Genomic DNA, 129,012 nt, shown 5'->3' with positions numbered 1-129,012 from the left:
TAAATGGAGTTTTCACTGTCATGTCTTATTGACAGATGTTTGGATGATCTTTCATTCCTGTGGAAGCATTAAGTATTTTGTCCCAGAAAGTTCAAATGCTTCAGCATATTACAAGAACAGGTGCCGCCTCTTCTTAAAAAAATGACTTTTTAAATTTGCGATGAGTTGACTGGAGTGCAGAATGGAGTGATTGAAATGATGGGTTGTTGGGAAAAGGGTAATAAGAATTATTGATAGATAAAATATTGTCAAGCTCTTTTTTTCTCTTTTTATTTTTTTGTTTGAGACACCCAAACTACATTTTGGATGAATGGATGGATGGATGACCTGCTAAAATGAGTTTCTATTAATAATTACTTTTAAAATTTAAAAAATGTCAGATGATATTATCTGAATTCAAATTCAGGAAAGCATTTCACAAAGTTAGTGCACCCCCACATGCAGGATGATGAATCATAATGTTTCATAGCTTTCAGACAGAACAGCGTGCATGATATACTGATTTTTTTTCATAAATTCATTGACCTGCACTCCTGCAGGTTCCTTTGTTTGTTTTTGTTGATGAATTTTTAGACGGGTGTTCTTTTCTTCTCTTTAGAGAAGATCATTTATATTTTGGTCAGTTTTCTTTCTTTTCTGTTCATGTTTTCTTTTTCTCTTTGCTCTTAGTCACAGCTTTACTAGCTTTAAAGACAGATGAGCTACTCTAATAACTGCAGCATTACCACACTATGAAAATGAAGAAAAACAGCTCCCCTCAAACTTCAAATAGTTTTTTTATGCAAAGCATATTTTGCCCTAACTGCACATCTAAAATTTACATGTTTCAAACAGTTTAATCCAGTGTTTCTGGATTGCCCTGCATGTTTCAGATGTAACCCTACTTTAACACCTGAATTAAATGAATAGCTCGTTAACAGGCTGCAAAGTGAGGAAGTTCATTCATTTGAATCAGGTGTGTTGAAGTAGATACATGTCTAAGGCATGCAGGGCAGGGTGTCCCGAGGACCTGGATTGGGAAACACTGGTTTAATCAATAGCAATGTTTATATTTATTCAAATAATTTTTTTTTTTTTTTTTTTTGAGTAAATGCAAAAACACCTTATTGCAGTTAAATGTTTTGCTTGAATGAATGAACATTTTATTGTCATTCCATCTATTTATTGATAAGAGTTGGCTTTTAACTTTGATTTCTCCATTGTTGATGTACCAAATTATTCAGATTATTTTTCATTCTGATGAAAATCTTTATCGTCTAGTCAACACTTGGGAGAAATAAATTGATCCGAGTCTTCAGGAAGTGTTTGCCTTGCTGATCACCAAATGTTTAATCTTAACTTTGAATGTTTAGTAAAAAAAAAAATCCTTCCTTGTTGTCATGACAACTGAGCATCGGTAGATGAAGAATGTGAGGGGCTCTTAAATGTTCCAGTCTTCTGTTGTTACTGAAGAATGTTAGATAAGAATGTTAAATAATGATAAAACCACATACTTTTAACTCCTAATACTAACCACTTGCAGATGCCTAACACCATCCACTACTACCTCTCTTCTTCTTATAAATGACCAAATCAATTATGTGTTACATACATGTGTATGTTGTCTTGTAGATAGATGATGATGATGATGGACGACATGATGATGATGTCATCAGAGACATAATGAGAATGTGGGAATGTCCCCATCACATAAGCTACATTTCCATGTAGAAAGGTATATCACTAGATGAAGTAGTCACGCTCCATGGACAGATAAAGTTAATAAATGTTGTGTCACATGATCAGATTGGGAAAGAACTGCTATATGTCATGACAGTATTAGTACAAGTTAACTGGTGAGTGTATATGACAGAAGGTGTTCTAGGACATTTTTGTCAAAAGTCTTATGGATATATATTTATTTCCAAACAAGTTAATATTACACTTTTATTCATTCTAACTTTGCTTGCACTAACCAATTTAAATGGAGGAAAGCATTAATTTTGCTTCAACCAATCAAGAGCATGTACGTGTGTTTCCAGGATTTTAGCAATAATGCTTAGAATTTTTCCTATTTTACTGTCCCTTTCAGTATCTGTGCTTCAACAGTCAATCAAAGGCAGCACAGCTCAGTAAAGAATATGCCTGTCTGGGACACAGCTTGGCAACACACAACAGCAGCTTGATAATGGTGTTTTTATTGCTACACCTCAACTTTTTCCAACCGTAAATCCGTTGGCAGTGATTAATTTAATTCTGTAGACAGGAAGAATTAAAAGTGCTGGACCCAAATAACTGTTCCGTTTTCATCAAATTTGGAGCCAGAGATGTTTGGAGTGGTATGGTTAAAGGGGTTTTGTAGTTTAAAGAACTTCTTTTTGAGGTCTGACAGTGGATGAGTAAGCCTATATGGCCATGTTTTAAATAATCAGTGCAGGGTAGGGTGGCAGATATTTTAAAGTATATAACTGGCAGGAAAAAGAAAGCATCCCATAATGTTCAGTGTCAGCATAACTGTTGTCAAGTGGTGATTAAGGCCTATCAGCCTATCAGGGTGATGAAATGTGCAAATATTAGATGCAGAAAACTATTTTATAGTTTTTTTTGTTTGTTTGTTTGTTTTTACTGTTGGCAGTGTGACAGCCCAGACCACATGGACCTTTTTGGGTCTTTTTGTTTGTTTGTGTTTTTCGGTTTAATTTTGTGTAGCAGGTCATGGAGTTTCTGGCAGATTGGAGATAGCTGGCCATATTCCATAAAAAGGCCGTCCTTTTTGTGGTGGGGCCCGGTTCAACTAACCTTTAGGGCCTGGCATTTTAATTGGTTGCGCCGTTAGTTTGGTTAAGAGTTACGTTGTTTCAGTTTGGTAATAACGTGTTTCATGTGAATTAACTCGCATCTCCCTTTATTTGCTATGGTTCATGAACCAACCATAACAGTGGTGTAAAAGGTTTCAGAGAATAAGTAGCTAAAAAATGGCAGAGGGCAATTATTTTTATGTAGCCAGTGAATGTTGCAATGAACTAATATGAAAAATTAAAAAAAAAAAAAAGAGCAGTTAACGGAGCCAACAAAACAATTGAAATCAAACAGACCAAAGTTAATATCACATGCACCGAGCTACTTTCACATGGCCTTATTACCTTTACAAATGTTAGCGTATAAAGGTGCAGCATGTAACACAATGAAAAGTCAATGATAATTACTTAAAATGAGCTGTTCTGTCAGTTTAGCATACATTACATTAATGCGCATGCGGGTTAGGGTTAGGTGCAGTCGTTAGTTTGCACTAGGCGTATGCTGATCTGACAATGTATGCTGAACTGACAGAACATGAGCCATCTATATCTACTTGCCAAGGGTCCAGATACGTGGCAGCTGCTTTACTTTTGCCACCATTTTTACTACGGTGTCTCAAAATAGACAAACTGTGAACTGAGAATGGGCTGCAGCAGTGGCTTTGTCTGATATGTGCTAAAGCAGTGTTTTTCAGTCCTCAGAGCCCACTGCCCTGCAAGTCTTAGGCCTGGTACACACATAATGATTTTTTGGACTGTTTTTGTCCCTATTTTGCCTCTTCCCGACCTTGGATAGCAAACGCCAAATCATCGTTGAGATTTCCCTTTCTAATTATCGTTTGGTCTGAGGTGTGTTATGAGCTGATTTGTCCCGAAACGGGTTGTAGCCGACAACTGGGAATATTGAACATGTTCAATATTTCAGAGCCGATTTTTGAGGAACGCCGACGACTCGTGCATTCTGATTGAAGCGATGGTGACGTGGTACGGGATGTAGCCAATCAGAGAGCGAGCTGGCTGGGGAACAAGGAAGTAAATAAAGTCTGTGTTCACGCCGTCTCCAGTCTGTTATTTTTTTCAGTTTTGGTTTTTTCTATTAACAATCGTCCCAAGACCACCATCATTCCCTCGTCCTGTAGGTCCTCTTTCGTGCTGTGTGTTGTGTTTTCCGATTGTTACCATGTTTCTTCTTCTTCGTTTTTTGACGGATGTTGCTATGGTTCTTCTTCTATGTTTCGACGTTTGTCCTGCTCGGAGGACTAGATTGTAGATCAGTTGCGGGACAGCATCTTTATGTGTGTGTTGTTCTGTGATTACATTTTCGGAGCACACCACACACAGTACGATCAAAAGTGTGAGGTCTCGACCAGATAAAAAAATCTCATAAGATTAAAAAAATCGTTATGTGTGTACCAGGCCTTAGAGGTAAACCTACTTCAACACACCTGAACGGCTCATTAACAGGCTTGCAAAGAATTTGATGAGTAAGTTTATTAATCTGAATCAGGTGTGTTGGAGTAGGGACACGTCAAACCGCCAATTGGGGGTTACCCCCAATTTTTGCCTTGTCGCAGCTCTTCCCCAACTGGGGAGACATACAGGGCAGTTGGTCCTGAGGACCTGGATTGAGAAACACTGTGCTAGAAAGACAAGAGAAACAAAACATCAGGGATCAATGGCTTCTCCCCTAGCAGTTGTGGTTTACTGTCTGGTGGTAGACTGCCTGACCACAATGACTTGTGTGGGTAGCTCCATGTTGGGAGCTGTTGGACTGTGGTCTGACTGAGCCAGAACTGTGTCTGACCTCTTTAGAAAAAAAAAAGTTAGAAATATCTCAATGTCTTCATTCTTATATCTTCTTTTTCGAAATATCACTGGTCACAGGTTATATTTCTCCACATTTTAACCTAGTTGAGAATCAACTAACAGCCTTGCTAGCCTCCTGTTTAAATTAAACTGGATTATATTGCTGTAGCTTAGTTAGTACTAACTAGAATACTGAGGTTCTCTTTGAGTAGTGTACCTTTATAGTTTATTTTCAGCACCAATGTAAAAAGCTTGATTGACTGAGATGATGTTTACTCCCTAAAAACACTCACTGAAAATGAAATACCACAGGGTTCCCCAACATTATCCTAAAACTAATCTGGTGCCACCATAATATGTTACTGCTAATAGCCTTACATAACATCAGTAGTTTATTAAACCTGAAAATAATATTAAACCTAGAAGAAAATAAAAAAAACATGAACTGTCTACATGGAGAATCTGCCACAACCACCTGCAGAAGATTCAGAATAACTTAAATGTTCTGCATTACTTCCCTATACTAGAATGAATTTTCTCCCCAGGAGTTAGGTCACGTGAAGTACAAGTTTTCCATCAGGTTAAAAGAACTGTGTGACAATAGTTGTAGATTTAGACTCGACCTCGACATTTCCCCAAGCTGGTTCTAGTGTGTGCAGTTTAATAATAACAAAGAGCAAATACTGATTTCCAAAAACTTGGAACCACTCAAAAATAAAAAAATAAAAAAAGTGAAATACGTTTAACCCCGCCTCACCTGCTCTCCAAATCCAACTGTCTGCAGCAGGAGTATCTCTCCTGTTTATTAAACTGTACAAACATCAACAACCGAAACTCGGAGCATCGGTTCCATTTACTCTTCCTCCTCCCTCTCCTCCGTCTCTCCGCCAAGTGTTCCCATCTGTCACACTCCCACACCCACCCACCCACGCTGACCCACCAGTAACACTGCTGAGGCTGAGGAAGAGGAAACATTTCTCAGCGAGAGGCGCGCGATCACTATTTTTACTGACCGACGGGGGGTCACGGTTGGTAGGTCGGCTGTAAACCGCTGATGGGATGCAGCATCCTGGCAGCCAGTTTAACAGACCTCGGTGAGAGGAGACCCAGATTTCAGCTGCAAGAGGCGGTAAGTTGTAGGCTACGCTTCGAAAAGCTCTCAAATCAGATTTTAAAAATACGTATTTTATTTTTCTTATCTAGTTATATTTCATCTATGAATTTGCAGCACTTTTTCTTATATTGCGAGGGAAACGGGAAGGACGTGCCTTCAATTCTCTCTTCAAGGAAAAAAGTTTTAGGCTTTGATTTGTATTTGTAGAGTTACAGTAATATGGAGTAAATTTAGAGTTTAAATGTTAAATTGCATAGGTTTGAATTCAAGGTGTTTTGATGGACAGTAGCACCAGCTAACACAGTATAAAGTAACCACACATTAGACATAAGCACTAAATACAAGAGGGAGAAAATATTATAAACTAGCCTACAATATGCTACTAAACGAATTATGCTTATTACATAACATAAAATCATTAAGTTTTTGTAACTATTCCGTTTCTTGGACTATAAATAGTTTTTAATATGCAAAAAAGGAAAGATTTAGTGGAATCTGATTTTGAGGTCTGTGCATTGTTTGAAAATGATATAATTTGTTTTAGTACCCTATGTACAGAAGATACGTAAATACCCTTAAACTGATCATAATGTTGACTTTTAAGTTTTTTATTTCACATTTCTCCGAAAAGGTTCTTAAACTGTTATATTTACTCACTTGGTTGATTTTGTTAATGAATGTATTAAGCAAAAGCTTCCACCTTACTCTTATGCAAGAGTTCTTTGTATTTACATAAAGAAAAACGCTATTTAAGAAAGTCCTTGCATTTCTTTGGAACAACAAGGATACGTATCAATGTTAGTAGAGATAACTATTAATACTATATAGTAATAGTGAAATGGTCAAACCATGAAATACTCATTCCCAAATATTTAATTTCCAAACCAAGTGGAAGGGATAGCTCAGGCAGGTTTTCAATCACAAATATTTAATAAAAGTCATTATAGTCATTGGAAAATTTGCTCTACGATATGACAGAGCATGCTGCTAAAGGATTAATATTTATATTATGACAGTGTGTACATAGTGGTCAACTCAGGCCTGGAGGGAATGATGCATTAATGAAATTATGGTATTTTCTCTCTTTATTTGGGTTTTTTAATTCATGATTTTCTCTTTAGTTAAACATTCTGGTGGCCTAACACACTCCAAAAGGCTGTTATATTCAGTCTGTTGGTTTTCTTAATAATAGGTTCAGCTGAAGGACACTGTTTGAATAATAGTGCAATTCCCTGAGTTAGACCGACAGGAAGCAGGAGGGTGGTAATTTCTGGGACATATGGTTAGGTGTGTAATTTGCCAGCTAAAACTGACTGAAACGACACCCCAAATGTTTATACCATCTGTACCATGTGGTGACTTTTAATTTTTTCTCCTAATGGAAATCTCAGTTTTCAGTGTGGTATCACACCTGACACTTCAGCCCTTTTACTTGCGAGAGCCAAGTATAAATGTGTGTCCGGTCCACTTTTGAATCTGGGCCCATCAAGCACACATCACTTGGAAAAAACTTCCAAAAGCTGCACTGTCTGGTTTTAAATAAAAGATAAAGATGATGCCAAATTGCTCCTTGAATAATAGATGTTTAGTGTGGAGCATTGCCTCTGGGTTGCGATCTACTGGTGTGACTCGGTGTGGGAGTGATTTTCTCCTACTTATTGATCAGCTGAATGGAATTTCTAATCGCAATTTACACTGCAGTGATTTCGCCAAACCACAAGGGAAAGTATTTATTACCAGATGTGTAGCTGATCCTCTCCTTGTTTGCATTCTCATTTGTTTTCAGGTTTGTAAGTTCAAATATTAGCAAAAAATGACCCCATCAGTTCTTTCTCTCACGACTGAGTTCTCCGTCCTGTAAAATTTAACTTCCTTCCAAAACTGGTGGACTGCTCATTAGAAGCAAAAGGATTTCATGAGGAGTCCTGAGTGTGGTTGACAGTCAAAGTAGGATTGAAACAATGAATATTTTCAGCCCAGATCTCAGCACAGAGCTGATTATACCGCCGCTGAACATCCACATCATTCCCTCAGGCTGAGACTCTTTCCTGCCTCTGAGTAAAAGAAATTAAAGATTTATCGCAGGCCAACTCATTGCTTTAGCTGAGAGAAAAAATAAACGAGGGCATTTTTAAAAACTTTTCTCTCTTTTATCTGTTGTTCTGTTTTTTGTTTTTCTTTTAGCGTTGAGGACAGACAAGGTTGAAAGTCTAATAGACCTGTCAAATGTGTCCAGAGAGGAGCGGAGAAACAGAGGGAGAGAAACAGGGATTTCACAAGAGGATAGGGTGATAAGAGAAGAGGCTGGAGGATGATGCTAAAGAGAGAGATGAGTTGAAAAGGGCAGCAGACAGTGCAGGGATGAAAGAGCAAGAAGTCCATTTGTAAGAAATGTAATTACTTTGCCCATCAAGAAGACGAAGGTTTGACTGTTGTGGGTAGAATTAGGTGTCACTATTTTATAATATTACAAAGCTTAAAATTTGATATCAGGATCAAACTCAGTGGTTAGTTTCTGAAGTTAATAAGGGTTTAAACAGCATTTTTTATTTAATTTAGATAATCTTCTGTCACGCACATTTCAGTAACCAGTTTTCCCACAAACAACATTTTGCATTTAACTGTACAAGATCAAGTAATCAAGTAATCAAGCAAATGAATGTGTCATCTTTGTTTTGTGCAGTTTAAAAGTGATAAAGGAAAACAGGATCCTGCAGAAGTTTAGGAAACTCCCGAAGATTGAACTATGCAAAGTTACCAGTGTCCTCTATATTAATTTAGCTAGTTAGAGCAAAAAATCCAACATGGGCTCCTCTAATCAGTCCACTTAAAAAAACTGTCTACTCAACAGAAGGCTGTAATAAAAAATATGTTTTTTTATGATAGAATGATGATTAAATGAGAAGTATGTTGTAATCGGCAATGGACTGCATTAAAAGGTGAAAGTCAAAGGTTTTACCCTGACCCTCACGGTTCTTTAAAAAATTGGTAGACAGATGTCAAAAGATCAGTGCACCCAAAAAAGCCCAAGAATCCTATTTGATTTGAAGCAAATGAATGTTTCTAAGTTCCTAAACTTTTGCATGATCCTGCTCTTTTGCTGGGAAATGTTAAACAAAGCTACTTGAAACCTTAAAATATAGATATAGGATAAAAGGTTTTGTGGTTAAAAAATAAATAAATAAAAAGGAAAGGGTCATTTATTGGCTTAACTATTTGGAGTGACATACATTTTAGCAGTATTTTTCATGCCAGTGTCAAAGTTGAGATGAAAATATTGTGCAGTGAAGCAAATATAATGTGATGTTGAAAAATGACATCTCAGAAAATCAAATGACATTTGTTGCCATGACCTGAGGGAATCCAGCTGCTCTGCTTGTCTATGGATGCTTAAATATGTGCACACAATTATGCAGCTTCACTTTGCACTCCTTTCTGAAAGAAAACCAATAAGTCATGTTAATCATGGCCTTTAATTTACAATAAAAAGGTCTATATTAGCTATGTCACAGGGCATACATAAAGTACTAGATTGTACCAAACACTATTACATATTCAAAATCTGAACCCCTTCTCAGTCTGTTCTGCCTGTATTTTGCTCTCATTAGAAGTGAGCTGCTTGAATGGCAAAAAAAAAAAAAAAATCCATGTGTAGAAATTTAAGCAGTCTTTTAAGCTTGCCTTTGCTGCTTCTGTTGAAAGGATCCTACCATCTGAGGATAAAAACTGGGTTGACCTGCTGATATTATCAAAGATTGCTCTAAATAATTTAATGAATAATGAATCTTATTCATCTGTTAAGTTTCAAGAGAATCATTCATGCTCAGATCTTGTACACATTTATGTTAAATCTGCTCCATTTAAGAATGATGCTGTAAAATGAATGAGCAAGTTCCCATGCTTTAACATCAAAATGGGTCATTTTAAAGCCTTTTAAAACACTCTGAATACAGTAAACGGATGTAAAGCCCCATTCACACACAGGATGAACAGATTATTTTCTAAGATGATGTTATTCATACTTTGTTTCTGGAAAATGAATAAAATTCAAGGCCTCACAACTGTTACAAAAACCAAAATGAAAATAAACAGTTAAATCTCTCCTAAGCCATACTCAGAGTCCTTGCAATGGATGATACAGGAGTCTGCAAAGAATGAATATGAATCAGATTATTGATTTTGTTTTTGTGTCTTGCTTCCTGTCTGGGTCATCTCCTCTAAGCAACTTAAGGAGGCCCCCTTGAAAATAGACCAGAGGCCAAATGCATGCAACTGTGTGTATACACACACAAAGCTGAGATGTGCATACTTTTTTTTTTTTTTTTTTTTTTTTTTGCCAGCTTTCTAGTAATTTAAGAGGATTTTACCAAATGTAAAATTAAAAAGAGAAAAGAAAAATCTGTTTTTTTTTTATTATTATTATTATTCTGGTATCACAAACAAAAACTGCTGACTAGAAAAAATGCAGTCAAAGAGACTCTGAAGTCAGATTAAATGATCCTACCAAGGTTAAAAACATGGTGGGATTAAATAAGAGAAACTGTGCATCAGTTCACACAAAGACAGCATAAGAGCTAGTGGCAGTGGACCAGCAGCTTTCATCTGCAACTGGTGGATGCATAGCCTCCATACTGGGTGATACAGCCTACAGAAGAGAGGCTCAGGACTAGGGATCAGGCTTTTTTCTCAAACAACCCTCAGAGATCAATCAGTTTTTAGCGTTTGAGCCTCTGTTTTATCAGATATACAAAATAATCTCAAATGACTCGTTTATTTTTAAAGCCCCATAAGCAAGGCACTCCACAGATATTATTCAACATCCATGATGCAGGTCTACAGTTATTTTTAGCCCCAGCAATTAACTTAGTATGTTATCTGTTATTTTTTTCTACCTCATTCTACCACACCAACATAAATGCTCACCATGCATATCTCACCTTATGTTTATTCTTTAATAAATACCGGCCTGTGTGTGTTGTAGACTTGTTTTTTGTGTGTATAAATCATTTATGTATCAGGCTCCAGGTTCATATTTTGGAACAAAAGCTGAGCTGCTTGTGAAATCACAAGCATTGATCCAGTGACCATGTTACAGCTGAAATGCAAAGCAACCATATCTAACAAATGTTAGGACAAGAGGACATTTTCCCTTTCCTTCTTTTTTTGTTGTTATATTGTTTTGCAAAATAACATGTAGATACATAACAACAAAACACTTAGAGGCTGTACTATACATTTTTTTTCCAAAATACAAGACCTATACTTAGACAACTAGACGTCCCGTTAGTCCAGTTAGATGCTACACTGCTATATTCAGACTTTTGGTTTGGGATTGTAATTCAAGGTTGATACGATTTCTTCTAAAAGCTCTTGAATTAATTATATGAAACAGCTTCTTCTTTAACAGAAAATCCATGCTTAGACTTTTGATCACAATCTTTCAAGCCACATGTGGGTTCATGCAAGATTCCACAAAGTGAAGATCAAACATCCAAGTGAATCAACATTTTAAGCAGAACTAAATGCCAAAGCTACAGAAATATCAGACTAATACAAAATAACAGAGTTAAATGATGGAAGGAGAAAAGATAGAGACTGAATGTGTGATTACTTGTGATTTTTTTTTTTTCTGGGGTCATAGTTTTTGCAGTGACAGTCTCATTTTCTACGGCATTGTAGCACTCTCTCTTTGATCTTATTTTATCTGTTCATGTTTACTGCAATCATGTGCCACCTCTGATGGTAACAGACTAAACTGAGCACAGTTGGTGGTCCAGCATTGTTCTACTTTTATGTGGTTGTCTTGTGTTTACTTCCACTTATAACCCAAGAAAGGGGTAGCTTTGTTACAGAAGCAGCCAACTGAAGAGTTATTGAGAGGATAAATCTTTTAATCTGGTTTAGGAAAAATGTTTGTGTTGTGATCACATTAGCAGTAATCAAATATTAGCTCCCCATTTAAAGTTTTCATGGCATTTTAAAAATAAAACTTAAGTATCTGAGTTTCAAATTGAGTTGCTCTTAGCAAAGTGGGAGCCAGTACTGTTTGAAGACTTCATCTTCTCTGCTTATGCCTGGCTGCAGCCTTACTGATGATAGCGCTGCAGTCTTACCGGCTAATAGCTTCTTTCCTGGTCTGCTTGACTGTCTTGGGGGCATTTCACTCTTTGATGTCTTAGGACTCATTTATGAAGGAAACTAAAGTAAGTATGCTGGGTTCACTTCAAATCCACAAACCTGTCCAGAGGAAATATCTGAAAAACAAAGCTTTTAATATTCTTTTTGCAATTTTCTTCTGCCCAGATTAAAATGTAGGTATTTGCTGTTTGGCACATTTGTTTAAAAATGAAGTTGGATTTAAATTAAATTTGGCTGAACCTTTATTAAGAATCCAATTCAGTTTTGAGATGCAGCTAATTGTCACATCAGTTAGCATTCGATACAGTGATTTTCTGCATAAAATGACAGAATAACTCTTAATGACTTGTTTTCCCAGACTAACAATGCAAAACTTAAAGATGTGTGGTCATTATGCAGCACACTGCTCACACAAACTCCCCCTCTGAGTCAAGTCAGTCACTAACCAGGCGAAATCAATACATAGCCACAAATTATAATGCCCTCCTCAGGTGCTGTAGCTACTTGTGCAAGGTCAACAGGAGGAAGAGTTTATTGATTTATTAAGCTCAAGTCTTATTGCAGTGTGCTGATTATTATTGCACACCTCAGGTCAGTTTCACAGACAGATTGCAGGGATGTACTGTAGCTATGAGAGCTACATGACTGTGAGAAACAATTTCATACAGAGATGCTGTAGGTCAGGCATGTCAAACTGGTCCAGCAAAGGGCCGTGTGGCTGCAGGTTTTTGTTCCAGCCAGCCAAGAGCACACAGTTTGACCAATCAGCTGTCTGAAGACTGAGATCAGTTGATTGAATCAGTCAAATCTGGTGTGCTGCTGCTTGGTTGGAACAAAAACCTGCAGCCACACGGCCCTTTGCTGGACCAGTTTGACATATGTGCTGTAGGTCAATTGTCCGGTTAAACTTCCTGCTGGTGATAAATATTTTATGCTGCTTTTCACATGGAATTATATGTTTTGAGTGTATCAGAGGATTGACTATTTAAACATAAATATAAAAGAAAGTATAAGCATTTTGTCCAAATCTCACTAGATTGAAAATCAATATTTGGCACATTTAGAGTCCAACACAGATTAAACCTTTTCAGGCAAAAGGCAAGGCAAGGCTTCATGAGGGACATTTCAGACAATAATTACTACATTTCTCCTGTTCTCCCAATCTGCTTCAGTGTTGTTGAGATTTTAGTTTTTATGTTATATGATGCACCTCAGCTTTTCCTCCCAGTTTGCCACCTTTCCGTGGAGACCATTTCTGATGACAGATCACAATTCTATCTAGACCTGAGAGATGCATCTCTCAGGTCTAGATTGAATTCTGATCAAGCCAAGACTGCTAGGATCTGATGCAGCTGCATTTAGCTGTTGTGCACTAGAAACCTTAGGCCTGCATTCTTCTTTGTTATGCATCTCGTCTTCTCCTTCAGTAATTCTTGAAGCAGCGGCGCCTATGCTGGGGAGTGCAACGCATTGTTTTAAAGATCTGATTGGTTTGGGAAGTGCAGCATGACTGCAATCACAGTCCAGAAGTATATTGCACCCCCCAAATGAACCCTTAGTTACTCCTAAGAAGGTTAATATTTCTCTTTTTTCTTTCTCCATTTATATCTTTCACCACTAGAAATGACAGGTTTTAGACCAAGAAAACAAAATCTAACCAGGCATCAATGGTTGTAAACAAGGGCCATGGCAGATCCTGATACTGATAAATTAATTTTCCTGAATTTGTTTCTCATTTGTTAGTTTTTGACAAAAGTGTCTGTTACATGAGTGTGATATCCTTGCTGACTTACTTTTTTTTAAATTAATTTATTAATGATATTAGTTTCAGATATTGTTCAGTTGTAGCTGTAAGGCCATATGAACATTATCTGACTCTCATTCCTCAGGCTTCAGATGCCAGTTTGCTCTTTCATTCAGAATAGAAGCAGCTGCCATCTCTAGTATGGCTGAATTTAAACAAAATACTTGCAGGCAAACTTCTCGTCCAACATTATCCAATTTTCCAAGCCTTGGTTTTTTGGAGACTGTGTTTCTCCTTGGATGCGGATAATCCACTTTTTCCTATTCTCATGAAGGACCCCGTTAACCCCACATACAGGTGCGAGGAACAGTTTTCACACTAGAGGATCTGCCTTCTGATTTTCCATTCGTCAGGAGAACCGTTATCCTAAGCTCACCTCACTAAGAGATTTAAATAAACCTTTTGCCAACAGTGGCCATGAAGCAGCAAATTAGAGTACAGCTGAGTGTTAATTTTCTCGAGGGACAGTTACAGACTGGCTTACAGGCAGCTGTCTATGAATAAAACATTCCTCTCACCCCCAGAAAAAGTAGGACATTGCACAACATGTAAATAAAACCAGAATGTATGTCTGCAGATCATGTGAATCAAGTGATTAATTCAACACACAATTAAAACAACATATCAAATGTTGAATTCTTGTTTTTTTTATGGTTTGGGACAAACAGAAAAGAAAAAAAAGTTGCATAAAGAAAATAAACTATCAACTAACCTTAACAATGAGTAAATAACATGATTAAGCATAAAGCAGCTGGAATATTACTGAAGCAGAACATTTGGTACCCTCCACCAACACTTCCCATATTAGAGTAAAATACTGTGGTTATGTAATAAGATGAAACAGACCACAATATTTAACTTATTTTCTGTGATTAGATAACTTAAGTTAAAGTCATCTGTGTCCAACAATTAATAGCTTCCTGTAGTTATTGATCTAAGGTTCAGTTACTTTTTTTTTAACCACACAGCTCTGCCACCATCACCTGAATTTATGCATAAGGTGATTTCATCATCTGTGATTTCATTGCAACACCATTAATCTCTGTATCTCTGTAATGTATGAACTGGACTAAGAATGAATACTGAATGGCTGGATTCACCTTGAGATCACCCCAGCAGCTCAGGAAAACTTTCAACACCCAACAAAATGCAAAAATGCAATTAAAATCTCTACCATGCAACTAAATGAACATTAAAATATAGATCTGTAAATGCTGCTTCCCTTGCTTGGGCTAAGGCTTATTTAAACTTGTCATATTATGCTAATTGACAGGCTTATAATTTTATTGTGGGCATTAGTAAAATAGCTTTAAAACCCATTATTTTTCTCATACGCTATGCTGCTGTCATTTTCTGTTTTTAAAGCCCCATATCCAAAAAGGCCCAGTCTGCTCTGATTGCTTTATAATAATAGTCTTTTAAACAGTTCACAGTTAACGGTCTCTGATATGGTTTGCTTGCAGTTTAAAATCAAATGAACCATCCAGTGAGCCAAAGAGAGGAAATGTGTCGATGTAGGAGATGTAGAGTGTGTTGTAGTGCAACATGCTAAATAGCTCACTGCCTCTCCTGCTCCTCTTACTAGATAGATACTGGTAACTGCAGGAACTTGGTGATGCTCTGTTGTTTACTTGTGGTCAACAAGGTGTTTTCAGTTAATTGATGAGCCACATTTTCTCCTTCTTTCTTCTTGGTCAGTGGTCATTTCTGGGAATATCTCCCCCCGTAAGCAGTTGTTGCAACTGCTTGGTGTTCAGGTGTTTTTTGTCCGCTTGAATTCAATCCGACTTAATTGAAGTGCATTGTGAAGGTAAACCAAACCAAAAAAAGGTGCCAAATCTTTGGATTCCCTGCCCAATTGAACAAAGTCCTATCCTGGTGTGAATGCATCCTTTGAGTATTAGAGCTATAAGTGATCAAAAAGGAGCACTCTATAAATGTTGTCCATTTAACTGTTGAGATGAGGTCAGATATCACGGAAGATTGGGAAAGAATTTCACTTTCAAAACTACAGTAACTGTTCTCTTCAGTTTCCAAAAACTTGAATTGCTCCTATAAGAAGAGGTGAAGAACAAACTGGTAGATTACTTTCACCACCTCTTACAATGAAACTGACATCAAGACTGTCAGCATCAATACACATCCACCAGAACCACATGGGAAAAGGACGTGAACAATAACAGGGAAAGGCAGTCGTGCATGTGCACAGTTTAACATATTTTAAGTGATTTTTTTTTTCTGGATATATAATTATAAATCCTATTTACTTTCCTCCAGTTCTTTTAGTGCATCAGTGGCTTAAAAAAAACAACAACAGAGCTCTAGGAAATGTTTCATTGCAGCCTAAGTCTGTTCAGAGAAAATGAGTTTAACTTAACTGTGACCCTGTGTGTATATAAGGCAAGATGCTGTGTTGTTTTTATCCATGTCTACAGATGGCTTCTGGTCAATTTGTCTCTCCAAGACGAGACCAAAGAAAGTTCTAGCTCTGGTGTGACAGCAACCTTTCTTTTTACTGCCACTCTTTGTTGGATCTATTGAAAAAAGCCGACTCAAGTGCCCTGAGTCACGGTAATTAATTTTCTCTTCTTCTTTTGTGTCTTCCATTTTCAGCCTGACCATGATCACTGGAGTGTGATCATGACTTTATTGAACGAGTCAGAAGAGACCCCCTCTCCCTCCTTCCCACTTTTCTCCCTTGAGAACAATTTCTCTGCTTTTATCACCCATGACCCCTCATACTCCCCTGCATCCTTCCCCACCTCCTCCTCCACGTTGACTTCCTCCAACTGCACTGGCCCTCCATCAGCCTCTTCTCCTCCGTACAACTTCTACGCAGTGCTGTTAGTCCTCTTGATCTTCTGCGTGGTGTTTGGCAACGTGTTGGTGTGCGTGGCTGTGTCTCGAGAGCGAGCTTTGCAGACCACCACCAACTACCTCATCGTGTCCCTGGCTGTTTCTGATCTGCTGTTGGCAACGCTGGTCATGCCCTGGGGCGTCTACCTGGAGGTTTGTGTGCACACTTTCATCTGTGTTTCCAGTATTATTGAGTTGTGAAGCAAAAAGGGAGGAAAACGCACCCTCAGATGCAAAGGGAACTAAAAGTGGATTTCTTTATGTAAATTCATCATATTTTCAGCAGCAGCGAAATAAATGCAAGAACTTTACATTTAACAACTTCAGAGAAGAGTTTGTTCATTAACTACACACAAAACCCAATTTCCAAAAACCCAAAACCAAACTCTCACCTCGAAACAGTTCAGTCTGGGCCCAAAACTTAAGTTGTCAAATTGTGCCCAGAGTCAATCAAAATGAAAAACACAACCCGAGCAGTCACTAAACACTACCTAAAAAAGAGAGAACACAATGCTCAGGACATGAAGCTTTAAAATAAATGTTTATTGTTCACCGTAGGCTAAAGGCATGTTGTAAAACAAATAACCTGTGCATTTAGCACTTGTATAGAAGTTCCTCATGTGCAAATATACTGTATCAAAAGCCAAGGGTGAAATCATTCTTGAGTTATTGTGTTCAACCGGTGACACCTGTGTTTTAATTGTGTTTGCCTTTTGTCACCTGTACTCACCATTATGCAACACAGGAGCATCACAATGAAAATGTGTTGGCAAGTTGTGTTTAAACACGTGAGAAGTGCTTCTGGTTTTGCCAAAAGAGAGACTGATTCAATCAGTGGGTTCAGACAACTGAGCATTTGATTCAGACAACAAGGTTTAGTGTTTTAGCAACTGAGAAAAACTGTAAAAAGAACAGTAAATGAATTTTTTTGTCATATTATTTATGATTCAAAAACTGAAAAAAAAAACATGAAAAACATAATCAACAAAGTAATTTGCATTGAAAAGAAATGCTTCAAAACATATGTTATCAGTCTAGTCAGGAAACAAACAAAAAAAAAAATCATATCGGGGGCGGCGAGGCTCAGTGGGTAGAGTGGTCGTACTGTAGCTCAAGGGTTGCTGGTTCGATCCCGGCCCGGAGAGCTCATGTTGAGGTGTCCTTGAGCAAGACACCGAACTCCTAATTGCTCCTGATGGGTCGTGGTTATGTGATGTATATGTAAAGCGCTTTGGATAAAAGCGCTATATACGTACAGACCATTTATATTAACAGTTCAGAAAACATAAAGTGTTATCTATAGGCTTCTGAAGATGTTCACTTTCAGTTAAGGAAGGCTAATAAAGGCAACAGAGGAAGACGAAATGAATGATGTAGTTTATTAACTGTTTCAGTTAATGATCTCTTGTCATTTATAAAAGCTAATGCTTTAAGAACAGATGCTGCCAAAATCGCCATTTTGGAGACTCGTCTGGACTGTCTGTACTGAAACTTTGCATAAATAATGTTCATATATCGTACATTAATTTCATAGAGGTTCAGACACATAGCTTCATTAAATTCTAAAGGAATATTCATATTTGTCCTCAAAGTGCTTGTAACACATATACTAATTAACACAGCTTAACAAAATTCACAACTGTTCCCTTTACTTTGAATTCAGAAGTATTCAAATAGACCTTGTGGTTGCAGAAATATACTCATTTCACTATGGGTATGCAATTTTTGAGCAGAAGCCCAAAACTAGGCACAAAGAAACTTTCAAAGAAAAGTTTAAGCAAAATCCAAAAGACTTCCTGTCTGTTGAATAAGACGCTTACCTAAAGTTGTAGCTTAGATAACTAGGGACTAAAGTAAATGTCTCTCTGGCAATGAAAAGTTAATGTAAAATATTCTACATTCAGCGTCTATTATGCATTTCCCTATTTCTAAAATCTTTTAGGGGAAATGTCAGAAGCAACTCACGATGGCTCACATTTAATAAAAAGCTGGACTAAATGTTAAGATTACTCGGAAAAGCAGCCTTCTTAATACTGATGTGTCTACACCAGGTTTAGGACATATTATTGGTCAAAGTGTTCAAAATCAGTAAGTGTGTGGCCATGGCCTCAGTTTATGTTTGTTTTGTTGAAGGTTGTGGGGGAATGGCGCTTCAGTCTGATCCACTGTGACATCCTGCTCACCCTGGACGTAATGATGTGCACCGCCAGCATCCTCAACCTGTGCGCCATCAGCATCGACAGGTGGATTGACTTTATGTCCCCTTTTTTTATTGTGAATGCTGGAGCTTTATGTCTTTTTTTGGTGTGTCTCTTGTTATTTATTGAACTTAAGCCAACCTCTAAGCCTTGTTATTTCTGTTCTAGCAGTTTATCTTTCTCTCCAGAATCACCTTTTAACAAGTGAAGTTATTTCATGACAACTGTTTGTTCACTGCTTCCAAAGACCAGATAACGAGGATAACAGTAAATCAATATGTGATTCCTCCCTCTCTACCTGGGCTTTGATTGTCATTGTTGTAAGCTGGGCTAAACCAGTGGTTTTCAGAGTGGGGAGTGGGTACTCCTAGGAAGGGTCCAAACAATTTCAGAAGAGAAGCAAAAGTATTAGTTGTAACATTAATTCCGTCAGACAACTGATGAGTGGATGTTTATAAAAGCTTTATTAAAGAATATGATTGAACTTTAGCAGCTAGGACCCAAGCTTATCACTCATTGTGCATATATGTTTTACTACAGGTGGATACCGGGGTGGTCGAGGGGCTCAAAATCACAGCAAGCAGTGTGCAGTGTTTAATGGCAGCAGCTACAGTTGCAGCCAACGTGGGGTAGAGAGCACAAGCCAAATGAAATCATGACCAATATTTCAGAATAATTCCCACCAACAGAGCATATGTTGGTGGGGTGTGTAAGTTTGAATTATTCAGATTCAAATCTTAACCTTATAATATTACCCTTTATTGAATTATAAAAACAAAAAACTAAGAATGAGCCAGTCTTTTGAATGGCTCTTTGAAAAGACCCTGCTCCCCTCACAGAGCCATAAATCCCATCTCTACAAGACAGGAAGTGTATATCTTAAATAGATCACCCAGACTGGATGGGTATGTTTGATATGTTACAAGTAACGTGTGAGGCAGATCACATGGGAAGCAGCCGAGCAGCTTGACTTGTCTGCCTGAACGTCGCCTCATTTATCAAAGAAGATTGCTTTAAGTTGCTGTTTTTTTTTCTTTTTTTTAGAGTCAGGAAGCAAAAACCCTGCCGTGTATGAGTAGGTCTTTTGTTCTTATATGCTCTTTTTATTTACAAGCGAGGTCAACTACTTGTAAAAAACTATAATATTCTAAATAAACTCACCTTACTAAACCTACAAATGTGGGCTAGGTATTGTAATCTATATGAATAAATATTACATGCTGACTGGTACGACTGGTACTGTACTTCCACATTCACTATAAATACTGATAAACACATTAGGTGTAGAAGTACTTTGCAGGATGTATCTACATCAGGGTTTTTGTCTCTTACCTTCTATTACTTTTCCCTGACAGTTCGTACACCTTCCTCTCTCTTTATTTCCTAATCTTTTCATCAATATTCCAAACACAGAATCTTATGAGTTGCCTCCCCGTCAATTCTTACAATCAGCAACATTATTTCCAAGTGCTGGTCACGTCTGTGAATCAGTGTGGAATCCACTGCATTGAATGTGGAAGAGCTAACACTAACCATCAATCTCCAGCATTTCTGAGCTCAGGTATCAGTTTGCTTGTTCGTAGTCTTTGTGTCTTGTTATCATGCTGCAATCAGTGATGCTCCATCACAAACTTAATCTGAACTTCACTATTTTCCTGGTGTGTAATTCAAGCAGGACATCATCCATGTGGCACAGTGTGTGAAGCAGAACATACCCAGCAGATTAGAGCTCCCTTCAGTTTGTATTTTGAATTAAACTGTTTTGATTCTTCATATACAATATATACACAAATATATCGATCCTGATAACTTTTAAAGCTCCTATGTGACACATACAGGAAGAGATGATGATAAGTTTGGGGCATGTGCCCCAGTAAAAAGGATCTGATGACACCTATCGCTTAGTATCTAAAGTAGTGACGCCCAAATTGATGGGTCATTTCCATACTTGTGCAGAACTTGACGACAAGCTGTTAAGAGGACTGATTAATTGTGAATCAAGCGTGTTGGAGCAGAAGAATTGGACATCCGTGGTCCATGGGATCAAATCATGATCAAGATCTTGGAGGCATTTTAAAACTAAGCAAAATAATCAAGTAAACAAAATAACATAATGGCAAATCATTTTTTCCTCAACTACTGGGCTCCAAAAATAAAATTGAATGTATGAAAGCGCTAAATCCAAAAGAGCTAAAGCTGTATCCACCATCCTGTTATCTCTGAGCTGTAGAACAGGGGGCCCATGAACCATGGCCATTACTTTTATCCAGCAGGGAATACAAGGTTTTTTATCCCCTTGTTGTCTGTTGCAGATATTAGTGTTCATTTTATTATTTTATCTCCACCTTGATGATCTCATCAAGGATCATGAGAGAGGTGACCAGACACCCAGCGGGCAGGTCATCTGCAGCTGTGCCCTAATTCCTCTCACAAAGTGACACAATTGAGGCTATTCTGGTTTAGACTTGTGTAATTTATTCAGCAAGTAAGACGAGAGCGTCTATGATTTACTGAAGCTGCAGGTCGAGTTATTATCAGAGGGACTACAAAGCACAGGTAAATGTGGGATAATAAAAAGTCCTGGATGTTCACAAAAGACAGCTGGACTGGATATTTTTAGAAATCTTTCAGCTGTAAAGAATAAACATTTAAAAACATCCAGCCAAGTGGAAAACAGTAAAAGTACAAGTTAATACCCAAATTTACCAGTGTCATTCATCAAAAGTAGGTAGTTTACTTCCTACATCACCTCAGTTCTGTTACCTGTTTCCCACTTGCTCCTCGTTTGTGATTAACTCCCTCTCTATAAATACTTCTTGGTGTCTTTTGTTTATTGCTGGACTCCCACTTCTCATGTCACTTGTGTTGTTTAGCGTTTCATTGTTAGTTTTTCTGTAGTTATTCTGATTTTTTTTGTTGTTGTTGTTTCGTATTGGTTCTATATTACTCTGCCTTTGCATCATTTTTACTTTCATTAAATAATCTTACTTCCTACATCTACCTCACTGACATGCTTTTGACATATTATTATATACAGCATGTTTTGACAACTGTAGCAACAAAGATGTCCAGCTATTACATGTATTGAAGACTGACTCTCTCTTAGTTACTGTTGGGTAGGAGCCTCTGCCTTCTGTCAGGATGTCAGCGGCTCACAGGAGACGGTGCACACCTGCATGTACAGCAGGCAACTCCAAATGATTTTGACAGTTGTGTTTTTTATGCCCTTGTGGCTTTGACACAAGCTGACAGCTTTTGTCTGTTTGAGGGGCAACAGGGGAATTATGTTTCCAGTTTGCATCAGAATATGTGAGAGCATAACAGGGATGAGTAATTCTAAGAAAAAAAAATTAAATGTGTTTATGTTTACATATGCATACCGAGGGTGAGAGGCATGTTGATGGGACATCTGTAATTTACATATCTGTGTACATATATCCTTGCAGATACACAGCTGTGGCCATGCCATTGCTCTACAACACCAGATACAGCTCCAGGAGGAGGGTGACAGTGATGATCTCTGTGGTGTGGTTCCTTTCTTTTGCCATCTCCTGCCCTCTGTTGTTTGGACTAAACAATACTGGTAAATTGAATGTTTGATACTTTATCTTGTTGTAACTATAGTCTAAGACAGTATTCGCCTGGTGTCAGAATGGGTTCTGCAGAGGCTTAATGAACGCAGGATATGAGTACAAATGAAAATAAATGTATATAAAAATGATTACAATATAAATTTACTTAACAGAAGTGTCTTTCAAGCTGGATTTTTTTTTTTTAAATAGTTGGACTTGCAGGTAACAATTTAATAACACTAGTCCAATACAACCATTACAACTGCGCACAGCACTTAACAGTACTTTTTAGATACACAGTAATTAATAAGGCAAACAGAATCAGTAGTAAGATGCATTCAGAGGCGGCTGGGAAAGCCCAACACCCAGCCTACAACCATGACAGGTTTGTTCACAGCTTTAAAATATTTTTCCTTACTTTTGCATCTTTTTAAATCTTCATTTCTTTTATATCAAACTTTGGAAATAAATAATAGCTTTCACAGGTTGAACATAATACAAACTTTCTTATGCAAATATCATTATACTTTAGTATCGATTTTTAAAAAAAAAGATTAACAGATGACGCACTGTGGAACAATTGGACACACATAATCCTTGATTAAGTTGTTTTCTCACAAAGCAGCTAACTGTAATGAAGGCAGCTTTGATGAGACTTAAGCTCTGAGAGTGCTCACTGAGCTCAAGCAAACTGCTTGAGAATAAGTGGGAAACAAAGTATTGTGACAGCTTGCATCAGGAAGTTATATATGTGGCTCTAAACACAGCTGGATACTGAATGATGTAAGGTAGACTGAAATATATTTCCCTCTTCTCAGTTATGAGCGGCTCAAAGATAACACACACTTTCAAACGTTTTGTTATTTTGTTCTTGTGGCAGTATTTGAGCTCAGATGTCACGGTGCATGGCAGCTGCAGTTCATCTACAAATGTGCATTTAATTAAACTTATATGGAAAGTTGTTAATCAACTTCAGCACAAGGTTAAAGCTGCTATTTTCTAAATCAAGAATCAATGAATAAATAATGAGAATGAAGGTAAAGGGAGTCTAAATTAATCCTAAGCAGTAATTTCATTCATTCAAACTTAATGAAGTGGGGCTGCAGATTTCCATCAACAGAAAGCAGGAGAAAGATGGGAAATATTGATTTAGAAACGGATAGCTATGCTTTTATAGTCTTCATATGCATGTGCTGTCATGTCTAAAGAGCCTCTGCATTAAAGTTAAAGACCTCAAACATCCTTTTCTTAAGAGAACTACACCACCACACTCTTAGTGTGTTGTATAAAAGAATGTGGTGGAATAAAAAAAAGATTATAGATAAAACTGCATTTTCTTATTTTGCACCCTGGTCCTAGAATGGTCCTACCAAGAGAGCTTCCCAGGACCCATTAAAGTTCAGAAACTTTGTCTCATTTAGTCAGTTTAAAGCTTCATTAACTGAAGTGTGTATGCTACACTTAACATGTTTAATATAGATTTATTTAACTGTTTTTATTGTGTTGACTGCTTGCCCTGTTGGTTTTTTGCAATTATTTAATTTGTTTTGTTTGTTTTAGTGATAATCTGGTTATTTTGCCTTTAAAACAATTGATGCATCAGATATTCAATTATAGAAAACGTTTGTAAAAAAAAAAGAAAAATCCTGTATTTTAAGGAGCAAAGATGTAATAGAGATGTTACATAATATTAAATAATGCAAAATACATTAATGTTGAAAAAAGTCAATATCACCTGGTTTCTGAATCAGTGAGATTAGTCCTTAAAATTTTAGACGATCCCTCTAGCACATAAGCTGTCTCTTATGATGTTACTTCTTACTAATGCAATAATCATTTTTTACATATTCCTTTTGTTGTTCTCTGCTTCAGCTAGTCGTGAAGGCACCACATGCAGCTTTGCAGACCCGGCCTTCGTCGTGTACTCGTCTGTGGCCTCATTTTATGTTCCATTTATCGTAACGTTGCTGGTGTATGCCCAGATCTGTGTGGTTCTGCGAAAGCGTGGCAGACGAACCGCCCCACCTCGTAGACATGGTCTGCTCACACAGAGCGAAGCAGGAGAAGGTCGACACCGGAAGGTACAGTTCATAGTACAATGATGCTGTTGTCTTGAAATAACAACTTGTAAAAGGCACTAAGTTCATGCAATATTGCACGTTTTTGAAGTTGCATTTAATATTCTGTTAAAATTCTCTAATTTCTCATTGGACTGGAAATAAATATGCACTTAACGTGCATAAAACTGGAAGGTTTCTTTGCAACTGAGTATTTGTTTTTAATTAAAGAAAACTGTAATCATTTACCTGAATGAAGAATCTTACATTTTTTTCCTGATTTTATTGTGCAGCAGAATTTTGAATTTGGTTAATGATACACAATAAAATCATATCTGTTGTGATTTATTATTTATCTGAATATTTAGTTTTTGCAGAAGTATTGTTTATTGGATAACAAAAACAGGGCAATGACCTTTTAATGAAAGAAATAATACTTTTTACAGGCTGTACTGAATATAAATATAAATATAAATAAATAAATAGTAAGCTCCAATATTTTTAAACTTTTCTTATAAAATTATGCTTTTAAATCAGTTAAAAAGAAATGTATCTTAAACTAGAAGGACTCAGAGAGTGCAGACCTCCAAAGCCGTTTCTTTTTTTTTCTCCCCCAACGATTGTGGGCATTACGTTTAAGTTAGAAGCTCTTATGGCAAATTATCCCCATCTCCCCATAGTAAACAATCCTTTAAAGAAAAGTTTCCAGGCAGTGATCCGGATTGAATGTAATCACTTGTTCTTTTTTCCTTTTCTGCGATTTTCTTCTAATTTAATCCAAATCCATCTTATGTTGCAAACAGACAGACAGACAAACCAACACTGCTGAATACATGACAAGGCAGAGGTCTACATGGATAGAGATATAGAGATGTATTCTTTGAGCATGTTATTTTTAAGAAAAAAGTCATTTGGATTACTATTAATCAGCTATAAAAGTTCTGTATGCTCTGGATTTAAAGGAAATATTAAACTTCCCTCCCAAAATTAAACCCAAAAGCAGGTAATTGGTACAGTTAAGAAATATAATTTACCTGGAGGTAAATCCCCCCCCTCAAAAGAAATATTTCTGATGTATCTGTTGTCCTACAGTTGACATATCTGTTTATTTAAAGCCCTGTTTTAAGTTTATCTTTGGCCTGCCATATAATGCTTGAAATATTTTTTACCATATCCTGAGACGTTATGTTTCTATAGTGAAACTGAAGTCACCAATTTCATCATTAAAGTACCATGAATAGTAAAAATAGAATAGTAAATAAAATAGTAAAAAGGCAAGTCAGATAACTGGTATATTTTGTATTCTGTATATTTTCCTTAAGTTTGATTAGTTAAAGTGGTAACAATGCTATTTGGGGATTAAATAGTTACTTTACACAGTATGCACATCATATACAGTATGTGTAAAGAGCCCTTTGCTGGCTCTAGATGTGCCAAATTTATTTCTATACATGTTTAATGTTTAAGTAGTCCTTATGTTGGATTGAAAAAACTAACAACAGCCAATTTATTTTACTCTTATCATTTCATTTAATACATCCACAGAGCTTACTGTAGAGCCATTCTAGTTCAAGGGCCACATAGAGTAAAATAATAGCATGATAACATATTAATAATGAAAAACACCAAATTTTCTCTTAGTTTTAGTGCAAAAAAGTACATTATTAATATGTTTACATTAAATGAGCTATCATTTTAGAAAACAAATTATGAACTACTTGAAATTTCTTAAGAAAGAAAGGTAAGTGCAGTTTTCAACAATATTTTGCCTCAGTTTGTCATTTACTTACAGATCACAGTGCATCTACAAAATCACAAAACATTTAATCACAGATATCTGAAACTGAAAAATATAGTGTCTCATATTCTGATTAGAATAAATTTCCACATTTACGTTGCAATCCTGAGCACCTGAACTAACTCACCTAAAACCTGACACAAACTGAAATGAGATCTATATAGAAAAAATGTAAAAGTTATAAATAAATAAGAAGTCATAACCTGCCTTGTAAATGTTTAAAAATACTGTTTCCTTCTCTTTTAGAACAAGTGTACACAACCAGAAGATGTGAAGTTGTGTACCCTGATCCTGAGACCCGCAACAGCAGGTCCTCAACGCAAAAAAGTGGTGAGTTTCATGACCAATGTGAGAGTGCATTTTAAATATTCTCCTTCTTCACTGTCACTTTTATTTATTTCTCATCCAGTCTCTTGGCTCTGCTGTTTTTCTGTCTGCATCTTCTTATCCTCCTTCCTAAATTTATTTTTAACACACCGCTGTTCCTCTTTCATATTTGTGTCTTCTAAGAATCCAAACATCTCTTCATCCCCAAAAACTTGCCTCTCACACCACCCTCCTTCCTCCGTCTCTGTGTGTCAGACTCTGGTGAAAGAGGCTGTGGTTCACCCCCTAGAAGTGGAGCCAGGCCAGTTCCTGCCACAGACCGAGCAAAGCCTGGCACCTCCCCCTGCTCCCCAGACCTCGTCCCACTCGGGACGGGCCCGGATCTCCCTGTCCATCTCAGTCAGTCCTGCTCCTGTTCTTCCCTCAACCGTGACGCGATCGGCTTTGACACCCCGTCCTCCCACACTGGAGGATGGCATGAGGGGTCGTGAGGGATGGCGGGAGCGCAGCGGAGGCAGAGAGAAATGGAGCACCACCAAGGAGCGAGTGAGAGGGAGGCTGTCGCAGCAGAAGGAGCGGAAGGCCACGCAGATGCTTGCCATTGTGCTCGGTGAGCGGGAGGAAGTGCAGACTAATTGATGAGGCGTTCACATTTGGACCAAGTACACATGCACATCATGTCTCACTGTTTGTAATTGTGCACAAAACTACATCTTTATGTGGTATAAATTAATACTTTTTAAAATATTAAAATAACATCAAAGCAACAGTTTGAAAAGTGTTTCAGTAAAAGTGCTGGAGGAAGAGATGGTTGGCCCTGTCATCATGACTTAACAGATACAAGGCTTTAACCAAGAGATGATTAGCTTAGATAGAGACTAGAAACTGAGGAAAACTCAGCCTGGTTCTGTCTAACATTTACCTACACAGCACCTCTGAATATTGTAACCACAGATTTAGAGAACAGTTTGGACATTCATGTCCATTTCCTAATCTAAAGTTTCAGTACTAAAGTGGATAAACTTATCATGATGGGGTGAAGTCTCAAGCCCTCTAAAGTGACCATAATTTACAAGAATAGTCAGATTTTGAAATATCTTTTGATGCATAAACACTTATTTAACTTTTCTGAATTTTATTGTACTGTTTAAGCTTTGGTCTGAAATGAAGCATCATTTTGGCTTAACGAAGGTAAAAATATTTGAGTAAGAAAGTTTAAATTCCTATCTGCTATCTGCTTTAGGCCATAAGCTTCTTCCAAATTCTGAAAGGCTGTTTTGTTGTTGCACATTGAGCTTATTCTATTAAGAGGCAGGTTGCTGAATCATGAAATCAGTTACAGCAAATGTTATGGCCTCTATTACGTTTGACGCCTAACTTGATTGCATTTTGCCTTTTGCCAACCTCAACCCTTTTTTTTTGTAATTTATGTGAGGACTGCTTCTCAGAGGGATGAAGTTCTCTGTCTGTTGCTTCAGCAGTTTCAGGATGTGCAAATTACAAATGCATAGGTTGGCAAGATTATTTATTACTGACATCCCTGCAAGACATGTGTAACAAATACACTCACATAAACTCAGTGACCACTTTAGTTGTATCCTGTAACTTCTCTTCTTTTTACAACTCTCCAGGAGTTAACTTACCAAGGTTTTTGGAACATTCCTCTGACTATTGAACATGATGCCATCACACGGTTGCTGCAGATTGGGGACAGCACTGTCATGTGCTATCACAGTCTGTCAAGGGTACATTATTCATTAAGCCCTGGTTACTGTGGAGGTCATGTAAATGCTGTTAACTTACTGTCAGCTTTCAGAGCCCAGAGTCCATTTATTATGCTAAAAGTATATTTTAAAAGATGGATAAATATGCTCATAGAGCACCAGCATTACTAAGGTTTGTTATGATGTTTCCTCTTTAATATGTTTTTGTTGATGCAAAATTTCTACTGAGTTTTAAAGTCTTAGATCCACATCAGAGGGAGTGAAACAGACTGCAAAATATGCTGCTTCTGAACTGCCAGGCAGTAACTAAAGCAAGCATTTTAAACAGCATGTGTCATCATCTGAGTCTAATTAGTTTTTTTGTTGCAGCTGATCTGCCCATGCATGTTTGTACACTAGAGTCCTGCCTTTCAGTTCAACAAGAGAACTTCCAGGTTTTCCTCCACTGACTCCACTGCTATCTTAAGCTGAAAGCTTTCCACAAAGGAGGGATAAAACCAGAATACGTTGCCAGAGTTTTTGCAAGATATAGAGAAGGGCTGCATGAAAACCCATTTAAGTACATTTCCCAAACAGAATTCTTAATTTGGAAGTGCTCATGATATGTTCTTTAAATGGCCGATGGCCGATGCTAAATGCCTCAAAGTGTGCAAAGAACATACTCTCCACTCTCCACTTCCAGTTAACATCCACAAAAATCTAAACTCATCAGAGCAGATGTTGTTTCCCACCCGTCTAAGAAAGTTGACGATATGCTGGCAGTCGCCTTATCGTGGTTTCCCCTAGTGATCCCCCTCATCTTCTTCAAAGCCTGACATGTTCTACACTCAGAGAAAATCCTCTGTGTACCTTCCTCTCATAAAGGTGTTAATTGGGTTACTATTAACTTTTGCTCAAACCACTCTGGCTGATGACTTTGTCACCATAAAGACATTTTCACTTAAAGAACAGGTGCTCACTGGATGTTTTTTTTTTCCCCCTCTCTCTTGTTTCCAAGGTGTGTTCATTATCTGTTGGCTACCTTTCTTCCTGACCCATGTGCTGAAGGCGCACTGCAGGAGCTGCTGCATCTCTCCCTCTCTCTACAGCGCTGTCACCTGGCTGGGATACCTCAACAGTGCTGTCAACCCTGTCATCTACACCACTTTCAACATTGAATTTCGCAAAGCCTTTATCAAAATCCTGCACTGTTAAGCCAGAAACACGAAAGACATCAGCTGTCAAAATGAATAAATAAATATAAGCTTGACACTGCTGGAGATTTGAGCTGAGAAAGTGTATAGGAGAAAGTAAAGAACTCTGTGACAGTTTTGATACACAGTACAAAGGACTGAGGCAATAATCTGGATGAGTGATAAATCACAGTGGTTCTGGCTTTTGGGAAATTTAAGATGAGACAAATGGAACCAGTAGCTCAAACTAACCAGAAAACATGAGATACAGAGGGAATGACAGCCGGCACAATAGAAACTACACAATAAAAAAAAGAAACTGTGTGACAAGTAGAGGGTAGCTACAAGAAACGCAAACAAGCTGAAGGTATTTATAGAGAAGACAACATGTACCATCTTATTTATGTATGTGAGTATATATACATTTACATACATAGATATATATATATAAATATATGTATATGCCCATTTTTCTATTGAGTTGACAGGTTTTTTTTTCCTGCTTCATTGTTTTTTGACAGACTGCTGATCTGACATCAAGCTGGTCATTAAACACGGATACAAAATCAGCACACAGTCAAGGCAGCTGTATCCAATTTAATATGTACATGTTTGCTTTAAAGAACTGTGCACTGATGTAAAATTAAGTGTTGTAAATAATTTTGTTGGATTAGAGCATGGATTGTACAGAGAATTAAAAATAAACACTTTCTTTAATTGCTCATTTTATTTCAGAATCATCAAAAGTGTTCTTTTCATACAGATACAGAATATTTATCGGAATATTAATACACAACAATGAGAACAGAATAAACACATTTGCAAACTACATGTGAAAATAGAATAAAAAGCTATTTCCAAGCATTAGCAAGCTCAGGCAGTTTAATCTATAAGATTGTAAAACATGTGGCACACCTTGTCAGAGATATTAAAAATAATATATGTGTATATACTATTAGCTGACTTTATAAAACTACTGAATTTGCCTACGTTTGAGCGGCTAGTTTTCAGACAGGACTCTACATGCACACTGGAGATTGTGATTAAACCATATTATATTTAAAACCTTTCGCCATACTTCTTATCAGCAATGTGCAAAATTCACCATGTGCATTTGAAGATTTTATCAAGACTGATTGTAGGTATTATGCATTTTGTGTTTTTCATGCTTTAACCCTTTTTTGTTTAGAGCAAACCTGCCTGGGGTTCTTTTAACCAGCAGTGTTAAAAAGATTGTTCATCAAAAAGCTGAACTGAAACAACTGTGTGGACTGAAAAGATTTAGGTAAGTCAGATATTTAAATGATTTCTCTGCACATAATTTTTTTGTTTTTTCCATACCAGTGATTGCCTTGAACATCCCATAGGGAAAACACACACACACACACACCTTATAAACTTTGGGACCGTAGAGGTTGAGTTTAGACACATTAAACTTTGCTGATTTACTCTGATGAACTTTTAACAAGTTTTGGTGCAGCTTGTCTAACTGAAATACAAAGTGTAGTTAGAGTACATCTACATGGGCTTCACAGGTATTAATGTAGGTACTAGCAAAGAGTTTCATGCCTGAGGTGTTTGAGGTATACTCCTTTTTTTTTTTTTTTTTTTTTAGATTATTTATTTCAAGAAAAAGGCTGTCTTTTGCCAGCCAAGTAAAATGTCATTGGAATGTCTGTATTTAATTTGTTCGTATATTTACTACATCGGCTTCATATTTTATTGATGAAGTGATCTTGTTGTGTTTTTTATGTATTGATGTCCTATTATCTTGTAATGCTGTCATGCTGTAGTTGATGTTTTGTCTGTCCACCTACAATGTCTCTCCCTCCTTGGTGTTCTTTGAAGAGTTACCAAGAACCCTTGTGAAAACTTAACACAGAAATGCTCACACACACAGCTACTGCATGGCTATTCATTTACACAATGGAAGACTAACTATAAAATACTTATCTCTCAATTATGTGAAATTCAATTCTGTTTGTGTGACTCTGTGCTGTCTTCCCTTGCTTGTGTGTGGGAGTGACTCATTGGTGTGGTGTACATTACCCTCTGTTGTTAAACTCTGACCCAGGCTCACAATAATCCCCTTGCATATTTTATAGACTCCCAAAGACAACAAGGGCACATATCCGTTACTGACCTGACTGTAACAGCCTCCACTGTTGTGACCATTGGAGAAAGATTACAGCAGGTAGACCGGAAGGAGTAGAAATGAAGGGGACTGGAGGCTGTGACACGATGACAGGAACAAGTGGTAAAAGGAACTGGCACTCAGCTGAAACTTGTGCATATGATGAATTCACAGCGATGGAGTAACTGTGGGGTTCAAGATGCACTGCAGCAAGTGGGTGCCATCACAGTCTCATCACGAGGACAACAATGATCTATGTCTTTTTACAAATGGATGAATGTTCCCATTCATACAAATGAAGCTGATGTGTGCAAAGGTGCATGGCTGATTTACAGGTGAGAGCTTTTTAGATTGTTTGAAAAACTAGAAACACTTTGCTGAGATGGGAACAAGTAATAGGCAGCGTAGTGTGACATTCTGATGAGGTTTTCTTGTACAACACTCATTAGAAATGCTGAACAATGTTTTGTTTTATCAGTAGTTCTCTTCAACCTAGCTTATATTTGGCTAATGTTTGGTTATTGTTTTAATTCCATTCCATTTTTTTTTTATTGGTTTGTTTTTTGCAGGCTTTGGAAAAGTTTATTTTTTCATGTCCACATTGCTCCTCTGTATCAAGCTTGTCGCGATCCACAAGCTACACAATATGGCTAATCCCAGTGAACACACTCTCCCTTCAGTGACTCTTCTTTGTGACATTACAAGCGTGGACTTGCAGTTTCAAACAAACCCCACAAGCTCCTCTCAAACACAGCTGGCAGTGGACACCTCAAACACATCATCCCTTGAGCAAAGGTCATCGACACCTTTTCAAAGTACCACCAGACATCAAATATTGAGCATATCGTCTCTGGTTCCTTCAACGGTCCTCACGCTCATACCCATCTGTAAACCCACAACTAGTGGAAACTTATACCCAGAAGTTCCTTCATCTGCTGTAACATCAGAGCCTCAAACTCCTGAAACATTATCTTCTTGCTCTGCATCCCCAGAAGCTCAACATCAAAAGCCCCTGACTTCGCCGCTTTCTTGTTGTACTAATCCTGCAGAAGTTCAACCAAGTAAGCCGTCAGATGGAAACCCACTGGAGGAGAAATCAGTAGGTGTAATTTTACCAAAGGAGCTTCACGATGACGATGGAGGTATGGTAATAATTAAAAGGAGGTGCTCTAATGTAGAGTCTGTATAAAGTCCATAAACCAGACCTTACAATTAAACCAGCACAAATCCAAGATATCTGAAAGGCATTTTCACCTGTAACCTGTACCAGTGCTCTGCAGATATCAACCATTACATTAAATCAATACAGCTGAAACATAAACCTTGGTCTTGATCTGCTGCTATAAGAGTTGAACCTCTAATTATTATAATTATTTTAGACAGGAGCTCCAATTCCTGCAAACCATCCTAGAAATATGTGTTTTTATAGAGTTAGTAAATAACTTAATACAAACTGACACCATGCTTTGGTCATCCATTAAATTATGACTGATTAAAAATTATCTAAAAAGTTTTCTGAGATTCAGATGTGGCCCCTTTTTATCAGATTGATATGTCCAACATCTCCTGGAGAGTCCCGTGGTCAAGTCAAACCATCAAACTTGTCATTTTACTCTTCAAACCATTTTAAGGGTGCATTGTTGAAAGAAGCTACTGGACCACAGACCTGGTCATGTAAATTATATTAAAGAAATCATCACTCATCAGACCAGACTTCCATCCACCATTGCTCTGTGGTTTAGCTTTGAAGTGTCCATTGTAGAAGTTCTTTGGTGGTGGATACAGGACAAAATGGACAATATTACTGTTCTGTAGCTACACAACCTCATATAGCCCAAACTAAGGGCTATATGAGGCTGTCTTTCAGAGCCAGCTTGAACTATTTCAGCAGTCTGAGCTATACTAACTTCTGTTGGATCAGAAACCACTGAACAACCCTCTATTCATGTAAATGTAAAGTCTTGGGATGGAAGGCCTTCCTTTGTCCTTGGCCATCTATGACAGCTTTGGTACTTTCTGACCACTACAGACAGCACAAGTGCCGGGGCTGTGGAGACTGTATGCCCCAGTTGACCAAACATCAAAATCTTTCATCTTGTTTGTGTACATACTGTCTGTGGCTACGAGTAACCCCCCACATCACTTCAAATAGGATTACAGCACATTTTGCATCCGTACAGTGTAGATCTGTAGAAGAGAGCCATAACATTTAGCCATTGTTTTTCCTAATTGAGTGATTCAAGTGATTTATTAAAAAACCCTTAAATGATTTGTTAGTTGAACAATAGTTAAACTCAGCAAGGATCTGATCTAGGGTTGTCTTGCTGTGTTCAATGGAAGTAGCTGTGTTTCCCCAGTGGTGGATGTAAACCAGAATTAAAAAGACCTAAGAAAATTCCTGGGAGACAGAAACGCTCTAAAACAGAGAGTTCAACTTCTAGACAGAACTATTTCCCCTTAACATTGACAGTGGAGTACCACTGGTGTTTGCTTTTTATCATGGTCGAGTCCATTTGTAAACTGTCACGATTATTAGGTCATTATTAGGTCAGAGAACGCATAGACGTACGTTGTCCTTTATTTGCACATATAGTTAGTTGCACAGGGAAGGAATGATTGTCAGAATGACTGAGGAGTTGGGTTTTTTAGTTTCTCCCATTTTAGTCTTCAATCCAATCCAACCTTTCTTTTTCGCTTACAAAAGTACTTGAAACGTTTTGTTTCTTCCTGGAAATGTAGCTTTAATAGTTGTAGAAAAACTGGCTTGATAGACTTAGATGACTTAGAAGATTTAGCTGCAACAGAAAGTCTCTGAATTATGTGACATGTCATCCATCAGGAAGATTATGGCCATGAAAAATTCAACAAAGTGGAACAAACACGAGTCCAAATGAGTCCTCTGCTATCCATGATAGGTGGTTAATGTACCCGATGCAAAATTTGATGTAATCCCATTAAAAATGACATGGGCCTACTCGTGGCCATGGGCAGTGTGTACAAAGACAACCTGAAAAAAAGACCTGAAGAGAAGCTAGTCATAAATGCAGTAAGACTGCATGAAATTTGGTCAGATATTAGTTCACTAACATGGTGTTCCTTGAAAGTAACATGCAGAAATCACACAATATAACCGAATACTATGTACAAAAGCATAAATTACTACTTTATGAGCCAACCAATCGCCACACGAGCAGTGACATGGAACCATCATTATTATGTGTGATTACTTTATTCCACAGTATTTTTTTTTTTACCTCTTCTTGTAGTTTTGAAAAATGTACGTCCATCTTCTTTGCAATATTATGGACACAAGTTTTCCTTGTTAGATATCAGAGATATAAGTTGGTGCAGTAACATTCTTCACAACTTCTTGAAAAGTGGCTAAGGCAGCTGCTTCAAGTCACAGCAATAACATCATAATGTGCAGTAATGCTGCCAAGCATGTTTTTTTTGTTTGGTTTTTTGTTGTTGCTGTTGTTTTGCTGCTGTTATTCAGAATGAGCTTTGCCTGTTGGCCATATTATATTTTGAAGAGCACATGCTGAGATGAGTGGAATTTCTCTCATCACACCAAACAGACTGAAGGTAACATACAGAAATTAGCTGCTGCTAACAATATTTTATTATTCTGAAGAAATGTCGCATTGGTCATTTTAACCACACATCTTAACAAAACCATATCTGTGAAGATTGTTCAATCTGTGTAATGGTTAATAATAAGGTACATTAAATGAGTTGTTTCATTTAATTAGAATTTGCCCCTCTTTAATTTGGAAAATGCAAGCCCTATGTAGCACTGTGGTTTCTAGTTTTGCTCAATTTTATAAATTTTCCTCATTAATTTAGACCCTTTCAGATGTAGGAAAAATGATAGAAAATTAAATCCTTTTGCTCCATTGTCCCTCATTTGTTAAAACCAGCCTGCTGTGTCTCAGCTTCATGGAGGATCAACTCATCTCATTAGCTTAGCCTTTATTTTAATTTGAGGAAAATTTTCTAATGTTTTTTGTTTGTTTTATTTTATTTATTTATTTTTAAGTGCCCTGTCAAAGCTGTAAGGCTCATTTAAGAAAAGAAGCATAAACTGCTTCCTAGAGTTCATGACTCAATCACCTTGACTTTTCTCAGTTCAGCAGTCAGTCTCCCTGCTGATAGACTTTCATCAGAAAGTCTATCAGCAGCTCATCCACCTCAGGTAGCTACTCAAGCGTAAGATTGATTTAATTTTTTTTTTTAACCCTCACTGCATTATATGCAGCCCAAGCTTTACCCCCAAGCTTTAAGGGGAAGGGCTACATTTTAGGACCAAAGGGAAAACTTGGAATGGAACATTTTGCAGGAGGATGACATCTGGATTGGGGCAGCATGTCCCACCAGGAGGAGGGCTCAGGGCAGATCGAGGATTCATCGGAGAAATGATTTCTCTTGACTGAGTTGTGAATGTCTCTGTGTTCCTTTTGGAAAAGTGCAGCTTTCAGTTACTTATCTTCATTCACACCGTCATGAATGGATTCATTACAGTTTGCAAACTCTAATTGCCACTCACCTTAAAAGACTAACATATGGTAGGATTTTATTTGGTGATTTTAGTCTATGCAGGTTCATGTACTTCCTCAGCAGTTGTTGGACTTGGGGTTGATGGGAGGCCTGATTCACTGGATAAAATATTTTTTTAACTGATAGCCTCAAAGAGTTTGAGTTAATGATGTTCTTTACAAGGAGGCCATTTTTAATACAGGGGCACTAAAAGGTTGCATCATATCACCATTTTTATTTTCAGTCCATATGAAAATGAATAATTTTAAACTTTTTAAATACATAGATGACATGGCATTAGTGGGCTTTTTTTATAATGATTATGTTGCTCATGTCTCTAATCTGGAGCAGTGGTGCAGAGCTAGGTCCTTGCTAATTAATGTTAGTAAAACTAAAGAGCTAATTTTAAATCAAACTTCTTTCCTCCTCTCACTAACATTGGGTGACCAGACTGTAGCTACAACCCAATATTTTAAATATCTGGGGACACACATAGATAATAAACTGAGCTTCACTAACAACACAGAGGAAACATGTAAGAAAGCCAGCCAGAGACTGTTTTACTAAGGAGACTAAAAGAGTTTGAGGTCACTACTGATGTTTTACAAAAGATTTATGTGAGTCTTATTCAGAGCATCCTTGTTTTTAACATATCTGTGTGATTTGGACACCTGAATGTAACAGCAACAAACTGAACAGGGTGGTGAAAACAGCAGAATAGATAGTTGGCCACTAACAAAAGACCTTAGATGAACTTTACAGCTCTATCATCCAAAGGAAAGCTATATCAATAATGAGAGATAAAACATTATTCCTTAACAGAATTTGAGTTACTCCCCAACTTTTGGAATTTCATGCAATCCCTGATCTAGTTTTAGCAGTGCCTCAGAAGGATTTAATGCATGGACTGGATTTATTGAAGAGCTGGTACGTCCCAGTCCTGGAGCTAAATGATGAAGTCAGGTTGCTTCGTAAAGTAAGTCTTATATACTGTTAAAAGAGCTGTTTGTCTGTTTGTTTGTAGTTACAAATAGTCAAGCATGTACAACTCGTGAGCTGCTGATGTTCGTAGGAATCCCGGTTGTTATTAAACTGGTCATCACCTCTGCTCTCTTAGGTGAGTAATATGACAACTCCATCTACATTCAAAGTGGTCATGTATTTATACAATTTGTAACAGTAACTTCATGTTAGTTTTCTTCAGTTCAGACAACTTTATCCTATAAAGGCTATTCAGTTTCACACAGTACCCAGTGCTCAGCAGACACAAGCAACCTACAACCAGCAGCAGTTACAATTGCACTTACAGTATACTGAAAACTGATAGGCCACAAAAGTGAGCATTGTATCATCTACACAAGAACCACCAACACTGACATAAGTATCAACATGAGTTACGCTAAGCTGGTGTTTAGCAGCCTAAATGTTGCAGGTTCTGATGCAGCATTTATACCTTCAATTTTGCACATAAGATTGATTGCGAAACTTATCTCACCTCATGGATACCGCTTTAATATTGTATTTTTGTTACATTTCACCATTACCCCCACATTTCAGAAGGTCATGCATTAGAATAAAACTGCTGTAGTCATATAATGGGAATTCAAGCCCCATCACATAATCTAACCTTACTGCTTTCAGCTTCACCTCAGGAATAGCTCTTATTTAATAGGAGGTCTCTGTATCAGGATGAAGTTGAAATGAAAAGAAAATCTAAATTAGTTTTATACATTCAGAATGATAACCACTATGTCCTCCTAGTGCTTTCCTAAAATTTCAAGGTAAACTAGCACAAAAGGGCAGAGAACTGCACACTCTGCTATCTATCTAATATGTCATATGGTTAAAATGATTTGCTGAGGTTCTGCTTTAACTATGTGTGTTGATTTTGCATAAAAACTTTATTTCACAATTCAAATATTATCTGTCTACTTATGGCAACCCAGAGTGTCATCTTATTTATTTTCTTGTCTCTTTATCTTAGTCAAGTTCCTGGTATTCCCATCTGAGTTAAGTAAACCACCTCCTCTCTGTGATGTGGAAGGGAGCTGCAGTGTCCCAAGTCAGCAGCCTTTTCTCTCTAAGAACCCAATGAACCAGACAGGAAACATCACTGCAGGTGAACAATGTAAAACTCACTCAGTGATTAATTGGTGCAGAGAAGTCTGCTTATCTTGGACAAAAGACTATAATTACATTTCCATCAAGTGTCTGGCATTTATAGCTACACTCTTTTATGTACAGCATGTCATTTATTACATACCTATACTTCACAGTGTTGTAGATAGATTTGAATTTATTGTCTGAATTTTCTCTTTTTGGTTCTTGCATGCATTATTTTTTAATCATTATCTTATGTCCAGATTGTCCCACTATGGGCAGTAATGGCCGCCGTATTGTTGGAGGGACACTTGCAGAAGAACACAAGTGGGGCTGGCAAGTCAGCATGCACTGGAGGGGAAAGCATGTCTGTGGTGGTGCCATCATCTCCTCTCACTGGGTCATCACTGCAGCCCACTGCTTTGTTGAGTAAGAGGCGTATGTGTGCAAAGAAAGTAAAGGAAAACGAACTAGCAGGTCAGAGGAAGAAGTTTAGCTCAGTCAAGGGGTGATCTCTCATTGGGTTTTCATGTTTAAATGGGGTTTTAGGTTTAAATCAAGAACAGAAAAAAACAGGCAAGTATTCAGTGTTTCAGATTTAGCGTTTTTGCACATTTTGTATAATATAGCTTGAACGTGACAGATGGCTTTGTGTCTTCAGGGGCTCTCTTCTGCTCCCCTTAAAAGTTCAATTAGGATTTTGAGCACTTGCTGCAGACATTTTGAGGTCCACTACAAATGATAAGCTGCTTATATAATTGGTTTTAGAGCTAAAGTGCAAATAACTCATTTTTAATCAGAAAATACATGAAACATTTATGTCTGTGTACACTTCTTCCCTGTTAAAATCTCACTGCCTATGAACTGTGTACCTGTGAAGTACTTTTAAATGTAGTAATATAGTCTCTAAATGATGTGTATAACAATGAATGCTGCAAATAAAAATTAAGATTGTACATCATTTTTGGACATTGATCACCCTGATAGGACTAACACAACTGTAGTTTCTTGCAGAACTTATTTCCTAATAAGTCTTCAAAAGACAGTTGTATTATAGAATAGAGCTAATTTTAGCTTATGAGAGAGTCACTATGCAATTAACATCTCTAAATCTGAATTACCAAAAATAATCAGAGTAGAACAATCTTTAGAGAAAGGAAAAACCAGGAGTTCACCAACTGCTTGAACTTGTAACTGAAACCACAAACTCTTCTGTCACATTCCTGCAGGAACAATATGCTTGAAGTGGGCGACTGGCTGGTTGTGGTGGGCACAGTGAACATTGCACACAACTCCCCCGGGAAACGCTACAGAGCCCTGCAGATCCTCTACCACCCTCGCTTCAGCATTCAGGACAATGACTATGATGTGGGGCTGCTGCGCACCATCACTGACATGGACATGACAGGTAGCAAGACAGCGCCATCTATTGACAGAACTGAGAACTACGTGTGGCTTCATAACATTTACACATGCAAGATTACATTTCAGAGAATTATCTTTCTATAGGTGGAGTGCGACCAGTGTGTTTACCCAGAGCAAACGAGTCCTTTCTTCCTGGAGCGGCCTGTTGGATCACAGGCTGGGGATTCACTAATGAAGGAGGTGCACTGCTGGTCATATTGAATGAAAGCCTTCTGAGATACAAAAATATAATACCATAAAAGCTTCATCTCAAAAATTTTTAAGCGTGTGTGCTTCTGTTTTTACAAATAAACAGTTGTTTTTCAGGATGGACAAACCCAATTCCAAAGACCTTTAGGAGACTGTGTAACATGTAAATAAAAACAGAATACAAGGATTTTTTAATCTCTTTAATTCTTTATTTTTTTCCCAATTGAACATAAGCAACGTATGAAATGTTGAAACTGAAACATTTATCACTTCATGAAAACAAATTACATATTTTGAATTTGACAGCAGCAGCACATCTAAAGAAGGTAGAAACAGGGGGGATGTTAACTGTTGTGTTGAGTCCCTTAACAGCTGTCTATAATGTTTGGGAAGTGAGGAGACCAGCTGCTGCAGTTTGAGGAGAGGAATGTTGTCCTATTCTTGTGTCGTGCAGGGTTTTAGCTGCCGGACTACAGGCAAGCCAGTTTAATACTTCTCCTGTGACACTATGCTGTTGTAATGTATGCAGTATGAGATTTAAAATTATTTTGCTGAAATATGCAAGGTCTTCTCTAAAAGAGATGTTGTCTGGATGGGAGCAGATGTTGCTCTAAAACGACTGTGTAGCTTTTAGCATTGATCATGCCTTTACAAGGTTGCCCACACATGTTCCACTGAGCTTTGGCCTATAAAATGGAGACATTTCTAGACTGTGTTCACACATGGCTTCTTCTTTGCGTGATAGAACTTTAACCTACATGTGAATAGCAGAGTGAACTGTGTTCAAAGACAGTGATTTGTGGGAGGATTCCTGAGCCCATGCAATGATTTCCAGTAGATAATCATGCCTGTTTGTTTTATTTTATTTTATTTTGCCATCTGGGGCTTCAAGATCACATGGATCTAGTTTTCATCCCCAGCTTTGTCACTTTGTGAACAGAGTTTCCTCCTGATTCTCCGAAACCTGAGTGTATTAAACTATGTAGAGGATGGGATCTTCTAAGTATTTGCAATTTATGTTGACAAAATTTTTTTCTCAAAATTTTCTGTCATTTTTAGATGTAGTTTGTTGTAGATTGGTAAAAACTCTGCCCATTCTTATATCTGAGAGGCTCTGCCTCTCTAAAATGAGTTTTTTTTATACCCAGTCATGTTACTGATTAACCTAACTAGTTGACAACATCTGTTGCTTATGTTCTATTGGGAATAAAATATGGGTTTGTGAGAGTTTCAAACAAAGATTTCTGGTTTTACTTTCATTTCCCACAGCTTTCCAACTTTTTGGAATCAGGTTTGGAAATATTTACTGCAAAAAAAAAAAATGCACTAGTGAACTTCTTTTTATAGATATACCTTAATGTGTAAGAGGCACAATGGAGTAAAACTTGAGTGTAGGATATGTTTAAAGTGAAAAGACAACTTTCTCACTTCAATATTTATCCTACTGGGAGGGTCTCAAACCTGGAAGCAGCCACTTTTTGGATTTATTTTAATTGAACTAAGAGAATTTCTTTTCTTTCTTTTTGCTTATGTAAGAGTTGCCTCTTAATAAGTTCCTTTATTTGTTTTCTTTCTGTTTTGTTCCAGGCTTTGTGTCAGATGAGCTAAGACAGGCTCAGGTACAGGTGATATCTCAATCCATTTGCTCCAGCTTGCCTGTTTATGGTGCCTTCATAACGCCTCGGATGATCTGCGCTGGCAGCTTGTCTGGGGGAGTGGATTCCTGCCAGGTATACACCCAGTGACATAAATGTCTTCTGTAAAACCTTACAAGGAAGAATTTTTGTTTATACTTACAGTCAGCCATAAGGTTAGTGTTTACCATTAAACATTCATACATTCAGTTCTATAATTTCTGTGTTCAAAGGGAGACAGCGGTGGACCGCTGGTGTGTGAGACATCTAAAGGGGAATGGAGGCTGGCAGGGGTGGTGAGTTGGGGACAGGGTTGTGCACGTCCCAATAAACCAGGTGTCTACAGCAGAGTAACTCAACTACTCCAGTGGGTTGAAGGACATACAGAGGTACCCTTATAACACTGCACCTCTTGAGAGTTTGCTATAAACATTGTGTTGACTTGTTAAACTAAACTATTCAACATTATATTCCAGTGTCAGATGCCTTAGCAAATATTTAATTTGGATACAAATCAATATAATGCAGTAACATTCAGACATATTTGAAGGAAGCCTTCACAATAGTGTTATGCAGACACAGACCCTACACCACAGAAGACTTTCATTGTCAGAAACCATCAGATTTCATCAATTAATTATTTTTAAATGTGTAAAACTATTTTGTATAATAATGTTGCCTTGTTGTGTGTTTAATGTGTGTCACAGGGTAAAGCAGTGGAGTTGGAGAAAACCACTAAAGTTGTGGCTGACACCTCGTTAACACCTGACCCCTTAATGAGATAACTGAAAATAAAGATTGACACGCTATTTATCTGCCTGTGTTGGTGCTTTTATCACAGAACAAAATCACTGTAAGGCTGTTGTATCAGATGATAGATCTTTATAGTGGATTTATAAGTATAATAAACTGTGCAAAGTCCTGTGCAATCTTAAAGGAAGAAACAACCAACGACTAAAAGAAAATATATAAAACAAAAATAAACAACATGAAACAGTTGTGTTTTAGCAAATACTCTGTCCATGACACAATGAGAAATTTCCGCTGTAAGCCTCAAACAATGAATGGTGGTTATGCAGTTTTTAACAGGGCACTTTAATATGCCAGATTGAGAGAAAATAACATACTTAATACTTATTCCAATGGGAGATTGTGACAGGTCATAATGTTTTCATGCCTGAACTGACTCTGTAGTTGCAACTAAGATTTAAAATTTGGTTGAAAGAAAGAAAGAAAGAAAGAAAGAAAGAAAGAAAGAAAGAAAGAAAGAAAGAAAGAAAGAAAGAAAGAAAGAAAGAAAGAAAGAAAGAAAAAAGGTGTAATTACTCCAAATGCACATTTACACAACAGAATAATTTAGTTTTGGGCGGTATGAGAACGCGTGATTCAGTAAATGATGACGATCACGTACGCCACTGTTATTGTGTCTGCTTGCCTCCTGAGCACGCGCAGTAGGTGCGCGCCACCGCCAACTATTATGACGTGCTTAAAAACACGGCTGAGTCGAGAAGGAAGTTGATTGAGCTATGCAAGGAAAAAAAAAACTTTACTGAGCTATGTGGACAAAGTCAGCATTGGTTATGTAATAACGCATACCCAAGTCACAAATATGGTTACAACCGTCGTAAAAAAAAAAAAAAAAAAAGTGCGCGACACTGGTGTGATTCACAGAGGGTGACTGGCTGCTGAGCAACGCGTCGGAGGATCGTATCTTAAAACAATCTGCATACCGGTAGTGCATACCGTTATCACTGCAGCCCAAGGTACCGTTTATATAGCTATTGGTTATCACGACATTCTGTATTTTAGAATGTGCTCGGTAATAAGCAGGGTTAAACCTGTTCAACGGCTTGTAGCTCAAACGCTGCGTCTCTGCGCGAGCACAGAGGGCTCGAGTTACGTAGTAGCCCAAAGGAGGCGCTTCTGTCCGGGCGTTAGTTATGTTGTTGTACCGCTTCGAGTTGACAGGAGGTCGTATTGCTCCAGGATGGCGATGACCCGCGGACTTCTCTTCAGACAAGTATGTCTACATTATTTTAGCTTCTGTTTATTTATTTTGCCATGACGTTGAAGCAGCAGTATTAAAAAAATGTTTTGCCTTTTTATTTACAAAGTTATTGTACCAGGATGTAGCGGAGTTAGCCTTTAGCTTACTGTATATTATCTTATAATTAAATGTCATTGTTTGTTTAAATTGAGTCAAACCAGATAACCATATTAATTGTATGGGTACTTTTCGTGAATATTCCAACTAAACACATCCCTTACTTTGATCCATCTGCTGGGTGTTTTTAGTTTTGCAAACTTTATGGATGCACTGTAATGCTTGGATTTAGTCATGCTGACAATGCAGCAGACACTGTGGTATTTGTTTTGTACAGGGTTAGATGGCTTTACAGCAGTTGACAAAACAAAATATCTTTTAGGCGCTCATGGGGATTTTACAGTTCTGTTTAATTGTAAAGTAAGCTAACTTTGTCCATATGTTTATGTTTAAGAGATCCATAACAAGGAAGTGGGTAAATCCAGAGTTGAGATTATTTTGTCAACAATATATATTCTTATTACACAAAAGCACCAAACACCAAAATAATGCATACACAGAAAAAAATTTAGTAACTTAAAGATTCTCATACAACATCCTTAACAGGATGCTCCACATCATAATCTGTTTTCTCTTTTACTTAATTTCTTTTGTCGCTTTGTTAACTAAAAACATGTGTTTTTGTTACGGCAAACAGCCTCTGGATATGTTAATCTGACTGTGTGATCCTGCTTTCTATAAGGATGTGGAGTACGTGACCCTTCCCACCGGTTGATTACTGTTAGTATTTATTGCAAAGTCATGCTCACTTGTTTATATTTTCCCTTTAGCTGTTTGAGGCGGAGAGTTGCACCTACACCTACTTGCTTGCAGACACGGACACCAAGGAGGCTGTCATCATCGATCCTGTGCTGGAGACCATTGACAGAGACCTGAAACTTGTAGAGCAACTGGGGCTCAACCTAAAAGTGGCAGGTAGACTTTCCTAGACTGTGTACTGACTAACTCAGATAAGAGATGATTGAATTCTCAATTCTGATTTATTTTTTTTACAAATCAGAAATATACAAGACTACATAAAATATTTAAAGTGATGTTAAATGAACCAGTCTTTGTTTCTGTATTGTCCATTAGAGCAAGCAAAACACTTCATACCACTACAATAAAAAAACTCACTTAACAAGACAAAAATAACACTGCACAGCAGTGTTGCGACTATGATTATATTAAAATCCATATGCATAAGGTAACAAAACAACTTCCCATTGATAAAGTGATCTGCACTTTTCCTCCTTCTCACAGTAAACACGCATTGCCATGCAGACCACATAACAAGCACTGGACTAATGAAGAAAAGGGTGGTTGGACTGAAGAGTGCAATCTCCAAGTTCAGTGGTGCCTCTGCTGACATCCACTTGTCAGAGGGGGACAAGATCACTTTTGGGAGACACGTAAGAAAAACACACAACATACATTTTTTTCCAGTTTAGTGGACAGATTGGTTTTATGTGTATTTTTTCAAAAGTGTTTAATCTTTGGATCTGTGTGTGTATAATGTATAATGGGTGCTGAATGGATCATAAATACTAAAAATCTTTTAATGGTAACTATTTAACTAAAACTGATTTAACATGCATTCTTCTGATAGTTGCTTTTCTCATCTTTAGTCTTTGGTTGTGAGAGAAACACCTGGACACACTGATGGCTGTACAACACTGGTGTCGGGAGATCAGAGCATGGCTTTCACTGGGGATGCTCTGCTTATCAGAGGCTGTGGCAGGACAGATTTCCAGCAGGGTAGGCAAATATTTTCCCTTTTTCTTTTGGGTTTCTGTACATGTGATTTCTTGGAAATGTGAGAGTGAAAGCTTGGATTCTTGTAATGCTGTTTGGTGAACACAAGGGGTCGTTGTTGCTTGAAAGACTTGCCATTGCACTTCTGGCCAGGTTTAATTTCCTCATTTATTTTTACCCTTTAGTTGATTCTGGTAGTGAAAATTTTATGCCGTCTCCCCAGTGCATAGCTCTTGATGATTTTTTGTTTCACATTTTCCTTAAAGAACATATTTTTTTCTGTAATTTTTAAATGCTTGTCTCCCTTGTTTAGGTTGTTCTACAAAGCTCTATGAGTCAGTTCATAAGAAGATCTTCACGCTGCCTGATGAGTGCCTTATCTACCCAGCACATGACTATTTAGGTTGGTTAAAAGCTTGTGTATTTACATTATGATTATATCTTACCCCACTGTCACTGACTTGTCAACAATAAAAAAAGAAGCTCCAGGATATAAACATGTCTGTATTTAAGTTTTTTTTTTTCTTTTTAATCATCATTTGTGTATCGGTACCTCTTCTCTGTAATATTTTTTCTTTCTCTATTTTATTTTTTAATTGATCTTTGAGGTTTTAGGAAAAAATCATTCAACAAAGACCATAGATGTCACTTTGGCTTGCATGTGTTTGTGTGAATCAGGTCAGACGGTTTCTACGGTCGGCGAGGAGCGCAAGTTTAACCCCCGCTTGACAAAGAGCATGGAGGAGTTTGTGAAGATCATGAGCAACCTTAATCTCCGCAAGCCGGCAAAAATAGGTATCAAAACAGTAACTTTTACAGCCAAACCACCACCCATCTGTTAGCCAACACAACTATAAATTTCTTTTGCCATTAAAACGTAAAGACTGTGACACTTGACTGCGTAGATTTACTCACCATGTGTTCTTAAAACAGTTTTTTCCTCTTTCTTTGCAGATATTGCAGTGCCGGCTAACCTGGTTTGTGGATTACATGAGGTTTGAGTGCCCTGCCAAAGAGAGCATTCTAAAAAACAAAGCAAAATGAAAAAGCACTGACATGATGACAAAGTCATTAATTTTAATATATCTGTTTTGGCATCAAGCACCACAACTGCTTACCATTAAGTGCTTTAATGTGTTTTTGTATGTGTTTAAAAGTGCCTATTTGAATAGTTGTTATCTTCTGGTGGGCATTCTGATTATTCTTCAACTAAAAATGCAATAATGCTAAACTTAAATGTAAACAAAGAGTTGTAATTATAGTATAGTATGTAAGGAAATACACTAAAGATTTTTCTTCTTGTATTGTGCTTCAGTTAAATGCGAATATTCTTTATCCTGTTCAGTTGGGTTATTGTGAGCTGTAGAATTGAGGAGGAAGTTAATGACGGGAAGCTAAAATAGGAAATTTCCATTCAAGGTTTAGTTTAGTATTCATGAATGCTTTACTGGGACAGCTGACTTCTTCCACATGGCCTTTTCATTGATTCCGGTCTCCCCCAAGCCAAGAACACACACACACACACACACACAGAGTCTCCTCTCAGACTGCTACCACTGCCTTTTTGCATAGCAGGAAAATAAATCTACATAATTTGCATTCAAAATAAACATAGGTGTAGTTCTGTTGCAGCTTTTGAAAACATGTAATTGATATGCATCCTTTTGTTCATGCAATAGGCAAGAGAATCTATTAAAATGTGTTTTATGTTAGGTATAGAAAAGGAGGCTCAAAAAAGAAATCAGCTTCCACATTTCAAAATGTCCTGAATTTACTGCTCTTATCCTGTTTTTATCCGCTCATCGGCCAGTAAAACTGGTTCGTTTGGGAGTGGAGTCTTCTGACTCAGCCGCAGAAACCTGCACATGTGATTATAAACTGTTTTGGGGGCCAGTATGAGAATAAAACTGTAAAACAAACTTTACTTGTGTGATGTTTTTAAAAGAGCCCTCCAGGTGAAAACAGGAATATTATGACTTCTGTTCAGGAGGAGAGAGCTTTTTATGGCCTGAAAAAAAGTTGATATTTGGGCCTCGCCCTCCAAAAAATACAGCTCAGCTTTCTGTTAATGGCAGGAAGTTGCAGTTTTAGAAAATGTGAACTTGGATTTCTCTTGATACAAGATAATGTCCTGATGCATTGTCCCAGTATGTCTAACAACTTTAATTTAGCTGTTATCGTTTATTGATTTATTCTAAACATGTCAAAATTATTGTACAAAGTATAATACATACCAAATAAAAAAGTAAAAAATATTTGACACTACTATGAAACTATTTACATACCTACACAAATACACATATATCTATATGTACACATATATATTTGAACATATAGAACCCCTAATAAATATTTATAAAAACAAATATTTGATATGAATGTACATAATGATACAAAAAATAATAAATCTAAATCTATATCCACTCTGCATGCACCTATCTTTATAGACCCACATACATACACATGCTTAACAATGCACATAACACACATGAGAAATGCTTCAAGTTAACATGTCTGTAAAAGAGGAGAGAAGAAGTAAAGCTTATTTGATCACATTCTCCAATAGTCAATAATTACAGTTTATTATCTTCCTGGTTCTTGAGTCTTCCTGCAAGAAAAATAATATATACACTGTATAGTAAAGCAAAAAGTAATCAAATATTATTTTTATAATAAATTACTGAGATCTAAGTTCTACATCCACAGCCACATGCACATTCATACCACCAAACACCCCGAGAGCATCCAGACTCCCAGCCAACCATTCAAATTTAAAACAAACTCATGCTTGAACATTGCTTCAGTTCTTGGCTCAGTTCTCTTCATGGTTGTTCGAACACTCCTGCTTCTGAAGCTAAGATAACCCCCCTCTCTATCTGTTTCTGTATATTATCTGTTAGTTGTTTGTTCCTGGCTTTACACATTAACTGAGCAGTTTGAAAATCTACCAGATCTGGGAGTTTTAGTAGACAAGAGTTTCTAAATACCTCTTTAGTGTAGTCTTGGAAACCTGCCTTATGAACCGTCCGGATGGCTCTTTTCTGCAGTGTGAATGGCGGTCTTAGTGAGGGTTTGTAGTTGTTGCCCCAAACTTCCACATGGTAACTGAAATACAGCCAAATAAGTGAGCAAAATTATGTAATGCTGTGATATTCAAGACATTTTTGCCTTTACTAAGGACTGAAATACTTTTGTATAATTTAGCTTAAACATATTGAATGTGTGGTTTCCAGCAGATCTCGTCATCGATCATCACAACCAGAAACTTTTTTTATTTATATATATCCACATTTACACCTCTATTACAGTATATTGTTACACCATGTGCAGTGTCTTTGATATTAAAACCCTTTGAGGCTCTGAATTTCTCAAAAAATGCCTAGTTTATGAATAAAAGAAAGTGTAGGTTAGAAAAAAGGGTACTAGGTGTGTGTTTCCTGATCTGATGCAAGCTGATACCTTTAACCTCCCCACACAAACCATCTACCAGCTGTCACTGTCAGCCCTACCGTCTCACCTAATGTACTCACTGATAGACACCAGCATTGTTGTTTTTTCTTCAAAACAGAGGGTGTGAGAAGCTGCTTTCACCTCAAGCTGAAGTTATTTGTATGTGTGATTCTGTGTAAAATGCTCCTATTTTCTTGATTTTGTTTTGCTGTTGGGATGCAATGTGCCAGCTGTCCTTTCACCCAGTCTGTCACCCATCTGCCAGCCCCCTTTCAGGCTCTCTCAGCCCACTTGCTCTGTGCCACAGTGAACCTGCAGCCTATTTTCTCTCACGCCAGCCGCATGTCACTAGAAATAATCTATTACACTATCAGCTCATTCAGAAAGAGCAGTAAAGAGGCCAGTCAGGGCGATAAAGTTCTCAGAGTGAAAACAGTAGATTTAGCCAGAGGGACCTTAAAGAAAACTCAGTTTCTAGTTTCTTGAAGTGATCTGTGGTGTTAATTCAGTTTGCATTCTGGGATTTTTGAGTCCTGTTTTAACTTTATTGTCATTTTTGTAGCAGCAGTGTTGCAGAAAGTCACATGGTAGTACTGGAATATACAGTGAATATTTAATACTTTATGGTATTTTAAGCTACTGAGCTCATGATACACAACGTAGAAGTGTTGTTATGTAACTTTATTATATATGTACACACACCCACTGCCTTAATGGTGGTAATCTTAAAAAAAGTCAGCACTTACACATACATTAAGCTGGATTACAAATGGGCAAAATGGCTGGTTTCCCAGAGGCTCCTCAAGTCCCAGGAACACAATCTAATGTTAATTTATATAATTATTTAATGGTAATATTACTTTTACTCCCATCAGAAGCAGCAATGACAGTCTTTTTATTTTCTAGCTTGTGAGCAAATTTAAATTATTGAGCTCTTTTGTTGGAAATCTGTCATCAAAGGCTTCAGTTATAGCATATAATGCAGTAATTCACCACAGTAGTCTTAAATCAGCAAACAATTCTTTTCTTGTTTGAGATATTATTTGATGTGCTTCCTAAAATGCCAGAAAATATTACGAATAATTATTCTGTCACTTTCAAGCCAAATAATTATATTAAAGATTATAGTTATGTGTGGGTTGCTGTTACAGTAAGACTGACTAAAGCTTTGGTTTCCACACATGAACAGATAAATTCTGGAAAATCAGAATTTTGTTGTTGTTCATAAATTTGTTTGACTCTCTTGCAGTTTAAGACTACAGTCCCTGAATCTTAAAATTTAATTGGGTAAATGATCTTTCCTTTTCTCCATTTAATTTTTGATTTCTTCTGATCCCAAGCCAGATACATAATAGAAACAGCATCAACACACTCACTCACACGCTGTAAATTATCTGCACAATTGACTGCTCAGTTCACACATGAGCTCAACTTGACTTTACACAAGACTTTGCACTACGAAACCCACAGGGTAAAATGAGCACATTATCTGGTTTGGCTGATTCAGACACTTACATGTTCACACAGCTCCTCTGGGCAATGTCTTAAAAAAAAGTCCAAAGCTGCGTTGGGGGTAGCTTAACAGCTAGGTCACCAACAATATCCAGTAACAAAAACAGGGTCACAGTGGGCTAAAGAGACACAGACTTGGGCTGTGGGTGATTGAATGGAAGTGATATTCACTAATGAGTCATGAATCTGCATAGAGAAAGGAGATGGTCATTATTCAATAACCATAATCATAATGCACGAAAATAATGATAATAATAATAATAATAATAATAATCATCATCATCATAAAAATCACGGCCCCTCATTTTTTACTTTTGGGTGACCATTTTTATTAATTGATGATTTAAATAAATGTATATCTGGACATTTCCTGTGTTTATCCCCCCACCCATTCCACAGTTTATCCCCACATACAGAGATACAAAAACTCTTCCTTTTGGTTCTCACCAAGTGCATTTTCAATTTTATGTTCCCCTGTAAATTATGACCCCAGTCTCTCTGGCTGAAAAGATTTTGGATGCTGATATAGGGTTGATGCAAAGGACCAGGGAGGATGGTAGTCATTCAATATAATCTAAGTCACTAAGGAGGGTGGTGAGGGCAGCCGAGAAGATTATTGAAGTCGCACTGCCACCACTTTCAGGACCTGACAAAACAGCACTGCCAGACCAGGGCGGTGAAGATCATCAAAGACCCCACTCATCCCTGCTATGGACTGTTTCTGGCCTGCCGTCAGGCAGAAGGTACCACAGTCCGACATGCAGAACTGGAAGGTTCTGGGGCAGTTTTTATCCAACTGCCATCAGATTGCTCAACAGTTTACTGTAAACACTCGCTAACACAGTGAGGCAATACTGGGCACTGGCACTTCAGTTCAGCATTTGCACTACATTTATATTAATTTCTTTTAAATGGCATTTATATTTTTTATAACTATTGTTTCCTACGTTTAGCTTTTTACGTTTTCTTTACACAATGTTTTTATCTACATTGTTTTTATGGGGCACTTGTGATGTAATTTCATTCTGCAGTGCATCTGGTGTGTGTCTGAATGACAATAAAGTAAGCTTCTCTTCAAATGTGAAACTTCTGACATGTTTCTCATTCCATCGATCATAAAGAGGTTTGTGTCTTTTTTCAGGATGATAATGCACGCACAGTGCAAACAGTGTTCAAATTTGTCTTCAGGAAAAACAAATGAACTCAATGACATGACCAGCATTACTTGTTTTTCTTTCGTTAAGTCAACACCTTGAAGAATTCAAACTGCCATAAAGGCCAGAGGTGGTGCAAGAAAATAGGCAACAAACTGGTTTGGTTCATGGTTTGGTTTTATTACAAAATACAAAAGCTAAATGAACATCCTTCAGCTGTGCTGTTCCATTATTTGTTTATTTATTTCATCATTTTTGCAAGGGGTTGTAATCGCAAAGGAGTCCATGCTATGCTCAGCGAATACTGGGGGGCCCAAATGTTTTTTCCCCAGGGCCCCTTAAGAAATGAATCCAGCCGTGCTGCTCAGAAGAGCATTACAATGACTTTACAAATTCAGTGTCCGATGTCTCACTTTAATATAATAGTATTCCCATGGGATCTTTCCGTTGTAAGTATTAACTTCAGAGCATACTGGCAGCATGCCCGGATGACTCCACAATGAGATCCCCGCTCCAGTTCCCAAAATAGAAATCCCATTTCAGTGCAGGACTTGAACGGAACTCCCTGCAGCCTGCACACACACAAAACACCCGCGGTGTGAAGTTTATCGGCTGCAAACTATGGCTGCAGAGTCACATGAGTTGTTCGTTTGTCCATCCGAGCCTACACACACTGCTGTGAGTCAGTACCCGCCTCCGTCGTCGCCCTCCGCGTGATTTCAGCACAGTCTCACCTGTTGACGCCGCCGAAACCGCTCGCGCCGATCTGTCATTTCTCCGGGGAGGGATCCAGTCAAACCAGTGCAGATAAGAAAAGCAGAAAAGGACAACAAAGCGGCTGTCAACTTTACAACGAAACCCCCAAATGTCTATTAATCTGGAGCGTCTGTGTGCGTGAAAGTGAAACGGCTTTAAGTTCGCTGAAGTGACGCTTCGCCGGTGGGTTTGTTTGGCTCTGAATGTTGTGAATACAAGGACCAACATCTCTCGTCGTTTAGGTTGGAACACGTTTTCCAGGTAAGATGGTTTTCTTTATTATCCGCTTTCCAATTTTAGCACAAAGTCAGCAGACCTTAAACGCAGTAACCACACTTTTACAACACAGAAAACATGACGTGACAAACTTTTCAGACTTAAAACACGCGTGTTGTTGCTCGCAGGAGACATTTTGAACACATCTGTTGCAGAGAGAATCTGCTCTGTTCATTTTTTGCCCTCACAACAATATTGGGAATTGATGCAGGTTTCTGAATTTGATGCTTTTATTAAACAAGAACTTCTTGACTGAAATTTAGCTGATGATAAAATGGGCATGATGCTTTCATTTATATTTCATCTTTCATCCCACTTTGCCCTAATTAGAGACCCTCACAACCAAGAGTAAGTCTTATCTCTGAAAGAAACTCGGTAACATATTTCTGTTTTTCTTTTTTCTTTTTTTTGTCCCATGATAATAACATAAGTTTACATAAATTTCCCACTTTTGTTTACAAAGACCTTGGCATATCTGGCCTGTTATCCTTCTATCAGCACTCAGTAGGTAAACAGAGTGGGTGGGAGATTGGGAGGATTTGCTGTCCAGGGACTTTTGCCTTTAGCTTTTCCAGTTCTTGCAGACATACACACCTCATGTTGGCCGCCATTGGACAAATCTGTGTCTGAGCCCTGTTTCCTAGACTGTCATTAATGGATCACTCTTTCTTGCTTCACAATTCCCACAGTTATGCTCAGACCAAAGGAATCTGTCAGTACAGTTAGTACGCACTAGAGAGCAGATATGATGAATACCCTGAGAGATTTCCACACATCATTCCTTAAATTTAAATTTCCATCCGTGCTTTATTTATGTCATTTAGCTCTTGTTTAAACTCACAGGTAACTGCATGTGTGGCCTGAAGACCGAAAGTTAGCTCCTCTAACACTTACCTGTGATATTTGATATATATACCTGTAGGTTTACAATTATATGCCTACTGGAAAACATACACTGGGTGTTAACATTAAAATGGTCTAGTTTCTAGCTCTCCCAGTTAGTCATGTGACAGTGATCAAACATGCACAATACTAAGAATCCAGCAGGCATTAATGTAATTACTTGACTAAAAGTTGTAAGGTCGAGATTTTGTACCTATTTGTTCATTATAGAGTAAGCTTGAGTGTGTAGGGTACATGACCATTATTTCATCAGCACCCATAAAAAAAGAAGAAGGAAAAAAAAAAAAGAAAACAGGAGGTTAGGAGGAAATATTTACTTTAATGAACAAGGGCAAATCATATTTTAGCCACTGACTCCACCTCAGCCTTATCCTTCCATGTTCATGCCAGGTTAGGTTAGGTTGCCCTGATCCTGGGATGGAGGGGTGGGTAGATGGACAGACATATTTGACCCTTTCAGTGTTTTCTTATGGTAAATTACCACACTGCCCATCTTATGATCAAGGCTCATCTCAGTAAAGAGATCTCATTAAGTTTGTATAACTTAAACATGTCAATTAAACATAAATAGAAGTCACAACAGCAAATGCTAACCAGTAAGTAGCTGACAGCAACTTGTTTGCAGACTGTCATGCATACTACAGAGTTGTGGATCAGCATTCTCAGCTATTTAAAATATTTTTGTTTTATTACATTTCTCCAGAATGCTTTGGACAACTGCAAAAAAAAGAGTTGGTGATAACTGCTGACGTATCAGCTTCTTGAAGGAATACCCTCATTTCTGAAATGTCTAATATTTAACTGAGTGAGATATTTGCCAAAACTCAGCATTCCCAGGTGACACCCACACTGTTTTCTGCTGCTTTGTAGCAGCAACAGTGGTTCTGTCAAACGTTGCCACCCAGGTGTCGAGCAGGATGCGCTTTTTCATGCAGTAGCAGCTGGGTGACAGCCAGGTCTTTCTACTGTCATCTGCTTCGCCTGCTCACAGACTTTTACTGCAATGACAGCTTCCTGGTCCTCAGCACAGAGCCAGCAGGAGCCACAAGAGGTCCAGAGGTCACTTCAGAGTAGTCCACCATGTTTAATCTGTTTCTGCTTACTTTAAGATGGCAAAATTGGTGTACTTTAATATTAAGTGTGTTATGTTTATTGCACACATACAATGGATCATTAAGAATAAGCCTCTATTACTGTTGGACACATACATACATATTAATGTGTTGTTTTTCTTTGTTGAGGGAGGAAGTCAAACAGTCAGATTAATGACAGTGGTAAGAATACTGATTTCTCTGTCTTCATTTTCACTAGGGCTGGGTTTAAAAAATCAATTTATCAATTCAAATCTATTTGAATTGTGTAAATCTAAAATCGATTAATGAAACTTGGAGATCAATTTTTTTTTAGATGTCCTCTTTTCCGGTAACATGACCCTAATCTCGCGTGACTTACAGAGGCTCGGCAGGATCTTAGCATATACGCACAACTGGTTTCCTGTGTTGCTTTGGTCCAAAATCAGTTTCTCTTGCTCAGTTCATGTCACATTCAGATGTTTTCTTTCACCAGTGTGGATTACATTCACCTGTAAAGTATTTTGCAGCCTATTACCGCTCATATTAGCAGCTAACGCTAAGACCGCAGGCGCCGCCATGTTCAACAAAATATTGTTTTGTAGGTTTTATTAACATTAACATGTTCTCTGAGATCTGAACTTTGACAGAAAATTTAGAATGACTCCACTGAATGAAACAGTTTCATTTAAAAAGTTTAACCTAATTATTTTTCCATCAGCGTTTGTGGCTGTGGCTGGGGAAACACTGTATTGTTCTGGGATCTCAGAAATGCATGTATATGTGACAGAGCAGATTATTACAGTAATCTGAATACTCCCAGATAACTGATTTTGATTGTTAAGTAAATGCACTCAGTGTTTTATAAAATTCATTTTCTGAGAACATCTTTAATATTCATGAAAAATAGGTGGTGTTATACAAATCAGATTTAATTGAAATCGAATCGAAATAGGTTGCCCAGCCCTAATACATATACGTCTGTGTATATATGTATGAATGCATATGTGTATATATATATATATATATATATATATATATATATATATATATATATATATATATATATAAGCAGTCATAGCTGTTTATAGTCTCATGCCCTTTGAGCAGAGACAGCCACTTGGAGTAACTCAAGAGGAATTTTGTTATCTGACTTTTTAAAACCCCTCTGCTATGTGTCATCCTGCTAGTCATAAAGCCCTCCCACGTCAACATTATGATCCACTGGATTATATTTTCCTACTTGATCTACCAGCTGAAACTGATAAAAAATAAATGTTCTTGTTGAAATGATTTTTATCTTCGTTTGTGGCGGATTAGCTACATATTGTATTTTTGTTATGAAATCTTATGCTGCACACTGAATTTAAACATGAACTTTATGGTTGCAGTGAAGTTGTGTCATGAAAATGCTGATTTCATAACTTACAAATCCTCCTAATGAAACCTAATGCAAATGTCATGATGATCAGAGTTTAAAGTACTTGTATAGATTTTAAATCCTTTAAGAGGGATGAGAAATTTTGTTTTTGTCAGTCTAAGTTTTATTTAATTGGGCAATTTACTGCAAATATCATGTGTCCCAGAAAGTTAATGTTTTTGTTTCGCTCCTAGGTGGTACACAACAGGAATTAATAAAAATAATTCCTCAGAATTTGGAGCATAGATGCATTTGGTGCCCAGATACGTAACAAACAATGTGAGTATTTATTTGACAAGAACGAACTCAAAATACAGAAGTAGTGTGCAAAATTAAGGAAGTGCAGCACAAACGCCTCGTACCAGCTGTCAAGCATGGTGGTGGAGGAGAGATGGTTTGGGCTTCTCTTGCAATCACTGAATCTGGACACCTTTGCAGTCTTTGAGTCAACCATGAACTCCTCTGCATATAAAAATACCCAAAGAGTCAAACATGAGGCCATCTGTCCAAAAGCTAAAGTTCGCCCAAACGTGGGTCATGTAGCAGGACAATGATCCCAAACACAACAGAAAATCTTTAACAAAATTACTAAACACAAAAAAGAATGAAGATGTTGCATTGATCCAAAGTCCAGACCTCAACCTGATCTGAAACACTTTTTTAGGACATTGAGAGTTCATAAACAAATGTCTACAACCCTCAATGAACTGAAGCAATGTTGGAAAGAGGAGTGGACCAAAATCCTCCTACAATGATGAGGCTGAATAATTACATCATACAGAAATGATTACTTTAAGTTATTTATTCTAAAAATGGTTCCAAATCATGGAGTGAACTTCATATTTCACACACCACTTTTGCTCATTATTTGTTAAACAATGACTGTTTACCACATTTTATAGCCTGAAAAAGACCAGGAAGCTTTAAATGATGTCCTGATGTGTAAAAGCTGAGAACTGAAACATGGTTTATTATCTTTTTGACAGGACCATCAGGGCTGGGTCAGCTCACCTTCATTTCCAAAAGTTTGGGTTCTTACTTTAAAAAAAAGTTTTATCATGTGGACTTTTCTGCTTTGTTTGTACCTGCTGTCTTTGTAATATTTAATCCAACTATCAGAACAATATATTATGAACTAGTTGCATGTGTTCAGCTGAGTGAACTGAATGACTTGACCTGTAAGCTTGAGTGGATTAATTTGGCATGTACCGTGGCTCTTTACAGGGCAGTTATGCTCACATGTTCCACTTGTGACATGTTTTCCTATAGTTCTCTGTGCTGAATGCTTGGTGACAGGCTGTAATCAGCATTCACACCCACACAGGGCATGCCATCGTTTGAGCTCTTTTGTCCTGAACATAGTTGGTGGAATAAAGCTGTTGTCATTGTTGACTTTATGGTTTTGTGTACATAATGCTTTGCCATCAATGAGAGGTCCAGACTGGGGACAAGGTCATTTCAGAGGGTGTGTTTTTGCTGCCATTGTAGCAACATTTAGTCAAATGTTGAATTTGATTAGTTTCAGGTTTATTTCCAGAGATAATTTGCCACACTATAAAAACTGTTGTACGGTTGTATGATGTTCAAAACATGTAAAAAGGGCACTTTAATGTTTAGTTTATGAAGTTTAATTGATTTTGTGTTGAATAATATAAAAGTCCTCATGACATTATCAAGTTACCTCTGCCTGGGCTTTAGACTTTATAAGATCTTAACAAATTTAGCTCATCAGGGGTTTTTAACTTTTTGTGACTTCAGTGCAGACATAGAAACATGGGAGCTCACCAGATTTATGTCTGCTTCTTTATCTCTACATGAGGCTAGTGACTAAAGGCCACTGACACTGTTCATAACAAGCCTGAATAACCATGGTAAACACACGGTGTGTACAGTAGACCCCAGCTATAGGTCAGTGATATGGCTCATTTGGTATGCATTAATCTGAAGTAGCTTGATTATGGAAGGAAATAAAACATAATCACAAATATTTTTTAACAGTATTAAAGTAGCACTATGTAACTTTCTAGCCCTTTTTAAAAATTTGTTTCTCTACATTCCTGAAGCTGCCATTGCCCAGCGGCGTCCCGAGGCGTCCTGAGGCTTTTGCTTGCTTTTGCTTAGGTATAATAAGAATGCAAATTTTATATCTGCAACTAACAAACACAGAGACAAAAGCTTTTCTTTGTACTTTTTAATTTTTTAATAATTTAAATATAGAAAATGTGTAAAATCAGTAAATGTGCAACTCAGTTTACACTGTCTTGGACTGTAAGTGAGCACAGAACCTTTGGAAAGAGCTGCAAGTTTCCAAGATTTTCACATGAAATTTGGATACACTGACTGAACTGGTACCAAAGTGAAAAAACTAGGGCTGTCAAACTTAACACGTTAATGCTGAGAGAATAATCTGAGGAATTAACATTATTTTACAAATGAATACATAAACAACAAAGTTATTACTCATGCAATATTAGAAATCTGAATTTGGCCTTATCTCAACAAGAAAATCTTATTTTAGGCATGTAAGTACTTTGTTGCAGTGGTGAACCAAATCCACGAAAAACAACTTTATCCTCCTTATTTATGAATATTCTGACAGTTTTAATCTTTACATTTAGAATTTTTATAAGTGGGTGTCCAGAAACGATCTTGTTATTGGTTCTATTTTAAAAATCCAAATTTGACATCGTCTTGATGGGAGAAGCAAAATTTGGGCATAAAGGTGGTTTTGTCATATCTATTAACATAATCCACCAGAAACCACTTTATCCTCCTTTTTTATAAAGATTCTGACAGTTTTCCAGCCTGACATTTAGAGGAAGCTGCAGGATGACTTATTTGATATATCACACAACTGACCACTCTGTCATTGCATCTGGTTCACACTCCTTAAACTGTAATGAGATTTATTAGTACTCTTATCAGTATTCTGAATCGGAAGTACTCAAATGTAAGTACTTGTACTTGGTTTAAAAAAAGTGTTTGTGCATTCCTAATGTCTCGCCATGCGACAGAACATTATAATCAATGTCTGAAGAATGTTTAATTAGTTTTAATAAAATAAATAACCATAGCTTCAACTCAGCAGTTAAACCTTGTCAGATGTTTATTCTTGTTTTTTTTTCTTGCTCAAACACTTTGTCTTTTCTGCCTCAAGTCCCCTCTCTTTTTCTCTTTTTCCACCATCTGTCACATTTAAAATCAACAAAAACAAAACGTTATTTGTGACTTCCACAGTGTTGGAAAAATGTGGAACAGAATCATGGCAGGCTGGAAACTCAGGGTGCTCCAGGGCAGGAATTAACATCAAAACCAGACAACCAGAGTTAAACCTTAGATCTTCTCTTGTGTACTAAAGATGACAATAAAACATTAAAGAGAAGCAACACATTTGTTGTCCATCGTCAGGCTTCTTGAAGTTTAAATATTAACTGAAGGCTTTTATTTATTTTTTTTACCTCTAAGTTTTAGGCAAAACTAATAATAGCAAAACTTGGAGAGATGTGACTTTAGGTTTGTGATGTAAGAAAGGAGCTTTGTTGTCAGATAAGGACAAAATGAGATGGAAAAACAATGCAGTACAAACATAATTTTATCTTTATGTTCATAATTGCTGCAAACCAACGCTGTAATTGAAAATAAAGCGTAACTGTCAGAATTTATGATTTTCAACTTTACTGCAAAATTTTATTCTGTCTACATAAAAGCTCTTCAGGAAGACAACAACAGAGTAGAAGCAAACAAAATGTTCTAGATGAAATCCAACTTGTTAGGACTGAGTCACTTCTTACATACAGCAGGACACACTGAGTGTTGACTGATCTGTGTGCATAGATTAGCTGAGATTGAGCAGTTAATATAACGGAGATTTTTTAAACTTTGCTGGAGCCTCTCAGTGAAAGAATTAGTGATAAGACTTTGCTGATGTGAGCGCATAGTGATAATATGACATGAAAAGCATTCTTCTTGTCTCTGCTTGTTGTGTTGCCGTCTGCGTTTCTGCCGTTCTTGCTGGTTGTTGTTTATTTTCTTTTAAACTGATCACCGGTACAGTGTATTTTGCTGTGTATCGGCTTTAGAGCTGATGGTTATGTCTTGTGTTTCCTAAGGTGTGTCCTTACATAATACACAAACAGACATGTGCACTACATGCGGAACTGGATCACGCTCACTTTCTTTCTCCTATCTTATTCTCCAGAGGCGCTCCCCTCCCTGCAATCAAGTCTTATTATTTTGGGCACAGAACTGTGTTTTGTTCTTTGATCTGGCTCTAACGCTAAACTTTACCCTATTTTTTTCTGCATCAGTGCATCACATCAGTGTTTGCTTTCCCTTTTTGTTTGCTACATTTGAGCAAACCAGTGTGTTCACATGGACTTTACTCTTAAATTCCTGTCTTTCAGCTCAAGTGTTGATAGGATATCTGACTGGACTTTAGTTGGAGGTCAAACACTCGCACTGATGTTCGAATAATGACATAACTCATCGTGAAACTCTTTTTCTTTTAATAGCTTTTCATGCACAGCAGAAGATCAGAGAGAAAGCAGAAAATATTGGTGATTAATGTGTGTGCATGTCGCTGTCTCCCTTAAATATTCTTGTGATTTAGAAACCACTTTCATAATGCTTTTATATGCAGTGTGTGTATTGTAAAACTAATTCAAAAGCTGCTTAAATTAGACATACAGAAATCTAAGAACACACCTGCTTGATGATCTGCTGGACAATGTGTGTGAGCATGGCTTTTACCACACTGGGTTTATTTAGTGGGCACCTTTCATTTAGTATGATTGACATACACCTGAAATTATGGATTGTTTAAAAAATGTATTTGTGGGAAAATTAATTAACCACTGAGCATTTTTTTGGCTATTTTGGTATTAAAACTGGACATGATCTACACATGTAGCAACATAAATTAAAAATAAATTATTTTTATTGGATGTCTGTGCTCTGTTACCACATCTTTCCTTGGAAAATGTATGACTGTGGAATACTCCAACTGGAAAAGGCATGGAAAATTGTCATGGTCCATTAATGATCCTTATCAATTTCTATATGTATATACTCTTTATATGTGTTATCTACCGCTCATTTGTACAGATTTTACTCATCATAATGAAATATATGAATGCTTTGTGAACATTAATTCACTATAAACTGGTCTGAACAATTGTTTTTTTTTACATATTTTGCTCTTTGCAATAAAAAAAAGACTCCACTTCCTGCTCCTCGCTCTCTTTCTATCTCTATCTCTATCTCTCTCTTTCGCTCTGTCCATGCCTTCCTGTCTCTTCCCTGTCTCTTTTTCTGAGCGCCAGTGTGCCAGTCGATGTTTAGAAGCCTTCGCTCATATCTCAGTTGTATATTTATCCCAACCTTCAGTCCCTGCAACCTAATAAGGTATGGATAGAGGCACGGAGGGCAAGGGAAAATGGTGGGAAAATGTTTGAATGAGAAGAATCAAAAGTATTTTCCCACAAATTGGTTTAGTTTATGCACACACTTGTATTTTTGCTGCTGTGTTGGTTTTTGTGTGCAGAGAAACCACATAGATGACGGTTAAAGGGCAACATGGAATAAAGACTTTGGGATAATATGGGCCTGTGGGTGGACATATTCCTAAATGTTAGAAAGCACTGATGTAGAACTTGGTAAACAGTATAAATAATGATGTTTGCCTTGACAAATCCACATGAATGTGAGAGACAAAACAAAAAAGTACAATACAACAGAACTTCAAAGTATATTCCATTTTTCATATATTGTCTTTCTGCTGGTGCACATCAAAGCATCCACAAGGCTGCTGCATGTCACGCCTGTGTCCACACACACAGACCCTGAAACACAATCATCTCCCACATCCTAAATCCTCTTCCCTCTTTTGCTGTTTTCACTTTAAAGTGATGTGTTTTCTTTGCTTTCTGAAAGCCTGAGGGGATTTCTGCATTTTAAAGTGCTTATGCTGTATTACTCAATATTATGTGATATCCACTTACTGAACTGTCACCTAATGCCCCATATGCTTTCAGCCATGATGCAGATTAATGGACCAGAATATTTACTATACTATTGTCAGCCCCCCCTCCCAAATAAAACAAAAAACAAAAAAAAAACTCCTATCTTGGAGTTAACTACCTCCTTTGATTTAATCTTTAGAAATGCCCCAGCATAACATGGAGAACTCCAGGAGCCAGTGGCAGCAGGGTCTGCAGCAGCCTTGGATCACCAGAGTGGTTGGAGGTCAAAGTCCCGCCTCCTCAGGGGCAGAGTCAGACACAGAAAGCAGCAGCACAGAGAGCGAGAAGGTAAATGAGTGGGATGAAACTGCTGATGATGGTGATATAGCCTTTTTTTTTTTTCTTCAAGCCAAATGATGTTTAGAATCTTTCATTTCATCATGAAAAGAAGAGTTTTCTTGGGCGCAGCTGAAACAGTGAATCGTCAGTTTGAGACTAAACAGTCGGTTGCTTCACAGGTTGCGTGTGATGACTTTTGCTGCTCTTTATTCTATTTCTGACAGTCTTGCACTAAAAAGCCAGAGGTGGGCTTCTTGAGAGTCCTGCCGTCACCTTCAATGCTCCAACACCGCATCACAGAGATCAACCAACAAAAGGAAGAACTGAAGATTGAGGTGAGAATGTTCGATGTCATCCAGTTGGGTATGAAAACCTCAGATTATCTGATGACGTTAGGAGTTGACTTAGCCTGCTTTTGCTTAAAACATAGCAGATAAGATGATTTTGTGACAGTTTCTCAGTTGTGACTGTGGTGTCTGGTCAGTATGATTCCGCTCGGTCACATCTTCTATCATCTCAGTTGCAGCTGGAGATCGCCTTGCTGCAGGGAGAGCTGCAGACAGAGAAGAACCAGCTGCAGAAACACACACACAGGCTACAGGCTCTGCAGCAGGAAGCCACACGGAGACAGAAGCACAAACACACGGACAGACTTAAGGTAAGTGATCGCAACTGTGTTTTTCTTTCAGTCCCTTTGTGTTTGCAGTTTCTTTCATGTCATGAATACATATCAACCAAAACTGACTTGTATTGACTCAACATTTAAATGAAAAACCAGAAAAACTAATGGGATTATTTGGAAATGCATGCTCGGTTATGGTCTACTAACATCAACACAAGATCATGTCAGTGATAAGTCAGCTTCCATGCAATAGCTGTTGGGTGTTTAATGCACTGTTAGGTTGTATAAATAGACCATTTGTATTGCTATTCATTTCTTGAGATGATTTTTTTTTTTTAGTAGACTGAACTCTTGCTTCACCCCCCTTTTTTTTTGTCTGCAATTGCAGGAGCGAGAGAGACTAGAAGCAGAGAGGTGCAGGGTGGAGGCGCTGAAGAAGAGGTGTGAGGAAAAAGAGAAACCGATCCCCAGTCAGCCAGAAAGTCAGAGAGAACAGCTAAAGCTGCAGCTGCAGCAGGTGGGATGATCTATCATTTTAGGACAGTTATAAACAAAAACTCATTTCTCTTTTTTAACTGATGACGGTTCTTTTATGTGAGTGATTTAGGCCCATTTACACTGGAGCTGTTTGGTCCACTTTAAACAAACCGTGGTCCGCTTCCTCTGAAAATATGTTTTGTTTAGAGTAGACACACTGGTGAGGACCAGAATAGCAAACTTAGGTCCGCTTGAAAACTGTTCACTTGCAAGTGAATCCTGAATCCTGGTGCGGTTCACTAAAGAGAGTGAACTAAAGAGAGAAAGTGACGTAGAACGCGCTGAAATGCAACATGCTCGACGCCTCTCCTGCTGCTCATACTGGACAGGTTCTTGTAAAACAATGTATTAGGTTTGAACACCAAAGTAAAAACAAAAACCCAGACACTGCGTAAATTTGTTGTTGCTCCATTGTTTAGTTGCAGTGAATGAGCCAGCTGAAGAGGAAGGATTTCCATTTTCTGTCCAGGCCAATCGGCTTCTTCTTCCTTCTGATTCTTTTTCTTCTTGGTCAGTGGTTGTTTGGGAACACCGCCCCTAGCAAACAGTTGTTATAACTGTGTAACACTGTCCGGGTGGTTTGGTCCACTTGAGTAAAGTTATGTGTGAATGCAAACCAAAGGAAGGTTTAACATTTTTTGGAATTTCCTGAACAGAGTCCAGCTGAACTATCCTGGTGTGAATGCACCCTTAAAGTTCTCGGTTCCTTGTTTTGTGGTTGTCAAAGGGCAAAACTAGCAGAAGTAAATGTGTAATTAGGTCTCTCGTCCACTGTAAACAGAAACATACAAATCATTTTTACTACTGCAGCACATTTTTATTTGCACTGAAGCTAAGAAATCTTGTAGTCATGGCGGCACTTTTGTTGACATGGTCTACATGTGAGGAATGCATGTATCCAGTCGGCTTCAGCTTCAACATAACTGATGGAGACAATGTTAGGATTTACAGTGAGTTGGCTCATTTCCGCTTCTTTATCTTTACTGCTAACCTTGAGATACAGTATCGTTGATATTCTGGACAACACCCCAAAACAAGCTGTATTAATACAGACACAAAAGCAATCGTCATGGATAAGAAGGGCGCTTATCCCACCCCAACCTGCGCTCTAATCAGGAGACAATCCTGAGTATTTTCTGATTTGCATCTCTTAAATAAAATCTCCTAGTGTGAAAAGCAGCTTGTTGGAAACTTAATTCCACACATTCTTCTACATCCATTTGAGAAGGCGAGCATGTAGCTGCTCAGCTTGGCTGTCTGTAAAGATTCCTAGCAGCTGTGGAATTTCCGATAGCAAGGTCAACTGGCTGATCAGTGATTGGCTGATGCTAGGTACACTAATCAAGTTTAAGTTCTTTTGGATCCACTTTAAAATTTGATTAGTATAACTGGATGGAGCCATCAGAGATTATTGCATTTCCCTGTAGTCTAGGTTATATATAGTGTTAGCCACGTCCAAACGGAGGGCTCCATTTTTCACACTAGCAGAACTTTTATTATTGATTTGAGCTGATACGAATTTAATGAGAAGATTCAAAGTGAAGGTAAAAGCACAAACAAACTTAAAGACAAAGCAAAAAGTCAGTGACTGATTAAACAAATGTACAATAATTGGATTGTTTTTTTCATTGTGCATTTTTCTGTCATTAATTAAAAAACGTTGTAGAATAATAGAAATTAATGCAAACTTAATATATAAACAGTCAAGCCACAGTATCAGCAAAAGAGAAAAGGAAAAAACAGGACTGACTAAATATTTGTGAGGGTTTCTTTCATCAAGGTGATCTTGGTATCCAACATGGGTTGAGTCGAACCAACTGGTTACTGTAACGAGACCTCAGGTGAGTCACCACTCTCATTGGTGGTCACAGACTCTAAAAACAGGAGGGATTTGACAGGCTACTTCAGTGAAACCTCCCACTGCCTCCATCAGAGCTGAAGAAGCTCTTCTGGAGGAGAATGATACATTTTTTCAAGACACTAAACCCAGCCCAGTTGACATGTCAGTCTTACATAGGTTGAGTCATATTACTAACATTTTTATAACATATTACTTATTTTCAATGGAACAATTATGTTTTTTAGCCACTAAACGCAAACTGGAAAAGGGCAGAATAAAATAGCTTTAGGAGGACCAGGTGAACAAAGAGCTGGTTGTCCTCTAAAACATGTCATTTTCAAAGGTGCAGAGAGGAGGACTCTTCTGCTGGGCTACTGGTTGACCATGCAGTAATTGCAAATGTTTGCGTAGCCATGGTGTGCAGGATTCCCTGAAACAACATCAGGGAGGTTAATGATCTTATCTTGTTTTGACTAAATAAACCTGCACTTAAGTGGGTTAAAACTTTTATAGAAATGTTTTCCTAATCATCAATGTGACAATTGTTCCAGACATGTAAAACAATCGTGCCTAAGTCAGCTTAGTTAAAACCTTAATCCCTGCGCTTTCATTTCGTATTTAAGCTCAGTTAAATTTATAAGTAAAGACGTTACCAATAAAATGTACTCAGGACAGCTTTCCAAATAAAGCATGAAACTGGAACTCATACATAGTTTGCTCTTGACAGTTATCAACATGTTTCATAAAGGGTGTGTTGACATCAGTGCTGATACCTGCTTTTCACTAAAGTGATTGTTCACTACCTGCTCAGCCTGATGTGTCATTGTTTTATGAGTTTTACACACACCCATGCAGATCATCAGCCTGTGTGTTCATCCGGTGATTGTGACAGAGCAAGAAAAGAGACCACTCTTTTAAAGGCAGCATTTCATCATAAGTTTAGTGGAGTTGAGCAGCAGGTTGTTAACTTCTGTTGTAACATGTTAGACTTGTTTTTTGAGGAGCATTTTGGAACAGGTTTGGCACAAATTTCTTCAAAAGAAAACCACATGCTTGTACACAAGAAAAGGACTTTTGTTCATTGTGCAATAAAGAAAGAGAGCAAGTTTTATAAATGAGTTATTTTGCACTTTCACTTTAATTTAGACTTTAACATTTTTTTATTTGTGTTTTTAAATTTTCCTGTAATTTAAATTGACCAGAACCATTGAAATTAGTGTATAAGATATAAAGCCATTTTGAAAAGAGATGGGATCTCAGTTGAGACTTCAAACACCCAGGAGAGCTTTCAGATCTGAACCCCAGAGGAAGACGGCTCCATAATACCAAGGTCCCAAGGAAGAACATTCAGCTACAATGTCAAACAGACTCTAGAGCATGGGAAGTTTGTTGATAGATGCTTGATTGGATTGTGTTCTGGAGAACTTGGGGGCAAAGTCAGCACCTCAATCTTGTATAGTTCCTTAAACCTTTCTTAACCCACTCGTTGCAGAATAGCAGGGCTGAAAGAAACTGCCATGGAAATCTGTTTCGGTGGCGATGATTTGTATAACTCGTTTGTTGCTAAGCATTTCATAAATAGGACAGTAAGCATAAAAAAGCATACTTAAAGGCTCATAAGTTAACAAATACCTAATAATAAAGGTACATCTGAAGCAAACATGACTTGTTTTTAGAACTGAACAAATAAAGATTTTTTTTAATCAATTTTTTCAATCACTGCAGGAGAAGGAGGCAATGGAGGCTGCTGTTCGGGCTTTCGAGGACTGGGAATTTCGGGTTTTGGAGCAAGAAAGTGGCATTGATGAGGATGAGAGCACGGGGGAAAAGTGGAAGAAGGGCGAGGATGAGCTGGAGAAGGAGATCTCATGTCAGCTGCATGCGGTCAAAACGGCGCAGGTATACAAAATGACTCGGAGGGAGAATTCTTCAGAGAATTTCACAGCTGCTCCCTGACATGTTACACGAGTTTGCAGCTTATCAACATGTTGTGTGCTCCGTGTCCATGTTTACCTTCACATAAATTCCCTTTAAGAGCAAAGTCTTTATGTCTGACTTCAGCATCTACATAAACATTTCCCCTTTTTTAATTACACACAAAGTGCTATGTAAAGCCATACATATTTACTGTAAGGATGTAGCTTTGTGCTTTTCTTTTTTAAGTTTTTACATTTTAAGTGAAGAGAAACAAACTATTCATTCATTTGTTCTCTTAATACAATAATCCTGCTTACTTAGATGATCATCAAAGCAGCATATATTCTCTGATGGTGTTTTGAAGCTGTAGCTCAGTATTTACTTACTGCCCACGACAGTTTAAGCCCTGCATTAAACGGCTCTTTAGGATGCACACACAGATGTATTTAAAGTCTCCTTCAAAGTACAGTCGATGGTTGTCATTGCAGGTTAAGACTTGCTCCCCTTTCTTTTCTCCCCCTCATTTGGTGACACGAGCGTGAACTCTTCACCTCAGACCGTCACCCTGATTCTGTCATGAGCTGATACAAGGGAGCTTAATTACATCAGAGGCCACCATGAACAAAAACGTCAGAGAAAGACAGAAGGAAAACAAAGTAAGACGGATTATATGAGGTAGATAAAACACATGCGGGGATTTGGAAAATTTTAAATGATCCAAAACTGTGACTGAAAGAAAGTCATAGAAAGTATTAGGATCATGGGATTTTGTTATTGTAGTATTTAGAATATGATAGTTATTCATTTTTAAATAAAAACCCTACAATATTTTATAACTTATTATTAAGAAATGGTGCAAAAAATGCTCTATATCAAAACTTTCTAAGCAATTTAAAGAGGCCTAGAACATGTTATATTGTTTTAAATTTTCTGCAGTTGAGTTGTAGAATAAAGTTATTTTTTTTTACAGAAAAGCATCAAAAGATGTGTGAAAAGAGCCTTTTTATGTGACCTTGCTCAGAAGATGAAAGCCTGGGATGACAAAGAGAAGTCATTACTATCATCATTCAACCTGTTAACACAAAGAAAGTTTGACTGTGTTGAAGTTGCACCTGGTCAGGTGCTCATTGATCTGAGCATGATGCTCGCATCTGCATGAATGCCAGCACTCTTACAATGCCAGTGCGGACATGTAGACATCATGCTAACGTACATGTATACATTGTGTAAATGTACAGTTATTATACTGCAGTGTTTACAAGTTATCAGGAGTCTCACTTGAACTCAGAATATGTCCTGCCTGACCTCAAAATGCCACACAAACCTTTCCTTGTGCATTGTATAGTATGCACATGGGCGGCTTCCTCTCAACATCCAAAGACATGCATGTTAGGTAAACAGATCTCTCTTGTAAATGAGACTGTGTCTTTCAGTGGGATTGCCTGTATAAAATAGGGTTTAAAAAAAGCATTGTACAAATCCTGATTATAGTAGTTCAACAGTAGTTCAGGTTGTATTTCAACATGAAGGGTGTGTATGAAAGATCAATGCTGTCATCCAGTGTCAGACTTGAAACCAACAAGGAAGTGTAATACAACGGATGAGCACTAGATGCTGGCTCCAAAAAGTCACAACATATTTCATAATTTCACTGCAGTTCAAATCAGTGTTCTAGTACTTGCTCTGACTACATACAGTAATTAAATAGATGGAAGTCCTCAAAGATAAATATTTTCTTTCAATCAGGACACTTGTATTACTCCAGCTTCACCTTCATCTCCAAGTTTCAAGTGTTTCACATCACAGAAACATGTGCTTTAACTGCTCAGCCAAACGTGAATGAATAAATCATGAAATATATTTAGGTTCTAAATGATGAGAAAATAAGTGCAAAATCCATCCATGGCCTGTTGATTCCAGCAAATGCTCATACAATCTGTAAAAATATTGATACAAGATTTTTTTTTTTCAGTATTAATTTGAATTTTACTTCAGACACATATTTCATCTGATGCTGCATAAAGTGCTGAATTTGCCTGTAAATTGGCCAAAAAAAGTAAGAAGTAAGTCTTTAACGCTTCTTTTTTTCCCCCAATATAGAAATTATACTTTTCTGCTGCCATGTAGGATTCCATTCAGTCATAGACGGTGACAATAACATTACATTGTTCCTCAGTTAGCTTAAATATGCAGCAGGAGAAGTGGTGCCCGGGGAGAGATGAAGATGGGGATTGTGTGAGAGGGAGGCAAGCTGACTCAGCAGCACTTTGGCCTTGCTGCATATGATAGCACATCTCTCTGTTTGTCTCTCTCTCTGTGTGACGTTTAAAGCATTTAAGTATGGAATTATCATTAATTGATCTTTTTATATTATTACTCTTTGTACCCTACAGTCATTTGTCTTCTCCTTGTTCCTCTGGTTAACTTGTAAATTGTACATCTGATATGTATTGTGTCTCAGCTGATTAGATCCACTTGGCTCATAGCTCTGCGTTTACTCACACACAAGACATCACATCTGGATTATTTTCTATAATATTACGTTGCAGCATAAGGAACAGATTAAGAAAAGTCATGCCAGCCAGATGAATCAGCTACATCACATAGCGTCTGGGGGAAGGAAACCATGTGGCAGTCAACGCTGATGGAAATCATTCTTTTGAGTTTTCAGGAGCGAGTCCAGCAGCTGGAGAAACAGCTGAGGGAGATGGAGAAGGAGAAGGAGAGGGAGCTGAACTCCCTGAGGAAAGAGAAGAGAGAGCTCATCCACACAAGTCAAACAGTAAGCAATTCATGATATTGTGGGTTATAACAAATGTACTAATCCTCAGGAATTTTATTAGTCTTGTGTAGTGGAGGCATATTGTGGGACTGATGGAACAAAAAACTGTTAAAAAGCTCTTCTCTCATTTTGTATTGAAATCTGTGGGGACGTTAGTGGTGCTCCTGTCATTTAGAGACGTCTAACTTATAAAAAGATAGCACTGTTGGAGTTGCATTATGAGACAAAAGACACCATTTTCCTCTTTGGGTGAGAAAATTATTGATTTTAAGTTAAAACTACTGACATTGTGGCAGATTAAACAGCACATTTTTTTTGTCTGTTCCCACTCTTCATTGCTACTTACAACCTAGTTCTGAACATTTAGTAAACTCCTTTTCAGGGCTGTTTTGTTGTTTATGTTTTACAGTAAATCTTTCATTTCGGAAAAGGTATTAAATACATCCGAAAAAGTCACAGAAGTAATTTTTCTGCCGAGCCAGATGTTTTGGTGTTCAAACCTTATTTCTGTGTCAAACTGTGTGCTGATTTTTTTCTCAATTGCATCAATATTGAAAAGCATTGCACTTCATAGCAATCCCACCAACCTTTGCTACATCTACTGTTATTTAACAATGGTCAGTTATTCTAGTGATGTGTCTATTAGTTTGTCTTTTATATTTTGAAGGTGGACATTTTTATTTGCCAGATGTACAGCGGTTTTTAAATTCTTTCTGGAAGTTGTTGTCTCTCTGTATTGGCCCTGTGATAGACTGGCAATACCAGGGTATACCCTGCCTCATGCCTGATAATGTCTAGGACAGGGTCCAGCCCCCCCCTGCGACCCTGCAGTGGAATGAGCAGGTGCCATCGAACAATGGAAGTTCAGTATTGTAGTTGTACTGAAAGAGGTAGCAAGAGATCTGTGCAGAATATATATTTACTTCACCGAGTATAAGATCCTGTCCTTGGAAGACAATTTTACAAGCTTCTAAAGTATACTGATAACAAAAATGAATACATGAGCATTATTGTATATCTTTCCTGTTTGGGGCATGTTGGTGCAGGTACATAAGCAGATTAGCAAATAGCACAACCTGAACCACTATTTTAGCTCCACTGTTTTGGTGTATGAACAGAAAAATCACATGACTCTATAAGTCCCATCAGCTCTAAACAGGAATTATAACTCTTTAAGTTTACTTGTTTGGTTTTACAGCCTGCAATCCACATGATCTCTAAGCTTTGGTTGTGAGCTCTGGAGAGAGTCCCCTCCATTGTAATGGGCTAGTTACAGTGGTTTTGGTATCTTACCAGCGTTCCAGCTTATAGACCCACATTACGCTGAGATGATGTTCCTCTATTCTGGGAAAGACTTGGAATCCTGCAGGAGGAGCTGGCCAAGCTTGAGACTGTTATTCTTTATTGTGAATACGCAGCGGGAGATAATGACATCTTGTATCAACATAAAGTAAACATAAGGGAAAATTGTAATGTTGATAACGTAACATTACATTAGATAATTTTTTTGTATTTTTTGATCTGCTCTGTTTTTTAAAAGCTCCAATAAATATTAGTTGGCTAAACATTTTGAAGGCACTTTGTACTGCTGTATGTTTGTTGTCACTAATTAAACTGTTGTGTGTGACTATCATTGTCAGCGATTTGCTTTTTTTCAGTTATGGCAGTAGTACCAGTTAAAATGAGCAGGAGACAAGATCTGGAAGAGGAAAAAACAAATCAGACATGGAGAGGGACGGAGTGAGAGGGAGTCAGAGCGCAGTCCAAGCTGGAGGAAAGGAGGGAGGGAGGGAAAGAAGGGATAGAGGGAGGAGTAAATTATGTGAGGGAGGGTGTTGCAGTTGTGAATGTGTTTGTTGAGGCGAGTGTGTGTGGATACATGAGAGGGAGAGAAGGCAATCTGGGAGAAGATTCACATCCCTGCAGCGAGTGGTAAGCAAAGAGGATCTGTTTGACTGGAAGGCGTTTAAAATGTGATGTTTAGGTCATTGGTTTGCTAATGAGAAAAGAGACAGGAAGAGAAATGACAGAAGGCGGTGGCAGAATAGAGGAGGAGAGAAAAAAAGACAGAATGTATGACTGTGTACGAGCACAGTATGCCTTTATGCAGGATGTAAGGTACTTCTGACAGGCTTGTTTTAAACTTTTCTTCATCTATAGAGGGTAAATAAGCTGTCTGGTAGCAATTGTTGGAAAAATTATGTAAAAAAAGAACAAGGAAAGTAATTTAAAGGATTTTCCTTTTAGAGATCTACCAATTCTCAGAGAAAATAATTTCAGAAAATCAGTAACTGAGAATTAAAAGCTTTAAAACCTTCATTCGCCACACGTTCATGGACAGCATGTGCTAGTGTGTTGGAGTGTAAGAGACCAATAAGGGTTAACCAGTGGACCGCATGTGGCGACTGAATTGCTCATGTGTTTGTGAGTCAAGCAGGGAGGGAGGGTTCCAGGGAAAGATAGTGTGGTTGTGATAATTTTTTTAACTCATTACAATCCATCTTAGGGAGTAGACAAGTTTTCATTCTCAGTCAGATGTGGTATGTCTACCACAACAGAGCCACAAGAGGCTGTGTGTCACCTTCTCTGCTGCTACAGTTGCTTAAAATCTTTTTTTAAGCCAGTCTTCATGACAGGTCTGTTAACTGAATTTAAAGACAGAATCTGGTCTTACAGGTTCTTAAAGAGAAGAAGCCGCTCACTGATTGGTCAAACATCACCGGCTCAACTCCCTGCATGATGTCACTCTCTCCTTTGACAGTTCATAAGTCTCCACAGGTATGCAGCTGGTCACTATGGAAACAATCTGTGTTTACAATTGGCCTGTAACTAACAATTTTCAACTTATTGTTGATTTATTTGCTTATCGCACTGATCATCTGGTTAAAAAGCTATTTTCCGCTGCAGACTATATATTGCTCTGGAATGGGCAGCACGATGAAGTCCAAGTCGTTGGTGTGTCTTCCAAACTCCCCAGATCCTAATCTGATAAAGTCTTAGCTGGATGTAAACAAACCTGCACAGGAAACCTCTAGAGGTTCTTAGTTTGTGTCCCAAAGGGTTAGATTGTCTTTAGTTACACAACTGGCACTTTGCAAGATAGTTTTCATGCTGTAAATGAACGACATATTCTTCTTCTGTCTTTTAAATACATTTTTTTCATCTGAAGTCATAAAAAAATAAAAAGGTTTGTAGACATTTTACACATTGTTGCTACAAAAAAAAAAAAAAAAAAGGCAGCGATTCAGTTTAAATATTTGTTACACACACTTAGTTTACACAGTCGTTTCATTCTTTAGGAAACATGCAAAGAAGCCACCAGTTTGCCCCGAAGACGGAGTTCCCATCGCAACAACAGACTCAGCGACCGGCCGGTTTCAGTGCAGGGTGAGTCTTTATTTTTCTATCTTCCACTGTGCTCCTGATTGCTCAAGCTGGTACTTTGTTGATATGGGACAATAAACATGCTCATTGTACACTCATGTCCTCGTTTTGTCTGTTTGTTTTGTTCCCTCCCTTTTAGTCAAATCAAAGGTGTGTCAGTGTAGTTGACCTAATACACTGGTAGAGAGCAGGATTTGCCTGTACGGAGGGGATAAGTTAAAAAAGCACCCATATTCTTAAGCCTAAAATCTCCTCTGTAATGTTTTCAACCTAACTTGCTCCAGATATCCGAGTAGCCTGATCTACAAGGTCATGTCACGTCTTGCCAGATCTTAGCCCTTTCCCTTCCTTCCACTTAGTCTCCTCCTGAATGCTTAAACTATGAATTCTTGAGGAAACAGGAGTTAAATTCTCTATACAATTTCTCTCTTGCCACATCTTATATAAAACTATTAGAACTGACTGTTCGCACCTGTCTTCTTCTGTCTCTTTCCACCCTCAGGGTTGGTGAGGATGCTTCCTGACAGCCAGACCACAGAGGCTTACCCCTCCCCCGTCACCTCCCATAGACTCAGCAACGGGCACGCTGATGGGCACAGATCTGGGACCAGCAACGGCGGCGGGCTGCTCACTCCTTGCAACAGTGCGACAAGTTCGCGTGCTGCCAGGTCACTTTCTTCACTTGTTTGATGAAAACTTTTCTTTTGAGAGTGAAATGAAAAGTTGCTCACCTAAAATGCCACTGCTGAAGATAATCCTTTTAATGTAAGGTGTAGTTACCATAAAAAGGAGGATACTGTATTTTTATGTTACCACAATATTTCTCTTTAATGTATAATTTTGTAAGGTTTAGTTGTTGTATTTGTTATTACACTGTTAAAGGCCAACAAATTCCATTTTTTTGGCTTCCCCTTGGCATTATTCTTGTAGTCTTATGTCTGTGATGGTACACAGACGAGACAGAAAAGCCGCACATGGCACATCCTGTTGCAAGCCAATAGTTGAATAGATGAAATGTGGAACTATTTAAGATCCAATGCTGATAGTCAACACTGTTGCACAGGTATCAATAATTAAAAGTTTAAGGTAATGATATTTGTGTAGTATAACTGCCTATCTCTATATAGTTATTGCTTTGGAATAAAAGGTAAAAATAATAATGTAAACAAAAAACTGATTGTTAAAATAGCTAAATACTTCAAATAGTTTCCCTGTTATGATAATTAACAAAAGCACATTTCGGGTAAAATGCTCCATTTAGATACTCATTGAATAAGATTTTAGCTTTCTGGATTATAAACTGTTTTGCAGCCTGTTGAAACTGTCTGTCTTACTGTATCTTTTGTATGATTTTGGTTAAAAAAATGCATCTGATATTAAATACAGATAAAATACAGATAAAACATTACCATAGGCATGTTTTTGTGAAAGGATTCTGATGTTTACTGATCCTCCTCCTCACAGCCCGTGCCTCTTGGATCTTGTAGAGATTGAGAGGAAACTGAGGGAAGCCAAAGCAGAAAGAGAAAGGCTACTCAGAGAAAGGGTGAGTCACCTGGGAAACACTCGCCAACATGTCTAATCATCAGCGACACACCACATTAGACATGGCTGTCTGCTCGCTGACACCCACTCAGCTCACACATGACTGTCCAAGAAAACACCCAGCAGATGTGTGGGCTTTCGTAATGCATTTTTGCAGCATTGACCACCAGCTGTGCTGGCGCATTACTATTGTTATATTTTTGTTTGTGTTTCCTTGAAAACAATCACTGCATATATTTATGTCACATATTACATCAATATATACATACATCAGTTCACTTCAATACGTGTGTGTACCCAGGAAGAGCGGCGGCAGTTGTTGTTGGAGGAGAGAAATCAAAGAGAGATTCACTCCCCCAGAGAGGAACCACCAGAACCAGAACTAGAACCAGAACCAGTACCAGTGAGCCCACAAAGGCCTGAGAGGCCAGAGTCAAATGAGTTACCAAAGATTTTTTCCTCACCAAACCCTGAGGTATGAATAAAACGCAAAAGCCTTCAAATATTTTTTTTATCCTTCAGTTTATCAATGAACTGTCAAAAACACTGAAAAATGTTGCTGCAAAATCTGAAATGTATTTTTTTTAATGAGTTTCTACTTTACCCATAATGCAACATGCTCAGCAATACATTTGTAGCTAAGTAACGTCAGTGAACATGCTCCAAGTTCACTTAAGCTACTATAGAAATGGACAAAATACTGCTGTCTCACATATTTCATTAATACTGAATAATATACAAAAGAGAACTTTCCATGTGTGAGTGCAGTGGTTGCAGGAGTAGATAAAAATAGATGCAACAGAAGCAGTTTTTTTTTTTTTTTTTTTTATGACTTTTGGTCTGTTCACCCCCCTCCCCCTATACGATTACGTTTCTACCATCTGATCACAGAAAGCGCTCTTTGAGCCTCAAAAACAAGTGTATCCATTATAAAAATCCACTGAATGCTAACAGTATTTTCCATGGAAAATTGACTATTTTGAGGCACATTTAAACTCCAGTTGTCCCTCCAGCAGCGCAGTTTCCCCCTCTTCCTCTCTCCGAACTTTGACCTGCGGGCCCATGTGGAGTCTTTGGGTCATGGGGTTGCCGGTTGCACAGACCTGCGGCTGACGCCTCGACGCTGTGCGGGTTTCCTAACCAAACGAGGGGGGAGAGTAAAGACATGGAAGAAGCGATGGTTCTTGTTTGACACGGATCACAGACGACTAGCCTACTATACAGGTTAGACTGGCTGGATGAGCTATGTGTGTGTGTGCACTAAACTTTGCATGTTTGCATGTGTGTTTGCATGAATAAAAGGCTTTTGTGCTTCACACTATTGGAGTTCACTGAAGGAAGCTCATTGTTGTAAAACCACACAAACATTGCTTATAAGGACTTTAAAATTTTGAAATTAAAATACAAGAAGTCTTAATTGCAATTAGCTTAATCAAATCTTAATTAGTTTTTCTTTTATTTGCTGTCTCTTGCTGCAGACTGTGATGAGAGGAAGCTAAAAGGAGTCATCTACTTCCAGGCAATAGAAGAAGTTTACTACGACCATCTAAGAACGGCCACTTCTGTGAGTTTTCATACTTCACTCAAACTGACTTTAACAAATCTTAAGTGGCTTTTTGGCTGAGGCAGTCCTAAATGTATAGAGCTTTACTTCATAGTGCAAAAATATAAAAATGAAGTTTACGAATGTGAAATGTAAAATAAATCAGAATTCAGTGATTTGAAAATTTAATAAACCATTTTTATTAATTTAAAGTGGGAAAATGTGTCACATCTTGAAAGTGAGACTTTTTACTATTTCATGAAAAATATTTGCTAATCTTACATTTAATAACATGTCTCAGAGATGAGACATAGATGAAAAAAGACTGGAAAAGTAAGCGGTACTGAAAAACAGCTGAGGAAACATCTTCCTTTACCTAAACACACACAGGTAATTAGGCACATTAGATAATTTGGCAACAGTTAAGTGATATGATTAGGAATAAAAAGAGCACCTTAGAGAGGTTGAGTCTCTAAGAAATAGAAATGTACAGAGGTTTCACAATCTGCCAGAAATTGAATGAATGATATCTTCAGTTAAAATAGTGAATCAGCACAAGAAAAAAGCAATCTACATATTTAAAAAAGAGTAGGAAGAAAATAAATTATTAAATTATACCCCCTTTCTAAGGTTCATTATTGCATTTAATAAAGACAATATAATATATATACAAAGTTAAGATAAATTAGTGCTGGGCAGCGATTAAAATATTTAATTGCGATTAATTGCATGACATGCTGCGATTAATCATGATTGATCGCATCGTTACGTGCAAAAAGTCTCTTTCCTTTAAAAGAGGGCCTACATAAAGAAAATGCAGTAAATTTTGGTTTACAAACACTACTTCAGGGGTCTCGAACCTGTGGCTCTGGAGCTGCAAGTGGCTCTCTGGACCTCTCTAAAGTAGTTTTATTTAGCTGGCTGAGGGAAAAATGGCTCTTTGGATTGGAAAGGCTGCAGACCCCTGCAATAAACACAGATTTTGCATCAGTTTTCTACTTAAACAGCAACAGTTAAAATATTTCTTCATATATATTTATAAAATCAAATATTTATGAGAAAGAAGGATGAAATGTTAAGGATTTACTAACTAAAAGGTTAAATGTCAGCAGGATGGATTTAAAGCTGTGACACTGCTTCCTTCTAAACACAGAAGGAACAATATGTGATGAAGATCAGCATCAGGTGAACAGACAGAAAGCAGGATTAGAATCTCACAGCTTCTAGATGGTGAGGAGAGAGAAATATTCACAATATGCACAATAACTTCCATCCATGCAGCTTTAGTGCTTCATTATCCAGATTTCTGGCCTATAAATTCTCTAAACCTTCATTTTTAGCTTGACTGCAACTGTAGCCTCCACTACTGTGAGTTGAGGGGTTAACATGTCGTTTCCGAGTGTAACATTAGGTTTGTAAAGGTATTTATAAACATGTGTGGTATCCACAGAAAGTCCAGAACCTCAGCTACCAGCTCAGCAAAACCATTTTTATGACCACCAAACACAGTTGAGACAACAAACAATTTAAAGAGCAACTACACAAAGTCAGAAAAATATGTAAACACAAATTATGTCTCCCCGTGTCCACCCCAAGGCATGAACACAGGCAAACGACTCCTCTACTGAAAGCTCACATCTCACAGATTCCACAGCTGGAAGTTTCATCTCGCTCTGACCAAGATTCACCAAATCAGAGGCAGAAGAAGACCCGACTTATGCTTTATGTTTGTAAAAGCATATTCATAAAATGTCTTACCTTCGCTGTCTTGCATAAATTAAAACTGCATTTATGTTCTGTCCATCTGCATGGATTTTGAGAAAGAGAAACGTCTGTTCTTTTTCTCCTTAAGTGCCTGACAGAAAACGTCTCTTCATTTTAGTAAACCCGCTCTCTTCTGATTACATCATCACCACTGCAGCAAAGCCAGCAAAAAAAACAAAAAAAAAACAAAACCTTAACGCGCGATTAAAAAAATGAACGGTGTTAATAAAGTGTAGCGTTAATAGAGCGTTGCGTTAATAAAGCGTTGCGTTAACGTGCGATTAACGTGCCCAGCACTAATATAAATATAGATGAAGAGCTATAAATATACACTTTATTGCCAAAAGTATTCACTCACCCATCCACATAACTGAAATCAGGTGTTCCAATCACTTCCTTGGCTACAGGTGTATAAAGATCAAGCAGCCATGAAGTGTTAGGCCCCGTAAAATGACTGAGTGGGGTCAGCAGATGCTGAGGTGCACGGTGCGCAAAGGTCACAACTTTCTGAGATTCGATTGCTACAGACCTCCAAACTTTATGTGGCCTTCAGATCAGCTCAAGAACAGTGCGAAGAGAGATTTATGGACTGGGTTTCCACGGCCGAGCAGCTGCTTCTAAACCATACGTCACCAAAAGCAATGCAAAGCGTCGGATGCAGCGGTGTAAAGAATGCCGCTACTGAACTCTGGATAAAGATCTGGACATGTTCTCTAGAGTGACGAATCATTTCATCATCTGGTGATCTGATAAAACAGTCTGGGTATGGCGGTTGCCAGGAGAACGGTACTTGTCTGACTGTACTGTGCCAAGTGTAGAGTTTGATGGAGGGATTATGGTTTGGGGTTGTTTTCCAGGAGCTGGGCTTGGCCTCTTAGTTCCAGTGAAAGGAACTCTCAATGCTTCAGCATACCAAGAGATTTAGGACAATTCCACGCTCCCAACTTTGTGGGAACAATCTGGGAATGGTCCTTTCTTGTTCCAACATGACTGTGCACTAGTCGGCAAAGCAAGGTCCATAAAGACATGGATGAGCGAGTTCAGTGTGGATGTACTTGATTGGCCTGACCTCAACCCGACAGAACACCTTTGGGATGAATTAGAGCAGAGTCTGAGAGCCACACCTTATACTTTTGGCAATATAGTGGATTAACTATGTTTACATAGTTATTCATATAGATATGTATACAGAATATAGTTATGCCTATGAACCTTTTGCTGTGTACAGGTTTAGAGAAACAAATACTCCCATTCAGAATAAAGTATTTTTGATGGGAAAACTTTGCATGATTCAGCAAGACAATGCTAAACTACATACTGCACTTATTACAACAGCATTGCTTTGTAGAAGAAGGTGTACAAATATTTGATCATTAAATGCAAAATATGAACTGTTGAGTAGCTAGAATCCTAAAGCAAACAAGCATGGGACAGCATTATTCTCCCAATGGTCCAACAACTGGTCTTCTCAGTTCCTAGATGTTTAGACTGTTAATAAAAAAGAAGGGCTGCTACAGCGATCAGCTTGGCCATAACCCAGCATGTTTTTAGAAGAGCTGCTGCCATGAAATTCAAGATGAAAAAAAAAAAACTAAAAGGATTTATTCATACACTTCTGAGAATCAGAACAAGCATTTCTTGCTTCATTCTGAGCGAAAAGAAGTGTGAGAGTTGTCTTTGTTAACGTTTCAGATCAGCAGATTTGTTTCACTGGTCTAGTTTCTGTTTTTAAAATATCCAGGTTCAGCTGAGATAACTACTGTAGTCATTAAAAACTCAGAAGTTTGGTGAAAAAGCTGCTTCTTCTTCATGACTCACCACTTTATCACTGTATTGCTTTTTCCTTCAGTCTCCACGGCCCAGTCTGACGTTCTGTGTGAAGACATATGACCGGCTTTTCTTTCTGGTGGCTTCCAACGCAGTGTCCATGCGAATCTGGATGGATGTTATTGTCACAGCAACAGATGAACACAGCCGTTATTGACCTCTTCCATATGTGAAGCTGCTGTGCAGAAAGCAGCAAGTCGTTTTCCCTTTCTGCTATGTGAGGGGCTGGTTTGACTTGAGCTCTGCTTTAGATGCACATTATTACCTGGACTCATGAACTTATGAATAATGATGCAGAAATACAGCGGTGCTGGTCCTGAACAAGCGTGATTGAATACAGAGGAAGAGGCTGTTACTGACAGAGTGATGGCAGCAGCGGTTTGTCAGCTGTAGAACAGAAGATGAAGAAGAAGCTTCGCCCACCAGCCTACACATTGGGCTTCTGTTACTGGGAGGTTTTTCTCTGAGCTGGGTCTCCCCCTGCTGGCCACAGCCTGGAATTACAGGACTGATGAACACTACACAGCAATACCAGTAGAAGTGGCCACAATAACAGGAACACCTGGACATTATGATGCAGTGCAGTCTAATGCAGCAATAAGTACATTTTGGTTGGATATTTTTTGCTGAATTTCATTATATTGTCAGGTGTTCCAATTAATATGCCCACATCTTAGCTCTGTTTTACAAGAAATGTTCCAAGTTTATTTATTATTTGTAATTTCTATGGGGTTTAATTTGCAGTTAAATGAAGATGTATTCTCTTATCAACATACTATTAAATGTTCATTCATTTACACTTTGATCTATGCTTCTTCATTTTGTTGAGTAACTTATTGGCACTAGACAGCAGATCATAACAAAAGCCAAAAAAATTCAATGAGAGAGTTTGTCTATTTTTTAAGATACTAATTAGCTAGTGTTTTGTATTGCATTTAAAATGTTTCAGGCTTTTCTTATGAACTTTCCTCAGGAACATCTTTATATCTGATATTTAAAAAAAGATATATAAGGAAGAGTCAAGACATTGGCTTTGTGCAATTATTTAGGGTTTTATTTTTATTATATTTAATTGATGACAGGATGTAGGTTGAAAAGTGGATAAACAGTTACCACCATTGCACAAGAAATCCTGTTTCTTGATGTACTTTTCTGATGCATGCTCTCCTTGTGCCTTGTTGTAAGAATACTTACAAAACTGAAGAGTTGCTTGTTAGTTTAAATGGTTTCAGAAGTGTTCTATAAATGTATAAATTGCTCTAAATTGGTATTCTTGGTAATGATCATACAACCCTGCCACACCTTTGCTTTTGCTTTTTGTTTTCTCTGTAGAAATGATCCACCATGATGAAGGGGAGTCAGATGAGTCAGGTCACAGTCGTTTTTAGGTTTATCCAGATATGTTACATTGTTCTACCCAAATGAAATGTCTAAACTCCAGTTTGTTAAGGTTCCTAGACTCTGTTAAATGGTGGAAAGCAGACAGTTTTCTTCAGTTAAATCAAGACAAAACTGAAATAATTATCTTTTCACCAGAAAAATGCATCTTTGGGATAAAGGAGACGCTTGGACCTCTTGGTTCTTTGGCTAAGTCCTCTGTTAGGAACCTCGGCATGACCTTTTGATTCTGGTTTTACTTTGGGTGCACATGTCAAGTCTCTAGTTCCTGTTTTTATCATCTGAGAAATATTGCCAAGCTAAGCTCCATTGTGTCACATCCTGAACTGTAAATCATTATTCGTGCTTTTATTTCATCACGATTGGATTATTGCAATGGACTATACACCTGTCTTAGCAAAACCTCTTTAGAACGGTTCAAGTTGTTCAAATTGCTGCTGCCAGGCTTCTGACAAAATCCTTGTCTTAAATTTTTTCATGTGACTTCAGCCGTGAGTCACATGCCTTTCGCTCCTCCCTGCAAAACATCTACATCTCTCTCCTCACCCGTAAAGCCCTCTGCATCGCGAGAGACCCCACCCATCCGTCACACAGCTTTTTCAGCCTGCTGCCATCAGGACGTAGACTAACCCGGGCCAAGACCAGCAGACTGAGGGACAGCTTTGTCCACCAGGCTGTCAAGATGCTGAACTCTCTCCCTGCTCTGCTCCCTTTCCACACACACACACACACACACACCCTCACACCCTGGACTCTGACCCCGCCATCAACACTTAAACTTTTTACACCCTCAGGAAAAAGCACACAGCCACTTTAATCACTTTAACCAGACCATATTCTAACTCAAGTTTTCTTTTTGCACTATAACCATAAACATATATTACATTGACTGTAATTTGACTTGTTTTTATTTCATCACACCAAGGTTTGAGAGAACAATGATTTCTATTCTCTGTCCTGTACATGCTGCAGAACTGACAATAAAGCTGACTTTGACTTTGACTTGGATGCAACTGCACTGGCTTCTGGTTTATTTCAGAGTGCAATTCAAGATTCTTTTACTGACCTGGAGATCTCTTCACCCACAGCCTCTAGCCTATATCAGAGGGCTTTAAACCCATATTTCCCTTTCAGGTCCCTAAGGTCCTGTGAACAGGGCCTGCTGATGGTGTCCCAAACAAAGTTAAAAACTAAAAGAGACAAAGCTTTCTGTTCAGTGGTCCCCAGACTCTGGAACTCTCTTCCTTTGGACTTCGGGGGACTCTGTGGTCTCTTTTAAGTCAGTCAAAAAACACATCTTTTTAAATCTACTTTTTATTTTTTATTTATTTTTTTTTACATTGTTGGCGCTTGTGAAGCACTTTGTGATTTTATAACCTGAGAGGTGCTATAAAGATCAATTTTTACTTACTTACATAGCTCCCTTTCTCAGGTCTACACACAAATCTTCTGCACCTCATGCCTTTATTTTCAGTCTGATGTTCCTCACAGCTGGACCTTTTACTGACGTGAGTGGACTTCAGTCAAGTTGTACAAATGTAGATGCACCGAATTAACTTTCAGATAAAGGAAGTGTGAAAAGACTAACATTTTAGTCTGAACTGTACACATATGTAGTAAGAAAGCTTCTTGGCTAATTTCCTTCTGTTTTGAAGTGAAACCTGTTTAAAGCACAGACATATTGTTTAAAACTTCTCTTCAGGTTCTATTAAATTGCCAGTTGAGCTTTAAAGCAGCCTTTTTATTCAATGTACAACAGCAATGTGTCCATTCACAGCCTCTGCTGCAGCTACAAGTATAACTTTACTATTTTTTCCATCAGTCTTGCTATGTGGTCTTCAGGGTCTGTCATATGCATGCCCCTGTTATAGTGTGTTATCTTCTTTGTCACTAATCTGTTTAGTATTCTTCCGCTTCCATGTTTGGCTGAACAGGCTGACCTTAGAGTACGTATACAGCCAGAGGAGACCGTGTGCTGGCAGCCACCAGCAGCATCAGCCTGGCACTGTTGCTGTTGTACCTTATGTTTTTTAGTTGCTTATGAGTTGAGTTTGAAGTTTTGGTTCTGGTTCTTTTTAGATTTTAGGAAAACAGCCCACATCCTACAGCTCGTTGCCTGCCTGGTTTACAGTCAGCTCCCATCCTTTGTTTCTTTTAGCCAGATCTCCCTTCTCCCGTATGGTTTTGGTTGGTTAAGTATTTCCTTACATTTACATTCTTTTTAAACATTGGTCATATGTTAAAGTTAATTTATTTTTTTTAGGGAGAGTAACGGCATATGATAAACTCTCATTTTGTGCACCATTCCTGTCCTTTTAAACATACTCTTTAAATTCAATAGATTAGTCGACTCCTCAAACTCCACCAACAATTTAAACATATTTTAAACAAGTTTAGTTTTATCTTAATCCTGCTTTAAATAACTAATATCTTTACTGTACATCTGTTATTACTTAATCCAGTTAATGTGTTGGTGTGTATACTGCACCCTTATTTTATAATAAAAGAGCAACTTTTAGCATTTTAGTCCACATTTGTCACAAAATGGTCATTTGTGTTTTGTTATGAGAGGCTGCTTAGGGCTGAATATGGTGTGATTCCCTTGGATAGCAGTTGAGTCGCAGAGAGATTATCAAAACTCTGTTGTTTTGCTGATCACCACTCCCCAAGCACACATCTTAAAGCAGCTGCATGTGCCATTCAGACGCACCAGCAGTCTGAAATCACTTGTAGGATTATAAACACTGACCCTTTCAATGCTGCTAAAACTTTCTTACTTTATTATTTAGTCACTTCTGATTATTAACTTTGATTTTAAACATCTGCACAGGAGCTGTGTGTTTGAACGTCAAATATCTTTCCCTTTTTTTAATTCTTTCTAGAAAAAAAGAAACTGTATGCTGAACATCGCTGTTGACTTTAAGGTAAGACCACAAACGATAACAATTTTAAGTCACAAACCTACAAACACTGTATATAAACATTATTGTAAAGTTCTTGACTCCAGTGAAACATACATCAATTTTGAGACTTCACTCTGTTAAATTTGAATTTTAGTGTTAACTCATGCATTTTTTATTCTTCATGGCTAAAGACCATCATTTTGTTTAACATACTGTAGAATATTGTTTTTTATTACATTAATTAACGTCATATAGGTTGTTGTATGTTAGCATTTAGATAGCAGCTACAATATTAATATACCTTTACATTGATTCATTAACGCTAAAAGAGCTGTTTTATAAATATGTGCATAATTTTTTTTGCATGTTTTGCATGGATGAAAATTTCATGATTATTATTTTAAAAGTAGCAAAATCAATATTTTTTTAAAGTTTAAGCTTCAGACAATATTTGGAAGCAAAAAACTTATTTTTAACAACTGTGTGTGCCTGAATGTCTTTTAAACATCTTATAAAATATTCTTAAAAAATAAAAAATGGGTTGGTTTATTTATTGAAACTATTATCTGTTTTAGATTAATTGCTGTGTTCTTAGTGTCCAGTAGTATTTGATCTAGAATCAATAACGTGACAGGGAAGCATGACGCCTGCTGTAAAGATTTTCTTCATATGCTGTTTATTTGAAGGTGGGTCACTTTACATTTTAATTTATTTCTGGTGATTTAGCTCTTCTTACTATTATGTGTTTTGCAAGATTATCCTCTTTTATACATTTTCTCCCCTAATTTTTGTTATTGTCAATATAATTTGTAAAGCTTTAAAATGTTTAGTTTGATGTTTGCTTTTGCCTCAGGAAGCTTATGTCAACAGTGGGCAGCCATCTTGCCACAGACAGTAGAGGGGCTGAGTGGATCCTGTGTGGTCATCCCCTGCAGCTTCAGCCTGCCCTCTGAATGGGAACAACATCTGGATGATTCATGCAAAGCTATTTGGAAGAGAGGCAGCTGGAGCCGAACACAGGTGTTTGATTCCAGCTTCACCGGAGCGAGCATGAGCTTAAATATCATGCAGGGGAACCTGACCGGGGTCCTGCGTGATAAAGACTGCACCACCATCTTCAACAACCTGCCATCGAATCACTATGACAACTATTACTTCAGACTACAGTGCAACAACTTACTGAAGTTTAATTTTCAAACAAGTGTTCGCATCACCACTCAAGGTTTGTTATCACATGCTATTCTTATCATGTGAACCAAGTCCTTTAGTATCTTTAACTTACTCATTTCCTTATTTTACTTTTCAGAGTCCCTCCCCAAACCTACAGTTACTCCATCCAGGCTGGAGGTAGAGGAAGGGGCTCCAGTGACGTTGAGCTGCTCAGCTGTTGCTCCTTGTCCTGTTCTTCCCCCAGTTTTGACATGGACACCAAGTATAGGTGACATTGAAGAGAACATGGAAGCAAAACCTGTGACTTCTGTCATGAACTTTAATGCCTCTTACCTCCACAATGGGCAGAAATTCTCTTGCACTGTTCTCTACAACCGACAAGCTGGAAACAGCGACCTCATGTATGAAAAAAGTTTGACTCTTCACGTTTTTTGTGAGTATGTCTCTGGCATTTTCATATGTTCAATGTCAGGCTACACATGTTTTTATCTTAATAGATTTTTCTCTCTTTTTTTCCCCAATCAGCAGGTAATCGTCTAAATATAGACGCAATATGCTGCTAGATAGTGGGTGGATATTATATTGGTGTTAACTTGACCACTAGATGTCAGAAATGGTCTCACATTGTTCAATTAATTATCAGTTGCCACAAAAAAGCTGAAAAAAATCTAATGCCCTTCTGATGTTATAAACAAGCTTGTGGACCACAGCTGAACTGAGAGGCTGTTTTAATGTCCTGATTTCGACTGTCTTGCAAATAATATTATGGAATTATAAGGGAGCCCCTCAACAGCCATGTATGGCAGATGCGCCACATTTCTAATTATGGGGTCAAAGATCATTTCATGCATTTCACATTTTCTCCTCCAGATCCTCCAAATAATACATCAGTTACTTATGACGGTCCCGTGAAAGAAGGCAGCTTGGTGACTTTGACTTGCAACACCAATGCAAATCCCACTGTGGACAGCTACACCTGGTATAAAATTGATGGAGACCAAGTTACAGCAGTGGGATCTACAAAGAGGCTTTCGACTACTGTCACAGAAATCGACAGTCAGTTTATCTGCGAAGTCAGTAACAAATATGGAAATCAGAGCTCTTCAGTTACTCTGATAGATGTTCAATGTAAGTCAGACTAAAATATAAACACGTGGTTTCTGCACAGCTGACGACTTGAACTTAAACAATTAGTTTTTATTTCCAGTTTCTCCAAAGGAAACCACAGTAATTGTTGATCCAGCTGGTCCAGTCCTGGAAGGCAGCTCGGTTTCTCTGCTTTGCAGAAGTCGCTCAAACCCACCAGTAACTAACTATACCTGGTACAAAGATGATGAAGTGGATCAAGAGACTGGACAAGTCTTAGCTATTGATGGTGTTGACCTCAGTCATAGTGGTGACTATCACTGTGCAGCGAAAAATGACCTGGGAGAAGAAACCTCTGCAAAGATTCAGCTAGATGTTCAATGTGAGTTCACAACACAGCTCTATATTATGCTCAATATGACTGTATATCCAGCTGTGCTAACCCAAACATGATCTGGTGCCAAGATTTGTTTACAGGGCAGTGTGTCTGGTCCAAGGACAGTAAGACATTGTCAAGTTGCGTGACAACCTCTAAATCCTCTCTGTGTTTGCGTTCCATCATGTCTGAACTCTGTGCTCATGTGTGTGCCAGCGTATTAAGCCATGTGTAGATGTTTTGTCTTCTTGCTCAGTAATATGTTACTTCAGAGCACAGAAAACAAAACAGTTTTTTCAAGTTTAATGAAAAAACAACAATAAATTCTGAATTAATTTTTCTTTACAATTAAAATGTTGCAATTTTTATCCTTTTTAACACAGGCAACAAAATTCTCCTACCTTTTTTCCTTCTTAACGTTTAAATGATTGAAGTGTACTCTATGGTTAAGTTATTGAAATAGGAAATGTATTCATTGGTTGAATGATGAAGGTTTTGAAGTTTAGGTTTTTATTTGCAATGTAGGCGAGGCAAATCTAACGGTTCAGTGTTGCAGATGATGCAAGAGATGTAAGAAATCTGCATATCTAATTAGTTTGGTTGAAGTATGAATCTGCTTTTGAGATGCAAAGACCCTGAGATGGAACTTAAATTGTTCTGCACATTTAATATTTTAACTATCAAATCATCAAAACAACAACAAAAAGTGTATTTGTTGTTTTTAGTGATAAAAGGATTTCTTCCAGATCCCCCAAAGAACACCTCAGTGTCAGCTGACCCTTCTGGTCCAATACCAGATGGCAACTCTGTGACTCTAACCTGCACAAGCATCGCCAATCCAGCGGATGTTAACTTCACCTGGTTTCGAGCATCTGGGAGAGAAAAGGAGGTGGTCGGCTCTGAGCAAGACTTCACCTTCAATGTGACCAAACTCTCAGAGGACCAGTATTACTGTGAAGCTCTAAATGTCCACGGAGCTGAATACTCAGGTCCTGCAATTATTGATATCACATGTAAGACTTCTTGTTTTGCACTAATAGTGATAATTTTTAACCAATATTGTGTCATAAAGTGTAAAAAAACAGCCGATGATTTTTTGTTACTCAGTTGCTGCAGAGATCCTGCCCTCATCTCGCTGCGTTAAGATTTTATCCCAGTTTCGATGTTTCTGCTACAGCCTGGGGAACCCGCTCCCCTCCCTTCTTTGGGAATTTGCTGGAGAACTTGTCAACCACTCTGCTGACAACTCCATCCGAGAGATAATCCTGGGAAGTGGTGACATTAGGAGTGTCATCACCTTTTACCACCGAGATGAAGACGTTCCCTCTCTCGCATGTCTCAGCAGCAACTCTCTGGGCTCTGATAGTTTGACTTTTAATTTGTCCTCCATTGAAACTCAGCTAGGTAGACAACATTGCATTCATACTTCACATTATTTGTCTCTTTTACTGACCGATAATGATTTGTGTGGACTTTTCAGCCCTCCATGGTTTGTCTCTGATGATCGGCTCTGCAGTGGGAGCACTGGGGATGTTGGTGGTGTGTGTCCCACTGCTGGTATTCTTTTGCAGGTGAGGAACTCAGACACCCAGCACAGGGGCCAGTCAAAGCCACTGCTAATACAACATACTGGAGATAATTAACTGGTAGCCAAGAAACAAACAGCGACCCCTTTATTAAGTGTAAAATGTCTGAAAGAAATGGATGTTTAAGGAAGAAAGTTTCCACTTTTGATTTGTACATGATATCACAACTAATACAGAAGCCAGTGATGGTATAATATAGACGTTATAATAGTGTGTGGAAACCTAAAAGTTAAAGGATATAGAATCAGGGAAATGTAACTGTACTTACTGCTGATTGCAGGGTTTGTAATTAATTTCTGGCCTCTACCTGTTAAGTTATTCTGAAGCATAAGCAGGAAGCTAGTTGCACCTCATTGCATGTGAGCATCTTATATAGCAGCTCTATGGGGGCTGGTGTGTGAGTGTGTATTGTGTGTGTGAAGACCATTTAGATTTATACCTTGAATGGAGTTTTTGTAAAGTCTCTGAGGCTGTAACATGAATCCTGGATTTTTAAGGAAAGGAGGAGGATCATGTTTATTTATTTTAAACAAAGTATTGATCTTAAAAAATGAAGAATTTCTGTAGTAACTTAAATAAACATTTATTAAAATAGAAAAGTTATAAAATCATTGTTGTATTACTCCAAAAACGTACATAGAAAATATAATAACTAATGTCAAAGTAATAAATGCAGCCATTAAATCTTCTTCCTCTTTAACACTTTTCTTTATGCAAATTAACACATTTAGCATATTCAGGATTTACAGTTGGCCAAATCGAGTTATGTAAATCCAGAGATGCTTATGACAAGTTTTGACAATCTGCAGGTTTTCCTCATATAATTTACACAAGATATTTTCATTTTTTCTTTCTTCTGCTGATGGGTGATAAAAAAATACCTTTGAATAATAAAAAAAATAAATAAATAAAAAAGTTCCATAAGTTAAAATGACAAAAAAAATAAATAAAATGTTCACATGTAATCTGGTTTATCTATTTAATTAAAAAAAAAAGTTTTTCAGTAATTTCAATCACAAGCTGTCCTTGACACCCTTTAAACAACCAAGAATCTGTGTTGGTTTTAGGAGAAGAAAAGGCAGTTTTTCATTTAACAAGGAACTGACAGAGACTTCACAATCGCTTGTCATCAAACAGGTGAGTTTACATCTTATCAGGCATTTCCTGTGTTTATGTGTGCAGTAGCTTATAGATGCATAAAACCTTGAAGCTCTTTCCTTTGTTGGTGTCAGTGTGAGCAGATTGATTCAGCTAAACCACACGAGTGATCATGAATAGCAACAACACACAACCCCCCTATGTTACTGAGGAAGATCAGTCTGGTGTCATTGTAGGTGAACCCTGCACCAGTGGATGTGATTCAGACCGATAAAGCCGTTAAGGAGGAGGAGGGAGGAAAATAAGATCCTCACAACTATCTCAATGTGGACTTTGATAAAACTCCAGGTCAAATCAGAATGTGGGATCAATGAGATGACCTCCAAGACCGCTATGTATGCTGAGATCCACCTGCACCACGCAAAGTACACAAAGGAGGAAGAAAAATTCGAAGCGACTCCTTTGGAACAAAGAAAAGGTTTTGATGCTCTTACAAGTCAGTGAAAAGTTGATAGCTTAACTGTTGGTAAATGAATTGCAAAAATCCAAAATTCTGGACTTCAGTCTCACTTCAGTGTAGAGCTGTCAGCAGCTGCATTGAGGTTAAACCTTTCCTGCAGAAAACATAATCCAAGACAATGCTACACTTTTGTAGCTTCAGATCCAGATCCTGACTTTTGCTTTAGATCCTTTGACCTCCATTTAATATCAAAATCTGGTTTATTATAATAGATAAAACCTGCCATGTTTGTCATGCTGTTGTTAATATTGTAACACTAACATTTGTCTCTTTAATAAAATCCTTCCTGTCGACTGAAAGAAGCAGAATGAAGAAGTAATATTTGATAAAAACTTTATGAAAACCTTAATCATAACTTTGTATGTGTATTTATCTGTGTGTGTTTTTTTTTTATTTAGTTCTGTGGATAAGTCATCAAAGACTAAAGTTGAAGCGATTTATGATATAGAACCATATGCAGTATGTACATGTAAAACGCAGCCTCTCCAGAAATGTAGCTGTGAAACATGAACAACAATCTCATCTTTTTATGTGAAGTAATTCTCTTTTTATACATTGAATTATTGCGGTAAATTTTAGCTTATGATGCAGCAAAATCGCCTCTTGTTTAGTACTTGTTAATGCACATTAATTAAAGCAGAGTTGCTCAAAAGTTATGTCTATAAGCAAAATAATAATAAAGGAAAACAATACAATAGAAGATTTTAACCCATATTTACAATAAGCAAGTTTGCTGATAAAGACCCATTTCAGGTCAAAGTCAGGTCAGATTTTGACGTGAGAGTACTCAGTCGAATCCTCTGAGCTTGTGGAGCTGCTGGAGCTGCTCTTGGCTCTCTGTTGTCTTATGTTCACCTGAGTGTAACCCACGTCCTCCTCTTCATCACTGGTGTCTGAGTCTGATTCATAAAGATTGAAATGTTTGACTGCAAGCACAGCTGAGACATTCTCATAGTCCCTCTGCTCTCCTTCTTCTTTCTGAAGGAAAATAGAAACAATATGACAAAGTGAATGACAGTGCCTAGATTTATTTCACCTGTTAAGTAAAGCTACATCAGAGAATGAAGGATGATAGGAATGTAATTTAGACATTTCTGACCTCTTTAGTTGGCTTTGACATTGGTTTGGACACTTTAGAGTAAATGGCATCCTCTGGTTCCCTAAAGAAAAACATCATCATAAAAGAGCCATGCACAGTAATAATCTATTTATTCATTTCCTAGTACTTGTAAAACATGAAGTCTCACCTCTGCTTCTTTTGAAAGTGCAGAGAAGCGTAGTTGAGAGAGTCGTCCTCATGTCCAGCCTGCTGTCTCGCTGGCTTTTGTGCAGAGGGAGCCTGAACAGATGCAGACGGAAAAAGTCGGTAATGTGGTAGGAACTGAATTAGCTCATTCGTGCTATAAACTGAAAGCTGTAAGTTGTATACTGATTTACTGTTCCACAAAGACTGAATGATTACAGTAATTACAGAGACATTCATTGACAGGAAAAATCAGTGAAGACACAGCTAGAGCAAACCGATGGAAAAGCAACAGCTTGATCAGTCAAAGACTCATCCGCTTGGCTATAATGTGATTCTACAAAGGAAGGTTTTAGACGACAGATGCCAGTGCTTGTCTGTACTCGGTGCATCTTTGCATCCATTAAACTGTAAATGTATTAAGGCCCTGAAAGACTGAAAAATCTTCAAATAAATGACCTTCATGGGGATAATTTGGGTTTAAATCTGACCTATAATGCCTCTTTTTCAGCAGATACCCCTGGCTTTTGATGCTCTGTTATGAGCTCTCCAATCGTTTGAGGCAGATGGCCGCCCTGCCTGAATCTGGTTCTGTTGGAGGTTTTCCTCCCTGTTAAAAGATAATTTTTCCAATCCACCACCGCCCATGGCCCTGTGCATGCACAGGATTGGGGACTGAATCGAACAGAAGATTTGTTGTATCTGCTGGTTTCCTTAGCTAGGCAATTATTTTTCATGAATAAGCTCATATGAAGACAGTTTTTAGAAAAGGGACTAATGTAGATCATGAAAGGATTTTGTTTTAATTGGATTACAATTGAATTACAATGAATCAGACTGCATATTAAAATGTACTTTGTCATGAATTGACGCTATGAAAATAAAGTGGAATTGAATGCTGAACTAAAGCAGCTACAGAGGAAATTTCACGACAGCTTTAGAATAGTTGTGCTTAATAGAGGCCAATATATACTTCATTTGGTTATTTTTATTATTCATATAAGTAATGTCCTGCTTTCTTCAGCTTGACTGACCTGTTGTACATGAGATGGTTTCACAGTGCAGTAAACAGTGTTGATGTTGGATGCAGACCTGTGAAACAATGAGAACCAAACATGATGGCTTAATGAAGAACTGGGCAGACTCTTATTGTTCCAGTCACATCTAAAGGAGTTAAAAATGGACTCTTTGTCTAAAGAATGAGCAGCAGCAGCATCCGGCTTCCAGTCCAACAGGGTGTTGTTTGTGCTGTGTGGTGACGTGGTTGCTGTCTTACGTGACGTCTGGACGAGGTTGGTGTTGTTGGGCATTCGGACGGCAGGGCTGATCTGTCAAGAGGTCATCTCTGCTCCTGAAAGGCCCTACCAAACCCATCTCACTCTCTGTAGTCCTCCTTCTGTCTCTAGTCCACCCTGCCTAAATTAGTGTCCACACAAACACACAAAGATGAGTCATTTTTATCAAAAATTTGTTCAATGCAGATGTAGAAATGTTTTCACGTGTTAACCATTACCAGAAAACCACCACAGGGCCATGTGTTTGCAGCTCTGTGTTGAACTGATCTTATATTGTATCTGCAAACAAAGTGATATTAACTATTTCATTTGTTCTTTTATACAGAAAAAATAAAAATAATAATGTGTAAGGGTTTTTTTTTCCCCATCAAAAATAGTTCGTATTTATATTTTACCTGCATGATCTGATGATAATTATGACTATAAACAAGAAAAGGCAAATCAGAAGCACAGACAGCACAATCGTCCTAACAATGTCTGTGGATAGAAGAGAAAGAAAATCAGTATGGAGTATCAGATTTGCTTCTGACATCACATCCCCAATAAGTTCCCCATGTGAAAACACCCAGCACTTCTTTTTATATTCACTCACCATTAAAGGGCTCGATCAGGTCAGATGATTTTTGACCCATGTCATTTACTGCAACACAGTAGTACGCTCCGGCTTTGTCTGAGTGCACTGTGAAGGTCCGACCTTCAAACACTGGAACCTTTGTTTTACTGTACCAGTAATATTTGGCATCAGGGTAACCGTTACTACTGCAACTCAGTTTTACAGAACGCTTCCCATCATGCAGCTGAACCTCCTCCCCTTTTATGATGGTTGTTTTTTTGGGGGCATCTAAGCAGGATGAAAGAATAATGGAAGAAGGGTAACATTAAGCAATAAATTTGGAGTTATAAATATGGAAAGTAATAAAAATGTAGACAATCAAATCAAGGAACTCCTGTATACTAAGTCTAGTATTTCAAATCAGTTTTTGTACATAACAAATGAATTATTATACTCACACATGACTTTAACCTCAATTGTCTGTGAGTTTCCAGGTCCAACCTCATTTTCTGCTATGCAGTTGTACAGTCCGCTGTCAGACGGACTGGCAGAAACTACAGAATAATTCTGTGTGTTCTTGTTCAGCTGATTGTTTCTATCCTTATTCCAGGTGAACAGTTTGACTGGTGGGTTAGAATGGGCACTGCACGCCAAAGAGAACGAACTGTTTTCTTTCACAACAAGCTCAGGTGAAGGTGATACTGTCACCTCTTTTGGAGCATCTGAATTTCCACAAATACAACATAAAGAAAAAAACATTTAGTTAGACATTTATATTTACTTTTCACATATTTCAGACTCATAAAACTGAACAACATACACTCTTAAATGACTATTTAACTGAGTGGAAAAGCAAGATTTAGACAAAAGAGGGGGTGGTAAACAACATCGCAGCTTTGCTTAAATAAGTGTAGCATTAACTATTCTATTTCCATACTGGGAAAATAAAATCTTATTTATTAGGAGGCAGATGACTGGACTGGATTGTTTTCATGGGCTGATAAAATATTTAAAGTGTGAAGCAACAAAAACAAATCTCCTAAAAAGTCATTTTAAAGGTCCACTGTGAAGGCTGTAGTGCCACCTATAGGCTCAAACTGCATATTACAACCAACTAATTCCTCTCCATCAACCACTATCATCCCACTCCACACTCCCAGACCATAATGAACACAAAATTAAATTCCTTTTTGAAAGCTGAAGAGAACAGTCAGGAACTGCTTCTCATCAAACACTGGATTTCTTGTTCTTACAGGACACTAAGAAAACACAGCTATGTACATGTTGCTTTCCCACTTTAAACATTATCTAAAATATACAATACTTAAGTCACTGTTTTAATGACAACAATTTAATAGTTCTAATGACTACATTTCATGTCGTATGACAATATGTAGCAGATCTACTTCTGAAAGAATATTTAATTCACTTCCATCGAGTTACATGAAAACCAACGTTGTGATAATATCTGATTAACAAAAACACATTCACCACTTAATGACTCACATTCAACGACCAGTGTCATCTCTTTGCTTTTTGTTGTGTTTTCGCCGTTTGAGGCGATGCAGATGTAAGAGCCGGCTTGGGCTGGAGTTGCTGTAAAACTATGCTGGAAAATGTTGTCAGATTGTTGAGACTTGCTACTGACTTGCCATTCTGGAGACTGAATATTTGACCTTTTGAGCAGAAAGGTTGATGCTGGGAAACTTTCAGCAGAGCAGGTGATAGTGATGGAGTCGCCTTCTCTGACCTTAGTTTCCATAGACAGCGTGAGATTGGTGGGAGGAACTGTGGAGAGATTGATTTTCATTTACGGTATGTGGTATTAATAGAAATCCACAATCAGGAAGTGTTCATTTTTTCTCAGTTTCCTGTTTTTGTTTTTTATAGAGCTAACCAGGCAACATAACCCATGTTTTCAGTTTTACATTAAGATAATCACTCAGCTTGATCAAACTGTCTTCCTGAATGTAACAATCATCTACAGAAAACTTGAATTAAAATACATAAATAAGGACACACAAAAAATTACTTACAGCGCACTCGTATGCAAGTGGGTTCACTAGAGGCCCCCTCACCGATACTGTTGCTTGCGTTGCAGGTGTAACAGGCTTCATCAGTTCTTTGAACTGGCTTTAAACTAAAAATCTTTTGATTGCTGATTAATGTCCTCTCTGAAGGATTTGACTGTTTGTAACTAAACCAGGAGTACCATGGTGCTGGATACGCTGATGAGTCACAGGTAAACGTAATGTGGCTGTTAACTCTCACTTCGTTATTAACATCAGTACCATGAATGGAAACGCTGCTGCTCCTTGGCTTATCTGGGGAAATAAGAAAAACGTTATTTAAGTGTAACAGTACATTACAGCAACAGTGTAGATTTCTCTCTCTTTATGTTTTCTATCATCATTAATTTATACAGCAAAGGAAAATGTAAAACTTACATTCAACCATCAGAGAAGAAGATTTTGATGTCCCAGAACCCACAGTGTTAGTGGCCGTACAACTGTAGTCCCCACTGTCTGTTGGCTGGATACTGGTAAAAACATATGTCTGTTTTTGTTTAAATTCAACCCCATCTTTAAATTCGACCCCATCTTTGAGCCAATAAAATGAGCTAGGCGGTGGTTGGCTTCTCTTCACATTGCATGTAAGAGAAATCTTGTCTCCTTCTTTAATGGTTTCGGGCAGTTTTTGTACATAAACTTCAGGCGCATCTGCAACAAAAATACATAACTTTATGGTGACTCTGAATAATGGTGATATCTGAGTAGAAAAATGAAATATTGTTGCACACTGTGACATAAAGTAAATTAATTTAAGTTAAACAGGAAGTACTTACATAAAACAGTAACATTAAATTTGTTAGATTTGTCCGTCCCGTGTTTATTCTTAGCTTCACAGTAGTATAATCCATCGTGTGAAACCTCAGCTGAAGTGAAAGTTATCTCAGGATCTGAGAATTCCAACATTTTATTATTTTGAAACCAGCTAAAGTTGACATTGGGATTCCCTTTGGCAGAGCAAGTTAAAGTCACAGGATCGTTTTCCTTCACTTGTTCAGAGCTTATCTTAGCCCTTACATCTCGAGGAGCATCTGTGTCAACAAAATTAGGACAAGTTAACACAAATCAGTCAACATGCAGCATAGGCTGGTCACACAAATTAAAAAGGAAGTACAGGGTTCATTTTACTCCTTGCAGTTAGTTATTGACTATGTAGCAACAACAATAAGCTCATCTCATCCTTTAAGTTGGAGTTTTGGATAAATAATTTTATACAGTTGCATTTAAATCCTCAAGATTCACAAGAAGCTGCTCAGATTTCAGTTGATTAGCTTCAACTTGTGACAGCCCACCACCTCTTTGAGTTGGTGTAGCAGGTGCTGTCTGGTGATTAGTGGCACGAACCACACCTGGACACTGGCCAGCCACACCTGTGCTCTGCCACCTAGTTAAGAGCTTCACCAGCCTAACTCAGTGTGTCTCCCAGGCTTGGGCTTGGAGATCACCTGGGCTTTGTGCAGGCAGCATGTTTGGTTTTGTTCTGTTCTTTTTTGTTTATTTGATTTCTCTTTAATCTGATACCACTTTGTGCCTGCCGCCCTTCTGTAACAAATTCCTGTTTTAAAATTCCAGACACACATTAACTACATGATTTAAGTTGTGATGGGATTGTGACCCTTGGATCAAACATTATTCACGTCTAATGATGACCAATAAACAGAAATCAAACTATTCTAGTGACTTACATTCTACGGTTAAGCTGACATTTCTGACCAGATACTTGTCCTCGTTGTCTGATGTTTGGCATGAAAATTCAATCCCATTTTGCATCCAGTTGGTCTTAAAGCTGTATGTGATGCTTCTTGGTGTCATGTCTTCACTGTTTAAGGCATTGAAATGCTCTGACAGACCTGTTGATGGTTGTTGCATCGGCGAGTCAATTGTTAGATTTGACGTACATGAACTCAATGTAGAACAGGTCAGGTTTACCACCTGATTCTCCACCACAACAGGTGGTTTCTCAAACGTGATCGGACATTTATTTTCTGAAAAATGAACAAAGAAAAAATAAATAAAATCAGCTGAAAATTAATGATGAACACAATTATGAGTAAATTTAGATATAAAATATATATAGTTAAAGTGATCTATAATTGGCTGTAATATAGTTTTGGTAATACTGGGTAAAACATTGATATTTACTGAGCTAAAATTCTTAAAAGCTTCAGATTTGAAGACTTAGGATAAAGGTTTATACACTAACAGTCTTTGGGTGTGTGAAATAACTTTTTCAAAGCATCATCTAAATTCTTTTAACAGGTATTACTTGTAAACAGGTCTTCTAAATGAGATATTGGGTCACAATTGGATCTCTCCTATATATATCAGTTGAATAAAAAATAAAAATATCAGTGTTAAATCTGCAAACTTGTAAGACTGAAATGTGTCAAAATGAGAAGTTAGGTTGTACATTAAAGGTTTATTAAGATACAGAAGAAGGGATGTCTTTAAGGACCTGGTTCTGTCCAGTCTGCTAATTTTTGTAAATCTCCTTTTAATGACTCTTCTGCACCCTGCTGTAATGTTTTTTATTGTTTAAAGCACTTTGAGTTGTCTCGTACATGAAATGTGCTTTTACCTAAAAGCTTATTTTCCAATTACATGTTCTCAATTTTAATTACTGACTTTAATCAGGGACTGAGTTTTGCTTGGGAAACTCCAAACTGAAACGTATGATGTGAGGAAAAATGAATAATGTTATTTTTTCCCAAACATTTGTTCAATTATTTAATAACACAACTTATTTATCTCACCTATTCACTTTTTCAAAGTGAAATCAACGTTAATATAAAATTCTAATAAATCTGATTGTTTCTGTCTCCACAACAGCACTTTTCTATGTATTTACAGAAATTTTTCTTTATGGTTTCATAATTTTGTACTTACCCACAACTGTAAGGTTTGTCCCTGGGTCTGTTATCCATTTGTCTGGGTTATTGTCATATCTGAACGAATAATTCCCACTGTCAGTTGTTTTCAGGTCACAGATCAAAATATTACACAGTTTTTCTGGTCCAGATTTAGAGGAATCAACAACATAATGTACTCTGTCTTCAAAAAGTGGACTGACAGGACGCTGCTTATGTTTGCTGTAAACAATAGTTCCATTAAAATTTTTCAAAACGTCACTCCATTTTGGGTCTTTTATCCAAAACCAGTTATTATCATGATAACTGATATAGCTTTTCACTGTTGGTTTACATTTAATTTCAATGCAGGACCCCTCTTTTGCTGTCAACGTAGGACTCTCTAAAACAAAGGGGTTGTCTTTTTGGGAACAAGAACAATCTGTTGGTTAGAAAACAAATGGAAATGTCAGGTAACAAACCATATGTCAAAATAAAACACATCAAGCATAGAAAAGTAAAAAATAAGAAAAATTCACCTTTTATGAGGGCCAGAAGTGTTAGCCACCAGACTGTGTGTGCATTCATTTTCAAGCAGGACAAAAGTCTTCTACCTCGTAGCTTTTACTGGAAATGAACTACTGCTAAGATGCTTCCTCTTTGCATATTCTCACATTTACCAGAGCATTTTAATCAGCAACTTCCCTCTATATGAGGAAAAAAAACGTAATTTGATTCAGTACATTTCAGGAAATCAAAATTATATGTAGATGTACAGATGACAGTTTTTTCTTTTAAATAAAATATTTCCCATCATCAGCTATTCATACAAAGTACACTCATTACACACTGTATTTACTTTGTTGTGTAGTATAGCAAGTTTATTTTTCAGAGCAGGCTATTTATCCATATAAAGTTAAAATGTAATATTACAAAAAATAGTGTCTCTCAGAAGTTGGATATGGCTTACAGTTAATATCATTTATAAAAATCAATTCTTTCCAGGTGGTAGTTGAATCCAGATCACTTAATTCAGTGAAGGTATCTTTACAGGAACCAAAACTCAACTCTATAGATTTATAAATGGTTGCCCTCGAATGTTTTAAATGAAAATTTATATACAGAAATGAAGTTTTCAGCTATACATACATTTATCTAAGTCACTTTATGTCAATCCACTTTATTTTCTGTCTATCTATCTATCTATCTATCTATCTATCTATCTATCTATCTATCTATCTATCTATCTATCTATCTATCTGTTTGTGTAAGAAAAGCCTGTTCTTACCTCAGTAGACTCATTAGTAGCAGAATATACCAGATGCTCTTTCCCCAAAACTAAAAATGCATTTTTAAAAAGGGAAGTTTTCACAGTCGACTTAAACTCTTAAAGAATTTGCATGCGCAATCATGCAACCCAGAGAATACCAGCCTTTTATAACTGTACCAGCAGAGGGAAGATTTTTTCTCACTTTTTTTTCTAGCTTGAAAGCCACAGCCTGTATGCATCTGAACTTCCTCTTAAGTCCTCTATTTAAAGATGTGTTAAAAGTAAAAGCTGCAAAACAGATTGCTCCTTTACAGGCACAGGGAAGCCTTAAATATAAATTCATCTCAGTTCAGCTCAGATGGCCTGTAAAGTGTTCTTTAGGACTAAAAGCAAATAACAGACCATTTAAAAAAAAAAAAAAAAAAAAAATCATGAAATATATTAAGTTTATTCAGCAGAAACATAAAAGTGATGTTGAACCATGCATAAACAGGAAACATTGTGCAACGCTTTGACTCATTTCCCCTCTCCAAGAGCAGCAGCTACAATGTTCTCAGCATCAGCAGCCATTTCATCAATAGCACTGTTTAAGGCTTGCAGCATCGCAGTGAAGGAGCGGCCAGCTGAACGTGCATGTCTAGGCATTGCCATTTGTAGCAGCTTGGATGAAACTGTGGCCAAGTCCTTCTCTGCTATCGCCAGTCGTTTCTTAACTTCTCCTTTAGTGACCTCTACTGATAGCACACAAGTCCGCAGCTCTTTCAGTTTTGCAGGTTCCATGCTTCGCTGTCGGGCCAGTCGTTCAATCGATTCATCATCCAGACACAGAGATAGTTGTGCTTTCAACAGAATTCGCACTGCTACGCTTGAGTCCACCATGGATGCAACAAGGGGTACAGGAATAGCTGACACCCCACCAGACAGTGAGGCAGCAGCCCATATGATTGCTTTGAATGAGTCCTTTTTCTGGGTGACCAGTGCTGAAGTGATTGTTGGTAAAGCCAAGAAAAGGGCGTGAGCTCGGATCTCTGGAAGGTCTCTACCCATGTCCTCCAAGAGGCCAGGGAAGTCAAGTTTCTCCAGTGTGGAGGGTCTGATAAGGTAGACCTTGGGCTGTTTCACACCCTGTGATTTCAACTCTTCCAAACTGGCTTTCTTCCTTTCCTCAAGGGTCTTATCTGTGTCTTTTACAGAAGCCAAAAGCAGAAAGTACACAGTTTGTCGCTGAAGGGAAAGAGCCTCCAAATAAACCTGCACGCTGTTGGGTTGGAGTGTCTGTGTGAATGTCATAAAGACAGCATTGTAGCGAAGGAACTTAAATTTATTCATGTATTCCTCTGGCTCAAATGAAGATGTTGTTGGGACAGGTGGTAGATCCCAGAGGCGGAAGTCCGGGTATTTAGGGTTAGGGTAGCCGGCCACTTCTTCTGCAGCAGCAGGGGATGGACAAGGAGCTGCACCCTCATCATCGGGCCCGAGGCCACGAAGAGAGTTCATGAAGGAGGCTTTTTCATTTCCACGGTCCCCCACCACAGCTAAGTTGATCCTGCTGATGAGGAGATCTTCCACAGCATCTCTGACATCTGATAACTTATTGCTCTCTATTGACTCTTTGAGGGTCTCAAGGAGGTTTAGACTTCTGAAGACATCGGCCATTCCTATGGAAAGATGAGGAAAGTTGTTTATGTATAGAGTGACTTAATAAATAATAATAACTCTTAATAAGCCAGGATGACTGAGTTTCCAGGAATACACTTAAATTTGGCGTACAGAGGTTGGAATAATAAAATAATTAGCTACAGTGAAAAAATGGGCTTTAAACTGACCTTTTTTTGTACAGTTCATGGATACCTGTTGATGTTTTAAAATCTACTTATCACATATTTAGTAATCTGCAAGTATAGGACATTTTAAAGGGGGGAATTACCATTTATGATTTATGTACACTCACTGATATTGTGTGATTTTACTTCAGTACTTTGAATTAAGTACTCATAAATGGGTTTTTTATTTTGTTGTGTTTCAACTCATGTCAACTTATGACCTAACCCTAACTCTCCAATATAGCCCTGTTTCTATCTGAGGATCACCATGAAAGACAAAAGAAAAAAATATATGTTAAAATGCACCGAAATAGTATTTTCTAAATACAGGTTTTTATTATTATTTCTTTATTTTATTGAATATGAGATAATAAAGGAGAAATCACAGATTTAAAAAAATGTCAAACTTTTCTGGAAATAGTGTTCGTATATCTGTGATGCTAGTTTTAGGCTTTTTTAAAAAAATAACTGAAGAAAATTTATTGATGGATCACATTAAAAAAAACAACTGTTGAGATTCAGCAATACTAGAGGTTTTATACATGATCAGAACAAACTTAAACCCATCCATTGAGTGATAAGCTAGACTTAGAGAGTAGAGCAAAAATGATCACTGTTTAAAAAAGAAATATTTGAAGTGGCCATTAAGGATTTTGCAAGGTTCCTTGAACTTTATAAAAGTCTTGTCTGGATTAACACTGGTGTAAATACTCTTCACATCTAAACTGAAGGTGTCTGTATGGTAAAAAAAAAAAAAAAAAAAAAAAAAAAACCTAAAGCCTGTAACTTTAATATTAACAAAAAGTATTAATTTAGTCTCTATTCAGCAAAACTTCACACACTCACCTGTTTTTGGCGACGGCGTCCTCTGCTTGAAATATGTTGCTGTCAAAGCTTCGGCAGTTCTGAAGTGTCTGGTTGATCTATTTAAAGTGATTGTCCAGCTAGTGGAACATTCTAATCCTTACTAAGCTCAACCTTAATCCAATATCATCTTAAACACACACATGCTTGCTGTGTGTATGTGAAGCTGCTGCTGTCCGTGTGCAGATTTGCAAACACATTTTAATTAATTTATTGTGCTGATAAACGCATTTGCATTACATGTGATATTTAGTTTTACATGTAACAGGTTACTGTCTGAATTAAACTGAAAATGGGGTCTTCATTATGTTGTTTTCGTTGAGTAAATTAAAAGGGTTTAACACAGGAAATAGTGGGCCTGTGCCGCAGTCTGTTTCTCCGCTAGGTTGACACACAAAACCGCAATCAGTAATCTGCAGCTTTGTTTTTTGTTTCTTTTCGTTTACTGTAAAAGCTCTAATATATTGCTTTGGTTTCACAGACAAAAGGGGAACAGAGTTAGAGATATGCACTGCTGCTTGTAAAAACCCTTTGAATCCACTCTGCAGAGTTTCAGGTTCTTCTGCTCAGAGAACCCATGCAAAACATTTGACACCTGCTGGGGGATTCAGATTTTTTTTTGCTACGTATTCTTCACAGTGATTATTTTGTTAATTTAACAGCAGATGAAAAAACCTTTGTGCATAAGTGCCATTATAATTTAATACAATCTAATACTAGATAACAAGAAATACTGAACAGTTTGAGTTATTCTCATAATTTGCTAATAAACCCAATGGCCAAAACAGAAAGAAATGTTCCCAAGAACAAAATATCAAATTTACACAGTTCCTCTGAAAATGTGACAAGCTAGATGGTAAATGTACTTATATCGTGCTTTTCCAGTCAGTTTGACCCCTCAAAGCACTTTACACTACTTACCACATTCACCCATTCACACCCCGATAGGCACATCGGGAGGCAACGTGGGGTTAAGTGTCTTGCCCAAGGACACTTCGACATCTAGGAGTCGGTCTGCCTACCGTCCGGTAGGAAGACAACTGCTCTTCCTCCTGAGCTATAGCCAGGAGATCACCTGAAGTCAAGTGAGCTTCAAAAATGCAGATTTATTTGCGTCACTGCTCCTAAAAGAAGTTATATACTTAAAAATACAGAAGGAAAATCTATCAGCTGTTCTCTCCTGTCAGTTAGCAACCTCTTAGAAAAACATAACTAGACCAGCAATATAAATCTTGTCTGACTCTTGCTTTACATTGATAAAACATAGACTTAATTTAATATACACATAATACGACAATGTTCAATGTAAACATACACATGCATGCACACACCTACATACACATAGCCATACACTTACACACACCCAGTAAAAGTGACCAGTAAAGATAGGAATAAACACAAGCATTATTTTATTCTTTTTGGCATACTAGCACAAACAACGTTTAGGTCCTGCATGACAGTTTTTGACAATATCACTTAATTTACTTCATTGAATGTTTGGTTGTGGTGGTGGAAAGTCTGAACCAACCAGGCTCACGGAAAAAGCTAAACTTCAATAACACAATTCTTGTCCGTAGATAATTTTTACTTATTTGAGTGGTGTGCACATGGGGTTTTTATTCTATACCATTTATTTATTCATATAACTTATTTAATTTCTTAGAAGGAATATTAACTTTTTGTAGAAATATTTTATTTATCTCCAAAAACAATTATAATATCATCTTCGAGGAAGTACCACATAACCACATACTGTCATGGAACGCAGCAGCAGGGAAGGCAAAGATTTAGTTTTAACAAAAGAAACAATTGAAGACTGATTTATACTTGTGCGTACAAGATATACGGCCTTAACTGAACTGCATAAGGTTAGTTAAGGCCCATTTAAGCTACCTAAAAACTCTCAGGTGTAAGTCACTTTGGATAAAAGCGCCTTCTAAATGACTGTAGAATAGAATAGAATAGAATAAATAGCGATGTCCGTTTTAAACTTGTCATACGTCCTCAAACTTCCATGCATGTTTTGCGTTGCTATGTTTGTTAAGTCAAATCCTCCACTTGCGCGCAGTACTAAATTCAGAGTCCACTCCTGCGAGCCGACGTCAGTTGCAGACACTGCAAGCAGTGATGCGCTGCTATAACTGTCACGGTTGAAGCTTGGACCCAAGGAAGAGAGATGACGGTAGGTATTTAGTGAAGAGTTTATTGAGACAAGTGGTGACAGGTCGAATGGGTTCCTTGTAGGTCGAGGCGGAGAGCGGACAGACTGGATGAGGCGGAGAGCGGGCAGACAGGGTCCGTGTGAGTCAGCTGCAGTTTCCAGGCAGGGTGCTTGGGAGAGAAACACAGGCAGGTCAGAACACAGGTAAAGTAACTTCAGACTCAGAAGAGAGATCGGCTGGTTACCACTAGTAGTAGCAACGATCCAGCGAAGACTGAAGGTCAGCCAGGAATCTTTATGCAGGTGACGTGATGAGCCCGATTCTCCTCAGCTGCGCAGCCTTAATCATAGGATCCGCCTCACATCCATATAAGGGAAAGGGGGCGGAGGAAGCCCCAACGTGTGGAATCCCATGACAGTACCCCCCCCCTCAAGGGGAGCCCCCAGGCGACCCAACAGCACGGGCCGATGGAACGCCTGAACGAGACGCGGATCCAGAATGAAGGACCGAGGGACCCAGGAGCGGTCCTCAGGGCCATAGCCCTCCCAGTCCACCAGATACTGAAGACCCCGGCCACGACGGCGAACGTCTAGGAGGCGACGGACCGAGAAAGCCGGACCGCCATCCACGACCCGGGGGGGCGGAGGGGGCCTGGAAGGAGGGACCAAGGGACTGGAGGAAAACGGCTTCAGCTGAGAGACAAGGAAGGACGGATGGACCCTCATAGACCTCGGCAGCCGGAGCTTGACCACGGCGGGATTGATGACCTCCAGGATCTCAAAGGGGCCAAGGAACCGGGGGGACAGCTTGCGGGAATCCGTCCGCAAAGTGATGTTTTTAGAAGACAGCCAGACCTTCTGTCCCGGGGTATATGCAGGAGCAGGGGTCCGGCGACGATCTGCCCATCGACGGTTGCAGTCGGCCGTCCGCAACAATGCTGCCTTAGTCGCTCTCCATGACCGGCGGCATCGACCCAGATGGCGTTGGACAGATGGAACCGCGAGCTCAGCTTCCTGCTCTGGGAAAAGCGGAGGCTGGTAGCCCAGGGACGCCTCAAAGGGGGAGAGGCCCGTCGCCGCAGAGACGTGGGAGTTATGCGCATACTCCACCCAGCATAAGTGACGGCTCCAAGCAGAAGGATTAGCAGCAGCCACACAGCGCAGAGCGGATTCCAATTCCTGGTTCAACCTTTCAGCTTGACCGTTGGTTTGGGGGTGAAAACCAGAACTGAGGCTGACCGTCGCACCCAGGGCATCACAGAAAGCTTTCCACACCCGGGACACGAATTGAGGCCCTCGGTCCGAGACTATGTCCGCAGGGATCCCGTGAAGCCGAAAAACCTGTTGGGAGATAATCTCAGCCGTTTCCAATGCAGTGGGCAGCTTTGGCAAGGCAACAAAGTGAGCAGCTTTAGAGAACCTGTCGACTACAGTGAGGATGGTGGTGTTACCCTCAGAAGGTGGCAAACCGGTAACAAAATCCAGGGCAATATGGGACCAGGGCCTCCCGGGGACAGGAAGAGGACGGAGAAGACCAGCGGGAGCCCGAGAGGGTGTTTTCCCTCGCGCACAGACGGGGCAGGCTGCCACATATTCCCTAACATCCTTTTCCAGCGTATGCCACCAGAAGCGTCTCCGGATGAGTGATGTAGTACGAGCCACACCAGGATGACAGGCCACTCGGGAGGCGTGCCCCCACTGGATCACCTGGGAGCGGACAGGGTCAGGAACAAACAACCTGTTAGGAGGACCGGTACCTGGATCAGGATGTGTGCGTTGCGCATCACGGACGTTCTGTTCAACCTCCCAAGTGACAGCGGCCACCACACACGACGCAGGCAAGATGGGCTCTGGATCCATAGCAGGTCCTTCAGGGCTGAACTGTCGGGACAAGGCGTCCGGCTTGATGTTTTTAGAACCTGGTCTGAAAGTGATGGAGAAGTTAAAACGTCCAAAAAACAAAGCCCATCTGGCCTGCCGGGGGTTCAGTCTCTTGGCTGTCTGTAAGTATTCCAGATTCCGGTGGTCGGTCCAAACGATAAACGGCTGTGCTGTCCCCTCCAGCCAGTGACGCCATTCCTCCAGTGCTAGTTTCACGGCCAGCAACTCCCGCTCGCCCACATCATAGTTCCTCTCCGCCGGGGAAAGACGCCGGGAGAAGAACGCACAGGGGTGAAGCTCACCCGACTGTTCAGACCGCTGAGACAGAACAGCCCCCACCCCCGTATCAGAGGCATCCACTTCCACAACAAATTGACGGGATGGGTCGGGGTGAGTGAGCACCGGTGCGGAGGCAAACCGGGTCTTCAGTTCCTGGAAGGCCCCTTCAGCGCACTCCGACCATTGAAAAGGAGCCTTGGGGGACGTAAGTTTAGTGAGCGGCGCCGCAACCTGGCTAAAGTTCCTGATAAACCGGCGGTAGAAATTGGCGAAACCCAAAAAGCGTTGCAACTGTTTTACGGTGTCCGGTCTGGGCCATTCCAGAACTGCTCTCACTTTCTCCAGATCAGTCTTCATCTGCCCGCTCAGGAAAACGTACCCCAGGAAACTGATGGTAGTGGAATGAAACTGGCACTTTTCTGCTTTAACATAGAGTCTATTTTCCAACAGCCTTTGCAGCACTTGCCGGACGTGAGACTTGTGTTCAGACAGGTTCTGGGAATAGATAAGAATGTCGTCTAGATAAACAAACACAAACCGGTTCAGAAAATCACGGAGAACGTCATTAATCAGTGCCTGAAACACTGCTGGGGCGTTAGTTAGTCCAAATGGCATGACCAAGTACTCGTAATGCCCCAGAGGGGTTTTGAATGCAGTTTTCCACTCGTCCCCCTCTCTGACGCGGACTAGGTAATACGCATTGCGGAGATCCAGTTTAGTGAAAACAGTGGAACCTAAAAGAGCATCAAAAGCAGAGTCAATAAGAGGCAGGGGATACTTGTTACGAACAGTTATTTTATTTAAACCTCGGTAGTCGACACAGGGCCGCAGGGTTTTATCCTTCTTGGAAATGAAGAAAAAACCTGCTGCTAGGGGGGAAGAAGACGGTCTAATTATGCCGGCATCCAAAGAGTCCTGTATATAATTGTGGAGAGCCTCTCTCTCGGGCCTGGAGATATTGTATAGCCGACTGTTGGGCAAGGAGGCCCCTGGTAATATGTCGATGGCCATATCATAGGGCCTGTGAGGTGGTAAAGACGTGGCCTTGCGTTTACTGAAAACCTCTGCCAGCCCGTGGTATTCAGTCGGAACAGTCGACAGATCCGGAGTCTGCGCCATGCTCTCCGTAGATCTAGTGGAAGGCAAAGCAGATCGTAAACAGGACTGGTGGCACCTCACACTCCAGCCGGATATAGTGCCAGTCTCCCAGTCAATGTGTGGATTGTGGCGAGACAGCCAAGGGTGTCCAAGAACCAGGGGGGTGTCTGGTGCGTCTATTAACTTGAACTCAATCAGTTCTGAATGGTTTCCGGAGAGTTGTAGTCTGACAGGAACCGTAGTATGCGTTACCTGGGCCATAGGTCGGCCATCCAAGGAGTTGGCGGTCATGGGACGGGGCAGCGGTGCCTGCGCTATCCGAGCTCTCTCCGCCAAACCGATATCGAGGAAGCTGTCTTCAGCCCCGGAATCAATCAACGCCGGAACTGTGAAGGCTTGATCAGAACAGGTTATTGAAGCAGTAATTTGAGTTTTGGTCGGGGTTGTAGTCTTCTTATCCATTTGACCCGTCAGAACCCCAACTCTTACTGACGGGCCCTGTCTTTTGGGCGGACTGGGCAAGTAACACGGAAATGTCCTGATTCTCCACAATATAAGCACTCACCCGCCCGCAGCCGTCTCTGGCGTTCAGCCTGGGCTAGATGTGCCCGTCCCACCTGCATGGGCTCCTCAGTGGGAGAGGAGTCCGTGGGAGGTCGAAGTGAAGGGGTCAAGACTTCTCCCGGAGCTGGGACTGAATAGGGCCCCCTACGGTCCCGGCGCCTCTCTCGGAGACGGTTGTCCAGTCTGACTGCCAGGTCTATCAGTTCATCCAGGGTCCCCGGGAGATCCCGAGTTGCCAGCTCATCCTTCAGGGTTTCTGACAAACAATTCAAAAAATGATCAATTAAAGCCGCAGAGTTCCATTTTGAGTCTGCTGCTAGAGTCCGGAACTCTACAGAAAATTCAGCCACACTCGAAGCCCCCTGTTTTAATGTCATGAGTCGTTTGGCCGACTCCCGACCTCGCACCGGGTCGTCGAAAACCTTCTTTAGCTCGTTTGTGAACTCTCTGTAGGTCAGGGTGTGTAGCGGCGTGGTTTCTAAATAGGCTTCTGCCCAAGTAAGCGCTCTGGAGGCTAGCAGACCAATAATGAAAGAAACCTTAGATCGGTCAGTGGCATAGGTGACTGGTTTCTGATCGAACACAAGAGAACATTGTAGGAGGAACCCCCTGCATTTACCCAACTCCCCAGTGAATGGCTTGGGATCCGGAACATGGACTTCATGGATTGGAGGGGTCGGAGGTAACCTGGAGCCAGACGGTGAAGCTGTGGGAGCGGAGAGCTGGGATAATTGGTTAAGCATGGTTGTCATTTGGGTGGTGATGTCGTTTAGCTGGCTTTGTAATGCTTGTTGGCTATCATTGAGGGAACGAAGTACCTGGGAGTGTTGTCCTAGAAGGTTTCCTTGTGATGAAACAGCAAAAAATAACTCACTGCCCGCATCTGGTTTTCTGGTGTCCGTGGATGATTGTTCCAATGGGTCCATGTTGTTGGCTGGATCGTTCTGTCACGGTTGAAGCTTGGACCCAAGGAAGAGAGATGACGGTAGGTATTTAGTGAAGAGTTTATTGAGACAAGTGGTGACAGGTCGAATGGGTTCCTTGTAGGTCGAGGCGGAGAGCGGACAGACTGGATGAGGCGGAGAGCGGGCAGACAGGGTCCGTGTGAGTCAGCTGCAGTTTCCAGGCAGGGTGCTTGGGAGAGAAACACAGGCAGGTCAGAACACAGGTAAAGTAACTTCAGACTCAGAAGAGAGATCGGCTGGTTACCACTAGTAGTAGCAACGATCCAGCGAAGACTGAAGGTCAGCCAGGAATCTTTATGCAGGTGACGTGATGAGCCCGATTCTCCTCAGCTGCGCAGCCTTAATCATAGGATCCGCCTCACATCCATATAAGGGAAAGGGGGCGGAGGAAGCCCCAACGTGTGGAATCCCATGACAATAACAAGTTCAAGTTCAAGTTCAAGTTTATTTATATAGCACATTTTCTGCAACAGCAGTTGCCCCAAAGTGCTGAACAACAGAACAAAAACACTCCACAGTTAAAATAAACACTACACAATAAAACAATAAAAACCAATAAAAATAAAAACAGAAATAAAAATTGATAAAAAGATAAAATCTATAAAATAATAAAAACAACAAAACTAGAATTAAAAACTAGAATAAAATTAAATAATAAAACACGCGAATGTCAAGCTCAGTTTTGTTCAAATGCCAGTGCAAAGAACGTTGTTTCCAACCACCCAACACACCCTAAACATTTTTTATAGTCTTGTCCTGTTGTGTCCAAGAAAGGTAGGCCTATGGTTCTGTTTGTTTCCTCCTCGTGTGTGAATTTTTGTGTTCCAGGTGTTGTCAATGCTGTTCAAGTGATCCGTGAATTCAGAAGAATACAGAAGGGGATAAATACTAAGTAAAACAAAATAAAACTAAGAAAAAGAAAAGACTAGAAACTAAGACTGCAATGAAACCAATAGAATATAAGCTTTGTAGAGCTTTATGCAGGGATATCTCACATTAAGAAATCAATACATTAGAATTTATTACAAAAATAACTTTATCCTTAAGCTGATTTATCGAAAGTCTATTAAACCTGTTCCATTAGTCCCATCACATTGGAATAGACTGCTCCATCATCGCTTCCCTTGTCTTCTTCACAGCATTTTAGCCCCTCCTCCTCTTTGCGGTCTCCAAATTCCTTTGACTTTTTCCTTTTTTTTAGCTTGTTAATTTCAGCATACTCTGGGGCTGAGTTGCCTTGTTTCTGTTCTGCTTTACCTAGAATCCGTCTTTCAGACAGCAACACATTAACATCAGAGTACTCTACATCCGAGCTTCCTGCTGCCTCAGCTTCTTCAGCTGTCCTTTTGGTCTGGACTTTGGCATATTCCACTGCTTCACTATTATTAATCTGTAACACACACATTATATACATTAAGGGAAAGTAGCAGCAATTCAAATAAATTGTATTCTGATTATTAGCACAAACAAACTTATAGTTTGTCTTATTTGCTGAAACAAATTGCTTACCACTCTGTTTTCACTAGATGCCACCAAAGTCACAGCTAAGCCTGATTTATTTTAACTGGCAGGTACTTCTGCTAAGTTAATATAAATACCTGTGATTTGTGTTGACTTGTCACCATCTCCTGTGCCTCCACCAGATTTCCATAAGTCTTCCGTTTTTTCCTGTAAATATATTTCAGCTGCAACTGTTAGAATAATATATTGTCCTATGTGCCTTGACATGAAAATACCTTTCTTGTTCCACTTAATATTGTTTTGCCATTACCTCTATTACTGACCAACCTTCAGATAATTAACATGTGGAAATTTTTACTTGCATATTAAAATACAACCAATTAACATTGTGCCTCAATATATCTGATATTTGTATACAGAAATGGGCACAGTTTTAAACTTGATAGTGTACCTGCAGCACAGCTTGACCAAACCGAAAACCACTGCTGAAAGCAGCACGCCGATCAAAAATGAAATGATGATTCCTGGCTGAGTAACACTGCTTAAAGATATGATGGACTGACCTACAATTAGGAACATGATGGTTACCAAAAACTGAAAAAGAAACCCAACATATTTCTGTGTCTATGTACTTCTGTCACAACAGCTTGAATATAAATACATATTTTTACAGTTTGTCAAATGAGTCAAAAAGCTGTTACCTTCTTTTTTAACTTTGTTTATTATGAGTTCCTTTTTAGTTTCTCCGTTTCCATTGCTGCTGACGCACACAGCTGAAGATCTGCTGTGGTCTTTCACCGTCAGAGTGATGGTGTTTGTGACTGTGTGGTTCGACACAGCAGTGTTGTACGAGTACTCAGTGTGGTTGTCCAAAAGCGGCCATTTAATGGTGGGCAAAGGAATCCCCTGACTGACACACACACAGGTCAGGACATCTGACTCGGCCTCACATCTAGAGTTATTGAGGATCTTTGGCAGCACTGCAAAGAGACAGAATCGTAACTTCAAAGACAAAATACAGTATGTGCTATAAAATATGACACTGCAGGTCAGATTCAGAGCATCGCTGTTCCTGATGGTACTACGGCTTCGTCTTGTTTTCTGTTTTTATTAAAATGCTTTTAATTAAAACAACAAATTCCAAGTTTCAGAACTTTTGTGGTTAGTGTGACGGAAGAAAACTTTTTTGAAATGTTCTCTTTTTAAAAATAAACTTACATGTGTTTTAATGTGATTCAAGCTCATGCAGTCTAAACCTTTTGTAAAAATGTGATGCTGGTTGGAAAAATATGGTTAGATGACCACATTTTGACGTGTGTTATTAATGTTTCTCGGCATGAGCTGACAAGATAAAGAATTTAATTGTAAATTTAATTTACAGCGTAACACTTCACTGGATATGTTCTAGACCAGTGTTGTTTAACTCATATACGGCCCCGCCTGTTTTAGATGGTTCCTTACTCCAACACACCTGATTCATATTATTAAGCCTCCTCACCAAATTCTTTGGAAGCCTGTTAATGAGCCACACATTACAACCAGCTGTACTGAAGTGCAGGAGCATGTAAACCATGCTGGGCACTGGTCCTTGAAGACCGGACTTGAGAAACACAGGTCTAGACCAATTTAAAGTTTCTTACTGTATGTGCAACAGCCCGAAAACAGAGCTTGGATCATTCTGTACTTTTTAAACATAGGCCAATCTCCAAGCTCCTATTTATTTATAAAGTTTGAGAAAAACATTTTTGTATACAATTGTTTTTGACAGATTAAAAACAATAATATATTTGAGAACTTTCAGGTTTTTATAAACACCTCAGTACTGAATCTACCCTCCTCCTGGTAACTAATGACCTTTATAATACCAATGATAATGGTTCTCATCCTACTTATCTAACAGAAAATGCTGTGAAACAGTCAGTAGCCACAGGTCCAGTTTGTGTTTGGTAAAATATGGAGTCTTACAGGGGTCAGTTTTATGACCACATGTGATTCTCCTTGATTACGTTATCCAGAAGCAGTGTTTCTTTTCACTTGTCCACAAATGGCATAATTGTTTTTACCTATTAAAGCCTCTTATCCTGGTATTCTCAGTAAACTACATGACGTCCTTCAAAAATGTTAAAAACTGGATGTTTCTGAATTTTCTGTAACTTAATTCAAGCAAATATCCTTCACAGCAAATATCTAAGCAATACTACCATCTACTGGCTGTGAACATGTAAATGCCTCTGTGTTTGATTTGACAGTTTTTTATTGTTTGTTTTTTTTGTAGCATATCACACACAGCTCAGGCAGTGATGCTTTTAAGAATAGTCTACATCAGTGGTTCCCAATCTGGAGTCTGGGACCCAAAGAGCACAGAGGGTCCACAAGACTTTGAACGTTCAGCCATTGTGATTAATGTCCACACATTATCCCCACTTTAAGAAAAAAGTAATGTTATATGTTGCAACTTTTACCTAGACTTTATGGAAGGACAGGACTCAGCCAGAATACATTATTTATAGTGAAAATCCCACTTCTGAAAGCATAAAAACAAGCATGGTTTCAGCATGGGTTGGGGCAGGGGCTCCATGCCTTTTTAGTATTTGCATGAAGGGGTCCCCAAGGAAAACAGGTTGGAATCCACATTATAGACTACATTATAGTCTGTGTTATCCTCTAAATACACAGAAACCCTTTTACACAGTTATTTCCTCATGTCTTAACTATTGCAACATTTTTTCCACGTTTCTCAACCAAAAATCTAGTAAAAAAAAATAATCGTCTTTAAATAAATTCAGCTATCTGACTTTTAGCTAGAAGACAAAAAAGAATATATATTATATATATATATGACATCAAAAAGGAATAAAGCAAAAACACAGTTTTTGACCACAGATGGCTGAACTGTCTACTTACATTTCACAGTTACATTCACATCTTGTGTCAGGATTTTATTCGGACGGTTGGCTGAGCAGATGTACTGTCCAGAGTCATCTGCTGTTACATTATAGATGACCAGTGAGGCTGCTCCGGTGCCGTTGTTCAAGGTGAAGTTAAATCCCAGTTTACTCCAGGTGATATAAGATGGAGGCCAGCTGTCAGCGGTGCAGGTTAGATTGAGGACATTTCCTTCTGTAACATCTCTCTTGCCAGTGATTTCAGGCCTCTTCCAGTCTGTAAGAGACAATTCAGGACAAATTGTGAAATAGAGTAGTAGTAAGTCATTTTGAGGTTTTGGATCTTCTCTTTTAAAATGACTGGATTTGTGTATCAAAACCGTTTTATGGATCTTTTGAAATATCAAATGCTTTAATGTGATCTATGATCATGTAGTCTAGAAATTTCATAAAAAGATGCTGGTTAGAAAATGTGGTCTTAGACAAAAATCAATGCATTAAAAATTATTACACAATTTACAAAAATTTGAGATTTCCATAGAATCAATTTAGAAAATAATCACTTTTCAAAGTGTGTTATTAATGTGTCTTTGTTTGAGTTGTAAATTTCATTTACAGCATAGTTTCTACTTACTTATCTGAGTTACATTCATGTCTTGCGTCAGGGTGTTGTTGACATATTTTGCTGTACAGATGTACTGTCCTGAGTGCTCTACCGTCACGTTGTGGATGACAAGAGTGGATGCTCCAGCTTCAGATTCAGTTTCATTAAACTGTGTTTTGTTCTTAACAAATCTAGTCCATGTGATCACAGATGGAGGAAAACTATCAACAGTGCAGGTCAGATTCAGAACCTCACTGATGTTCGTGTTTCCAGTGATCTCTGGTTGCTTTGCATCTTTTAAAACAAACATTGGACATATTTCAATCAGAACAATTGAAAGTCAAACCATACCACAGACAGACAGATAGATAGATAGATAAATAAAATATTCTTAGATTTTAGTGAACAACTCATGCAAGAACAACATGATTGAACCAATTACTTACATATCACAGTTACATTCAGGTCATGTGTCAGGGTGTTGTTGAGATATTTTGCTGTACAGATGTACAGTCCAGAGTGCTCTGCTGACACGTTGTGAATGACGAGAGTGGATATTCCAGTTTCGTTTATGAAGGTTCTGTTCATGAGATGTGTAGCCCAGGATTTCACAGATGGAAGATAAGCATCAACAGTGCAGGTCAGATTCAGAGCACCACTCTCAGTGACTGTTGTCTTTCCGGTGATCTCAGGTTGCTTTGCATCTTTTAAAAGAAATCAGGCAGAAAAATGTAAAGACAAACCATAAACATTTTCCAAAAAGAATTATGCTGTCATTTTCTGTATATGAATTGTTGACTTACTTGTAAAGTTTCTGTTTACTTCTTGTGTAATGGTGTTACTCAGACGCTCAAATCTCTTCACGTCTTTTAGAAAATAAAAAGAAATTAGGACAAATGATAAAATACAATAGTAGTCAAACATTTGGATGCATCTTCTCATTTAAAATAACTTGGAAGGAGAGTCAAAACATTTGTGTGACAAATAAGACCAGCAATCAGAAATGAAATAATAAAAAAAAAAAAAAATCAACCTCAAATCAAATCAGTTATGTTTGAAAGATGAAATTATTAAAACAAATCATTTTTTTTCCCCCTTCATATAAAATTTTTAAACAGAACTTTCTCTCCTGAGATACAGATTTGGCTCTGTGCCAGAGGATGCAGCTACCTGTCGGGACAGAGGAGAGGAAATGGGCGTTTCTCTGGAGGAGCAGAGAAACTGTGTGATTAAAAAAGCAGGACCTTCATCAACTGCCATGGATGATGAAGATGATGGTATAAGCTGTGGTAAGTGTTGACAACGTTATGATGAAGTGATGATAACAGCTGCTACATTCTCTCTTTTGCTGAACCTGGATGAGACGAAATCTCCAGAAGAAAAGAGCAGGCAGCATTTATGCTCGAAGCAGGAGACGAATTTGCAGAAGACAGACAGTTCTGTCATAAGTTTCCACCCTCATACTTCCGTGTGTCTTTTACGTTTCCATTGGTCATAAGTCAGTTCATCCACAATGAATGCAGAGTTTGGAGTTCACTTACACATACTGACCCCGGTTGGTGGCGATAATGCATCGCTATAAAGTTGTTTCCAACAGTCCAACACGCCCTAAACACTCATACATGGTCTTTCTTCAAAAACTCACACAATTTCTACAGTTGTTGTGGTCTTTTTCATTGTTCTTCTGCTTTTTTGTTCTCCTTCTCTTCTTCTTCTGTGGTTTGTCTGTCCCTGGTCACATGTCAGCTATTCTGTTCAGCCCTGAACGTGATTTCTGGTGGTTATGCTCCATGTTCTGCAACAAGCGACAGATAGCTAAGCTCCCTGAAAATGGACCAAATTATGCGTATAACCAATGCAGAAGATGGATGAAATTGTCAGTCAGTCTGATTATCCGTCTTCTTCGTCAAGCATAAATGGGCCTTAAATCCACACAATGCTGAAGCAAGTTGAGGTGTGAAAACGGTGAAAACTAAGGCTTCACCATCCTCACAAAACCGTTGTAGTACATACTGCAAGGCTGTAGGAGGTGCTGTGATGATTAAAGAGTAACCCTCCAAAGCTAGAACAAGATGTAGCGTCTCGCTGTTGATGGCACAGTAGCGTAATACTGTGTTGTAAAAGCAGTGCATTTTGGTGCTACACAAGCCAGGACTGTCTGGAGCAGCACTACAACACAGTTGGTTACCGACGCCATTATTATTGTTGTGTTTGGCGCGTGTTCGTCACATTGACGTCATATCCTCCAACTGTACAGTTATGCTGTCCTGACGGAACACAAAGGTTTCAAAATATCCACCTTGGTACCTGGTTTCAGACATGATTGGTTTCATGGAGGCTAATCCCTGGTTTCGTGGGGATGAAAGGATGGATTGCTAAAACACAAAGAAGGACATGCCGCTTTAATATATATATATATATATATATATATATATATATATATATATATATATATATCAGTGTCCTGGAGTATAAACTTTTATTTAATGAACAAATAATACTTTTCGGAAGTATTTCACATTTCACTGATTCCTGCTAACTCACTTAATGGTTTTGGTAGTTTTAAGGAGTTGCATGTCCCTGCATTTCCCATGATCTCACTTTTATTTATATCTTTAAAGTTTTTGAACTTTAAAGACATAAATGAGTTTGAGTTTTTTTAAATCAGTCTGAACATGCAGCATCAGTCTGCGTTTGTAATCAACCCCTTATCTTGATAATACAACTGGAGCAGAAAGAAAAAGAAGGTTTATGCAGTTAGTACATCTGAAACCGTTTCAAACAACACTGTATATAATGCATATAAAATTACCAGCTAATACAAGATCTATCAATCCTCCGGTTTAACAGGGTGTGGTATCTAATAACCTGAATGCGCACTGCTTGAAAACAATGCTGTCTGTGAAACATATCAAGTTTCAGTTACTTCGGTGAAAGCGGATCTTGGAAGAAAAACAGGAGGATTATTATTACTCACCAGTTGCATTGTGAGATGCTGCTTCCTCTACAGTCAGGTTATTTGGGCAGTTGGCTTCACATGTAACTGTAGCATTTTCATGTTTGGATGAAGGGATAAAAGTTGAGGTTTGTCCTGGATTCTCTGTGGTGTTTCCTGTGACCTCTCCTGGTTCACTGCTAGAGTAATCCTCAGGATGGAGTTCAGGCTCAGTGGTCTGCTGTCCGTCTGTCACATTGTTAAAATACATATCTGTAAGAAACTTGTGGAGGAATGATATAGTCTTTCAATTAAATTAAGTTGTTGTTCATCTAAAGTGAGTTTATCTATTTCCTATATATTAAATATTTTAAATTTAGAAGTCAGTAAATGCCTGGATGGTTGTTTTTCCAATGCTGGTGTATTGAACCTAATGGATGTTTTTAGTGCTGTTGATATATTTTATATATATATATTTTTTTTCATGGTATTGAATTCCCCTGAATACCTTAGATCTATACCTAATATACCTTGTTTGTATTTTTTATGAATTTATCCTAAATTTATTTAAAAAGGAACATGCTGATGCTGAAGACAGAACATTTTTCACTTCATCAACAGCCCCAAACCTTTGTGTTTAGCTGTGTTAAATCTACAAGGAATAAGATCATTATTATCACAAATTACATAAACCTTACCTATAGACTATATATATTTAAAATTGAGCAAAGGAAACACATGAAATGTTCAAACACATACTGGATTTCTTTTATTGTATTGTTACAGTCCCACAGAGAATGAAACCTTGGGCCCAAGGAGTCAAAAGAGATTCTTTGCTGATCTTAAATCAAAGAACAAATGAAGAGACTTAAAATGACCAGAAAGAGGAAAAATTACAACAAAACGTTACAAACCAACAAAATGTGACACACAAATAGCAGATGCATAAAACAATATAGTCACAAAAAACAATTGTGTTTTGTTAAACCAGGCATTTAAGCAGCTATAGTTACAGTATAGTTATAATACAGCATAACAGTGACATGACAACAGTTTCCTGTGCAGAAGGGCGTGTGAGATGCATGTAGTATAGAAGATCTATGAGAATGTTAGGAGGTGTCAATAGGCAGAAAAAAAAGGGCAACAAAAACACATGACTAAAATGGTACATAAATGACAACAAAGAGGGTTAAAGTGGCCACAAAGTAATGTTTAATGTCACCTAAGAGTTGCATAAATAAAAAACTGGGGCCCCAAGGAGTCAAGGGGCTTCAATTAAAAGAAACAAAATGGCAGCAGTAGCTTGCATAAAATGTGACATAAAATAAGAAAAGGTACAAAACAACACAAATTAGCCACTAATGCTGATGTTTTGTTAGGTCAGACATAAAATCAACCATAATTAAATAAAAAGTAACAAAAATTAACAGCAGGAAATGGAGAAGAACTTTTTTTTTAACCTGTCCTGTCCAGCATCATAGCAAGCAAAATGATAATCTGGTTGCTGTATCGTGCTGACCAATTTTCCTTGGCCAAGGGGAGGCCTATGGGTAGGGCTCCTCTTGATAATCTGATTCATTTATTTACTTCACAGAATCTATTTAATCTAGCTGGACCTGACCGGAGGGGACAGAAAAAGATGGAAAATAGCAAAAAGATGCAAAAAGGAAAAAGAGAGGAGACAAAAACATCACAGAAAGAAGGAAACGACCCTTCAATCCACACCATCACCAGACAACAAAATGTTACACCTGTACATGAACACACCAGAAAATTTCCTACAACTTTTACAAAAAAAAAACAAAAAAACAGAGCTGCTAGTCATTAAGAGTTTTTACATAAAAACCAAATCAAAAAGACATATCATGAAAGTAGCATAACAGCGACCAGATACTAACTCACAGGAAAAATAAAAAAAAGAATTATCTCTTAGTATAAAAACCCACTGGACAAGTCAGTGATTGTGTCAGCATGCAGAGCATGAGGAATAAGGAGTGATCAGTGATGAAGAGTGATTTGTTGCCATGCTGAAAGTTCTCCAAGCGAAGTCTTTGCAGCAAGAATTGCGTCTTTTTATCTATTATTTAATTAAGTTTAAGTTTAGCTTTCCTTATAGCATTTAGTATGTGTTCTTCTGGGGAGCCATAGTAAGCGTCCTCTAAGGATTTAATTCTGAGTTCTAACTCTGAGATTGTCAAAGTTTCCTTCTTTTTCTTATGAGAAATTATTTTCCCTCTCATTACTGCTTTTCCTGCTTCCCAAAGAACACACGCTGAAGTTTCTGGCAAGTCGTTGTTTTCTAGAAATAAGGACCATTCCCTTTTAAAGCAGCTGATAAACTCAGGATCTTTAAGTAATGACGTATAAATCTCCAGTTTCTAGTTGCTTGTTTATTGCTCTTATTTCTCAGAGTGAATGATACTGGTGCGTGATCACTAGTGCTAATGGGATGGATTCTGATTTCTGACCTGTCCTTCATCAGCGAGCTGCTAGTTAAGAAATAATCTAATCTAGAATAGGAATGGTGAACTGAAGAGAAGAAGGTGTATTCTCTTAGTGTGGGATGGTGAGAGCGCCAAACATCGCAGAGACCAAAATCCTTCATGTACTATTTAACAATTTCATCATCGACATTTGGACCATATATAGTTGCAATACATAACTTAACATTTTTAATAGATAATGTAACTATTATAAATCTGCCTTCTGGGTCTATGATTGTATTATCTATGTCTAAATTTAACCTTCTATTAATAAGAGTTGCTACTCCTCTCTGCCTAGAATTATAACAAGCTGTATACACGTGTGGAAACTGGGTTGTTGAGAGAAGATCTATTGTTGAGTTTGATAAATGAGTCTCTTAGAGTAATATTATATCTGCTTTCATTTCTTGTAAACGATTAAAAATTTTTAACCTCTTTTCCCTTGTGCCAGCTCCACGCACATTCCAAGTGACAAATGTGAGTTTGTTCATGAACCAACCACAGAAATGAGGGCTATATGCATATCACTGAAGCGTGCGTGCGTGCATCCCACTGCTTCTCCGCGTGCATGTGTATCTGCCAGCTGGTTGTGACAGGGATGTATGTGCGCTTGTGCTGTTCTGTGTGTGTTCCTGTGAGAACAGTGTAGTGGAGACGGGCAGTGGATTTACTGTTAACTAAATGATCTTTTATGGCAGTTTTATGGATATAACATGCTCTAGTGAGACTACAGCGAAATTAAAGCACATACCAAGTCAGTAGAGCCACAGAGTGATGTCCGGGTCCCGGTACAGCTGTCCATTAATAAATAATTTATCCACCGCGATGACAGCGCGAGCCTTCAGTGACGGATTGTTTCCTGATGGGAAACAGGACTCTCCGTCGGTCCAGAATCTCTCTCGGATATTGGTCGTTTACTCCGCAGTTCGCGGCCCTGGTTCTTCACCTGCTCCTTCTGTTTGAAGCTGACGAACTTCGCTACAACAGGTCTTGGTCTGCTGGACCCGGGTTTCCTCCCGACGAGCCGATGGACTCTGTGAAAGATGTTTTTCACCGTTTCCTCCGGTAGTTTCCGCTGAGTTTTGATGAGGTTTTTCATCGTGGTCTCGGGTCCTCCTCCGTCCGGTCTGGAATCCCTATAAATACCAGGTTCTCTCTCATGCTCCGCGCCTGCTGATCGATCACCGTTTCCTTCATCTTCTTATTTTCAAACGCGCATCAAAACTACTGAGTTTCTTATTTATAGAGATCAGAACAGCCGTTGAGTCGTTCCCAGGTGGTGAAATGGCTCCAGGTGAATCCTCATTTCGCTGTCTCTTGGCATTAGATGAGGTGGAGGGGGTGGGCGTGTTGTTTGGTTTCCCCATGACGATTCTGTCATAACAACGATCTATAAAATCTGTCAGGCTGGCCAAATCCTCCCCGCTGTGCTCCGGAGTGTACCTTTTAAAGACACTATTTTCCTATTTTTTATCAGACTGGCACAAAATACAACTGAATGAAAGCATAAATGTTTGGGCGCGCCTAGTTTGAACGTGTCGTCTCCCCTACAGCGTTAGCGTCACTTACCTGCCACCAGCGTAGAAAATAGAGAAGAACTTTAACATTTGCATAAAATCCAACTAGAGGAACACAGAAACCACTTTTTAAAGGTATTTGATCCTTAATGTAATGAGGAGAACAGCCTAGGGAGCCACTGTTTCATTATTTTTGTGAGTTCATTTTGAATTATTATTTTTTTTACTTTTTGAACGCTTTTAAGTTGTACAACTTCTAAGCATTAACCACTCAAAAATTGGTTTAAGGACTAATGTTACATCCCAAAGATGTTGAAAAGTATTCCATCAGCAATGAGGTTGCAGGAGAGTTGAAGACTATACCTGAGTTTGGACTGATGCTCCTCATTTTGAAAAGCAGAACTACCCAGATGACGAAAAACATTCTGGTTCAATGAAAAAGAGATTGTGTCACTCTCTTGTTAGGACACAGACATTTTCACAGGCACAGGTATTTTTTGTGATCAAAAACTGATAAAACATACAGGAAGCTTGGGTGGTCAAACTGGGCTAGAAAAAGCACAACAGCTGTCAACACAGGAGGTAACACAGGATGTATATTTAACTAATTTTTTACTCAGGGGGATTGTTTTGAGCACCGAGCAACAGCTCAGAATAACACATCTGTTGTCGTCTAACACTTTGCCACTAAATGTCTGCTATAGTGTACATGCATACCCAAAGTTCATCCTCATCTGGTATGCCATTAAACCATTAAATAAAATAAAAAAATAACTAGGAACAAGAAATGAAGATGCTGTTTTACCTGAGTGTCTTGTCGTGCTGTCTCATTTCTTCTGTGTGAACAACTCTTGCTCTCTTCCCTTTTCTGTCTCTTCCCTCATTATGCAATTTTTTTTCTCTTTTTTTTGTAGTATTTTCATATTTAATAATCATGGATGTGTAGCATGGTGTCTTGTTCTTACAATTTATACTGTTAAAGATAAATTACTTTTAATGCATAGAAGGAACAGAGTACATTATTTATGCTGAGTTCTGTAGAAAAAAATTGTAATCAGTGTGTATTTTTTGCACCTGTATCTGCAGATAAAGATTATTTAATTAATTTTTATGTCTAAAAAAACCTTAATAAAGTGCCTGGAGTGAAAAACGAGCACCTACATGCATCAAGTAGTTTTTTTTATGCAGTTTCTGCAATTACTGTTTTCAGCAAAGTCACTGTGGTATTTTTGTACTTCCCCATAAGCTATCACTGTCGTTTTTGCATCTCTGAACTTCTTGTTCTCACTCTTGGCTGCAGTGTTATAATCGTCTGATCATAAACATAAATTTAAGTTCTGAGTTTAAAATAAGGAATTTATTGTTGGACCATGTTTTCAGTGCACAAATGAATGATCATGTGAAATTTAAAAGCAGCAGTTTGGCACTGAGAAACCAACAATGTGCAGACAGGCGTCCACCAAGAGGAACCAGAGCCGAACATTTTCCCATAAATGGGTGTTGTTGTGTTGTTGAGTAGCAACTTTTTTTTTCTTTTACCTTTTTGTCCACAAAAGGAAAGACATCTGATATGATCTCTTACCTGCTGCACTGAACAGCTTTTTATTAAGAGTTTAGAGGAAAGTTCATTTTTTTTTGTCTGGTACCATGGTGGTCAGCTTTCTACATTATATTGCTAAAATTAGTAAAAGCTATCTCATTCAACTGACTACAAAAAGATCATAGAAATGAGAAGAACTGAAATGAGTCCTCAACTCCAGTAATTCTAAATTCACTTTAAGTTTACTGAAATGTAACAGCATCTGTTTTCATTTTAAACATGTATTAAAAAATGCAAGTGGTACAAAAATCTGTTAAATTCCTGAGTATTGTACATATATTCTGTTATATTCATAAAAACATGTAAGCATACAAATACATCAATCTCAAACAGGAACAAAGATTTCTTCTTTTTAATGTCATACATATGTAGTAACATAACTGTAGATCTATATATGTCTTTGTTTTCCTTTTTTTTTGCTGCTGAAAAGCTGTGTCATAGCTAAGCACTGTACACTCTGAAAGGTGCTGCCTCATATTGTGGTTAGCATGTATTGGGTGGAAAATAAACAGAGTAGCTGAGTGGCTAACATCATGGGCCTCTTTAACTGAGATAATCTCAGGACAGGAACAACTCCTTACATGGAAACATGTCACATGAGAAACCCATCTCCATCCCAATCCACTTCCAACTCATCACTTTTCTATTTAATAAGTACTGACAACGTATATTTCCACCCTTACTCCTACCCAAATGTATTTTTGTTGCAACAAACTGCATGCGGTTTTCTAAGAATCTGCAACCCACAAGCATACCGAAAGCATTTGCATATTCAACTAACAAATAAAATGAGTATAGAAAAGAAATGATGGTCCGTGTATGTTCAGGCAAACGTACACGGACCAACGACGGTCCTTATGTAATTCACCTTCACTCCTGAAGTCTAATTTATTACATCTTTCCCGCTGGAGCACAACAGCACATCCTCACCTAATGCTTCCTCACCTACCATGCTCTCTTTAGGATTTTCATCCTGCTTTATCATCATCAGCTCCTCATCATTGACCTCCTGTATTTCACCCTCCTCCCTCTCCAGTTGTCCCTCTTCCCTTCCTGTTTTTATCTCAGCATATTCAGTCTCTTTGGTGTCCTGTTTCTCCTGTGCTTCTGTGGGATTCCTATGTGATAGTCTAGAGAAGTCAATGTCTGAGTACTCAGTCTCTTTGGGCTCCACATCTGCATCAGGTGCTGACTGCCCAGCAGACTCTGTGCACCCTTCTGCTGTCTCCTGGTCTTGGATGCCATCATGCTCCACCTCCACCTCCACCTGGAACAATAAAAAAAATTATGCTAAATGCCAGATGATTAGCTGATGGAGTCTCAGTCTCTCGCCCTCATCTGTCAGGTGATCTGTTAAACTTGCATCAACACACTTTCAGTGCTGTGCTTCTCAGATTTGGTTGATTAAAACATTACATATCTAATAGCTTTAATTTTAAATATTCATTATTTTTTTTAATTCCTATTTTATTATCCAGGCTCACTTCCTTATTCCTGAAGTGTTTATTTATTTATTTTATTTTTTGTTTTACATGCAACAAATATGCTTAAATAAAAAAAAAAAAAATATGAAACCTGTCATAGTTTGATTCATTACCATTTTTTTTATTTATTTATTTTTTTATCATTGAGTGAAAACAAATTTTCTAGAAGAAAGGTGGCTATCTTCCTTTAGTTATAAGGTGCCGTATAACTCTCTCTCTCACACACAACAAATTTGCATTATGCTGCAAAAACTATGAGTCTGACTGTGGTTTATTACATATTGACAGTATTAGCAACTGTTTTTAAATTAGGAAAAGAATTTCTGTGAATGGATAAATTGCTCTAAATTCTTACAGTATATTATGATAAGTCATTATGACTAACAATAATGATGCAACTACCTTTGTAGCAGTGAGAGTTTTCACCATCTCCAGATCTTCGAACTGATTTCTTGTTCTCTTGTCTCTGCCTCTGGGAGGGAAAATGAAATAACAGCAATGAGAGCTAGTTAATAACAAGCAATAAAAAACAAGGATAACTAAGTAGCAGCCACAATTAAAAAAACTTTTAAACCATAAACACTTGATTATTTGTCATTCTCATCTTTTATAAATCCAACATCATTTTAAAGACATGACAGGTGAACAACTTTTAATGGGCAGCTTAGATTTTCCCTCTCCGGTCGTCACCCAGGTTGTTCTCTAGAGTCAGAAGAAGTAAAATATGAACATGTGTGGAAACTGTTCATTCTTCATACATAATGTTATGTGTCTGTAAGAGCCAATAATAGTGATGTCAAGGTCTGACAGATATTAACCTATAAATATCAGTCAGTCAGTATATATATATATACTGTATATATATGTATATATATATATATATATATATAAAGAAAATATATAAAAGAAAAGAAGCTATATATTTATTAAAAAGTGGGAAGAATAAAATATGCTGAAAAAGAGAAATGGTATATAATTTATTAAATAAAATATTTTTGATTGAATCATTTTAAAATATTAAATCATACCTGTGGCATTTTACTGCCAAACAAGCAACAATCGCTGATAGAAATATGCCGATTACAAATCCAGTCAAAAGCAGAAAGTAGAACTCCAGATGTTTAAAGTCCTCCCATAATTTCTCAAGAGAGTATGGTTTATCTGGAGGGAAGGGAGGAAATATGCTCATTTTATGTTTCTTGAATAAAGTCCAAAACTTTTAAAAAAATAATTCAAGAGTGAAAATTCTTATAGTAGTTGTCAAACGTAAAATAAATCTTTTGGCTGCATTCAGTTACTCTGATTGTGACTCACCTATTTCTAACTTGACGGTGAAGTTGCGATTATCCTTCCCGACATCGTTCCTGCTGACACACTCTACTGTGGCGTTGGTCTGACCTTGGTGGTCTGACATGGACACAGTCAGGGTGCTGGTGATTCTGGACTCTGACACATTGGTCATGACAGAGAAATTAGTGTGCCCCTTCTGTACTGACCATTCGATGGTGGGTAGAGGAACCCCCTCACTGACACACACACACGTCAGGACCTCTGACTCAATGTGACATGAAGAGTCATTCAAGATCTTTGGAGTAACTGTGAATACAAAAGAAGAATCTGTTCAAAACACAAATAATATATGAAGTTAAACTTTAAAAAAAAAAAAGAATCTAGTAGATCCATTATATATTTATTTCTGTTTGTGCTGTCAGAGTTGTGTCCTAGTTTGTTGCTGTACATGTGTACCGTCCAGAATCCCCTGCTGTCACATTACTGATGATCAGAAAAACAGGTCTGTTGCATTTTTGTGTTATATTGCAATTTTTTTCCTACAGGCTTTTGTCGGAGCCAGATTTAGTCCATTTGATAAAGATTGCAGGAAATCCATCAACACTGCGGGTCAGATTCAACGCATCATACGGTGGCCGACAGTGCAAACGCGCTGCAAATACAGACAACAGCTGCATAAACGAAAACAACTACAAGAAGAAAACGCTGCAAATTCACTGACACAATGGAAGTGCTCCGGGTTTCTAGGGCCTGCGGTGTGTTTTCACCCCAGAGACAGACAACGGTGAGAAGAACAGAACTGGTGGGAAGTCTGAGCAGAGCACAGGGAGAGAAACTACATCAAGGTACGTATTTTTATCCATTTATTCATTACATTTGGCCTCAGTCTTGTACAATATTAGAAAAAGATCAGCTGTTTTAAGTTATTGATGTAAGCATAGTAATGTAGTTTCTCCCCCTGTGCTCTGCTCAAACTTCCCACCAGTTCTGTTCTTCTCACCGTTGTCTGTGTACCAATACACTGGAAATTTTACAAACATGATGAACAGCTTACAAAGTCAGTGTACAGATATTATTTGCTGTGCCTGTTAATACCTTTAACATTAAGATTTGCTTCAGCTGTGCAATTATTTTCTTCTTTAACTTTGACTTGATATAATCCAGAGTCTGATATGGTGAAGTTCTTCATGATGATGCTGCAGTTACTCTTTTTCTGCTCCCAAGGTGACACCCATCCTTTAAACCCTGGCTGAGTGTTGTTTTGGTCAGTGGAGTGAAATATTGGTTGGCATTCATTAAGATGATTATTTGTGCACCACTCTACACTGCTGACGTTATGAGCTGGTTTAATAGAGCACTGTAAAACAACATCGCCTCCAACCTGTGCTGTTATATTTATTTTATGCAGAGTGACAGAGGTTGTTGTACATTTGCTGCAGGAAACCTCTGATGGACCTGAAAATACAAAATCAAAAAGGACAAAACCAGGACAGATTATATTAAAATTGTCATTAAGCATAACTGATCAAAAAAGTCTTTAGTTAAAAATGCTGTGGTACTTGACGGCTGTTCTCAGTATCATAAATATGCTGGCAGGGTGACGTATGCCGTGCTGAAACTGTGCCCACGAGTCATCTGTTCAGCAGGTAGATATGACCTATATAAAGACTTTGTAACCTTTGTTGATTGTTAGAGTTACTAAATGTAAAGTGTAAAAATTGCAACTATGAGGGTGATGGTCATATTGTCAAAAGAAAGTATTTTAGGTCGCATAAGTAACGATACACTTGTCACTTCATCAGAAAGTGACGAGTGTTTCTTGTAAAATGTTGTCAAGTTGTTGACTGAATTAAACTAACTGGAAAAGAAACAAACAAAAAAACTGTTATACAGTCATGAATTGATTATGATTGCAAATCACAGGCAAATGGTCGAAATTGCTATAAGTGCTCAATTTCCTTGAAAACCCTCACCTATTTCATATTTTCCTCCTGCCGCTTGAAGAGGTGGAAAAACTTATAGGATCCCAAAAAGTATGCACAGTATGCCTCAATCTACAGAAGGGTGCGTTACAGGATGATAACTGATGCTGTGTATTAAACTATTACTATACAATGATTTCATATAACTTTTTTACTTTTAAAGATGATTCATATTCTATACAGACTTGCTTCCTAAAGATAACATAACCTGTAAATTTCCAATATTGTTATAATCATACAATTCATTATTGATAAAAAATTTAACTAACTGCCTCCCTTACCTGTGACAGCAAAGAACATCAAGATCAGAACAAACATCATTGGATTTGGTCTGTCTGTTCCTCCGCAGGACAAAGTCTTTCTTTCTGACACACAAAGACAAACAGTGCAATAAACAGCCAGCAAGTTCAGTGGATGAAACTGGTTCAGTTACACCTTCATGGATGTTTGAACAGATTTAAATACAGGAAGTTGCACAGTTAGAGATTCATAGTTATATTTATCAAATGATTGTGCCATCTCAAAATGCCTGATAGGTTGAAGCAATTTATTTTAGTACATGTTCAACAATAATAATGAATAAATCATTAATTATCTGTTTGTATTTGCAATGCTAAACTTCATATTTCCCCCCACATTTAATGGGCAGCACAATAAAAAGATAATGATAATAATAACGACAGTAATGATGATAATCATGACACCAGTGAAGAATTAACTGAACACAAGATTTCTTTTTTTAATCAAAATCTTACCTTTTTGTGGCTGAATCTGCTGCTTGTTTCCCCTCACTGATGTCTGCTCAGTGTTTCTGCTCTGAACTGGCTCTTCTTCTCCTTTAGTACTTTTTTCATCTTCATGCTACAACAAGTTTCCAGGAAGTGTCTCTGCACACTGCTGCCCACTAGTCTCTCACTCAGACTGTCACGCTTTAATGCATTATCTCCTTCTATCACATCATTTAAATCAAGTTATCAGTACCTGACTTTAACACTAAAGTAAATCCAAACATACTTCCACTAAAGTTAAAAGTATGTTTTGACTTCTCAAGTCACCACAGAATGATGAATAATGAGAAACTTTGAAAAGTAGGAAGTGTACTAAAGCTCTCAAAATAGCATTTTTCCCATGTTGCAACAGGTTTGTTAAAATGTGCAGTGTTTCTACATTTAGACATTTTTATCATTTTGCAAATAAATAATTACTGTCAATATTAATTTAGTTGTTTGTTCAGGTATGAAAAAAAAACTTTTGCAGATTTAATGGAATCAGTCAGTATTGATGATCTAATAATCCATAAACATCTTTGAAAGTATTTGCATCAGTGTGGGGACAGTCTTTGGTTTATTAATGATTTTGGTTTACGAAACAAAGTCTTAATTTAACATCTCCTAATTTGGTAACATCTAATTCTCACTGAAAACTTCCTGTTCACAATTTAAGATATTGAGATGACAACTATGTTTGGTGTGTGTATGTGTGTGTGTGGGGGGGGTGTTCTATTTATTCTGCATCAGCACTCTGTACAGATAATTCAGATATAGTGCTGTTATAAAAGTCAACAAGTAAAACAATATTTGCCTTTATGTTTAATCCGAACTACTGCATGTTTTCCAGTTAAAGCAATAACTATGTTTTAAAAATGTTCTCTATGGGCTTTGCTATTTCCTGAACTTATTAGCTTTTTTTTAAAGAGGAAGTAAACTATCACTCGAGAAACAACAAATCATTAGAGATAGAGAAGCATGCTCAACAAAAGTATCAAGAAATAAAAGAAAGCTGAAATAAACATTTTCTATCTCAGTACAGTTTGGTTTGTGTCTCTATCTTTCAAATCTACAAAAAAACTTCAAAAATCTTTTTTTTTTGTGTGTTTGGAAACATTTTTACAAAACTTTGGAAAACACCCTGACAATTTATACT

At 38.2% G+C, this 129,012-nt stretch overlaps 9 protein-coding genes across 17 annotated transcripts; 5 read left to right on the top strand and 4 right to left on the bottom strand.

The window, feature by feature from the left end:
• The first annotated feature begins 5,561 nt into the window (after positions 1–5,561).
• drd2l (dopamine receptor D2 like) lies at positions 5,562–30,072 on the top strand. Its single transcript, XM_041986845.1, has 8 exons — positions 5,562–5,712; positions 16,253–16,648; positions 18,629–18,738; positions 22,140–22,276; positions 24,138–24,346; positions 26,367–26,450; positions 26,703–27,057; positions 29,169–30,072. The coding sequence occupies exons 1-8, from the start codon at positions 5,638–5,640 to the stop codon at positions 29,363–29,365; spliced, it is 1,563 nt and encodes a 520-aa protein (XP_041842779.1). The 5' UTR covers positions 5,562–5,637; the 3' UTR covers positions 29,366–30,072.
• An 8,431-nt stretch (positions 30,073–38,503) lies between these two features.
• On the top strand, positions 38,504–42,198 carry LOC121642250 (transmembrane protease serine 5-like). Its single transcript, XM_041988860.1, has 6 exons — positions 38,504–38,542; positions 39,343–39,521; positions 39,623–39,718; positions 41,315–41,457; positions 41,595–41,750; positions 42,069–42,198. Exons 2-6 carry the CDS (start codon positions 39,350–39,352, stop codon positions 42,144–42,146), a joined length of 645 nt encoding a protein of 214 aa, XP_041844794.1. The 5' UTR covers positions 38,504–38,542; positions 39,343–39,349; the 3' UTR covers positions 42,147–42,198.
• A 636-nt stretch (positions 42,199–42,834) lies between these two features.
• On the top strand, positions 42,835–47,118 carry ethe1 (ETHE1 persulfide dioxygenase). Its single transcript, XM_041988861.1, has 7 exons — positions 42,835–43,381; positions 44,236–44,380; positions 44,708–44,856; positions 45,073–45,202; positions 45,513–45,602; positions 45,878–45,994; positions 46,154–47,118. Exons 1-7 carry the CDS (start codon positions 43,172–43,174, stop codon positions 46,198–46,200), a joined length of 888 nt encoding a protein of 295 aa, XP_041844795.1. The 5' UTR covers positions 42,835–43,171; the 3' UTR covers positions 46,201–47,118.
• Positions 47,119–51,835: 4,717 nt separating this feature from the next.
• On the top strand, positions 51,836–80,605 carry phldb3 (pleckstrin homology-like domain, family B, member 3). 5 transcript variants are annotated; one of them, XR_006010692.1, is made up of 16 exons: positions 51,838–52,332; positions 61,900–62,048; positions 62,264–62,374; positions 62,560–62,697; positions 63,050–63,178; positions 66,764–66,937; positions 69,627–69,737; positions 72,414–72,515; positions 73,037–73,124; positions 73,624–73,789; positions 74,586–74,667; positions 74,968–75,141; positions 75,680–75,890; positions 76,145–76,230; positions 79,823–80,015; positions 80,051–80,605. XR_006010692.1 is itself a non-coding variant. In XM_041987458.1 (15 exons), the coding sequence occupies exons 2-15, from the start codon at positions 61,902–61,904 to the stop codon at positions 79,955–79,957; spliced, it is 1,851 nt and encodes a 616-aa protein (XP_041843392.1). In that variant the 5' UTR covers positions 51,836–52,332; positions 61,900–61,901; the 3' UTR covers positions 79,958–80,605. The 5 variants fall into 5 exon arrangements, 4 of the variants coding, with proteins under 4 accessions (XP_041843392.1, XP_041843393.1, XP_041843390.1 ...); XM_041987458.1 differs by having other exon boundaries at positions 51,836–52,332; positions 75,683–75,890; positions 79,823–80,605; XM_041987456.1 differs by having other exon boundaries at positions 79,823–80,605.
• Positions 80,606–84,037: 3,432 nt separating this feature from the next.
• LOC121642202 (Schwann cell myelin protein-like) lies at positions 84,038–89,742 on the top strand. 2 transcript variants are annotated; one of them, XM_041988790.1, is made up of 11 exons: positions 84,038–84,122; positions 84,697–84,787; positions 84,955–85,323; positions 85,408–85,704; positions 86,142–86,399; positions 86,479–86,739; positions 87,480–87,746; positions 87,841–88,137; positions 88,214–88,304; positions 89,387–89,456; positions 89,654–89,742. In XM_041988790.1, exons 2-11 carry the CDS (start codon positions 84,742–84,744, stop codon positions 89,720–89,722), a joined length of 2,025 nt encoding a protein of 674 aa, XP_041844724.1. In that variant the 5' UTR covers positions 84,038–84,122; positions 84,697–84,741; the 3' UTR covers positions 89,723–89,742. The 2 variants fall into 2 exon arrangements, with proteins under 2 accessions (XP_041844724.1, XP_041844725.1); XM_041988791.1 differs by lacking the exons at positions 84,038–84,122; positions 86,142–86,399; positions 86,479–86,739 and having other exon boundaries at positions 84,649–84,787.
• Positions 89,743–90,198: 456 nt separating this feature from the next.
• Positions 90,199–99,356, bottom strand: si:dkey-24p1.1 (uncharacterized protein LOC556718 homolog). 2 transcript variants are annotated; one of them, XM_041988788.1, is made up of 17 exons: positions 99,232–99,356; positions 98,483–98,650; positions 97,984–98,385; positions 96,783–97,082; positions 95,874–96,128; positions 95,476–95,748; positions 95,065–95,352; positions 94,535–94,816; positions 93,487–93,750; positions 93,068–93,316; positions 92,871–92,952; positions 92,694–92,754; positions 92,457–92,596; positions 92,215–92,272; positions 91,185–91,276; positions 91,037–91,097; positions 90,199–90,915 (listed from the first exon to the last, which is right to left on the bottom strand). In XM_041988788.1, exons 2-17 carry the CDS (start codon positions 98,529–98,531, stop codon positions 90,703–90,705), a joined length of 3,069 nt encoding a protein of 1,022 aa, XP_041844722.1. In that variant the 5' UTR covers positions 98,532–98,650; positions 99,232–99,356; the 3' UTR covers positions 90,199–90,702. The 2 variants fall into 2 exon arrangements, with proteins under 2 accessions (XP_041844722.1, XP_041844723.1); XM_041988789.1 differs by lacking the exons at positions 91,037–91,097; positions 91,185–91,276.
• Positions 99,357–99,682: 326 nt separating this feature from the next.
• irgq2 (immunity-related GTPase family, q2) lies at positions 99,683–101,918 on the bottom strand. Its single transcript, XM_041988697.1, has 2 exons — positions 101,883–101,918; positions 99,683–100,871 (listed from the first exon to the last, which is right to left on the bottom strand). Exon 2 carries the CDS (start codon positions 100,867–100,869, stop codon positions 99,730–99,732), a length of 1,140 nt encoding a protein of 379 aa, XP_041844631.1. The 5' UTR covers positions 100,870–100,871; positions 101,883–101,918; the 3' UTR covers positions 99,683–99,729.
• Positions 101,919–109,484: 7,566 nt separating this feature from the next.
• LOC121641047 (hemicentin-1-like) lies at positions 109,485–121,677 on the bottom strand. Of its 3 annotated transcripts, XM_041986907.1 has the most exons (12): positions 121,539–121,677; positions 121,097–121,158; positions 116,776–116,982; positions 114,602–114,664; positions 114,245–114,502; positions 113,829–114,092; positions 113,214–113,471; positions 111,011–111,289; positions 110,761–110,872; positions 110,662–110,666; positions 110,447–110,520; positions 109,485–110,238 (listed from the first exon to the last, which is right to left on the bottom strand). In XM_041986907.1, exons 1-12 carry the CDS (start codon positions 121,667–121,669, stop codon positions 109,915–109,917), a joined length of 2,037 nt encoding a protein of 678 aa, XP_041842841.1. In that variant the 5' UTR covers positions 121,670–121,677; the 3' UTR covers positions 109,485–109,914. The 3 variants fall into 3 exon arrangements, with proteins under 3 accessions (XP_041842841.1, XP_041842842.1, XP_041842843.1); XM_041986908.1 differs by lacking the exon at positions 110,662–110,666 and having other exon boundaries at positions 110,447–110,516; positions 121,539–121,675; XM_041986909.1 differs by lacking the exon at positions 121,539–121,677 and having other exon boundaries at positions 121,097–121,174.
• A 508-nt stretch (positions 121,678–122,185) lies between these two features.
• On the bottom strand, positions 122,186–127,947 carry LOC121640951. Its single transcript, XM_041986770.1, has 7 exons — positions 127,845–127,947; positions 127,371–127,454; positions 126,203–126,562; positions 125,123–125,413; positions 124,846–124,978; positions 124,220–124,289; positions 122,186–123,600 (listed from the first exon to the last, which is right to left on the bottom strand). Exons 2-7 carry the CDS (start codon positions 127,408–127,410, stop codon positions 123,217–123,219), a joined length of 1,278 nt encoding a protein of 425 aa, XP_041842704.1. The 5' UTR covers positions 127,411–127,454; positions 127,845–127,947; the 3' UTR covers positions 122,186–123,216.
• Between the last annotated feature and the right edge of the window lie 1,065 nt (positions 127,948–129,012).

Source organism: Melanotaenia boesemani, chromosome 6 (assembly GCF_017639745.1).
Source record: "Melanotaenia boesemani isolate fMelBoe1 chromosome 6, fMelBoe1.pri, whole genome shotgun sequence".
NCBI classification, from domain to species: Eukaryota; Metazoa; Chordata; class Actinopteri; order Atheriniformes; family Melanotaeniidae; genus Melanotaenia; species Melanotaenia boesemani.
The sequence above is the reverse complement of the archived record's forward strand: the minus strand, read 5'-3'. Positions and strand labels throughout refer to the sequence as shown.

What these genes read in the sequence shown, in the direction of transcription:
- LOC121642250 (XM_041988860.1), top strand. Translation starts at nt 39,350, where the DNA reads ATGCTTGAAGTGGGCGACTGGCTGGTTGTGGTGGGCACAGTGAACATT. An exon ending in GGGATTCACTAATGAAGGAG is followed by an intron (nt 39,719 to 41,314) that starts GTGCACTGCTGG and finishes GTTTTGTTCCAG; the next exon opens with GCTTTGTGTCAGATGAGCTA. An exon ending in GGGGAGTGGATTCCTGCCAG is followed by an intron (nt 41,458 to 41,594) that starts GTATACACCCAG and finishes CTGTGTTCAAAG; the next exon opens with GGAGACAGCGGTGGACCGCT.
- si:dkey-24p1.1 (XM_041988788.1), bottom strand. Translation starts at nt 98,531, where the DNA reads ATGAATGCACACACAGTCTGGTGGCTAACACTTCTGGCCCTCATAAAA. An exon ending in ATTATCATCAGATCATGCAG is followed by an intron (nt 92,755 to 92,870) that starts GTAAAATATAAA and finishes CTTTGTTTGCAG; the next exon opens with ATACAATATAAGATCAGTTC. An exon ending in AACCATCTCATGTACAACAG is followed by an intron (nt 91,277 to 92,214) that starts GTCAGTCAAGCT and finishes GCATCTGTTCAG; the next exon opens with GCTCCCTCTGCACAAAAGCC.
- irgq2 (XM_041988697.1), bottom strand. Translation starts at nt 100,869, where the DNA reads ATGGCCGATGTCTTCAGAAGTCTAAACCTCCTTGAGACCCTCAAAGAG.
- phldb3 (XM_041987456.1), top strand. Translation starts at nt 61,902, where the DNA reads ATGCCCCAGCATAACATGGAGAACTCCAGGAGCCAGTGGCAGCAGGGT. An exon ending in CAGTTCATAAGTCTCCACAG is followed by an intron (nt 72,516 to 73,036) that starts GTATGCAGCTGG and finishes TTCATTCTTTAG; the next exon opens with GAAACATGCAAAGAAGCCAC. An exon ending in CCGGCCGGTTTCAGTGCAGG is followed by an intron (nt 73,125 to 73,623) that starts GTGAGTCTTTAT and finishes TTCCACCCTCAG; the next exon opens with GGTTGGTGAGGATGCTTCCT.
- LOC121640951 (XM_041986770.1), bottom strand. Translation starts at nt 127,410, where the DNA reads ATGATGTTTGTTCTGATCTTGATGTTCTTTGCTGTCACAG. An exon ending in GATGTTCTTTGCTGTCACAG is followed by an intron (nt 126,563 to 127,370) that starts GTAAGGGAGGCA and finishes TTGTATTTTCAG; the next exon opens with GTCCATCAGAGGTTTCCTGC. An exon ending in GTTAGAAATAGGTGAGTCAC is followed by an intron (nt 124,979 to 125,122) that starts AATCAGAGTAAC and finishes CCTTCCCTCCAG; the next exon opens with ATAAACCATACTCTCTTGAG.
- drd2l (XM_041986845.1), top strand. Translation starts at nt 5,638, where the DNA reads ATGGGATGCAGCATCCTGGCAGCCAGTTTAACAGACCTCGGTGAGAGG. An exon ending in GAGAAGGTCGACACCGGAAG is followed by an intron (nt 24,347 to 26,366) that starts GTACAGTTCATA and finishes CTTCTCTTTTAG; the next exon opens with AACAAGTGTACACAACCAGA. An exon ending in GATGCTTGCCATTGTGCTCG is followed by an intron (nt 27,058 to 29,168) that starts GTGAGCGGGAGG and finishes CTTGTTTCCAAG; the next exon opens with GTGTGTTCATTATCTGTTGG.
- ethe1 (XM_041988861.1), top strand. Translation starts at nt 43,172, where the DNA reads ATGTGCTCGGTAATAAGCAGGGTTAAACCTGTTCAACGGCTTGTAGCT. An exon ending in GCTCAACCTAAAAGTGGCAG is followed by an intron (nt 44,381 to 44,707) that starts GTAGACTTTCCT and finishes TCCTTCTCACAG; the next exon opens with TAAACACGCATTGCCATGCA. An exon ending in CCCAGCACATGACTATTTAG is followed by an intron (nt 45,603 to 45,877) that starts GTTGGTTAAAAG and finishes TGTGTGAATCAG; the next exon opens with GTCAGACGGTTTCTACGGTC.
- LOC121642202 (XM_041988790.1), top strand. Translation starts at nt 84,742, where the DNA reads ATGACGCCTGCTGTAAAGATTTTCTTCATATGCTGTTTATTTGAAG. An exon ending in GATTCAGCTAGATGTTCAAT is followed by an intron (nt 86,740 to 87,479) that starts GTGAGTTCACAA and finishes GATTTCTTCCAG; the next exon opens with ATCCCCCAAAGAACACCTCA. An exon ending in AATCGCTTGTCATCAAACAG is followed by an intron (nt 89,457 to 89,653) that starts GTGAGTTTACAT and finishes GTGTCATTGTAG; the next exon opens with GTGAACCCTGCACCAGTGGA.
- LOC121641047 (XM_041986907.1), bottom strand. Translation starts at nt 121,669, where the DNA reads ATGATTATTAAATATGAAAATACTACAAAAAAAAGAGAAAAAAAATTG. An exon ending in GAGCATCAGTCCAAACTCAG is followed by an intron (nt 116,983 to 121,096) that starts GTATAGTCTTCA and finishes ACAATGTGACAG; the next exon opens with ACGGACAGCAGACCACTGAG. An exon ending in AGCATCTCACAATGCAACTG is followed by an intron (nt 114,665 to 116,775) that starts GTGAGTAATAAT and finishes ATTTTCTAAAAG; the next exon opens with ACGTGAAGAGATTTGAGCGT.